Source organism: Schistocerca cancellata, chromosome 3 (genome assembly GCF_023864275.1).
Source record: "Schistocerca cancellata isolate TAMUIC-IGC-003103 chromosome 3, iqSchCanc2.1, whole genome shotgun sequence".
NCBI classification, from domain to species: Eukaryota; Metazoa; Arthropoda; class Insecta; order Orthoptera; family Acrididae; genus Schistocerca; species Schistocerca cancellata.
The window spans coordinates 293,458,289-293,602,467 of NC_064628.1; the positions used below are offsets into that span (position 1 = coordinate 293,458,289).

The 144,179-nt window shown below is 43.0% G+C and overlaps 1 protein-coding gene across 1 annotated transcript; it reads left to right on the forward strand.

Moving 5' to 3' along the window:
• The first annotated feature begins 10,108 nt into the window (after nucleotides 1–10,108).
• Nucleotides 10,109–84,664, forward strand: LOC126176279 (multidrug resistance protein pgp-1-like). Its single transcript, XM_049923429.1, has 5 exons — nucleotides 10,109–10,210; nucleotides 12,570–12,701; nucleotides 58,929–59,093; nucleotides 68,778–68,978; nucleotides 84,368–84,664. The coding sequence occupies exons 1-5, from the start codon at nucleotides 10,109–10,111 to the stop codon at nucleotides 84,662–84,664; spliced, it is 897 nt and encodes a 298-aa protein (XP_049779386.1).
• Nucleotides 84,665–144,179: the final 59,515 nt, after the last annotated feature.

Sequence of the window (144,179 nt, forward strand, 5' to 3'; positions counted from 1 at the left end):
TATTGCATGACTTCTTGACCTTGGAATCATTTCTTTAACATCATGTCAGGGGTATGCTTCTGTAGACAATCATCTTGACTTTCACAGAAACAATTTAACTTGACACAATCATACAGAAACCCTCTCAGAGGACGCTGCCTTTATCCCACACCATAGGGCATTGGGGATTCTATAGGCTAGGTCATCAACCACTCTAGGGGGAGCTAACCCTGAAATGAAAGCTTGGTCCTCCAGGTTGAGGGTTGAGTGCAGGGCTTATACCCCTGCCTTTTAAAAAATATATTACTGCTAATAATTCAACAAGGAATGCTGGACTGTCACTATGAGGACAAACTGTGTTAGTAAACAGGAATATGTAATTGTAAATCACAGTAGTGAAATATGCAGCTAAATTTTAAAAAACTGGAACATGGACTTGAAAATAGTAACAAATGTGCAACTGAGTGGAAAAACTGTCACCACAGCATAATTATAATAAGGATACTTCATCTTTATTGTCTCCAGCAATATAAACATGTACATCAATGTATAAACACCTGAGGATGGGCACAAGCCTGAAACTGGTTGTGTAACGAATAAATAATCTTTTATTGTGACTGGTAGTGGAAATTTATTTATTTTCTATAATGGAATTCGCTTGATTTAGTGTTTACTGTTATAAGTTTACTGGCGGGGATGTGAGCTATAAAGCACACTATCACTTTGTTCCATTATCCTGGATTTTTGATACTCCACTGGAAAGAGGAGGGGAGTGAGCTTATAATACACACAACTGGTCTGTATGTAAATAATGTAGCTTGACACCATTGTTTCCCTGAAACAATGGATATCTTTGGCTTTCAAAGAAATAATGAGGCTTTGAAGTTGAATGTCTTTGACTTTCAAGGAAATAATGAATGCCTTTGACCTTAGAGTGGATAGTTGTGTAATATTTTACTATGTATATGGCACATCATTTAAATGCTATGCTATGATTTGTTATAAAAAGAGTAGATGTCACACACAATTGATCTGTTTCCAAATAAGGAATCCAGAATTGACATAGATATACTACTCACCCAGTATTCTTAAGTGTCAGCCAGTGAGTGCCTATCACCATCCTTTGGTTTTAATGTTTAACATTTTATCACCACGCATTATTAGTTTTTAAAAAATAAACAAATACACTCTTACTATAAAATGGAACTGGTAGACATTAATATGAGAGTTGAAAAAGCAGTACAAAGACTTTTCAGGCATTGCCTACAACACACTGCACTGAGTAAGCTGTGTTTGCCATGTAGGGTCTAATGCAAACTATTATATGGCTGACTACAGTTTTAATTATTAAACATAGAAATCAATTACACAGACTTAAAGTGTTGGTGTACTTGTATAAAATAATGTATTATGAAGCACTGACCACAGAGAATGCATAAGCGTATTGAGAGCCAGAATCTAGATTGCCTGCTAAAATCACTGACTCACTCATCTCAGCATGTTGTGAGTGGTCAACACATAGGCCAACAGCGTCTAAGGCATGGACAATAGTTGCAGATAATCGTAGAGGTACACTGTAATCCACCAAGTATTGGAAGAATATTATTGCCTTTCATCACTTGATATCTGTTGAGTCCCATCACCACTCTCGTGATGAACCAGTATGCACACGTATTAAGAACACCAGTGGAAGCTGTTAACATAGCGTCACCTATGGACAGCTGCAAGTTGGTACCATCTCATCCAAAAACCAAAAGTAAACATATACAGTTCCTATAGGCTGAAATAAGCACGAATGCAGTTTTCTGCTATCAGTACTGGAAGTTTTGGCAATAAAATTTATTCCAGTCTGAACTCTGATAGCAGCAACATCATCAACTGTACAGACAGCATCAGTACAATGGTATAGTGGAAATGGTGATGATGATGAACGTTCACCAGTGGCTAGTAAGCATTTCTGATCTGACTCTAGTGATTCTACAGGTATGTATTTAAGATTAATGTTTTCCCATGTTTGCGTGTGTACATTATAGCTGCAATCTGATTTAATTTCTTATTATTATTAATCACATACAGGTGATATGCTTGAGAAATGTTGAGTATTGCTTTCATCTACAATAATGATTTAGGCTGAAGCAATGAATTAAAATCTGTACCAATGCCTTCTCTCACGATGGGCTGAGACATGAATCAGAACTTGTATTGGTGAGGGAGACATACTAGGGTATTCTGTGGAGCTGTGATAGCCGTAGTGCCAATGTTGTGCGCATCTGCATGGTAGCAGGAGACTTGGGTTTGAATCCCACCACTGGTACAAATTTTAATTCATTGTTTCAGCCTACTTCATTATCTTCTTCTGCTGCAGATGTAATGGATGTGTGCGGACTCAGTCACGCATCTGCAACAACTACACAATGACCTTCCAAGATGATGATACATACATCAACCCCACCTAGTTTGTCAACACTGTTCACTGCATCTCCAAACACCATCATAGCCTGGTCTGTCATCATCAGTGTGGTAGAGGCAGATGACAGCAGCTCATTTGCTGAAGCAGCCGTGCTCTCCATGCTCTGGAACATCTTGCAGTCATGGTTTCTAGGTGCTCACAGTGATGAATGGTGATCCAAAGGATCATGGCAAATAATGATGTGATGAGAGGCTCAAGGACTTATACAGATGCCACTAATTTTGAAAATAAGTAGATCTACTATAGATTTCTGCATATATCTTTCATGCATGATATTTTCTCTCTCTTTGCAGATGAGGTGGAGGCTATATGTGGATACAAGCTTGTGCCTGCAACTACTCCGCCACATGACTCAACAATGATGAGTATGCTGCTGCACCTGCAATCACCACCGTAGCCTGATCCCTTGTCATCGATGTGGTACAGGCAGATATGGTTACCAGACACTGTTTTTGTCAAATTCTTCCATGTTTTGGCCCAGATTTTCTTCCTCTGTTTATTTTTCACCTAGAATAATAATTATTATTTTTTATATCCAGTCTATTATGAATTATATTTTAAGGGATAAACATGCTAATCTTAAAACTTATTCTTCTTGAAAAATTTATAATTTCTATGGTTATGTTGAATTCCTCAAATTTTGGCAATGCTGGACCTTCCAAATCAAAGAAACAACCAATGATACAAATTTACATTGCTTTCTTCAGGCTTCCTATCTGACAAGATGTCACTCCTGTTTTTATTTTACAAAATCTGGAAGTCCTACTGGCTGATAACTCCAGCTCATTTGCTGATGCAGCCATGTTCCCTGCGCCCTGTAACTTTTCGCAATTGTCATACACTTTCTTGGCATAGAACGTCATTTCACTGTCATTCTGCACCTAGAAGCAGTATTCCTCATGCCTGCTCTGTTACAGATAATGAGGTAAATCCTGCAGCTGCATTGGATTACTCTGTAATTGCTAACACTTTTGGAGACAAGATCTCCCAAGCTCACATTGACAACATTAATGTAAGGTATCAAGAATCTAAGACTTTCCTTAATGTTTGTCAAGCCTTTTTGGAAAGGGGCCCCCCATATTTGTTAGTGACCCACAGTATCTTGACATTAAATGCAAAGCGGTTCTGTTCTGTGAACTCATGCAAACCCCCCCCCCCCCCCCCCTCCCCCGCAAGAAAGATGGTCTGGTAAGGCACTCAGCCAAATATTCTGTTTTGATATACAGTGTGATTCTTTCCACCATGTACAAACTGGGGAAATGCATGGTTTCGATGCTGGAGACCATTTATTCAATCACACATTCTTACAGAACCATAGTGACAGTATGTAATGAAAATGGTTTCCACATTCCTCAACGAATGCATGTATGCACTGTGGCATGTTCTGTCTCACACACTCATATCAGCCAGGCTGCATCTGAACAGCGTCAAAGGCAGCATGAATGCGCTGTTGCAGTGTCTTCACATCTGAAATGGGCTCTGCGTAAACAGTACTTATGAGATGGCCTCATAACCAGCAATTGCATGTGTTGAGATCCAGTGAATACAATGCAACTGGACACCCTCATCTGATCCATCGACCAGGGAAGACATGATTGAGATGTATCCAGACATTAACGGCGATGTGGGCTGGAGCACCATTATGTAGCAGCCACCCTTTGAATCATCAATGGCACTTCTTCCAGTAGGGAAAGCAAAGTTACCCACAAGAAACTCCAATAGTTCCAGCCTGTCAGGTGATATGAAAGGAAGACTAGTCCCAAAATACTATCGCCAATTATCTCGGCCCACACATTCCAGCTGCACCAATGCTTATGATTCACTGTCCCCATACTATGGCAGTTCTGCAAACTAGTCCACAAATGACTGTTATGTAAGTTGAAGATACCCCTCCACATAAAGGTGACTTCATCTGTTAATAGGATGGATGACACAAATCCTGGAATCTGGTTGCCTGATGAAGAAACCAGTGACAAAACTGCTCCGAGTGTGGAAAGTCTGTAGCTAGTATGCCCTGCATACACTGCAAGTGACAAAGATAGTAACAATTGTCATGGAGAATAAGTAAACACCATGTTGGCAAGCTCTCAATTTGACTACAGAATCATACAACTGTATCACATCAACTACAAGGTGAGTCAACAAGAGATGTGAATCGGACACAACATTACCAATTATTAAGGCAGGAGATGGCACTAGGGCATGACGTATGAGGAACAGTACCACTCTCTATGAGGAAACCTTGCATACTGTAACTGTGGCTGCATGCTTCAGCGTGTATGAGACTGCAGTCTCTGTAACAATGTATGATTGAATAAATGGTCTCTAGCATGAAACCATGCATTTCCGGACATAAATTCAATAGAGCTTTCTTATTCCATATCCTCTCATTGATCAGTACCTAAAGTTTGTACACGGTGTAAAAAATCACCATGTATACTCATATGTCTTTGATCCTCTTATTGGTGGGTGGGGGTTTGTTGCATCCCCATTCAAAAAGAGACTGCTGCTGAAAAGCATTTATTAATGTCCAGAAAACTTCCAATGGGATGGATTTTGCTTTGTATAGTAGTTTCTGCCTTGTGATAGGAATTACCCGATAAATGCAGTGCTTCTGGATACCTACCTAACATCTAATGTCTGTGGGCTTTATAACTTTAAAAGCATGTCACTCCCCTAAAGCTCATAGACCAACCAAAATTTGAGATGCAGAACCAAGTTTACAGTCTGGATGTGGATAATAGCAAGCTAGAAGATGACTAAGAGCACACTGTGCAGAAATAGGTAAAGCATGAAGTAGTTGGATTCCTCTACTTTTCAAAATTAGGCGGTCAGCAAATGAAACACATAGATTAGCTCTGAGGGCAAGAAGCAGCATTGCTTGTGGTTGAAAGGCATGTACCACCTACTTTCTTTCCAGTGAGTACAAAAAAATGTGCATGATATTTTTGTAGTACATGCCTCAACTCTTTTATATAGAGTGAGATTCAAGAAATACATCTCATTGACTGGTCCAGACAGCAACCAGTATTTGTGGAAATGACAATTGAGGATAAAAAGATCTTAAAGTTTGAGAATGCTCACCACCACATGCGATGTCCCTGTGTGCTGACTGTGATTGTTTCCTGGCTCCTGTGGGTCACTGTGAAGGTGACCTCAATGCCTCTCATACTACATTCACAGCACTGAAAGTACCATATGCAGCAGTGATCACTCTGTATGCTTGTATGATTCTTACCTCAACAAATTTGAATCATATGTTGAGGATATTCCAATAAGATGATTGCTCTCTGAGCTCAAAAATGGTACATGGGTAGTTGCAGGATTTATGTCAACTATTTTCCAATGTTCGATTTGCGAGAGACTGTACTCACAATGCATGCATTTTGAAATACCAACAGCCACAACACAGACCCATATTCTTTCATTTGAGTGGGTATTCTTCACTTCCTTGTTGAGCATTTGGGTGATACAGGTGGCTCCCAAAGGTGGGCTGAGTGTGTGATCATCCGGCTTCCAAAGCTCTTATGATAAAGGATTACAATAGGTACCTGTTTAAGGGTGTTGGTGCCACTCCACATACGGTGTACCAGGTAGTCTTTCAATCACAAGGCCCTGAGTTAAAAATTGCACTGCAGCTGAAAGTCAGACTGTCATGTCTTGACGACAAATGGTTCATCTTTAGGGACAGGATACAGACCCCCCTATACTCACACTGTTTATTTAGTGTTTGATTGTGTGGCTTTGTATTTACTTGTAAATAGTGAACAAGTATATCTGTATGTGTGTGGGTAATAGCTGGAAGAACTGCTTGGCATAGTTTTGTGCGAGTATGTGTGAATGACTGCACACTATGTGTACTTGTAAACATGTATATAGTTGTGTGTGTGAGTTTTCGTTACCTGCTGCTACTATTTCCATTTCCCATATTTTGTATATAGAAAAAAATGATCAAAAAAATTGATTAAAATGAAAATATTGTATATAGGGACTGAAAAGTATTGTAAAAATGTTATTGTTAACAAATTGTATGACAAGTTGTTAATAAATCACAAATTCTTTTGCTAAAACATTGTTATTCTTTCCTTACCCTTTCCCTAAAAAGAGCAAATTATTGTTTATAACAAACTGCATCCTCTCTCTATGGTGTCTAGCTCAAGAATGAAGCTACTCACTCAAGTGCTCTGGTTATGAAAGCAAGAGAGGAAGAGGAAGAGGAGGAGGAGAAGGGTGATGGGGAGGGGAGGGTGAGGGGATTTTGACTCCCATCCAGAGATGACTTGACCTTTTCTGGAAGTCCTTATCAGGGTATTGAACTGGTTCAATGTAATACATCAGGTAATTGGCGTGTGACATTTAATATAACTAGTGGAATTTCCTCCTATATAACTTGATATCCCCTCTCGAGGTCAAATGTAACTCTACACTGGAAGTCCTGATCAGGTATATGGACAGGCTTTGGTGGTAGGGGGTTGGGGTGACCATGAATCTGCGCTAGTATGGCCAAGGTTAAGTGTAAAATGAAACCAGAAGTCCTTATAAAGTGTGTGGACAGGCCTAGGGGGGAAGGGGAGGGATATGTGGGCAGGATGTGTAGCCTGATATCCATGGTCAAGACCATCTAGTATGCCCAATTGCCTCATGTGTAACCTAACAACCCTCTCAAGGTCATCTGTAGCTAGTACTCCCAAGGTATAAGTCTAAGATGACACCGAAGTGACATGATCCCACACATATCTGCAGAGTATGGCCATGCAAGCATATAAGTAGGGGGTTTGCTGTTCATTTCAGTTGTTTTGGCTAACATTCAGGAAAATCAGTCTTTTTAGTGAGGAGTTTTTCAGTCTTGCCTTACTCAACTTCCTGTGCTTTGCTGGTTTCCTCTGTGGACTCACAAACTGTGTTGGACCTGAGGTGGGCAGCAGGTAATATCAGCCTATGGGTGGGGGGGGGGGGGGGCACTTTTACTTGTCTGATATGATTTCTCCAACTGTCAGACTGCAAGCCCATCCATGTGTTAAGTCTTCAGACAAGTGATTGAAAAGTATCGTATGTTAAACACAGCTTGCTGTTTTCTAGAATTTTTTCCCGTTGGCAAGACTATTTTCATGCTACTTTACTCTCAGATAGTTACCTGATAAGTTTGGAAATTGTCATACGTAAAATATAAACGCTTTTAGTTAAATATTCTTTGGGATGCGGAGAGTCATGACCACATGATTGCCACTCCCCACCGCCCCCCTTTTGGATCTGTGCCTAACACTGTCAGTTAATTAACACCATGAAGAAAACCGAAATAAAAAAATCTATGTTGCTCAACAGTTCAGTTCTGTCCTTTCCAAATGTGATATAGTTCTAAAGACTAATTTCAGATGTTCTGTTAAATGAAGGCACATTTCTGAATGTTGCTGAACAAGTAACATTATTATAGATTCACGATAACATGTGACACAGTATAAAAATCTATCCATGTGAATGGTAATGAATGACATCACTGCTCCTGGAACTGCAGAAAGATACTGGCAGCAGAACAGGCCACTGCGTGTTCATGAGTTGATGTAGCCACATACTGCAAATCTGATTACGCTTATGATTAAAATGCACTTTTCATTCTGTTGCAATGCTTACTTGATCTTGGTGACACCTATGAAACTGCCTACTACTTCAGTACAAGGCCAATGAGAAATGGATAGTCACACCATAACTTTGTGTTAGGTCACTCTTAAAACAAGCATTAAGACTTATGAAGAAATATATGAAGTTATAGAACAGCAACTAAGACTTACTCTTTACAGTTGACAATGTATATGTGTATATTGTGATGTAATTACAGAATATTTCTGAACAACTGAATTAGATGCATACATGTAGAAGCCGTCTGCCACTTGTGGTCTTGCGGTAGCATTCTTGCTTCCTGAGTCGTGGTAGCATTCTCGCTTCCCTAGCATGGGGTCCCGGGTTCAATTCCTGGCGGGGTCAGGGATTTTCACCAGCCCCGAGATGAGTAGGTGTTGTTGTGTCATCTTCATCATAATCATTCATTCCCATTATGGTCCAGAGGAAGGCAACGGCAAACCACCTCCATAAGGACCTTGCCTGGTATGGCAGTGTGGGTCTCCTGCATTATTCCCCTATGTTCTGTCAAGAAGCATGGGACTTCATTTCCATGTAGAAGCCTGTTGCATCACCTTCTGTCCTGATGGTGGTGGTGGTAAGTCTTCACATTGCCTCTACAATACACTGACAGTGCTTTGGTTACCACCCTGATCCCTGATCATTCAAGCACTGATGGCAAATCAGGAAATCTGATAGGATCTGTGTCCTAGATGGCCACATCTGGTATCATGATGCCATATATGAGTATATGCTCAATAGGTGTGAGGTCCATTGGTGGATGGGTAGGAGGCAGAGCAAACACAAGAACCTTCATGTACATTGAATGAATATTACACATACTATACTGACACAATGTAAGAGCAATGGAGTGGTGCATTGCCTTGTGTAAGTCAGAGTTCAGGGTGCTGTAGGTGAAGAAGTGGATGCATTTAGTTCCTATATCTTTGACATCAGTCACACGTGCTGATGGCAGAGACATCATAGGTTTAGCGGCACCAACACCAGCTGCAGAGCTGCACAATGTGGTCGTTGAATGTGCAAATCGCCTGCCTGGGGATCTACAAAGATGGCAGTATTACTGACCACAGATAGAGCAGATGTCAGATCTCTTCAGAGACTTTTGGGCCACCTCAACAGACCGATTTTTCCATCTCATCCTGTTGTACTACCACAGGATTTTGACTCAGTCAGTGATGATCGATGATAGATTCAGAAACATTCTCTCAGGATATCTGTGCCAGCATGGCCTATGCCATGTGGACAACTCTGAACTTGCTCACACTCTTATTTGTGGTCACTGACTACATCCTGTGATAGACACTGAAATTTTGGAACTCAAGTGTCAGTTTTTCCCACTTCCCTTACTTTCTTGTGAAGTTTAACTTTTGTCAGCCGCAAGGATACAGCAATTCAAGTTTAAGGGATGCCTGATGTCCTATAAATACTGTAACCATAGACGTGTTTGCTTATTTTTTGTAGGTCACAACAATGATTGGACATTAGATTCTTGTATGAGAGGTATCAGGCACAGTTCATACCATGTAAACATACCTCCTTGAGAATTCTTACACCAATTGCTTAAATGGTGTGCTATCTCAGTATGCAGGATACTTTGCCTCATGTAGTTTTTGATATCCGCCACTCATCAGTCTAGGTGGCTGGTGGTCTTCCTGTATCTGTTGTAACCTTTGTACACTGTGATGTGTTGTGAGCAGAGGTACACACTGCAGCAATAGTGACTTCTGTTATTGACAGGGAGAAGATGGTGCAGGAGAGTATACTTGCTCACTGGTAGGCGTAGGTGTTCTCCAGCACTGGATGATGAAGGATTTGCTTCCCATCTATCAGCTGTTATAGTCTTCGACACCGAACAGCGACTCTCAACATCAACATATTGTTGCCTCTGACACTGTAGGCAGCTATTTTCCTTGAACTGGTGTACTCATGCTACAAGAAGACTTTTTAATTAGGAACTTGCTGTACATGCAGGGTAAAAGAATAGCTTACAATCTGCAAACTTATTTTTTAGCACTAATTGGGAGTATGAAGGAGCCAGAGGAGTTTGGACCACTAGTGTTTCATGGCAGCCCACTTGGTTCAGGGGTTCAGTGTTTAAGCTTGAGACTACAGGTCAAAAGGTTTCAGGTCTGATCCCATTAGTCCCAGGATTTTTATCCATCACTTCTTTTCTCTCTGGCAATGTTTGTTAATGACGAAAATTCTGTATTGCACTGTAACAGTAACATTGAAGCCAGGTGCCACGTCCTTCTTGTCAGAGAATCCCTGCTGGCTGCAATGATTGTCCTCTCTCTCATCCATACACTGTGATGAGCCTTCATGTCTGGCAACCTGCTGCCTTGTCAGACAAAGGACCCACCTCTCACCTCTCTTCCATCACTCCCTGCCCCATCAAGAAACAATGTCACTGATTGTGTTTCACCCTGCTTATTTTCATTAATACTTATATGCTTGCGTGGTTTGGAATAGCACAAAAATTTAGTATTTAATTTCTTTACTTAAAATAAAAAATAGTCTTTTTTAGTAATAAATCTTATGTAGTAATAAATAATAATAATAACATTACATATTGTATACAAATTTTGCACTGGGGCCCTCTGGAGCACACCTCTCAGCTCGACACCCCAAGTGGCCATTTGTGTAGCTCATGCTTAAACTGATCCTGTTGGGACCACCACCATCTCATAAAATGACCCCTGTAGCTTCTGACTTGCTGGAGGCACACTTTTATTAACTGATCCTAATGCTGTACTACGGTTCAGGACTGTATTTATCGTGTCTTTTTTTAAATACAGAATTAATAAAAGATATTTGAAGCTGTGATTTATCCCCAAGTTATTGTAAATTTGAATCTGTGATTTATCCCCAGGTTATTGTAAATTACTGCTTCTGTCCCCATTGCAAACCTTTCAGAAAACTTAACAGGGAACGATATCAGAGTAAGTAGGGAGCTGCCTGACATCATCTTGTTGAAATCAGTGAAGACATAACAAGTAAGTGAACTTTATGAGTACATAGGACTGTCACCAGTATAATTTCAAACAATAGACTTAACTGGCTCAGTCACCTCCCGCTTGTTTGAACCTGTAACTATTGTAGCTTGGTGCCAAAACATTAATTATTTCTTTCTTCCATTAATATCTCTGTACTAAAGTTAATCAGAAACTTTTATTTTTAGTCTTGTTCATGTATACGTGGACTCAGATTTTTCCATGAAGTCAAGTGTCGTCTTTGTGTTGTTGACTCAAGCATTGTCTTCAGAGCTCACACTAGTGTGGAGTAGTGGTATGAATGTAGGATGCTATACTTCATGACAAGTCACTTTCATCTGCTATGATCAAATGTGCGGAAGAGTGAGGGAGGCTAAAAAGAGTGGAAGTCAAGGCAGTTGTGGCCCAGCCTGTTGCCAGAGGCAGAAAGCTTTTTGTTCATCTTGTAAAACCCCAGCTTAGTTGGAACCGAGACATCTAACTGCCTACACAAAATGTGCTTTTCTGTTGTCAATAACTTTTGCTTTTACTCTGAAAATGTTATAATATTTAATCTGACTCAGTACTATAACCAAAATAAAGTCAAATAGTTGCAAAATTGTTTTGATTGGATGGAAAACACAGTTTTTGTGACAACTAGTGCTTGGTGAATTGTAGACCCAATTTAAATATCCAAAATATAGGCAAATGTTACTGTGCTATGGATCAAAGTCCATGTTAAACCATAGATCCCTTAATAAATGGCTGGGTAACTCAGTTCAAAGGCCAAAAGAAGGCATGGGGATACCACCTCCACTAGGACCATGTCTGGCAAAGCAGTGTGTTGTTCAAACCAACTTCTGCATTGATAGTGCCAACATAGATGATTAAGGGCTACTGCAGTAACATAATATTAACCACTACTAAATGCACTATTTCATTTCACTGTGACATGTCCAGGTTGGCTGCACTACAAGAAGTGACAAGGCTCTTTTTGATCTTGACCTATTGTGGGTGCTAACTATGAAGTGTTTTTGAAAATAGTAGCTCACCATCCCCAGAGAAGACAGTTGCTTGTTACAAATCACAAAACACATGTATAGTCTCCGTGGTACGTAATGTTGACTGGGCCTGACCTGCCCTCCCCCTTACTATCCAATAATTTTTAACCTACACTGGTCTGTAAATCTGTACAATGGACGAGGCCTCTCTTTTTCCAATTCCATTCTCTCATCTCTTTATTAAGAGCTCAAAAAAGTTTACAGACTGTACTTATACCAGTTATTAAACTGTTTTTACTAATTTTACATAGTTATAGTACATTTTTGCTACTGTAGGAGACATACATTCAACAATGCATGCTCAGAAAACTGAAAATAAAATGTATATCAAATCAGAAATCAGCATTGTGTATGAATACAGCTGATATGTTGTAACTGTAGAAGCTGAAAGTTGCTTTAGAAGTCAAGTTAGCCTCACTGCAGTATTTGCTGTGAATAGTTACTCTTATGATGCAGGTGTTCGCCATTATCGACAGGAAACCGGTGATGGACAGGTGCCCAGAAGATGTGAAAGAACCACTCGATTTTTTACCATCGGTCTCTTTCAGCAACGTTCGCTTCAGCTACCCTTCAAAACCAGAAGTTGAGGTTAGTATTAATCCAGTACATTTTATGTTTAAGTTTTCTCAGTCATATCTTCTTAGAAACAACACCCAATTTTACACCATTGCTTAATAAGGGTAAGGCAAATGTAAAAATTAAAGATACAGTTTTGACATCCTGTTATGTTGCAATTTGTTAAAGATTCTTTCTTCTAATCTGTTCATGTTTGGGCAATCCATGTTTTGTTTTATGGAAGCCTTCATTGAATTCCCCCCCCCCCCCCCCCCCCCCCCCAAGAGTGTTCCCGGTTAATGAGAACATCATGTCACTCAAATAAACTTGTAAATATTTTAGCATTATTGTAATAAAGATTTAGCACAATCAGTAGTACAGACCCATCAGATTATCTGTTGAGCACTTCAGTACCCGCCACTTTTGTAAAAAAGAAAGTGAGGTATGCAGGCAGGGCCGAGCAACGTGATGTGGTGCGATGCGATGACTCCGCTGTAGTCGCAACCGAGTTTGTGTTTCGTGCAAGTGTTTGGAGCGATTGCTTGTTTGCGCTTGCGTCTGGAGTAATTGCTTACTTGCGATGGATGTCGAAAGACTAATTAACAATGTGCGTGAACGCCCCGTGCTGTGGGACCAGAAAAATAAATATTATGACAATAGGGATTTTGTTCGTCAAGCATGGAATGAAATAGCTGAAGATTGTGGAACAGACAGTAAGTACAGAAAAGTAAAATAAATAGCTACAAGACTCCAAGAAATAATTCTTTATTTTCTAATTCTAATTGTGTATAGATACTATTACAGTATTTTGATAATGAAATGATGTTCACAATAGTTACAGTATTTGATAATTTCGACATGAAATATATTTGCATTAATGACTGTTGACATAGTTTTTGAAGGCCTCTGACACTCCTTGCTCTTCTTGAAGCACTACTGTTTGCTCTGTCATTTTTTAAGCATGCTGCTAAAGCACTGTGTTCTGTTATGTCCTGCCCAATAGCCAATTGAAGGGAAATGTTAGGCCCATCTTTATTGATTATTATATTGTGCAAGACGCAGATGGACTGAATAATAATGACTGCTTGTTCTACAGAAGTTTCAATTTCCTTTCGGAGAAGACGCCACTTGCTGGCCATTATTCCGAAAGTGCGTTCCACCACCGTTCTAGCCCTCGGTAGCCTCTGTTAAATAACCTCTCTTCCTCAGTCAGTGACAGTCCAGGGAAAGGGCGCATTAAGTTTTCCAGTAGTGGAAAGGCTTCATCTCCAACCAAGACTAATGGGACTTTTACTGAAGTACCTGGTAGTTCTTTCGGAGGAGACCAGTTTTCAGTTTCGTTCAAAATATTATTGTACAAGTTACTTGCTCTAAATGTGCCACCATCTGATTGCTTGCCATAGCCTCCAATATCAACTGCTATTAATCTGCAGTTAGCGTCGGCTAACGCTAGTAAAGCAAGCGAAAAATATTTTTTGTAATTGTAATACATTGTCCCAGAATGAGGGGGACATTTAACCCGAACATGCTTACCATCAATGACCCCCACACAATTTGGAAAATTCCAGTTGGCATACATGTGTTTTGCAGCGGTTTGAAGCAGTGGTATAGTAGAAAAAGGCAGGTGTACAGGGCTCAGAATTTCACATATTGTGGCGCACGTTTCATGCACACATTGTGCGACTGTAGTTAGACCCATCCAAAACGACTGTGACAGTGCATGGAAAGACATCCCAACCGACAAATATCTGAAAAATAATGAAATGAGCGTAATTGAAGGATGTGTAGGATCTTCGTAGGATTTGCAGTTAATGTGCTAAGGACAAAAAATGTATTAAGTATACAATGTACTTAATTATTTATGCAGATTTTCACGTCTATATATATTCAGGCGAGGTACTGAAGAATAAATGGAAGAACCTACGTGACACCTTCCACTCTGAACCCAAAAAAACTCGCACTGAACGTTCAGGAGACAAAGGTGGCCTGCCACCTTTCCAATCCAATTGGCCGTGGTACGACCTTCCTGACTGACATAATAACGCCACGGAAGACGAAGACTAATGTTCATCACCGTAAAAGAACAGCATCGCAACACGACGATGCACACGACAACGTACCGATTGGTGGTCCCCCGTTTGGTTCGTGTGGTTGTCCCCGTTGAAGTGGATTCCGCTGCTCGACTCGCTGCGGCTCACTTCATTACCGTCACCGCGCACGCCAACGCCACAGCCCAACGCCATGGCTGGACGGAAAGGGAAGCAGATTGCCGCCGCACTAAAAGTTCTCATCCATGCGATGGGGTACAATGGCAGCTGCCAATGGCAGCCAAAGCGCAAGCGCACGCAGCAGAACAGCAAGAGCCTGCAGTGCTACAATTGCCAGCGTCTGGGCCATACTGCACGAGATTGCAAGAACGCCATCGCGTGACTGAAGTGCGCGGCAGCCCACGACACCCGCAGTTTCACGAAGCCTCGTGGGGCGGCTAGCAGCTGCACGAACTGCGGCAAGCCACACACTGCGAACTCACGTAGCTGCAGCTACCTCAGGGAGTCACGACGTCAGCCCACCGCACCACATTCTGCGGCGGTGTCAAGCGCCACGACGGCCGCCCCGCCCCCCCGCTCCAGCGAGGGGTGTGAGCTGCGCCGACACGAAGCTGCCACTGACGACGCCATGGCCGGCCTCCAAGCCGCCTTTGCGGCGGAACGGGCCGCACTCAAAGCAGAACTCGTCGCGGTTCATCGTCAGCTCCAGCAGCTGCACGAGGAGCTGTGAGTTCGGAACAAGAAGATCGTGCCCACCCCCCCCACGCCCGCCTTACCCGCGGTGCGCCCAGTGGGGGTCGACGCCGCCACGCAGACGTGCGCCACCTCGCCCCCTGCAGCTATGCAGGCAGTGGTGCCCATGGAAATCGAAGATGTGACGCCTGGGCCGTCTCCCACTACGGGGACAGCCGCAAGTACAGGTGCCAAGGCACCGTCTGGCTCCTCTGACGTTGAGAATCCACCAAAGAAGAAGAGATGGAGCCTCCAACTCCCAAGAGTGCGTGACCTGCAGCCAGCCCTCAAGGCGGTTGCAGCGGCTCTGCAGGATAGGATCTGGGCCATCACGGACAAGCCGTACCCCTTCACCCCACCGGACCAGCCTAAGCCTTTCCTCTCCCTCCGCCAGTACCGCTTCGGCCACTGGCTTTCCATCTGGGAGGAGGTGGTCACCCCGCAGGAGCTAGCCATCATTAACTCTCACCCCGTGTACACGCCCCGAGACTGGGATGCACTGAACGTCGTCACAGAAACGTGGCTACAGGAAGCAAGAAGACGCGAGGCCAGGGCAGCCAGGGAAGAAATCGCACGCCAAAAACGCCAACGTTCCCAACACCAGTAGCGCATCCACGAGAAACATCCCGAGACAGAGCGGGACCCCTTGCCATCGGGCAGCCACTTAGGCCGTTCGTTTTCCTCTTCTCTTACTGTCTTCTCTGACTATCTTTTCATCTTTCAAAAAAAAAAATGCATATGCACACCGCCATGCCATTCCATACCGCCAAGACTCCACTCGCCACACCGCCATGAGGAAGGCGAAGCGCACCAGCGCTAGAACTTCCTGATCACGCCGAGGGTCCACCCTCGCCTGTGCAGCGTCAGCGTCAATGACGACGTACCATTCTCACCAGCTCTTACAGAGAGAGAGAGTGTTTCACCTGATGAAACCAACCAAGCCAGCTCTTCAAGACTGTCTGTAAGTTCAGAGGATAATGTTTCGATGCCTCCTCCCTCACCCACCCTACACACAAACCAAAACAAGAGATCCAAGAAATCGACAAACTCTGAGTTGTTAAATATAGAGAAGCAAAAGTTGAAGCTAATTGAGCAGCAAATGTCGAAATCAGAAACGCAAGATGACAGCTATCATTTTGTAGTGAGTTTGCTGCCAGTAATGCGAAAACTATCACCAGCAGCTCAGTTGAGAGCCAGGATAAAAATTCAGCAGGTTCTTTTGGAAGAATTGGAACAATCAACTACTTCCACTGCACATTCGTTGATGTCACCCTATGCACCTGAAATCCAGTTGAAATCGTAATTCCTGGAAATCCGCAAAATGAAATAGTCATTTCTGAAATTCAACCTGATGACATTGTTATTTCAAGCCACCAAGATTCTGAAAACTTTGATACTTAAGTGAGTGAACTGTGATGTATTTTACTTATCATTGTCAACTACGTCAAAATTTATTAAAAGAAAGTTTGAATCTATCAAAATTTGTAAATTTTTCATAATAAAATGATTGCTGTATACTTAATATTGTGTACTTACCTGATGGTGACCATAACTTTCTCTTCAGGGCTAATAACCATTCTGAAATTTCTCTTTTGCTTCAGTAATCTATTTGCAACAGACGACACTATATAACCAAATGTCTCTGTACTCATTCTGAAATAATTTCAAAATTTATCCACACCTTTTCTCAAGTCGCTGTACAAATGATGAAATTCTCCTAATGCCCTCCTCTCCTTGTTGATTTCATGCACCCATTCACGACTGCGTTGAATTCTCAGAGCACTGTTTTCTAATAAAAACGAATTTACTGGGTCGAGGAAAAACGACATCGTGGCGAGACTGCTCAATAACTGCTGGCCAGATAGCGAGCGCACGCTGTATCGTGTGCAATGTGAACGCTCCATCGCATTGCATCGCTTTGGCCATTATGCCTCGCATCGCGTCGCGTCGCATCACATCACAGGCAGTGTAAACGTACACTCAGCTGCGGAGTTTTTGAATGTAGAGGTCCACGAAAACGATGCTATGAAGTGTCAATATTGCAAAAAGTGCGCGAAAATTGTGAAAAGTGGCTTCGTCTGTGTTCAGTGCAATCAAAAATATCATTTTCGCTGCGGAAAGATTGACCCCTCAGTGAGAAGTGACGATAACTACGCGACCATTGTGTAACTGTGTACACTGTAAACAAAAAGCAGCATCCTTTAATGGTCAAGAAACGTGTACTTGTGAGGCAGGAAGGACGATTGACGGTATCAAAAAGGAAAACCTTTCGTATATTACAATTATTGGACTCTTGCAGGATGAAGCAGGGTGCGATTTGTGCTTTTACCAGTGGGGGGGATGTCTTAGGGGGTTAGTAGAATTATATGTTACTAGCTTGGACCGTGGCATTACGCATGGTTAAACAGCTATTTATAAATAGATGTTAATGCCGAAACTCACTATTGACGCGTATGCACTATCAGAAAAGCCATCCCTTGTTATATCTTTAAAAGTACATTATAGGTAAAGCTTATTTACAAAATCATCTACATACGGGTGCAGGTATACGAAGGGAATTCAAAAAGTAGAGGCACATTTGTGAAAAGTTGTACTTATTATGATGATAGAAAAATGAAAAATATTAATAGTATTAATAGTAAGACTTATTAAAAACTTTGTGTTCGGTTCCACAAATTTATATTATATGTAAAGTTTTATTCCAGTGCGTGGGAAATAAACATCCCACGTTGGGATGCATAAACTAAAACCAGAGGAGGGGATGATCTGATGCAGGGGGGGGGGGGGGAATCCCCCTCATCCCCCCCTGCAAATCGCACACTGGGATGAAGTGAAAAAACTACACGCGAAATACGAAATACATCCGCGTAAGTCGGACACCCGTTATTCTCGTATCGTGCAAGCATAAAATTTAGTCGTCTTTAACAGAACTGGTAATTCTGAATGATATGCACAGCAATGGCGAGGTAAGAAAATGTGTGAAGATGTGTAAACCGGTGCTTCCTCTTCAATACCAGTGCACATGAACAAATCCGCCGACCTATGTAATAACTACGTCTAAAATGACAAACAAACTCACTGTGCAAATAACCAAATTGCTGCCAAGCCAAATGCACATTCTCATTTAAGAAACGTAAGTGAGTTGCCTAGTGTAGTGATTGTAAGTTAAATAAAGGAACAGGAGGAAAATAGAAATCTTTGGTGATAGCCACAGTAAGAGACTAGCCCAAGAATTACTGAAAATAAATCCGACACAACGTAACGTAAAACCTGGTGCACATTTCAAGGACGTTACTGGACCTGTCGTAAGTAAGAAACACGTTACAAATGATTCAGTTGTGATTTGTGGAGGATCTAACGATATATACTGCAACAGTGCAGTCACAATGTTAAAGAATTATCCAAGACTACTACTTTTCTAATCAGCGCAAATGTTATTGTAGTTAATTATAGCAAGAGACACGGTTTACCTGAGTGGCCGTGTGTGAATAAGGAAATTGATAAAATTAATAATAAGCTTAAAAGATTTTGTACGAAGTTCTCTAATGTTAAATTAGTTGATGTAAGCATATTTGATAGGTCATGTTTTACAACTCACAGTCTTCACATGAACAAAAGGGGAAGATCCAAATTAGCACACCCAGTAAATGAACAAATTAGCCCTCAGTCTTACACCCCAGCCAAAGAACTAGAATGGAACGAAAGGAATAATGTGCTTGTTACTGAAGACAAGGTTTCTCGCGAGAAGCAAGCTGGTCGGAACAATATAGTAGTGCAGCAGGTAGGAAACGAGTCCTGAAACTAATGCACATAAATATTCAGTACCTCAGAAATAAACTAGACGTTTAACAAGTTTTTGTAACAGAACATGCCCCTTGTGTCATTGTGATTACTGAACATGGTCTTAAATCTGAGGAATTTAATTTTGTAAATTAGAGGACTATATTCTCGCTAACAGCTACTGTAGACAGCTACATAAAGGTGGTGGGTTGCTATTTTTGTCCCAGAAACACTAATTACTACTAAAATGTCATTCCTGGATAAACACAGTAGTAAAAGAAATCTAAAAATTACAGGAATCACTCTTAAATTGAAAGGAGAGGGTAGTAATTATACAAAGCACAAAGTAACAGGAATTTATCACCCATCAAATGCAGATGTGTCTCACTTTTTTAATAGTTTCAGATCAGTAATTAGTTTAAGTGGCCCTAGTAATCTTACTATACTTGGGGATTTGAATATTAATGCAAACTCTCACAACATGCCTAGCTTGAGACTGACAGATATACTGAATTCATATAACCTTGTCAACATAATAGACACTTATACAAGAGTGACAAACTACACCTCCAATAGGATAGATTATGCGATAATCAGTAAACTTGCTGCTAACAGTGTTAGTCACAGAAATATAGAATTTCACTACTCTGACCACTATTGTCAGTGTGTTGAGTACATGAGTGTAAATACAGCAGAACTAACAAATGTCACTGAACAGAAACGAATGTTGAACAATCACAATACAAGTCGCCTTAAACATAAACTAGCCTGGGAGGAATGGAACTGTGTTTATCAGGTAAAAGGCTCAAACAAGAAATGGGATCAATTCTATGAAACAATTTTGAGACATTTTAATCACTGTTGCCTAGTTAAAGATTTAAAAAGGGCTCTAATACATAGAAAGAAACCAAAGCTTAAACTACTAAGTAGTTTGATTAAACTCAAGCAGAACGTTCATGACCTCTTCTTTCTTTATAAACCAAAAGAGGATATCATCCTTAAGGAAAAGTATTGTAAAGCCAAGAAAGTGTTTAAGGCAGAGCTTTCGAATTTCAGGAGAAAGGTGCACAGTGATACAGTCATTAAATATGACAATGTGAGTAAAGCATCTTAGAAGCTCATCAGTCAATACCATAAAGCACCATCAAGTGTGAATACAAAAGAAATAAGCATATTCCATGAGGAAAAATTAATAGAAGATCCGAGAACAATCTGTGACATTTTTAATAAATATTTCATCACTCTATGTAGCATTCCAACTTAACCTGTTGACCAAAACAGCAAGATAAACATTTGCTCACCCCAATGTACAAACTTTGAATTCAGAACTGTGAGTGAACATGAAATAAGTCAAATAATCTGCACAGTAAAGACCAAGCACTAAGCTGGATGGGATGAGATATATAGTTACAAATTGCCACAAGGAATTAGTTAAACCTATTACCCATCTCATTAACTGCTGTATTAGGGAAAACACCTACCCAGACTCATTAAAAATGAGTGTAGTACAACCAGTATATAAGAAAGGATCTAAAAATGAGGTTGAAAACCTTAGTCCAACATCATTAATCCCCATATTTAGCAAAATCCTTGAATATGTTTTGCTTTCACAACTCAGTGACTACTTCACAACAAATAACCTACTCACTGAAACACAACATGGTGTCAGGAAAATCCACAGCACCATCACAGCAATCTCTGAATTCTTATGTAATGTACATAGTGCACTAGATGAAGGAAATTTGGCAACAGCCATATTCCTTGATCTTACCAAGGCATTTGATTCAGTTAAACATAAACTATTAATAAAGAAACTTCAGGCATTTGGCTTAAAAGATTCAGCACTACTACTGCTAACCAACTACTTGACAAACTGGAAGCAGTGCACAAAGCTAACATACCAAATTAATGACCGAGTTGCAATCGTCCAGTCTTCTAATGAAACTGTCAAACAAGGAGTCCCCCAGGGATCTATTCTTGGCCCCTTTCTCTTTTTAGTCTATGTGAATGACGTCACCCAGCCACAAAATTCCATAATAGTGAGCTATGAAGATGACACATCTCTGTTGTTTTGTACCTGTGAACTTAAATCTTCTGCAACAGATGGAGTAGTAACTATAATTAAGTATTTTCAAGAACAAGAGCTAAAGGTCAATGTTAATAAATCACAATTATTATCATTCAAGACTGTTAACTCTCATCATACCTCTGTAAATAATATATATGGAACTGAGGCCGCAGCCACTAACCGCTGCAAATTCTTGGGCCTATACTAAGATGAAAACTTGGGGTGGTCAAAGCATATTAGCTATGTGTGGAAAGATTAGTAGTGGATTATATCTACTCAGTCATGTTGCAAAAATAGTTACAAACCCTACTATTCAAACTGTTTACTATGGAACAATATATCCTTTAATAATTTATGGTATAGAACTTTCAGGCTGTGCTGCTGATACACACCTCAATAGATTTATGTCGTTGCAGAAGAAGGCAATTAGAATAATGTATGATCTGGGTCGTAATGATTCTGTTAAAGAGATATGTGTGCAACATAAGTACCTTACAGTGTATTCCCTGTATTTATTTAGGGTATTTTATTTTTTGTAAATAATCTAAAAGATTTAAGAAGATGCAATGACATAAATGACCACAGCACTAGAAATAAAAATAGTTACTTTAGGCAGAGAATAAAGTTAAAAATAACAGATAACAACCCAGATGCTATTTGGTTTAACAAATTGCCAAAAGACTTACGTGACTATGATGGAAATATCTTTAAAACGAATCAAATTATTCCTGGCAAAGAAATGTTTGTACTCTCTGTCTGAATTTTAAGTTGAAAACACGGGATCTTGTAGTTTGTATTAGAAATATTTTAGTTGTAAACCTACTTATGAGACGCTACATTTTCTTTGTGTGCTTGTATTATAGTCTTGCTAATTTATATCAACTATTTGTTTTGTTTGTATTTTAAGAACACCTTCATAATTATGTAAACAACGCTGGCGTTTGTTATAGTCATCATTTTTGTTTATTCTATGCAAAAAATTAAATAAATAAAAAATAAATAAAATAAAAAACTTATAACGATAACAAAGGAAGTACAAATCAATAAGGATAAAATGAGTAACATATTTAACACTATTAACTGTGCATTACATCCTAAATATATATTATATGTAAACTACTCGTGCAGTAGGTATTATTGTATTTTTGAATCGGTTGTAAAGAAACTATTTGGTAAAAAAAGAAGAAAAAATTGATTCTCACACATTATAGCTTCATTCGTCAACTTCATGACAAACAAACTGCCTATCATTTCATTAATGGTCATATTTACTATGACATTTTAGGATTAAGTGAACTACTGCAAGAATTTTGGAAAGTTTGAAGTGAAAAACAAAGGTTGCTATGAACTTGAGTTTGGTGCATGTTAGGTTATTTGTTGCCGTATATGAAATGTAGCTAACACATTGAACTTTTCTTTAAATTTTGAAGGATATTACTTTCTATCACCAATATAGAGAAAATGGATCATACGTAAAGCGCTTATACACAAGCTCGCATGCCAGCGAAGGGCCAGAATGAAATATTCACAAAATTCCTCTATCTTGCAAACGGCTTCAGATACTCAGACAAAATTTTGGCAAATGCCAGTACACAAAGAGGGAGAGTATTTCACCATATTATTAATATGTGAAATTTCTATATATACCGCGATATTCGAGCGACTTAACATTTTTTTTTTCTTTTCAATGAAATGATGTAATATTTAAGCTTCATCGATACCTGGTGAAACAAGAATTATTGTGTGTTTGTAACAATATTTGTGAAGAAATTACATCATAAACTACTGACATGTCTATACATCAGCTGCTGTTTATTATTCTGTCGCAATTTCTATTAAAGTAAATAAATCAGAACTGTGTTTCCTCTCCTCTCCTACGGTGGTGCCTGGTTCTGTGTTGTGAATTTCTTTGCTCCTAAGAGTTCTTTTATTTTTCATGCTTTTACTCTATGAACTTTTTGTTGTTGCTATGAGCCATCTTTTAGATATATATTCCTAAAAGTGTTGTGTTCTTGCTATAAAATTATATCCTAAGTTCATCCACAACAGGTTATGGGCCCAGGTTTGAATGCTTCAGGCTCTGAGAATTATAATATTCGTTCATGAGACTATTTTTCCATTTACTAGGATATTCGTGAGACAGCAAAATTTTTGGAATGGCAGACACAGCACTTCAGTTAAATGATGATATTAGTCGTATAAACATTCACAAACTGTCAAGTGAAGATCAGTGGGAAATGTGGAAATGGCAGATTCAACTTTGTTTAAAGGAACATTTTCTTTATTCGATTATAGATGGTACACGTCAGTGTCTGTCATTAGCGGAAGGGGAAGAACCATCTGAAGCATATCGGCGCTGGCAATGGGACAATGCTTGGACAGCTCGTATCATTGGAACGGCGCTTGATGAGAAATCTGCTATTCGTGTAAGAAAGAAGACTGACATAAAGAAATTTGGGATACCCTTACGTCAGTATATGAACAATCTTCATTGCAGCAACTATATATATTGTTCGATTGTTGCTTTGAAATGTCAAAAGATGACGTCACATCTATAACAAAACACACGTCGCTATTTGGGAACATTTTCCATGATTTGTGCAGTGAACTTTGCCCTTGCGCTGCTCCACCATCTTATTTTCAGAATATTAGGACCCAAACGTCAGTTTTACAGGTCGACCTGGTATCGTGTTCCGGAACCTGAGCAGATGAAAAAGCTTCTTATTGAGAATTTGCGTTCGATTGAGAATTCGATAGCTACACGGGCAGCTGGTGCTTTCTACACAAAATCAAAATCGAATGAGCATCATCAAACACAGAAGAACATTGCAGCAGAGAGAAGTAAATCAAAGAAGAAAGGAAGTTGTACGTGTCATTATTGCAAGTAAGCCGGACATATTATTGCAAACTGCAGAAAGCGCATGGTTGCATAAAAAGCAAAAGCAACAGCTAATAACAATAATATTCTTTGAGTTCCAGTTTAAAAGTGAGCAACAAACCAAATACATTTCTAGCCACTGGCTTGTTGTCTCATGCTAATTTTGATTCTGGACTCTGGCATGACACATTATATTTCACCAAATAAACGGAATTTCGCTTCATTCGAAAAGTTTCCAGTTCCACAGTGTGTACAGACAGCTGGCAAAGAAGTTATTGTTGCACATGGGACTGGCAGTATTCATATCGAAATATTCATAAACAAAAGGTGGACACCTCTTTTGCTTGAAAATAAGTGGTAGGTACGCGGTATCAGACACCAAGTTTTCTCTGTCTGTCAAGCTACACAGCATGGACATAATGTGACTTGTGATAATAAAGGTGTTATCATTCAGCGATGCAGCGAAATAGTCTCAACAGGAAGATTAGTTGGTTCAGTATACATTATAAACATGCGAGTTTGTCCTCCGGATTCAGAAGTAATGATGAACTTAGCAACTTCAGAAGAACAACTACAGTCTTGACATGAAAGACTGACATAAAGATAAACATCATGTACGAGATGTGCTCTCTCGTTTCGGTATAACAATTAAGTGTCCTGCTGCCACATCATTTTGTAGATGGTAATGGCCCCATGTTCGTTGACTCTATAAATTGTTTTCGTTACTTTGTGATTTTCAAAGATGATTAACTCGTTTCTTTCAGATATATTTCATGCGAAATAAATCTCAAGTGGCTAACAGTTCGAAAACATTTTTGAAGGAGTAAAGAAGTTAGTATGGTTCAACAGACTTCTGTTGGAGATCAGTGGAAAAAGAAACACAACCATATTCTTAATTGACAATGCATGTGCCACTAAATTAGTGAAAAACGCAGAGTTCCACAAACGTTCTATGTGCATCGAAGTATGGTATTATTTTCTTTGGGAACTCTATCAATATGGGGATATCAATGTAGAATAGGTGTGTTCTGAAAATCAACTTGGTGACATGTTTACAAATCGTTTAAAATCTAAAAAATTAAAGCAATGTGTACCAAGATAGGGCTTCTAACTAATGTGTTTTGACTTCTTATTTTTTATTTAAAAGTTGTTCAGTGCACCACAGTATGATTTAGGGGAAGTGTTTAAGTAAATAAATCAGAACTGTGTTTCCTCTCCTCTCCTACGGTGGTGCTTGGTTCTGTGTTGTGAATTCTTTGCTCCTAAGAGTTTCTTTTATTTTCCGTGCTTTTACTCTATGAAGTTTTTGTTTTGGTGAAAGAAGTAGATTTCAACGTGGCAACGAGTGAACTGAATGCATTAGTCAAAACTCAACATTGTTAAACGTCTCTCTGCAGAAAACTCAAGGATATTTGAAATCTGGCGAAAATAAAAATTTCAACAGAAGTGTCGATTTTGAGTTTTGAGTAACACATTCAGTTCACTCGTTGCCACGTTTAAATCTGCTTCTTTCGCCAAAATAATTCTGAGTTTATAAATATTCGTCACACTGACATTCTAATGCAGTTGAAATTCCGATAGAATCATAAAACAGCAACTGATGTAAAGACCTGTCATAGTTTATGGAAATGTCAATTCTCGGTATAAAAATAACCCCGAGCACGGGGTCCCGGGTTCGATTCCCGGCGGGGTCAGGGATTTTCACCTGCCTCGAGATGACTGGGTGTTTGTGTTGTCCTCATCATTTCATCATCATCCAGGAAAGTGGCGAAATTGGACTGAGCAAAGATTGGGTAATTGTACGGGCGCTGATAACCACGCAGTTGAGCACCCCACGAACCAAACATCATCATCATCAAACACAAAAATAAGGTGAAATTTTCGCATATATGTTGTTCGAAACCCACAGTAATTCTCGTTTCACAATTTATCGCTAGGGCTTAAATATTACATCATTTCATTGAAAAAAATCTGTAGCTGCTTGAATACCATGATAGATATGGAGATTTTGCATGTTAATCATATGGCGAAGTACTCTTCTCTTTGCATACTATCATTTGCCAAAATCTTGTTTCAATACCTGAAACCGTTTACGAGATACAAGGAATTTCGTGAATATTTCATTCTGGGTTTTTCACTGACGCACGAGTTCGGGATGAAGCGCTTTATGTACAATTCCTTTCTTCGAGACTGGTGAAAGGTTTAACGAAGAATTCGATATTTTACCTATATTTTAAACACAGCAACATATGACCTCACCAAATGCAAATTCATAGCGACCTCTATTTTTCATGGCAAACTTCCCAAAACTTTTGCACTAGTTTACTTAGTCCTAAAATACCGTAATAAATGTGACCATTAACGAAATGATAGGCAGTTCGTCATGAAGCTGACGAATGAAGCTACAAGATGTTTGAGAATCAAATCTTTCTATCCAATAATTTCTTTACAATTGTGTGAGAAAAACTACAGTTTGGCCAGCTTGTGCGCCCTCCAATTCACGGACTCAAGCCAGCGAGCTAGCTTCTGCGCCGAATCGCACACTGTGTGAGAGGTTCTACATGCGAGGTAGCCACCACCCCTACCCGCTAAGCTGGCAGTCGCACAAACAAATAGGCAGTCTGAGTTACTATCAGGTACTGGCAGAATGCAATTAATGTGGTCCTAGGTCTACATGAGAGTATGAACGAAAACAAATTTGAACAAGCACAGTTTTGACAAGAAGATGATAACAAAACCGATAACACACATAATGACTCTTTCAAGTGTCACAAAGTTATTTCCATGTTTAACATTTCCATCAGGAGGTGAATTTTATTTCATTCTACCTGGCCTTTCGCGAAATTATGTACAAAAGCTTACTATCGAGAAAACGTTTACCAATTGGAATTATGGCGTCTCAGCTCTCTAAAACGTTTATGTGTTGTATATAAATAAGTAACTATGAAACAATACCGACAACTAGTTGTAATGCTCCAAAATATGCGATATAAATCTAGTCAACAATCGAACACACTGACCAAGCACCATTTTAGCAGAGAAGAAGGATTTGGATGGCATCTCTCCTGAGTTGTATTTATTTTTGCAATAGGCAAATATAAATTTGTAATGCTCCAAATATGAGATAAAAACATGGCCAAAGATAATCGTGCCCAAGCTTCCACACACGGAGGTAAAACTTCGATATCTCTTTGCAACATAGATATCTGATTGTGAACGATATAGGTGGATTCACACTCCACGCAACGTCACTGTCACGTCCGTCGCGGAAAAAGAATCTCCTCTGTAGTTAAAATGGCGGCATTCACACACGCTGTCAAGGGAACGTCTTCAGCACGCCATGTCACATCACCGTCATATCAAGGTTTCTCGGGAAGAATGTTTCGACGGGCTATCGACGAAGTCACGTGATATTTCCCTGTTGCTGCCGGAAACTAGCTCCTCCATATTTGTTTCGTTTAGTTCAACCAAACGGCCCATGTAGGTGTACTTTAAGCAGACCATCAGCTTCTACCGTGGTGATATTGGACGTCTAAATCTAGAATTTCTCTTCATAGTTTTTATTTGTATCCTGCTTAAAAACTGTTGTTTCGACATTCTGAAATAGTTATAGAACGATGAGTGCTCCTCTTCAGCTCCTTGTAAAGAGTGTGGAACTCTCCATAAGAGTCTCGATTTTTTAACATTTTTTTGTAACACAGACTCGTTTGGCTCACTGCTCTTGTTCCTCATCATGAAGTGCAACAGCATCATTGCAAGCTGCTTCAAACTAAATTTCAGCATTTTATAACAATCTACCATAAACTATGAAATAACACCACTGCTGAGTATTTTGTGAACGAGCTGTAACATCAAGACGTTCTTTCGACGTTGACATGCTGTGTAGTGTGAATGCTCAGGAATTCCTCTGACCGTCGACGCTAAACAACATGACAGTGATGTTCCAACAAGTGTGAGTCCACCTTAACCCAATCTTTGCAAGAAAGTAAAATTATTTGTCATACTAAGTAAAGGTTTCTACTGCAGAAACACACAGTGTGCTTATCATAAAATGCAAATGTAATTAATGATCTCAGTCCGCTACTGAAAATTCGAACTTTACACCTCAGCAATATTATTTCTCAAAATAAGTAAAACTTCCAGCTCAATGCACATGTGACATTTCTACTGTATCTTAATTGGTGTCTAACATACTGGCACTACTGATAAAACATGCATGTTAAGCTGCACTTGCTCATGTCCAAATTTCGGTATAAATAATACTTTGGAAGCATAATGGAACCTCATATTAAAACTCTCTGCATCTAAATTTTCTGTTTTACTTGTAAAAAGACATGTGGTTCACTTATTGGCACTACCAAAATAAATTAAATGTTGGTCAATGAGCTACAATTGACCTTAGTACCACACACTGAATTTACCAAAATACATGAAAATTTAATTTGTGACAATACATAACACACACAGTAACTACTGCTGATATCACTTACAGCCTAAAGTGAATGTGTCAACGAGAATTCCCAACAAAACTATGTTATTCTCATGATGTTGGCACTGACAATATCTTCTACTTTCAAAATCAGTTTCCATTAATTCATCATCATCCCTTATCTTCCAATGCTTGATTCATTTAGAACAGCATATGATCAGAATGGCTCCCAGCAGCAAATTCTTTGTTGACATGTAAAATGACAGTTGTCTGTACCAGTAACAAAAACTTCTGGGAAAGGGCAGCTGTTGGCACTGATGGTTGCTAACAAATCGCCACAAAAAGCATGTTTCACAGGATCATCTTCTAACCCAGTCTAGGTTCAATTGACAATTTAGTAAGGATCTGACCCTATGGAGTAAGTTCATCATTTTTTATCTAAGAGCTTCAGCTTTCTGAGTAAGATTTCAACTTCAGTTAGAGTATCATTAGGTGGAACCTGAATTTCCCTATTGAGAAAATGTGCTATTGTTCCCACATCTCAGTTTGGCTAAAAGCGCTGTGAATATTAGACAAACATTATATTAAACCTGTGATGGGGCATTAATTTTGTCTTTCAGTAAAAAATAATTGTTATCTGTAACTGTACAGTGGAGACTACATGACACTTCTCCCCTTGCATCACCATGTTACAGTAAAACTGTAACAGACTGCCCCACATTACAGCAAAATGTGACAGACCATATTACAACAAAAATTTAACAAAATGTTACAACAAAAATTTAGCATATCCATTGTACACCCACATGTTATAGCAAAATTGTTACAAATTGCTCCATGGCACAGCAAAAGTGTAACAGATTTACCCTATTTTACATAAAAATTGTTACAAAATGCTTCACACATTACAATGTTGCACAAAAACTAAAAATTTGGCCCATACATCAGTATGTTAGAAAAAAATATAACAAATTTCCTTACATTTTATGAAAAGCGTAACAAATTGCTCCATCCATCACTATCAGAGAAGAAAATTGTAATACATTACCTGAGACTACTGGAGAAACATAGCGAAATCTTACATCAAAATTGTAACAAATTTCCTCATGTTACCCCAAAAGTTTGCAACAAATTACCCATGTTACAGCAAAAATGTAACAAACAGCCCCTGCTACAGCAAAAATGTAACAAATTTCCCTATGTTACAGCAAAAAAGTAACAAATTATCCTACATTACTGAAGAAAATGTAACAAGATTCACCATAATAAATCAAAAAAGTATAAAATCTTCTATACATTGATACTTTAAAGCATAATTTTAACAAATTGCCCCATGTTATATCGAAAGTGTGTAAAAAGTTGCTCCCAGTTACATAAAAATTCTAATAAAATGCTCCATATTACAGCAAAATTGTAAGAAACTGCCCTATACATCACAATATTACAGCAAAAACGTACATAATTTACTTATGTTGTTGCTAACAAAATGTTCCATTCACTGCCATTTTACAGTAGAATTGTAACAAATAACCCAGTGCTACTGTAAAAATGCAACAAATTTCTCTGTGTTACAACAAAAAATTCAACAAAGTGCCCCATCATATAGTAAAATTGTTACAGACTCCCCTGTTTCAGAAAAATTGTAACAAATGTTCCCATTTGCAGTAAAAGTATAAGAAATTTCCCCTTGTTACAATGAAAAGTAATGAAATGCTGTTGCTACAGCAAAAAAATATAACATATACTCCATACCTATATTTACAGAAAAACTGTGACAAATTGCACTGGCTATTGTTGTGTCACAGAAAAATCGTAACAAATTATTGCACATACCACCAAGTTATAGCAAAAGTGTCAGTTTACAAGATGGGGCAATGACTATTAGTTGACAGCCTAGGGAAGTGTTGGCCAGCCTAGAGGGTGGGGCAAACAGGATCTTAAAACTGTATTGTAACACCAGCAGCTGACAGTGTGTGTGAGGTCTGTTCAGAAAATTCCCTAGCTTTGTCCACAAAATTTTTCTATGCTTACTTTTTACTTATTGAACGTGGTTTCCTTCGAAATACTCTCCTTCACAACAGATACACTGCTCCCAACCCCGTTTCCACTTCTGGAAGCAGTCTTGGTACGCCTCTTGCTGGATAGCACGAATTGCTGTCTGCAAATTTTCTTTTATGTCGTCTATCGTTGCCAATCTTAGTCCTTTCAACAAGGTTATCAAACAGAAATTTAAAAAAAGTCCACAGGGGTCAATACCGAAGAGTACAAAGGATGAGGCAGCAAAGTGTTTTCGTATTTTGTGCAGTAGTCATGCACCAACAAGGATGGATGTGTGGGTGCATTATCTAGATGCAAGAGCCATGAATTGTCTCGCCACATTGTAGGTCCTTTCCTTCTCACATTTTCTCGCTGGCATCGCAACATGTCCCGATAATATCATCGATTAACACTTTGTTACTGTGGCACGAATTCATGATGAACTAATCCTTCAAACTCAAAGAAAACTATCAACATGGCTTTGACATTTGACATGACCTGACCTGACATGACGAGCTTTATTTCGTCTTGTAGAACCTTTCGTAGCCGATTGTGAATACTGAACTTTCGTCTCAACATTATAAACGTAGACCCACGTCTCATCACCAGTTATGATTCTCTTAAGGGACATCTCGTTGTCATTTGGGCGATCCAAAAGCTCTTCACAGATTGCGAGGCGAAGGTCTTTCTGTCTTGACTCACGAGCTGTGGGATGAACTTGGCGGCAACGTAATGCATTCCACGATGCTGTGTCAGGATTTCATGACATGATCCAACTGAAATGTTACATTCTTCTGCAATCTCTTGGATAGTCAGTCTTTAATTGGCACCCGCAATTTCGGTAACATTCCTGACACGACCGTCGTCGGTGGACGTCGAAAGGCGTCCTGTATGAGGATTATTTTTAACTTCCGTCTGGCCAATTTTAAACCATGTAAACCATTCGTAACACCGAGTAAGGTGTAAGCACTCATCACCGTAGGCTTTCTATATCATTTGTTGTGTCTGTGTAAAGCTTTTCTTTAGTTTCATGCAAAGTTTAATGCAGACGTAGTGCTCCTCTAAATCTGCTTCTCGAAAATCCCAAACAGTGCGTCACAACGTTCTGCTCAACACAGCACTGAACATTAATTGAGAGACATACAACAATGAAACTGCCGACAGTTACACATTAAACAAAAGTGTGTGAAGGGATAGCAACCGCATTTCGCTCCAACACACTTTTGGCGCGAAATTACGAACGTTCCAGAATTTTTTAAATAGATCTCATATGTGCTGTTATGCATTTATACGCTTTGGTTAGGTTTTTTTGGTACATAGCCCCATTTAGGCCTAAAATGGAATGCCAACTACCTGCTTAGGACGTTATTTTTTAGCCACAAGTGTTTTGTAATAATTTAGGTGTGGAAATAGCATAATGACAGTAATAAATTCTGTCAACTCGATAATAAATTCATTTAGTAAGGGCATACCACAGAATTGCTGAAGCGCCTAAACAAGTCTGTATTTGCTGTGAGAATGATGACAGATACAGGAGATATAAATATAAAAAACTCCGTCTCAACACCATCAACATTTATTTTCAAATAACAGCTACTGTCTCCAACCATGTTATCATATGACAAAATTGCATTAAACTTGCATACTTCGCTTACTTTCATTGTATTATGTCATATGGGAACGCATTCTGGTGTAAATTTTCAAACTGAGCAAAGGTTATTATTGTGCATGAAATTTGTTGCAAGTAATGTATCTCTGTTTGCGACCAATAGCTCATAACATGCTATCAATACTAGGAATAAGAACGATTTGCATAAAGACCTAAAATCACTTACCTTGGTCCAAAAAGGGGTCCAAATTCAGAAACACACATTTTCTGTCGATTGCCAGCAACTATTAAAACTTTTTTCAAATAACATACTGTTTAAACAGAGTTGATAGGCAAATCCTTGTAGTCTATAGGTGAATACCTTAACAGGGACTGTTATACCAGCTTAAATAAAAATGTCTATTATATTTCAGTTCTGACAGCAACAGACCACAACATTCAGTATTAGGTATTTTGTGTAAGATAAAGTTATTAAAAGTACATAACTATGTTTCATTCTGACAGTGTATTAATTCTGTAAATATTAGCAGTTCCAGTTTACTGTAATGTACTAACCCATTTTTACAATCTCACAACTATTTACCAGGGTAGAGAGTATTATATTCAACTATTTTATAGCTTTTAATGTTATACCTTGTGACTTTTTCACACTCACGAGAATCATCTCATCTTTGGATGTGTGGAACGAAAGCTGGACCTTATCTAATATAATCTAAACTAATCTGAAGCATTTAATATGAGTGCCCATAATCACATTTTAGGCATCAATATTGATGGATATGTGTATATTAATTTTTTGGAGTTTGTGTTCAAGTAAGTTTATGACACTCGGCATAAATATTGCATTTTTATGTGACTGACGCATTTTAAGACATTTTAGATGTCGAATTAACGTTGCAACATTTGACAAGCATCATAGAACAATTTAGATGTGAAAATATTTAATTTGAGGGTCTATTCTTTACACTATATAGTGTACAGATATTAACTATAGACATTGACAAGTGCTTCTTAACCTGCAAGTTCATGCCATAAACAATATGTGCGCATGCATGTGTGTGTGTGTGTGTGTGTGTGTGTGTGTGTGTGTGTGTGTGTGTGTGTGTGACCACTAAAATGCTAGGCTGTGATTGGTTGTTTTGTTTTAATGGTGGATAAAATATAAGGCTCCAGTTGAAGGAGAGGGGAGGGTGGAATATGTTTGTATAACAGAAAGAGGGTGTGATGTGTCATGGATTGGTGAAGATGTCACAGATAATATCGAATGCAGCCAGTCCACACTGGAATTTGCGTTTTTAAAGGTCATTTATGTGAAAAGTGAGCTGGAGTCACGATAGGCATTTTGCTACTGTGGAATTGCCCTATGCACATTACCCTTATATTGCCACGTGACATCACACCATTACTTTCCAGTCCTAGATGAGAGGATGTGGCCTTCCTAGATGTGGACTGGTTGCATATCTGCAGATGTCCTCTTTCTAGTAATGAATATTGCCTGGCTCCTGGTTGTGGTAAATGCTGGCCTCCATTTAGTGATATGCTTCCCAGCCATTTAGGAAGCACGCTGTAGCGTGCGCCATAGTAGTTCAGTATTCATGTACGAGCTGTGGCAATAAAGAAACTGGACTGGTTGATGTGCATATTTCAGGCTGAGGCGATGACAAAGAGAAAAGTGGAGGGAATAACCTTGGGACCCTCCCTGACATGCAAACAAAATTTCATGCCACTGCAGTGGTTAGTCTGGCTGTGAAACGTTTTAGAAACGGGTTGTGTGTCTGAGCTACACTCTAAAGTGGAACAAAGTGTTAACATCAAATTCCTCAAAACCTTGGAAAATCCGCCACAAAAGCACGACTTGTCGGAAGAAGATAATGGTGATCAGTGTCTATCTAGTACGCAAGTTTCTGACTGGGTTAAGAGATTCAAGGATGGTACTGAAGACGATCCGAAATCGGGGGGGGGGGGGGTGTCCTTCCACTTCGAAAACTGAAGATAATGTGGAGAAGGTCAGTAGAATTATTTGAGAAGACTGCCCCCTGAGATTTTGAGCAATTTCAGAACTTGCCTGTACCAATAAGAAAAATTGGCAGACAGATTTTGCAGAATGAGCTGGGCATGACAAAGGTTTGTGCTTAACTGGTGCCAAGAATCCTCTCAAACGAGTAAAACCAACATCGAATGGATTGCTGTGCTGACAGTATTGAAAACAATGAAAATGAAGCTGATTCCCTCAGCAAAATAATTACGTGTGATGAAGCATGGATCTTCCAATATGATCCAGAGACTAAGTGGCAATTCATGCATTGGAAGATACATGTGATGAAACATGGATATTCCAATGTGATCCACAGACTAAGCAACAATCCATGTATTGGAAGAACTCTCAGTCCCCTAGGAAGAAGAAAGCATGAGTGAACAATTCAAAATTCAAAGCAATGATAATTGTTTTCAATGATATCTGAGGAGTTATCTACATTGATTGGGTGGCCAAAGATCAGATCAATCGAGCTTATTATGCAACTGTTGTGAAGACCCTGCATGAACGTGTGCAGCAAAGGAGACCAGATGCGTGGAAGAAACACTTTTGACTTCTTCATCAGGATATCGTGCCGACCCACAATGCGATGCCTGTGGAGAGGTTTTTGGCGAGAAACAACATTCCAGTGATGGAACATACACATTATTCGCCTGATGTAACACTATGCAACTTCTTTCTCTTCCCAAAACTGAGATCTGCGCTCAAAGGAACCAGGTTCGAGTCCGTGGGTGCAGTGAAGGAAAAGGGACAAGCCTTCTCAACAGTATAACAGAAAAAGAGTTGCAACACTGCTTCCAACAGCGGAAAATTCGCATGGGGCAGTGCAGGGATCAGGGAAGGGACTATATTGAAGGAAACAACATTTAATTTGTATAAGCTTTTTCAATAAAGAGTTTAAGCCTGAGTCCAGTTTCTTTACTGCTACACCTCGTACCATGCAAACTGGCCGAACAGACCATGGAAATCCATGTTTGATGGTCTGCTCAGTGGTATGGAGAGTCATTATGCTTTGCAAGACTGTCACTTTTTGTAGTGTCACTGTCGGAGTACACTATGTGTTAGCATCACTATGTCATGTATCACAATATTGCCTTGCCATTTTTTAGCATCATCATTGTCGCCATGCCTTGTACTATCTTATGAGTGTCAAAGATCCCCAAGTTATTATCATTAGTATACTTTGAGATTTTTTTCAGTGTTACAGTCACAAAACAAAATACAGATATGGTTAATATTATGATTGCCTGACTCAGCACAGTGTATCCAGATATTTCCCAGATAACTCTTAATTCTGTCATACAAATATCTTTTGTGAAATGACATTTCGAATAAATGAAACCATGCTTTGTTAATAATATAATAGAATGGTCAGGGTAATTTGACCATCTCTACATTTCTAAAAGGCCAATGATAACCATTTACTTGTAAACGAGCAGTTCTCAATCTGTGGGGCACAGCACCGCTGGTGTGGGGATGGTATTACTAATTGGGAGGTTTGAGTTTATTGCAAAGGAAAAAAATATTAATTTCAATAAGTGATTAATTTATCGAAAGTAAAGTAAAGCGAAATACATTTTGACATAATAAAAAATTAAAATTCACTTTTACGCTGATATAACACACTTATAAACAGGTCTGTATCAGCAATGCATAATGCATTTAATAAATAACTTTTCAATACTGGAAAACAAGCTTAGGAATTGCTACTGACTCTCTTAGCCCTGACTCGTGAGCAAAGTTTTACAAAGGGGGGTTTAATACTAGAAGCAGTCACTCAGAGTTCTTTTTCTACATTTAGCTGAGATTTATACTTTGTCTTCATAACTGCCATAACACAAAATCTGATCTCGCAACGATAGTTAGTTGAAATTGGTTATAGTATGCGAAAAGCTCTTATTTTCAGTGAAGAAAACTCATCAATCACCCCTGCCCACAATTCAAAGAGCGAATTATTACGAAATTAGCTTTTGATTTCGCCGCTTACCTTGAAGTGTATGAATATTTTTTCTTCTGCAGTAGAAAGACCTTTGAAATTGCAACCAAGTTTTTGTTAGAAGAAAAATAGTTGTTACAGTTATCTTTCAACATGATTAAATGAGTTTCAAAGGGAAGAAAAACAATTTTTACACTTTTTTTTATCCTTGTAAGTTCTACAAAATTCATCCACATTTGCGAACATTTCTAAGTTTTTTGCTTATAATTTCTGCTTCACAATCCTAGTTTCTACGAAAACCCTTAACTTCATCACTTGTCTCCAGCATATGCGTATTTTTTCCTAAGGGCTAAAGATTTAAGGTGTTTAATTCATCGAAAATGTCGACCGTATAGCCCAATTTCTCACAAATAAATTGTTTGGGAATTACTCAGCTTCCAGTCGGTTTTCCTTTTGTAGAAAAATGGCGATTTCCTTTGCTCGCAATAAAACGGTAATGCTGGATGTGCTGCACTGATGCCTTTACATCCTGCAGAAAAAGTTCTTGATTCGAGAAGGTCTCATGTTTATATAATTTACTGTGTCTACAACCGTCGTTATTACGGTATTCAGACTAGGACTCATTCATTTGGAAGCCACAGCTCTGTGGATCACGCCATGTTCTCAGGCACACTGTGGAGATTTTTGTTTCACAAGTGATTGAATACTGTAGAATCTTCTGGATATTGACCGAGCACCATCTGCGATTATTCTGACGCAATTTTTCCGATTTTATGTTTGCCTCGTTTATAAAATTATTTAAAATAGTAAATGATGCAGGTGCTGTTGCTTTCAGTTTATTGCTTTGCAGAAAACTATTTCTTCTACAGGTGGTATACCATCACAAAACCGAACATAGGCAATGAAATGAGCATCTTTGTTGCTATCTGTTTCTTCACAATACTTAATTGGAAACAATTTGTCACACAACATGCGGAAAAGCTGAAGCAGTACATTTTCAGCCGTATCACCAATTCTTCAGGAATCAGTATCATTTAATAGATGTATGTATTTTAATTGTTTGGTGAACTTATCTCCTAACATAGTTTCTACAGTCTCAGTTGCAACTGGAAAAACAAGCTCTTCACTAGTGGTGTGAGGCTCTTTATATCAGGCTATTTTATACGAAACTTTGGGAGAGGCAAACTACCAGATTTAAGTGGAAAAGGGCCTCAGGTAGAACGAGCAGCAGAAACTGTACAGCGCACTTCAAACGAGGCCAAGAAGCCTAGGAGTGAACAAAGTGTTAGGAAGAAGAAAGTGCTGCTGCTAGGTAGTAGACATGGGCAAGGTGTAGGCCCTCAGTTATAGGAAAATTTAGGGGCAGCGTACCAGACCACCAGTATTTCAAGCCAAATACAAGGCTAAGTCATGTGACAGAGGACTTAGTGTCTTTCTGTAAGGATTTTACAAAAGAGGACCATGTAGTGATATTGGGTGGGGCAGGAAACAGTTTGGACAGGGATGGAGCATATGACATAGGTGGTGACCTGGACAAGATAGCTTACCTAATTCATGGCACCAACATACACTTTGTTGAGCTGTTCCAGCGTCATGATCAGCCACACCTTGATTGAGCTGTGTGGCGAATCTGTGGGGTTAGGGATGGCCCTGAGGGCAGCCAACTTCGCTCATGTTTCTCTAGTGCCTGTTGGGTTTCACTAGGCATGGCCTACATCTAAACAGGACTGAGAAGAGAAGATTGGTACTGATGACTCATGAAAGTATAGGGGCGGATCTCGGGCCACACATGGTCAAATACCTGTGGCCATGGGTAGGAAAAGTAAGTCTTTTTAGGACAAATCCAGACAACAGGTTCGCCTGCCGAAAGAGTATCTCCAGCAGTTTAAAAAATACTGAAACAGTTACTCACAAAACAGATTTTAACACTCAAAATATCACACATACCAGATGCCACAAAGAAATACAAACAATTGGAAAGAGTAAAATTGGGCATTTCAAAGACTTAACAATCCTCCATCAAAACATACAATCAATAAAACATAAAATACAACTATTAGAAGTTGAGCTTCAATCTTTAAACTGCACAGTAGTCTGTGTTACTGAGCACTGGTGTAGAGAGACAGAAATCCAACTTGTAATGTTATCATCGTGTGAAAGGGCAGACTCTTATTGCAGAACTGCTTCAGGGGGTGGAGGATCATGCATTTATATCAGAAAAGGAACACAGTTCAAATCAAGACATGATCTCAGTATAGCAAGTGAAGACAAACACTTTGAAATATCAGCCACTGAATTAACAGGGCTTGATATCACCAAGAAATTAATCATTTTATGTGTATATAGATCTTCCAGTGATAGTGTGAACAGTTTTTCAATAAATTAACAGAAGTTCTAGGTAAAGTCTCAAGTACAAAGGTCAAAATAATTCTGCGTGGGGACATCAACATCAACACTAATATCATAAATGAATCCAGCAGCTCCATCATAAACATCCTTCAATGATTTGGCATATCCATATTGGTCAATAGTGCAACAAGGGTTACTACAATGATTGCATCAGTGACCACAAATATGGACAGGAAAAATCTGATGTAGCTGTAAAAGATCTCAGACTATCAGAGCCATCTCTGTCAAATAACAACAGTAAAATCAGGCATCGAATCATTGCCTAAACTACAAGCCTACAAAAGACATCTGCCAGAAATCAAAGATTTTTCAAAGGAACTAGCAAAACAAAGCTGGGATGAAGTGTATAAGGAAACCAATGTGAATATGAAATTCTCAAAATTCTCCACATTATTTAAATTGAACTTTGAAAAGGCATTTCCAAAAGTATACATATCTGTATCAACATCTCGCAGAAACAGATGGATAACAGCAGGTATTAATAAGTCCTCTCAAACAATTAAATACCTCAGTTCCATGAAAATGAGTTGCAATGATCCAGAATTCGTAAACTTCTATAATAGATACAAAAATATCTATAGGAAGGTGCTGATCGCTGCAAAAAAGTCATTTTATGACAAAATAATATATAATGCAGAGAATGAAAGCAAAACAATCTGGGATGTTATAAAAAAGGAAACGGGAGAGATAAAGAAACACAGAATGATCTACTGCTAAGGGAAGGAGATAAGGTAATAAATGATCCACAACATTTAGCAAACTATGCAAATGAGCATTTTTCAAGTATTGCAGAGAAGTTACAGCAAAAACTCCCCAAAACAAATATAACATGTGTAAATAATGTTGCACTAAATACAATGATGTTACTTTCAGCCACAGAGAATGAAGTCAATAAAACTGTTCAAAAACTAAAACATAAAAGTCAGTATGCTTAGATGAAGTACCAATTTGTGTATTGAAACAATTCATAGAGATTATACAAGGCCCCTTAGCAAATATAATAAATGAATCCTTCATATCAGGGACATTTCCAGAGCATTTAAAACAGGCAAGAGTTGTACCTAATTTGAAGACAGAAAATTACCAGCCCATTTCCCTGCTGTCACCATTCTCAAAAATAATAGAAGCAATTATGAAAGACATGTCAATGAATTACCTGAATAAATACAATCTTTTAAGCAAATCACAGTTTGGTTTCCAAAGTGGCAAAAGTACGGAGTCAGCCATAGTAGAATTCACAAAGGTTGTACTTGATGCTCTTGACAAAGATGAGTGTGTCACAGGCCTGTTTTTGTATCATTCTAAGGCCTTTGATACAGTTGACCTCAAGATTCTATTGAATAAATCAGAAGCGTTAGGAATAAGAGGGGTAGCCAATGACTGGTTTCGATCATACTTAGCAGATAGGGTACAAAGGGTAGTCATAACACATACTTAAATAGATCTAAACATTTAGTAAAACACTTATCAGAACCAAAATACATTAATATAAGGGTTCTGCAAGGTAGCCTATTAGGACCAATACTATTCCTGATATACATCAATGACTTTCTCAGCAGTGTTACTCAGGGTGAAAAAATTCTCTTCACTGATATTATAGTCACTGAGGAAACAAGAGAACTTCTTGCAGAGAAAGCAAATGAAGCTCTCAAGGAAGTTTACAATTGGTCAGTAAGCAAGAAAGTGACATTGAACACAAAGAAAACTAATGCCATGAATTTCAGTTCGAAGAGGGAAAATGACAATGTTAAATTAAATGTAGATGTCATCTCTATAGACTGTGCAACAAATGCAAAATTTCTAGGAATGAGTATTGACTCTCAGTTGAAATGGTGTGAACACACAAAGGTACTTGCAAATAGAATGTCATCAGCATGTTATGCCCTTCAAATTCTATCATCAGTGTGTAACATGCAGTGTCTTTTAGTTGCATACTATTCACATGTACACTCAATTCTTAGCTATGGCACTCTTTTTGGGGAACAAATGCATAAAATATGAACACAATTTTCAATCTCCAGAAAAGAGCCATAAGAATCATAAACAAAAATGGTAGTTGAGCTCATTGTAAAGATCTGTTAAAAATACTGGAGATTTTAACTGATCTGTGTGAATATATTTACCAGTCAGTTGCACACATAAAAAATAACATTGATAATTATTGCACAAACAGTTCTGTCCATGACCATGAAATGAGAGCTATCCTCAACTTACATCTGCCAAGAAAAAATAAACATAAAACTTAAAACAGCATTTTCTACCAAGGAATGAAACTGTACAATAAATTACCAAAATAGATAAAAGAAATTGCAAAAATGCTCATATTTGAAAAGGCAGCTAAAAAGTACCTGTTATGCAATACATTTTATACATTGAAGGATTACTTAGATGAAACAGAGTATGGGTTTGGCAAAAAAATGCTATTACAAAAATGTTATTACAAATAAATAATAATAATGATTATAAAACATCCAACATTCCACATAACACCTTCACACTATGTTTTTTGCCTTCTTTTCCTTTTCTAGAAAAACTTAGCCCCAAGCTATGCATTGCACAATACTAATGCCACCTTTCTCTCTGAGCTCAACATCTCACTCATTATAGAGGGGTGCTGACTCAGTTTTTCAGGATAGCAAATGGGAAGTTGCAGTACAGAAAATGGCCCAGAGATAATCAGTGTGTGTGTTTGTGTGTGCAGTGAGTGAAGTGTTATGAATCAACGTGTGTCTAGTGTCTGCAGTGACTGATAGTGAGATATGAGTGAACAGTTTGGCATTACATTAGTTAATAAGTTATTTATAAAAAAGTTATTGTATACCAGCAGTAAATCTAATGATTTGTCTCTAACTAGAAGTCTGTAAATGCATGTGTAAACTAATTAGCTTATTTTAAATTGGTCTAAACTTATAAATGTCCTATATCCTTGTATAAAGCGATCTACAGACGAATAAATCTACTACTATTACTACTACTAGTAGTAGTAGTAATAAAACTTTTTCATTCACACATTATGATTTTTAAAAAATGATTTTTTCGTTTCAAATGATTTTAATTTCAATTCGAAGAGTTCTCGGGCATTGTTGAGAAGCGTTTCCAAATGTTGTTTAAGTTTGTTACATTTCATGCTATCTGCTGCTAAAAGTTTTGTGCAAAGGACACACACACGACTTTCTTCTTTATTTACTTTGGGTTTCCTAAACCCAAAATTAATGTATTCTTGAGAATATTTTCTTGATTTTACTTTTGTAACCATACTCATTTGTCCATTTATTTATACTTTATTAACGTCTAATGCTGGTTTACATCCACATGAAAAAGTTTATCCACGGTTCTGTGTAAAACCACCCCATGAAGATTTAATACTGTGAGCTACACCTAAGGCTGCATTTCACAGTGGTACCGACAACGGTCGTCTGACGCCGTCGTCAAAAGTTGCCCAATAACATCGGTTACAGTGTGTCCGATCTCATTCGTCAGCTTTTGATGGGACCTAGGACTTAAGTTCGGTTAGGTAATTATCTATCTTATGTATAAAGTAGGTTATAGTTTAACCTCTAAGGACTGGAAGGATACCACGATGCCTCTGTGCTTAGAGATGGGTGCTACGGTGCGACTTTTGCTATATAAAAGATTCATGTAAAAGAGCTGTACCTGTCTCGAAAAGAACGTGGCGAATACTGTACACTCTGTCCTCAGTGACTAGAAGTATCAGACAAGTTCTACGAATACATGAGGTGAAGGGAAAAACACCATGCCACAGAAGTTAAAAACGCATTAACTTTGTGACGCCACTTTCCTTCTCTCACCAGCGATTAACGTCAGAAGGGACTACCGCCTTAGAAACTAACAGACCGTAATTGATGTTCTTCATAACCGCAAAGGTTACATAGAATTTTGAAAAGTGCAGACTCGAACTGTCGATCCTGGCCGGTGGTGATGGTGGACGGGCAACCGAACCTAGTGATCCATGATGAGACGAATCCGTTGGCCACGGTTTCTTCTGTGTTGTTGGGGAAAGGAACAGCTACCACCCAACGAGACATGCGGTCGATTGTGGAAAGGATGTATCTGTGGTCCTCTGTCGGTGGCAGAGGGACAATAAGATCGATATGTACATGATGAAAACGTCCTTGCAGAATGTCAAACTTGCCAAGGGGGGTAGAGGTGTGGCCTCCGATTTTGTTGCGTTGGTAGGAAATGCAGCTGTGTGCCCAGGTTTGACAGTCCTGCTTAACATTTTTTCAAACAAAACGCTCGTTGACGAGGCATGTGGTGGCATGGACACCAGGGTGGGCTAGTTTATGAAAGGCGTCGAAGGCTTATTGGCGCAATGTGGAAGGGAGCAACAGCCACAGAGTGCCGGTAGAAGAGTCACACCACATTTTGTCTAAAACGCTGGGGAGCTTCGCTTTGGTAAACACAAGCGATGTCTGACGATCCGTGAAGAGAGCTTGAGATTCCTCATCAGACGCCTGGAGAGTGGTGAGGTCAGATAAGTCGACGATGCATTAGACAGTATTGATCCGCGAAAAGAAACCAGCAGGGATGCTTTGCGTGCCTTTGATGTAGCGTACGTCCGTAATAAATTGAGAGACCAGGTGAAGTGGCGGAAACGCCGAGGGGGTGGGTACTCAGGAGGGTTGCGGAAGGCGTCCGCCTGTGGTTTGTGGTCAGTAAGGATGAAGAAAGAATGGCCCTCAATGTCAGGGCGAAAGTGTTTGACGGCTTCATAGACCGCCAGAAGTTCTCTATCAAAAGCGCAATATTTCTTGTGTGCTGTAGACAGTTTTTTAGAGAAGAAATGAAGCGGTGAAACCATGTCGCCTTAGTGTTGCTGTAAGACTGCCCCAACCGCGGTGTCGCTGGCGTCCGTAGTGATGAACAACTCAGCAGACGGATCAGGGTGGGCGAGTACGATGGCGTGAGCTAACGCTGTCTTTAGAGCCCTGAAGGCCCCTAGCATAGGTTCAGTCCAACGGACTGGTTTAAGGTCCGACGTCTGTCTGCCAGATAGCGAGTCCGTCAGCGGAGCCTGCACGGCGGCAGCAGAAAGTAGATGTTGGTGGTAGTAATTGATAGCACCCAGGAAATGTCGGAGTTCTTTGTACGTAGCCGGAGGTGGCAATGACGTGATAGCGTGCACGCAGGATTTTGGAGGCTGTATTCCGTCTGCGGAGACAGTGTAACCCAAAAATGTCACAGAATATTGGCGCAATTTGAATTTATCTTTGTTGACCTCGACACTGTTGGCGTTCAAGGTCTGGAGGTCCTGGGATAAATGATCTTCATGGTCCTCAGTCGACTTGCTGAAAATGAGGATGTCATCCAGGTATACAAAGCAGAACTCGAACTGTCATAAGATTGAGTCAATGAAACGTTGCCACGTTTATGCTGCATTCTTTAAGCTGAATGGCATGAAGTTGTATTGGAACAAACCAAGCGTCGTGACGATAGCAGTCTTTGGAATGTCTTCTGCAGCTACGGGAATCTGGTGATAGACATGTTGACAGTTAATCACACTGAAGATTGTGGCGCCCGATAACATATGGGTGAAATCGTTTATGTTCGGGACTGCATAATTGTCCATGAGGGTACGATCGTTTAAGCATCTGTAGTCATCACACATTCGAAAAGAATCGTCATGTTTGGTGACGAGGTGAATCAGTGAAGACCAATCGCTGTCCGATGGCTGTAGAATGCCCGCCTCCAGAAGTTCGTTAATTTGCTGCCAGGTCATGCGCAACTCAATGGTGTTGAGGCGTCTAACCTTGTGCTTAATAGGAGGGCCATCAGTGGTAATTATCTTGTGTGTCGTTCCATCAGTGATGGAAGAGACTGAGAACTGCACACAAGGCTGAGTAATGTCCTGACGTGAAGTTTTGGGAGAAGTGGGGTGCGATGAGGCGTAGCCGTTAGCGAGAGTGGGGAAAGGCAGCACGAAAGTCACATGCCTATTACGTGAACGCAGCGTGCGCTTGTTTGGAGAGGTCGGCTGCACTCGCAGCACGGAGTGGATCGGGGCACACAGCGACTGTCTGTTGTTAGCTTTGCCTTCAGTAACTGGCGTGGGCGAGAGAGGCGTTGGTGTCGCTCAGGGAATCACGTGGTTGGCACGTGAGAGAGAGGGAATGTTTACCAACACGTGGGGCGGCTGCCTGTGCAGTGGTCGTTTTCGCATCGTGCGTGCGACTGTCATTAGAATTACTGTTTGAAACACATGGCACTGCACGTAGCTGGCATGTGGTAAGTGCAGAGATCACTGAACGTAAATCGTCACGCACAATGAGTGTCAATGCTGGTGTCTGCTAATGAAGGTCGATCAGGTGTAGGAACTGTGGGCTGCAGTTGCAGCAGCGAGGTACGAGCCGCAGTGAGCTCGTCGAAAGTGTGAGCAATGTGTTGTTTCAACTCGTCGTTTTGCCGATGGAGTAGCGCCGCTGCGTTGTACTCTGACAGTAGATTGTCTGCTAGGGTGGAACACTCGCGAACCATATCATATGTCGTGACGGAAATGGAACGATGAGCATAAGTGCCTGAGCACGGTGTCTGAGTGTCAGAAGGGTGGTGAAACACTGAACCTTGGACTGTGTTCGGAGAGAGTTTGTAATGGGACGAGAAATCCATACCGAGAATTGGTTCGTCAACGTCGGTGATGTAAAATGTCTACGGGAAACGTAGAGAAGGAGACAGGTGCACCATAACTTCAACGGAGCCGACAGTTTGTAATTTTTTTTGTTGACTGTGCGTAGAAGCGACTTCGTCGGTGAAAAAACGGGAAGAGCCATCGATGTAGGTATGATGGACACATCAGCGCCTGTGTCGACTAGGAAAACAAGCCGCGACGAAATGTTGGTCACGTATAAACGACCGCTCGGCCGAGAGAACGGGTGGATATTATTATTTGGGTATTTGATGTAGGATAAGTTTTCTTATTTTTGTTCTTTTAAAGTATTCTATGTAAGCTCTTAACTCAGAACATATTATGGCCTTAGTAAGTGAACAGAATTACAGGGACATTGGGATACCCAGGGTAAATGTGGGTGATGTAAGCCCAAAGCTATTTAAGTCATTACTGCAGTATTAAGATAAGAATGGACGTGACATACAAAATTTCTAGCTAAAAAACTTTTTTTGCACTTGGATGCTCTGGCTGAAGAGGCATTCCACTCTGTTTATTTATGGATCTGAAACTTGTATTGATTTATTTGATGTGATATTTGTGTACCTTATTTCTATATTTTCATGTTTGTGTACTAATTATGTTTGAGCTGCAACAGATATCAGAGGAACACAGTAATTCTGTACCTCACTTTAGTTTTTCCATGTTTATGCATCAGTTATGTCACAGGTTTCCATATTTTCATGTATATGTAATTAATTATGTTTGATCTAAACCAGATATTAAAGGAACTGCTTGTAAGTCAGCTGGTTGTATCTAGCATTTGTTACTTGACTTGAGCAACACAGTGTTAAATATGTCGACTACTCTGTCTTGCAGAATGCTAATTGTTTACCCTTCATCCATCAATCAATAGGGAGTGTTGGGGTTAATTTTCAGTGACGGGGAAGGTGAAGCTGTGGCAAGTCCATTCTACAGGTAATGCCAAACACACTTCTCCCTCTCCTGCCACAGTGAAGCACTGCAACAGTGGGGGTCCTGGGTAGGGGGGTTTCCAGTCTTTGGGGTATATCATCTTTTCTTCTTCAGCTCCAACACTCTGAATCCTCAATTTCATTTCTTACTTCTCACCAGAGTACCAAGCTATCGTTCCCTCTGTCCACATGCATATGTCTCTATTGAATGTCGCGCGCGCACACACACACACACACACACACACACAAAACATTCCACATGAGATAAATATATTAAAAACGAAGCTGTGACTTACCAAACAGGAAAGCACTGGTAGATAGACACAATAAAAAACATACGAACACACACACAAATATCAAACTTTCACAACCCACAGTTGCTTGATCAGGAAAGAGGGAAGGAGAGGGAAAGACGAAAGGATGTGGGTTTTAAGGGAGAGGGTAAGGAGTCATTCCAATCCCGGGAGCGGAAAGACTTACCTTAGGGGGAAAAAGGGACAGGTATACACCCGTACACACACACATATCCATTGGCACATATACAGACACAAGCAGACATATGTAAAGGCAAAGAGTTTGGGCAGAGATGTCAGTCGAGGCGGAAGTACAGAGGCAAAGATGTTGTTGTGTGACAAGTGATTTACGAGGGGTGGCAACTTGAAATTAGTGGAGGTTGAGGCCAGGTGGGTAATGGGAAGAGAGGATATATTGAAGGGCAAGTTCCCATCTCTGGAGTTCTGATAGGTGGGTGTCAGTGGGAAGTATCCAGATAACCTGGATGGTGTAACACTGTGCCAAGATGTTCTGGCCGTGCACCAAGGCATGTTTAGCCACAGGGTGATCCTCATTACCAACAAACACTGTCTGCCTGTGTCCATTCATGCGAATGGACAGTTTGTTGCTGGTCATTCCCACATAGAAGGCTTCACAGTGTAGGCAGGTCAGTTGGTAAATCACATGGGTGCTTTCACACGTAGCTCTGTCTTTGATTGTGTACACCTTCCAGGTTACAGGACTGGAGTAGGTGGTGCTGGGAGGGTGCATGGGACAGGTTTTAGACTGGGGGCGGTTACAAGAGTAGGAGCCAGAGGGTAGGGAAGGTGGTTTGGGGATTTCATAGGGATGAACCAAGAGGCTACGAAGGTTAGGTGGATGGTGGAAAGACACTCTTGGTGGGGTGGGGAGGATTTCATGAAGGATGGATCTCATTTCAATGAGATCCACTTTTCAACACCCACTCTATGAATAGACACAAATATCGGCAAATATGCAAATGTTCACCAAAAAAATGTAAATGTAAACTAAAAAAAATATTTTACTGTATTAGCTTCAAATGTGTCAAGTTACCCGATTTTTCACTTCTCAGTGTTTGAATTTACAGTAAGCAGTGCACATTAATTGCACTTCTTGTGAGTTGTAATTTTCTTTCAATTGGTATTTTCTTTACTACTGCGTCAAAATATTCATTGCTTGGCATGACAAGGTGTACAACACGGATTTGTCTATGTGGCATAGAGTATAAATTCTTCAGCACAAGTTTACTATTTGCTGGTTGTTCATTTGGTTTTGTAGTACTTTCACTAACTGCATAATTACTTCTGCAAATATCCCTCAGATCTGTCTGAAAGCTACTAATTTCAGCACACACACAACCTTCCTCCACTACTTGTACACATTCATTGATTGAATTACTATTAAATGCCTGTTCCAAACTTCCAAAATAACTTTCCTTCCCTAAATACACATTTTGACAAATTTCATTCATAATTTGGTCACTATGGTTACATCTGTTACTATAGTCACCACATTCACACACAATACCACTAACATCTAATGGTAAGATTAAACTATAATGTACTTTTCTATTTGTTACAAAATCATCACTCAAGCTTGCATCAGAATTTCCAGAATCATTCAGTATACAATCGTCAACCTTAACTTCTGCATATACGATTCTCTGAGCAATACATTATCATTATCATCATCATCATCATCAAAAACATTATCATCACACTTAATATGATTCTCTACACTAAATTCATTTCCATCTTCACACACTTCTTTAAATACACCAACAACTTCAACATTATGATTATTCTGTTCTACCACATCGTCTTTTTCCTGTTTATTGCTTACTGAAATTTTATCTGGAATAACACTGTCATCTTCACTTTCATTTCTAAGTACATCAGCTTCCATGCATACAACACCAGTATCAGTTTTATCACTCATTTCACCATCACTCAACATTTTCACTAAACCATACTCATCAGATTTGTTTTCATCACTATTAGTAACAACTATTACATTACTACTGTCAAAGAAATTTGTCAAAATGTTTTCCTCTATTGTAAATTCAGATTTTCTTTTCCTTTTTTGTGTATCTTTGTTCTCAGATAAAAAATTCTCCCAAAATTCCCTATCAAAATTCATTTTGTTTACTTCAGGTTGTCTTCTGGATAGATAGTTCTGATATGTCTTGTTTGTTCTAATCCCTTCCCCTTCTGAAATCACCACAATGTGCCTGATTATAAATACCATTTCTATTTGCCTCACTCCACCAGGCTCTGAAGGAGGCAGACCTTAGTTTTCTGGACCATTCCAAAGTGTTACCATTATTGCCTTGACCTTGTCGCCACTGCCTGCTTCTTGGTTCAAAATTTCTGTTCTCTGGTCTCTGTCTGTCATTTCTTTCCCCATTTCTTCTGTCATCATACTGAATCTACTGTTCCCTTGGTACTCTCCCCCATAATTTTCGTTTATAAGGTCTCTGTTCTTATCCCTATGTTCAAAATGATCATGGAAAACTCTGTTATTTCTATTTCTACTGTCATCTTGCCTATCATTATACCTTTCATTTCTTTCCCAGACTAAGTCTAATTTGTCTACAAATATTAAAAATTCCTCAACGGTGTTGTCAGACCCATAGACCAGACTCCATTGTCCTATTTGTGGCAAATGTCTCTTCAAGGTGTCAATTTGTATCATCTCATCTAATGACTTATCTAAGTGCACTAATGTTTTAACTGCTGTTCACAAAATGTTTTCATTCAACCATTACCTTGCCTGAAATTTGGACCATCTAAGAACTCGGACTTGATTCTGGCTTGTCTAGTTTCTGTCCAAAATGTATTCATAAAGGCACGTTCAACTTCAGGAAAAGAATTTAATTTTTAAATTGTCACTCATATTACTTTCAAAATTGTCTTTAATTTGAAATATCAAGTCGACAGGATGTATATTCCCTTCCCCTGAAAAGATTTTGATGTTGATATTATTCCAAAATTGATTGTTGTTGCTGAAAGATTTCATAGTAACAGTGTCCTCAATTTCCTGAATTCTTGAACTGAAATGCGCCCTAAACAGGTACCTATGTCTTCTTTTAGTTCAATAAAATTGTCATTCGCTATTTTGACAAAGTTTTGTATGCTTTTATCAGTTTCGGTAAATTTTTTCACCATGTCTTTGCTAAACTTTTTTAATTGTTGAAATTCTGAGGTTGCAAATTCTTTGAAACTATCGTCTTTTCCTTGTACAAAATCTAACATTCCTTCAAAGTTCTGATGTTCTTGTTTTAAGGTAGTAATTTCCCCCTCTATAACTGACATGTTTTTGGTAGATTTGTCTACTTGTACCCAGCATTTTTCTAAGCTATCTTTTGTTTCACGAATTTGGCTCCCATGTCCATATAATTTCTTTTCAATATTGTCAAGTGACTTTTTCTGTTCCTCCATCGAATTTTTGTGTTCCTCCATTATTTGAAATAATTTGTCCAAAACTGACACACTTGATTTGAACTCATGAAAAGGTGAACATACACTTATATTATTGTGCTATCTGTTAAGATCACCATTGATTGGTCTGCAAAATGCCTTATTATCATTCATTTCCTCCCCACTAAAATTTGTATAATTCTGATTGTTAGTTTCAACTTCCCTATTGTCCTCCATTTCAAAATTGCCAGCAAAAAATTTTTAAAACAAGTAAAAAAAATGAAATAAAATTTGCCACTTACAGCACTTTTTCTCCGCTCAGTCCACCTTGCCTTTGTCGTTGGTCACTACATCCTTCATATTGTAATCCAGCCGTTTACCATCTCGATGTTCTTTACATAACATTCAAATATGATATGGGTTTTCTGAAACAAAAATGTAAGATTACATACAGAATTATGACACATCACTGCTCCATACACCACTTGAATCGTTTCTATCATGAAAAAAGCTACTATTAATTTATATTGATATAAATTATAACAGGGTGTACTCATCTTCAGTTTCTTTATCTGCCACTGCAAATCGTCCTGTAGTACATGTTGTCGACTGTACTTGACGGTTAAGTCGAAACAAGCAATACTTACAAGTTTTGTTTCAGATTACTTTATTTTAACTAAAAAAAAAAGATGTACATGCTAGGTGTATAAACTCATCTCATGCCATGCCCCCCTCTGCTAACATGGTTGCCCCTGTATATAAGATTCCAAACAATCCTCATCCTCAGTATTGTTAAAAAAGGGCTCTTAACCAAATTACAATTAAAGCTCTCAATTTAAATACAATGACGCATTTCAACAACTACAATAGCTCTTTCAGAGTAAATACAAAATTGAATGTTTCAAGTATATAATAATTTAACCATGTATAAACGCTCAGATATGTGGTGTTAACAATCCTCTTACTATTTTTATTAATTAAAAAAAGTTCATGGTTTGGGGAAAGTTCCTACTAATTACAGGACCCACACTCTTCAATACAAGTATAATATAGTAACTGGTTTCTTTGTATCCATTCCACAAGTACATGTTTACCTACATCCCTACGTCAGAAATTACTGTTTATGGTCGAAAAATACGTGTTTTTTAAATCGGTTTCGATGGACTGTTACGTTTCGAGTGTCATATGCAAGGTTATTTTTTCAGTACATGGTACTGGCGAAAAACAATTTATTATTGTAAGTCATGAGAACGTTTGTTTTTGCACAGACTAGGGGAACATATTTTAAGTTTTAGTGCTTTTGGATAAACTGCCCTTCGCCCAGTTTACAGTACAGTACAGTACAGTACAGTTTACAGTACGTAGCTAAATGACCTTCTGTTTTATCCGCATTCGCTGGACACTAACTGAACTTTCCATTATTCTTCCATGTGCATTGCATCAACCACCAGTTTTCAGAAAATAATCAAAAGTTTTTATATGGTCCTGAAAAAAATATCAGATGGTTTGAGTTCTGGTCTTTGAGGTGACCAAGCAGTAGACCCTATTCTACTGTTTGTCATTGTGATAGTTGATCGTTAATGACTTCTCTAGCTTTCCAGTTAAAATGTGGGGGTACTATTTTCTGTTAATATAAGGGCGATCAAAAAGTTCCCGTTTAAGGGCGCTACTGCAGCTTATATGCCACGTAGTGCAACCTCGATGCAGGTATATTAGCACTGACATGTAAGCAAGGGGTTAGTGTGGCATTTGCATCTTTCCGACGTGAATGCAGCGAATGCGGAAACGTGAACTATGGCGAAGTTGTTACCAAATGCGTCCAAACAGGATCAGTGTGCTGCTAATTTTTTTTTTTTTGGGTGCTGAAGCACCGGTTGACATCCATCAGAAAACGAAGCATGTGTTTTGGGCTGCATGTCTGTCGAAAACCATCTTTGAGAAATGGTGCGCCAAGGGGTGCTTCTACTTCATTATAAGGCACTTCCCCATAGCGCTAATGTCGTAACGTAAAAGTTACTGAGCCGTGGTAAAAATTGCTGTTTTGAAGAGCGTGCCGCAGCGCGTAGTGTGAAGCAGTCGCCCTCCGTTTCTGGCGGTGGCCCCGCTGTGGCAATCGCAGCTTTGGTGACTCCCTCTGGTGGGAAAGGGGAAAGGTTGCCTGTTCACTTGCATTTAAGGGGCGCTATGAGCTCGCCAGTCAGGGAGTCTGGGTCAGTCTCTCGTCCCCAACTTGCTAGTCTGTCTCTCGTCCGCATTTGTTAGGCAGTTAGTGTCTGTCTGTCGTTCGGAGTGCTAGTATGTCTGTCGTTCCGATGAACCTTTAAAGCCGGCAGAATGAGAGTCTTTCCACTCCGCCAGTAAGAGAACTCAGCGAGTGGTCGCCCGGTCAGGGCTTAGTTCCTGCATCTGAGTCTTTGCGTTAGGCCGCCAGTCTGCTCGAGTTTGCTCAGGCAATGGTCATTGGAGGTTGGATCGATCGGTTGGTCGGTCGCGCACTGAGACACAAGATGACTTGTTCGTCTTGAGCGTCAGCGCATGTGAGGTCGCCACGTGAGTCCAGTGGGCTGCGGCGTATAGCGAGGGGTTGTGACTTTGCGGTCGACACGAGAGCAACAGGAGTCAACCCACGACATCGGTCTGGCCGGCGCGAGCTGCGACGCTGTGAGACGGGAGATCGGCGCGCCTTCCTGCGTCCGTTGAAGCGGCTGGCAGCGGACGGTTCGGGAGTGCGTTTGGGGGGGGGGGGGGAGGGGGTGCTGCACCAGTCTTCTCGAGAAATCGCAGTTTATTAGAAGTTAAGTGATTGGTGATATGATGTTTGATTTACTCTTGTTAAATTCTACTTGTTTTCTTGGTGAGGTCACCAGCCGTTTTGCTTTGGGGTCGTTCCACCATTCTTCTCCGTTTGCCCACCCGCGGGAAGGTGGTTGTTTATAAATTGGGTGGTCCGTTTTTTCCCTTGTGGAGTAGGGGCGGGTTAGAGCAACCTGCGGTTTGGATTGTTCGGTAATCTCCCTATCAATCTACAGTACTGCCTCTGTCATGTTTGTCGGATTTGGTGTGTTAACGGATTTATTGCTTGGAGTGTAACGGCCAAATACCTGAAATATGTTTTAATCTTTTGAATCATTGATATTATTGCCTATGATCTTGAGAGACGGTATCTGTGTACTGTAGAGCATCTTAACTATTGTCTGGCCAACCTTGTAGAATTTTATATAAGATGGCATTTCATGGGCTTTTATTTAAATGATCATTTTAGTATAAAAAGTTGCCACCCTTTCACTGTAAGACTTTGCTTCGAAGTTAAAATCAAGTTGCACCTTCCGTGACAAGGTTAATATTTTAATTGATAGTGTTTTTGGTACCATTTCCATTCCTCCTACGGGGGTTGCATAGTATGTGTGCTTGTGTAAATAGTTAAAACTCTTAGTTTAAAGTTATCTGGTGTGTTGCAGATTTGCACCAGTGTAGTCTTTCAGAGGCTGTTGTGAGCATTCGTAACTACGGACGTGTCAAAAGGGAGCGGCAAGGTTCTCTGCCCAAAAGCTCATACAGTCAAAACTTGTTTCTTTCTGCCTCTGAATAAATTGTAACTGATATTTAGAGGGTGCTTTCTGATTATAATTTTAAATCTGTTTCTTTTAAAAAATGCTTTAGGCACTATTAAAGTGAATAAAATTCCCATTTGTTAAAAGGAATTTGGTTATGATTTCCTCAGTTACTCCCTGGCAACTACTTCCATGCTTACATAGTGTGATTAAATGTGTTAATGTTCTTGATGAATCTCTAGTAAATAAAATAAATTCTTAAGAATATTCTTTGAAAATATCACGGTTCAGTTACGCCAACCGAAGTGGGAGACACACGAGCAATCACCCTATAGTTTCTATCTGTCCCTATCCGATTATCACGCCTTTGGTCACTTAAAAGTGGTCTTGAACGGTCGACGACTCCTGTCAGACGAGGATGTGCAGCAGGCAATTACGGACTTCTTCACGCACCAAAACACGGTGTTTTACCAAACGGGGAACTTCCGCATTGTGCGTCGGTGGGATGATTGCCTCAGTGCTCATGGCGATTTTCTCTGGCATTCTGATTCAGTACTGTACAGCCTTTGGCGAAAACATTTTGATCGCCCCTTGTAAAAGCAGCGTGACCGCAGCTGCAGTAGGGCCTACCCTCACATAACTAACATTCGTATCAATTTTTTTCTGCAAAATCTTACTTCTTAAGATTATTTTGTAGTACTATTTCTTTCCTCCTCCGCCCAAGAACCATGGACCTTGCCGTTGGTGGGGAGGCTTGCGTGACTCAGCGATACAGATAGCCGTACCGTAGGTGCAACCACAACGGAGGGGTATCTGTTGAGAGGCCAGACAAACGTGTGGTTCCTGAAGAGGGGCAACAGCCTTTTCAGTAGTTGCTGGGGCAACAGTCTGGATAGTTGACTGATCTGGCCTAGTAACACTAACCAAAACAGCCTTGCTGTGCTGGTACTGCGAACGGCTGAAAGCAAGGGGAAACTACAGCCGTAATTTTTCCCGAGGGCATGCAGCTTTCTTGTATGATTAAATGGTGATGGCGTCCTCTTGGGTAAAATATTTCGGAGGTAAAATAGTCCCCCATTCGGATCTCCGGGCGGAGACTACTCAAGAGGACGTCGTTATCAGGAGAAAGAAAACTGGCGTTCTACGGATCGGAGCGTGGAATGTCAGATCCCTTAATCGGGTAGGTAGGTTAGAAAATTTAAAAAGGGAAATGGATAGGTTAAAGTTAGATATAGTGGGAATTAGTGAAGTTCGGTGGCAGCAGGAACAAGACTTCTGGTCAGGTGAATACAGGGTTATAAATACAAAATCAAAGAGGGGTAATGCAGGAGTCGGTTTAATAATGAATAAAAAATAGGAGTGCGGGTAAGCTACTACAAACAGCATAGTGAACGCATTATTGTGGCCAAGATAGACACGAAGCCCACGCCTACTACAGTAGTACAAGTTTATATGCCAACTAGCTCTGCAGATGACGAAGTAATTGAAGAAATGTATGATGAAATAAAAGAAATTATTCAGATAGTGAAGGGAGACGAAAATTTAATAGTCATGGGTGACTGGAATTCGGTAGTAGGAAAAGGGAGAGAGGGAAACGTAGTAGGTGAATATGGACTGGGGCTAAGAAATGAAAGAGGAAGCCGCCTGACAGAATTTTGCACAGAGCACAACTAAATCATAGCTAACACTTGGTTCAAGAATCATGAAAGAAGGTTGTATACATGGAAGAAGCCTGGAGATACTGACAGGTTTCAGATAGATTACATAATGGTAAGACAGAGATTTAGGAACCAGGTTTTAAATTGTAAGACATTTCCAGGGGCAGATGTGGACTCTGATCACAATCTATTGGTTATGAACTGTAGATTAAAACTGAAGAAACTGCAAAAAGGTGGGAATTTAAGGAGATGGAACCTGGATAAACTGAAAGAACCAGAGGTTGTACAGAGTTTCAGGGAGAGCATAAGGGAACAATTGACAGGAATGGGGGAAAGAAATACAGTAGAAGAGGAATGGGTAGCTCTGAGGGATGAAGTAGTGAAGGCAGCAGAGGACCTAGTAGGTAAAAAGACGAGGGCTAGTAGAAATCCTTGGGTAACAGAAGAAATACTGAATTTAATGGATTAAAGGAGAAAATATAAAAATGCAGTAAATGAAGCAGGCAAAACGGAATACAAACGTCTCAAAAACGAGATCGACAGGAAGTGCAAAATGGCTAAGCAGGGATGGCTAGAGGACAAATGTAAGGATGTAGAGGGTTATCTCACTAGGGGTAAGGTAGATACTGCCTACAGGAAAATTAAAGAGACCTTTGGAGAACAGCGAACCACTTGTATGAATATCAAGAGCTCAGATGGAAAACCAGTTCTAAGCAAAGAAGGGAAAGCAGAAAGGTGGAGGGAGTATATAGAGGACCTATACAAGGGCAATGTACTTGAGGGCAATATTATGGAAATGGAAGAGGATGTAGATGAAGAGATACGATACTGCGTGAAGAGTTTGACAGAGCACTGAAAGACCCGAGTCGAAACAAGGCCCCGGGAGTAGACAACATTCCATTGGAACTACTGACGGCCTTGGGAGAGCCAGTCCTGACAAAACTCTACAATCTGGTGAGCAAGATGTATGAAACAGGCGAAATACCCTCAGACTTCAAGAAGAATATAATAATTCCGATCCCAAAGAAAGCAGGTGCTGACAGATGTGAAAATTACCGAACAGTCAGTTTAATAAATCACGAATGCAAAATACTAACGCTTATTCTCTACAGACGAATGGAAAAACTAGTAGAAGCTGACCTCGGGGAAGATCAGTTTGGATTCCGCAGAAATGTTGGAACACGTGAAGCAATACTGACCCTACGACTTATCTTAGAAGTTAGATTAAGGAAAGGCAAACCTACGTTTCTAGCATTTGTAGACTTAGAGAAAGCTTTTGACGATGTTGACTGGAATACTCTCTTTCAAATTCTGAAGGTGGCAGGGGTAAAATACAGGGAGCGAAAGGCTATTTACAATTTGTACAGAAAGCAGATGGCAGTTATAAGAGTCGAGGGGCACGAAAGGGAAGCAGTCGTTGGGAAGGGAGTGAGACAGGGTTGTAGTCTCTCCCCAGTACTATTTAATCTGTATATTGAGCAAGCAGTGAAGGAAACAAAAGAAAAATTCGGAGTAGGTATTAAAATCCATGGGCAAGAAATAAAAACTTTGAGGTTCGCCTATGACATTGTAATTCTGTCAGAGGCAGCAAAGGACTTGGAAGAGCAGTTGAACGGAATGGACAGCGTCATGAAAGGAGGGTATAAGATGAACATCAACAAAAGCAAAACGAGGATAATGGAATGTAGTTGAATTAAGACGGGTGATGCTGAGGAAATTAGATTAGGAAATGCGACAGTTAAAGTAGTAAAAGAGTTTAGCTATTTGCGGAGCAAAATAACTGATGATGATCGAAGTAGAGAGGATATAAAATGTAGACTGGCAATGGCAAGGAAAGCGTTTCTGAAGAAGAGAAATTTGTTAACATCGAGAGTTGATTTAAGTGTCAGGAAGTCGTTTCTGGAAGTATTTGTATGGAGCGTAGCCATGTATGGAAGTGAAACATGGACGATAACTAGTTTGGACAAGAAGAGAATAGAAGCTTTCGAAATGTGGTGGTACAGAAAAATGCTGAAGATTAGATGGGTAGATCATATAACTAATGAGGAGGTATTGAATAGGATTGGGGAGAAGAGAAGTTTGTGGCACAACTTAACTAGAAGAAGGGATCGGTTGGTAGGACATGTTCTAAGGCATCAAGGGATCACCAATTTAGTATTGGAAGGCAGCGTGGAGGGTAAAAATCGTAGAGGGAGACCAAGAGATGAATACATTAAACAGATTCAGAAGGATGTAGGTTGCAGTAGGTACTGGGAGATGAAGAAGCTTGCACAGGATAGAGTAGCATGGAGAGCTGTATCAAGCCAGTCTCAGTACTGAAGACCACAAAATACATTAAACAGATTCAGAAGGATGTAGGTTGCAGTAGGTACTGGGAGATGAAGAAGCTTGCACAGGATAGAGTAGCATGGAGAGCTGTATCAAGCCAGTCTCAGTGCTGAAGACCACAACAACTACAACATTTCTTTCCTAACGTATTCTTTGCAAACCTAATACGTAAGGTAATTTTGAGACAAAGTTTCGTGGTGTACGTTCATAGAACACTGATTTTGACGTATCAAACTCCCAAAGTATGGCAGCTGATCTCTTCACTATTATGTAACTGCCCCAAGTATTTGTAGCACAAATTTATGAAAGAAAATGAATTTATCCCGATATTTCGTTTCCCAATATTTTTTCTTTTTTTATATAAACATAGGCTTAGCTAAGAAACCGGGTAAATTAGGCATACCGTAGGACAGATTCAGCTTTTTCTTGCGGAGAGGCCATGACCGTGTTACCCTAGCTAACTTCCGTCGCTGTGTTTCATTGCTAGCTAATTGTGATCGTTAGTCATTGGAGCTCCACAGTTGGGTGAAGCACTCTCCCAGGTGCTTCCACTGGTGTCTTTTTCACGCCGACGTTGGCTAACAAAGTTCTGCTTACGTTGGCAGCTCATTTTCCCATTTTCTATGTCTTCCGCTTCGCTCTATCCCTTCTCAGATACGTTTGCCTCATTTGCAATATATTCTCTCATTACATATCCAGTCCATAGGCATTTCAGTGCTCTAGCATAGGTCAACGCTTTTTTTCTTGTTTTACAGCCTTATTTCTCTTTATTTCTAACTCTGCTGTTTATCAGGATTCTTACCAGTGCGCTCTATGTCACTACGATTTTATTTTCAGATCCGTGCACTGATGTGTAGGGAAGGAATTATGCAGGAATTGAAGATTATTCTCTTTAGGTAGAGAGGTAGATCGTTTCTTAGTCAAACTCTTATATACAACATCTATTCAAGGTGTTCTTCAAATGGTCAACAAGTTCCAATTGCTGACAGTAAGAATGACGACAAAGCAGATTCTGCCTTATTCACTGATGACGCAAACACACACACACACACACACACACACACACACACACACGCACAGTCATTCGCATATCGAGTAAAATGGTATTACATGAGTAAATTTTTTACCATTATTTTTTATTCAGTCCATACAGTACATAACTAAGACACAACAGGCTGAAAATTGAAATGAAACAAAATATTGCTAACCATATACAACAGTGCAGATACTAAAAAAGTTCTCTTTTCCTTGCAATGAAGGCTACTACGTCTCACTTGCTATACAATAAGGGCCTTTATTTTTTATCATTTTTCCTCTCCTTCCCTTAGCATTTTGTTTTCGAGTTTTGTTTTCCTGGCTTTCTCCTGTCTTTTTACGTACCTCTTACCTACACATATGAATTTTTTTTAATTTGCTCATTTTGTTTTCCTTTATCGTGGTCCTTGTTCTGCAGGTGCTGCGGGGCGTGACTTTTACCATTCCCGCCGGGCAGCTGGTGGCCATTGTGGGCCCCTCTGGCTCGGGCAAGACAACCTGTTTGCGCCTCATGAACGGCTTCTACGACCCACCACAGGGAACAGTTGAGTTTTGTCGTCACCAGGGACAGCTCGTTCTTAAGGTCCCGAGGGGCCTAGCCCCACAAGAAATTTTGTGATGTAATTTTATTCTGTGTATTTTTTCAGTATTATATCAAACAGCTCTATAGTCATTTGATTTTAATGTAAAATGAGTGACAGATATAAGAAGTAATCAGTTCCAGTTTCCACTGCTCCGGTGCAGAGATACACGAAGTTAACTCTGAGCCAGTTCTTGCTGCCACGTCTCCGGGACCCCTCTCCTCAGCATGTCCTTCTAAAGTGGTGCCCTGTTTTCCTTTTCCCACCCATTTAGCCAATGCCGAGGACGAGCATCAGGTGGCTGCTACTCTCCGCTGTCTCCAGCTGCAGTTGAAGTGATGCGACCAAGCTGTTTTCCTTTCTGCACCTCACCTGTCACCATTACATAGCTTAGGGCCACCTTGGGTGGACCCAGTGGGCAGACCAACTCACGCACACCCCTCTTCCCCCAGACCCCAGTGATGTCGTGGGCCGGCGTCAAGTGCTCTGTACACTCTCAACACCCGTCGCTCCGAAAACGGCAATCGCAGTGACCTCACGAAACTGTTTCCTCAGTCCACCCGACCCCTCGCCATAGCACAGCCTAGGGCCCCTCGAGCCGGTCCAGTGGACCGACCAGTTCACGAAAACCCTCATTTCCCCACACCCCAGTGAACCCTCTTATCTCTGTCACGTTACCACTCTTCTGCCTTTTCCACCTATCCCAAGTCTATACCATGTTTGGGGCCAGTCGGCTTGGATCCACAGTCCAAATTTTCACCCCCACCAAATTACGCACCTACATATAGTCCCTGCCACGCGTCTTACCGTATTCCTTACCCCCTCCGCCCCTCTCCCCCTTCCTCTCCCGTCTCTCCATTTCATTCGTCAAGGGGAAATGTCGCAAACACAAAACGGAGGGGGAACCTCCCAGTAGCGTTCCATATTCTGGAGCTCTGCAGTTGAAACTCGAGTACTATTTTTAAAATGAATGAAGTAGACTGTTTTCTAAAAATTCCTTTTAATTTATCAATACCTAGAAATAAAGCGGCCAGGTGCACATCAACCAACCGGTTTCTTAATGTCTCAACTTGGTCGAAAGAACAACAGAGCTTTCTGCAGCACGCAGTTCTGCAAAAAGTGGACAACAGTCAGCTGTAAATATCTAAAGCGTTTAAGTTGTCGAATTAAGAAACATGAGGATAGTGGACAACACTTAGAAAATGCTTGTAAATACAAAATGCTTGGCACCGTTAACATTGCTGCTCAAACTGATACAACGTATAAAATCTCAATACAGAAACATGATGAGTTACTTATGAAGAATATACAAATATTAAACAGAGTGTGTTAACGTTTTGCGGAACTTGTGAGTTCGCACTAAGGGCTACCACTGAAACAGGGGGTGAGCTAACCGTGGCAATTTCTAATATTCCTCTCTTCTAGGAAACGTTGGCAGTGTGTTAGATGACATATAGCTCTAGTACTTCCGTCTGTAAATATACATAACACATGATACAAAATGAACTTAGAGACTTCAGGTATCAAGTTTACATTGAAGAACTTATTAAAGATATTAGTGCTGCCACTTTTCATTCCGTGCAGGCAAATGAAACAACAGATATTATGTGCAAAATTCAGTTTGACATTATACTGCGGCATATTAAGAGGAAGAAATCTGTTGAGAGATTCTTTTTCGTTGACATAAATGACAAAAACGAAGGTTATATAACAACAATTCGGAACAATTCCGTCATAAAGTTTATTGATTTTTTTATCTGGACCCCATCAACTAAAATCAGCACCAGCTGCCACTGACTGTCGCACAACGTACTCCGTCCATTAAACCCTTAGAATGCTGCTAACGCAGGCTAGACGATAGTTTCGATCATCACCAGCAGCACAAGTACGCCTTCTCAGTTCTCCTTCAGTTTCAGCAGCGGGGCGCGAATGGCAGGGATGCGCTATGCTCGAGATAAACTAGCAGAATCAACTGTTAGAACAGTTCAGAGATATGGTTCTTCTCATCAGATTCTACAGAAAACTAGTGTTGACAATGATAGTTCAGCTATAAACGCCAGCGTCACAAGCAGAATATGAAGAGACAGAAAAAGTATATGAGGATGTTGAACAGGTAATTCGATATGTAAAGAGAGATGAAAGTCTAGCAATCATGGGGAATTGGAATCCAGTTGCAGGGGAAGGAACAGAAGGAGGTGTTGCTGGAGAATATGAGATTGGCAGAAGGAATGAGAGAGGTGAAAGACTAATTGAGTTCTGTCGTAAATTTCAGATGGTAATATCGAATATTCTATTCAAGAATCCCAAGAGGAGGACGTGTACTTGGAAAACATCCAGAGACACGGGAAGATCTAGTTAGATTACATCATGGCCAGACAGCGATTCTGAAATAATATATTGGATTGTAAGGCATTGCCAGGTGCAGACATAGATTCAGATCACTATTTAGTAATGATGAAGAGTAGACTGAGATTTACGAGAATCATCTGAAAGCCTCAGATGGGAAGGTAGTGGGACACTGAAATACTGGGTGGGCTCAAATGGCTCTGAGCACTATGGGACTTAACATCTATGGTCATCAGTCCCCTAGAACTTAGAACTACTTAAACCTAACTAACCTAAGGACAGCACACAACACCCAGCCATCACGAGGCAGAGAAAATCCCTGACCCCGCCGGGAATCGAACCCGGGAACCCGGGCGTGGGAAGCGAGAACGCTACCACACGACCACGAGATGCGGGCGAAATACTGGGGAATGATGAGACGCATTTGGGGTTCGCTAATGATATGGACACTGCGATTAGGAATACCACAGTAGGCCGTTCAGTTGAAAAAGAGTGAACATCTCTAAAAAGAGCAGTAACAGATGTTTCGCAGACAAACTTAGTTACAAGGAAGGTAACTGCGAAGAAACTGATCAACTGATCGACGACAGAAGAAAATACAAAAATGTTTAGGGGGAGACAGGAATACAGCAATGTAAATCCTGGAATGAAAGAACTAGGAAGTGCAGGCAGAGAAGGCGGAATGGCTGCAGCAAAGATGTGGAGAAATGGAAAAAGAAATGATCGTCGGAAGGACTGACTCAGCATACAGAAAAATCAAAACACTCTTCGGTGACGTTAAAGGCAAGCTGGTAACATTAAAAGTGCAATGGGAATCCCAGTGTTATACGCAGAAGAGAGAGCGGCCAGATGGAAAGAGTACACTAAAGGCCTCTATGAGGGGGCGAGGGGGGGCGGATGACATTGTCTGATGATGTTATAGAAGTAGGCACTGGCGTTGATAAGGAAGACATAGGGGATCTAGTATTAAAGTCGGAATTTAAAAGAGCTTTGGAAGACTTGAAATTAAATAAGGCAGGAGGGATTGATAACATTACACCGCATTTCCTAAACGTTTGTGGGAAGTGGTAAGCGAAGGACTATTGAAGTTGGTGTGTACAGTCTATGAGACTGGGGATGTACCATCAGAAATCGGAAAAATGTCATCGATTCAATTCCGAAGACAGCAGAAGCAGACAAATACAGGAACTATCGCACAATCAGCTTCACAGATCATCCTTCCAAGTTGTTCAAAAGTATAATATACAGAAGAATGGAAAAGAAAAAACAATTTGTCTTTAGGAAAGGTAAAGGCATCAGAGAGGCAGGTCTGACTCTGCGCTTGATATTGGAAGCAAGACTGAAGAAAACTCAAGACGCGCTCGTAGGATTTGTCGAACTAGAAAAAGCTTTCGACAATGTAAAGTGGGGCAAGACATTCGACATTCTGAGAAAAATGGGAGTAAGTATAAGGAAAGACGGGTAATATACAATATGTACAAAAATCAAGAGGGTACAATAATACTGGGAGATCAAGAACCAAATGCTCGGATTATGACGAGTGTAAGACAGGGATGCAGTCTTTCACCCCTACTGTTGCATATCTACATCGTAGAAGCAGTGACAGAAGGTTCAAGTCAGGGGTTAACACTCAGAGTGAAAGGATATCATTGATAAGCTCTACTGATGACATTGCTATCCTCGGTGAAAGTGAAGGTTTACAGGATCTGTTCAATGGAATGAACGGTCAGATAAGTACAGAATGAGGAAGAAATTTCTTCGAATGTACCTTTTTGGCAAAGCATTGTATGGTAATGAATTACGGATAATGGACAAACCGGAACAGAAGAGAATCAAAGCGTTTGAGATGCGTTGTTACAGAAGAATGTTGAAAATTAGGTTGACTGATAAACTATGGAATGAGGAGGTTCTCCATAGAATCAGCAAAGAAATGAACATATGGAAAACCCCGAGAAGCAGAAGGGCAGGATGATAGGACATGTGTTACCACATCAGGGAGTAACTTCCATGGTGGTAGAGGGAAATGTAGGGGAAGACAGAAATTTGAATGCATCCGACAAATAACAGAGGACGTGGGGTGCAAATGCTACTCTTAGATAATGAGGTTAGTGCAGGAGAGGGATTCGTGGCAGTCCGCATCACACCGGTCATAAGACTGATGACTCAAAAACACATCATGAAAAACTCGAAGATAGGGTCACAGTTGACAGTTCATGTAACTTCACACGTCGTCGCAGCTACCTGTGTGAATACTTGTCTTGCTTCAAACAGACCCAGTTCCTGACCCAAGGTCACGTGTCGGGGCTGTTTAGTCCAGCACGACTGAGTTAACAAAATGATCTTCAAACGCTCTGCTCCCAGATCCCAGTCCATTATTTAAGTACGACATGGCTGGACAGTACTAATGTCAACGTTGGCTTCAATCGTCTCGTTCAAGCACAATGGCCGGGTTTTCTCTGTGTATAATTCCGCAAGAAGAGTGTACAGGATGCGCTTTTTTCTGCCCTCAGATCCAGATCCGCAAAACCTTCAAACTGCCTACGAGCACTTCTATTTTTACGGCGGAGACAGTGGCAGTTTTGGAAGCACTTAAGTTTGTCTCTAGCACTTCCTTCCCCAAGATATTGATACTATCTGATTCACAAAGCGTTCTTAAAAACATTCAGTACAGTCGATGGAACAAAACAACCAACAGTTATATCTTGGATGTAATATCTGAATATATTCGCAGCACACGCACGGGCCATTTGTTGTGGGTACCTTCCCACTCTGGTATCATCTATAATGATGAAGTTGATGCATTAGCCAAACAAGAGGGAACATTAGGCACCGTCCTGGATCTGCACCTTCCTTATACAGACTACTTACGTGAAGTCAAGGATCACGCAAGACAACAATGGCAGGAAATGTGTAACGTTTCTCAACAGACAAAAGGCGCTTATTACGCAGTGCCACAACCTCGGATTCCTTCACAGCCGTGGTTCATGAGGACACAACTGGACCGATCCACGATTTCTACCATCATAAGACTCCGCTTCAATCATGCCTCTTTCCCACAACATCTACATCGGATCAGGTTTACAGTTCACCAGCATGTGAGTGTGATCCTGAGTCGGAAGCTGATGTCAACCACATCTAATTTATGTGCCCCAAATTTGACCGTGAATGGTTGGTCTTTCTGAAGACATTGCTGAGTATGGGCTACCATCTTCATCAATCAGCTTCTTCTCTTTTGTGTACTAAAGACGTTCATCTCTATAAAGTGATAGTTAACTTCATCAAGAGTACTGGTTACAATTTGTAGGTTTTAATGGTGTACGTAAATTATAAATATGTCTTGCTGATGAAGATATTTCAGAATTGGTGTGAATTGTAAGCCAAGACACTTTTAATTATTTTCCAATTCAATTCAATTCAATTTTTAAAACATTATGTACAAAACTGTAACAGTTAAGCTTTTTATTCTTGATAATATGCATTTATAAATTTGTTTATTTAATTATGTGTACATTGTCACTATGTGTTGCCGAAGGCTAAATTGAGTATACACTCAAAGGCCAAAAAAAAAAAAAAAAAACAAAAACAAAAAAAAACAATATCTGCTGTCTCCAGGTAGTTGCGCGTGGCCGCTGAGATCCTGAATGGTGTTGAGTATGGCCCTGTTGAAACCATCGATGCCAAATATGGCCCTGCTGAACATGTCGATTCCAAATTCGCATAACTCAACTGCGATCGCGACCAATGCGAGCAAAAATAGCGCGTGACAATAACCCGTTGTCTCGATATGTCACGATCATGTTACTGTCAAATTGCGACATATGCTGCAGGTATTTCTCCTTGTAACACGAGGATTAACACTATCTCCTCACAAACCAAAAACATTCGAATGCAATTTCTGAATGAGAAGCCTGCTGTGTGATGTTTTCTTGTTTACAAAACGTAGACCTCTTTGAGTAATTCCAATGGAATTCTAATCATTTGGATACTGAAGCACGTACTAGTATACACTTCATGATAATTAGACGATTGTTGGATCTACATCTACATCTACATCCATACTCCACAAGCCACCTGACGGTGTGTGGCGGAGGGTACCTTGAGTACCTCTATCGGTTCTCCCTTCTATTCCAGTCTCGTATTGCTCGTGGAAAGAAGGATTGTCGGTATGCCTATGTGTGGGCTCTAATCTCTCTGATTTTATCCTCATGGTCTCTTCTCGAGGTACACGTACGAGGGAGCAATATACTGCTTGACTCCTCGGTGAAGGTATGTTCTCGAAACTTGACCAAAAGCCCGTACCGAGCTACTGAGCGTCTCTCCTGCAGAGGCTTCCACTGGAGTTTACCTATCATCTCCGTAACGCTTTCGCGATTACTAAATGATCCTGTAACGAAGCGCGCTGGTCTCCGTTGGATCTTCTCTATCTCTTCTATCAACCCTATCTGGTACGGATCCCACACTGCTGAGCAGTATTCAAGCAGTGGGCGAACAAGCGTACTGTAACCTACTTCCTTTGTTTTCGGATTGCATTTCCTTAGGATTCTTCCAATGAATCTCAGTCTGGCATCTGCTTTATCGTCGATCAACTTTATATGATCATTCCATTTTAAACCACTCCTAATGCGTACTCCCAGATAATTTATGGAATTAACACTTTGGCTGCGGCATCGGTGCAGGCGCACTACTCTCCAGTGCGGTCCGGCAACGTGCGAGTGGGGGCCGGTAACACCCCGAAATGGCAGGTACCGCTCGTAACCGACGCTCGTAAGCACACCTGAGCTACAGGATGAAGTGAAGACCTTGTAAGATCTGTAGGGTCATGTTCTATACCGACTTAATGATGACACCTTACAAGGGAACCTCCCCATCGCACCCTCCTCAGATTTAGTTATAAGTTGGCACAGTGGATAGGCCTCGAAAAACTGAACACAGATCAATCGAGAAAACAGGAACAAGTTGTGTGGAACTATGAAAATAATAAGCAAAAATATACAAACTGAGTAGTCCATGCGGAAGATATTCAACATCAAGGACGCTGTGAGCTCGGGAACGCCGTGGTCCCGTCGTTAGCGTGAGCAGCTGCCGAACGAGAGGTCCTTCGTTCGAGTTTTCCCTCGAGTGAAAAGTTTAATTTTTTATTTTCAGACAATTATTATCTGTCCGTCCGTCCGTCCGATGCGAGGTAACTGCACCGTGGTATGGGGACGGTACACCTAAACAAACATCGAAACACACTACGTCAGTCGCCTACAGCGCACGGAAGAGAGAGTATTCCTGCTAACGAGGCTTCCTGGCTGGCAGTTGACTGTTCGCTACTTTGGACGAGAGTGCATTAAATACGTGAGATGTATTCCGTGGGCAATATGAATCCAGCAAATATAGCTCGCGACTTCAATAACAAGATCAATGAATATTTTCCGAAGTTTGCGGTGCGGTCGCAAAACACAGACACTAAACTTATTACAGTGAACAGAGACGTCAATGAACGAACGGACAGATCATAAACTTCGCCAAAATAAAGAAAGTAAACTTCTCACTCGAGGGAAGACTTGAACCAAGGACCGCTCGTTCCGCAGCTGCTCACGCTAACCGCGGGACCACGGCGCTCCTGACCTCACATTTTCCTTGATGTTGCATATCTTGCGCATGGACTACTCAGTTTGTATATTTTGCTTATTTTTGCCACAGTTCCACAAAACTTCTTCCTGTTTTCTCGATTGATCTGTGTTCTGTTTTTCAAGGCCTATCCACTGTGCCAACTTATAACTAAATCTGAGGCGGGTGCCATGGGGAGGTTCTCTTGTTAGATGCATTACTTCAAATAAGCTTCGACTGTATTGTGGTCATGTTTTGAAGTCTGTTTGCTGTCTGACACCTATAAGGGTCACACAGGCGTCATTCAAATGTTCATTAGCCGCCATTACGAATAATATACGTTCGATAACTGACCACACAAAACAAAAGTTTACACGCTATGATGCTAGCTTAGACACTGCAACTAGACTGAGTAATCCGATAGTTTTTTTTTCTTTATTGTGATTTTAAACACCTTATACAAAGGCGGGCTGTCAGCAGCACAATACGCCGCTCTTCAGCCTTGAGTTTGACAACAAGTAGTACATAAAGGTGGCACAGAGAAGACAGTCAAAACGGTGGGAAAAAAATGTAGACACTAAAAATCGAAAAAACATGGAGCCGTTCACGCTGGACGAGAAACATCACTAACACTAGGTGACACTGTGCACATAACATGGATGATGGCGACGGCACGTGAACGGTGTTGGCGTGACGGCGAACAACACTAACACACAAACGAAGGCACACGCACGAAACACTGATGGCTATGATCTCCGGCGCGCGAATATTCACTGAGCGTGTGCGAGTCCGGGGACCTGCCAAGAGAGGAGGAGGAGGAAGGGGAATGGGAGAGGGACAGGGGAGAGCAAAGATGTCATGGGCAGAGGAGAGAGGGGGAGGGAGGAAGGGGGAGGGGAAGCCCGGGGGAAGAGGGGAGGAGGGAGGGGACGGGGGGAAAAGGAAAGAGAAGGGAGGGAGGGTGCCTAAAGGAAAGGACACAGGAAGTGGGGGGGGGATGATCAAAGTTGATAGGAGGGGTAGATGGAGGGGAGGAGGACATCATCAGGGAGGGGGAGCTGGCGGAAGCCACCTTGGGAGAGGGTAAGGAGGGCGGAGAGATGGAGACCGGGTGGGATGTGGGAATACAGGTGCGGCAGCGGGCGGGGGTGGGAGAGGATTGGTGAGACAAGCGGATGAGGAGGATCGAGTTTGCGGGAGGTGTACAGGATCCGTATCCTTTCAAGGAAGAGGAGGAGTTGGGGGAAGGGGATGAGATCATACAGGATCCGCGTGGGGGAGGGGAGACGGATGCGATAGGTGAGGCGGAGAGCATGGCGTTCAAGGATTTGGAGGGATTTATAAAAGGAAGGGGAGGGGGGCGGAGATCCAGGCCGGATGGGCGTAACAAAGGATAGGGCGGATGAGGGATTTATAGGTGTGGAGGATGGTGGAGGGGTCCAGATCCCACGTACGGCCGGAATAATCCGATAGTGAGCGTGGACGCTTATAAGCGTCAGCCGCACTGGCTCATGGCTTGTTGTGACGCTTATAACCGTCAGCCGCAGCGAAAGTGTTAACTGCTTCCAGTTGCTGAACTGCTATATTGTAGCTAAATGATAAGAGATCTTTCTTTCTATGTATTCGCAGCACATTTCACTTGTCTACATTGAGATTCAATTGCCATTGGATGCGGCCTTCATGGTGTTGGCACTGTAATGGCCGCAAGTGTAAATGAAATAGTGTGGACACCGTGGCATTGGCAGGTCCGCGTGAGTGGCGTGGACATCCGACACGTGACGGGGGCGTGGCTTCGAGCGCGCATCGCCTTCGTGCAGCAGCAGACGACGCTGCTGGGTGCCACAGTGGCCGACGCCATCCGCTGCGGCGTCGCCGGCAGTGACGCCGACGTCACGGACGTAGCCAAGATCGCTGGTGTCCACGACGTTATTGATCAGATGCCAAAGGTCAGAGATTCTAAGTATAACTTGTAATCTAATTAGTCGACAATAGGTGTACGAGAGCAGTCTGTAAAGTTCTCGACCTTATAGTGAAAATGACAATTTATGCTTTCAAAGAACTTTTACTTTTCAACACAGTGTCCTCTAGTATCAATACATTTCATCCAGCGGCGTTACAATGCCATAGTTGCTTCTCTGTTGTGACCCTCCAGAAGTGGTGCAAAGCACTCATCTAAAGCCACAATGGTTTCTCGAGTGGACGAAAAGCGCTGACCAGCGAGGAATTTCTTCTGTTTTGAGAACAGATGGAAGTTCGAGGTAGCCAAATGTGGGGAATAAGGTGGATGTTCCAGCACTTCATAGTGCAAATCCTCATATATTTTACTGGTACACAGTAGCAATTCACTACATGATGAATCTTAATAAGAAAAAATTGAATATCATTTTGAAAATGCTAGTTACTAAAGAAAATTGAAATTGGTGTCGTTTTGTTCTTCCACACTGTAAGTTAAGAGCCTGGTCAAGATACAGTCTTGTGTCTTACATGTTGCACATTGTATACTCTAGGATAGTAGAAGGATCCTAACTGCTCTTACTAACTAGATAGGATAGTAGAAGGGGAGTGCTTCCAGAAAAAAAATATGGAGTCACTGGCTGCGGCAAGGCACCATATGCCACATGGTATATCTATGAAAGTACCACAGATCACTTCTCAGTTCGATTGCACCGCAAAACTACCGAAAAATGTTTCTGAGAGCATTTTCACCCCAGATTTTGCCTTGACTATACAGCGCACAGAATGTAGTCTCAACTATTTCAACTCGTCAAACCACTTTCAAATTCGTAATTCATGACGGATATAAGAATTTAAAAAAATAATGTTCAAATACTCAGTGATAACAGAAATGAAAATAAATTTCCTTTTGAAACTTCCTGGCAGATTAAAACTGTGTGCCCGACCGAGACTCGAACTCGGGACCTTTGCCTTTCGCGGGCAAGTGCTCTACCAACTGAGCTACCGAAGCACGACTCACGCACGGTACTCACAGCTTTACTTCTGCCAGTACCTCGTCTCCTACCTTCCAAACTTTACAGAAGCTCTCCTGCGAACCTTGTGCTTCTGTAAAGTTTGGAAGGTAGGAGACGAGGTACTGGCAGAAGTAAAGCTGTGAGTACCGGGCGTGAGTCGTGCTTCGGTAGCTCAGTTGGTAGAGCACTTGCCCGCGAAAGGCAAAGGTCCCGAGTTCGTGTCTCGGTCGGGCACACAGTTTTAATCTGCCAGGAAGTTTCATATCAGCGCACACTCCGCTGCAGAGTGAAAATCTCATTCTGGAAAAATTTCCTTTTACTAGTTATTTCACTTTCTCTGGGCTAAAGTACTCCCCGTAGGGTTTGCTAAAGTATGCAGTATGACCCAAACAGTGTATAGTAAGATACATTACAAATAAATTCCCCATGGTGTGTCAAGTATCAAAGAACTATACAGGGTGGTCCATTGATAGTGACCGGGCCAAATATCTCACGAAATAAGCATCAAACGAAACGACTACAAAGAACAAAACTCATCTAGCTTGAAGGGGGAAACAAGATGGCGCTATGGTTGGCCCACTAGATGGCGCTGCCATAGGTCAAACTGATATCAATTGCGTTCTTCTAAATAGGAACTCCCATTTTTATTACATATTCGTGTAGTACGTAAGGAAATATGAATGTTTTAGTTGGACCACTTTTTTCGCTTTGTGACAGATGGTGCTGTAATAGTCACAAACATATGGCTCACAATTTTAGATGAACAGTTGGTAACAGGTAGGTTTTTTAAATTAATTTTCCCATTGCTCAAGACACTTTACTGGACAGGTGCCTTGTCCTGATGGAAAGTGATTTTTCTTCTTTAAGTTGAGTCTGTTTTCACGAAGGCTTGCTTCCAGTTTCGTTAGAAGCTGACAGTAGTATTGTTTAGTTATGGTTTTACCTTTTACAAGATAGTCAATCAACAGAAATCCTTTCGCATTCCAAAACACTGACGCCTTGATCAGTTCCTCTGATGGTACTGCATTGGCTGCTGTATGGATTCCGGTGTGTAGAGGTGAATCCGTGTTTCATCCATTGTCACATACCGACGCAAAAAGTCACTTCTGTTCTTCTTACAAAGCACCAAGCAGTTTTCGGAAAGTGTCTTGTGAATGCGCTTAGGATCCAAAGTGAGCACAAGCAGCACCCAATCTTGCACAAAGCTTTCTCATGTTCAATTCCTGGTGCAAGATGTGACCAACACGTTCCTTTGATATCCCTAGAACATTAGCAGTTTCACGCACCTTTTATACGTCAATGTTCCAAGATCATATCTTGCCTTTTGCCAATGTTATCCGATGTGCTTGCACTGTTTGGACGTCCTTCGCGTGGATCATCCTAGACGCTTTCACGGCCACGCCCATTTCTTCACGGTGGAAATTGAATAACCGCCATGCACATTTACAAGCCAGAAGTGAATTTCGGTCGGTGTTAAACCTTCTTTTACGAAGAATTTAATCACTGCACGATGCTCGACTTTTTTTTCCATTTTCAACACCACGCGCTTCAGAACTGCTTCACACGACTGCCCTACAGTCCAGTGCTTTCTGGAACGACCTGAAATTTTACGTGGAGCTTACTATACTGTGTTCATCATAAGAATAAAACTTACGTTAACATTACACCATATATTCTTCCACGTTTACTTAAATGTCACTGGATCATTCCGCTTGGAGCAGAAGCCAAGCTGTGTCCAGTACAGTCAAGTACCATCATAAGGATACGTTTTACGCTGTGTTAGACGCATATAGACTGATCGATAATGTGGGACAAGAGTTTTACCGACGCATTTAACTTGCACAGCACTGGTCAACCAGCTGGTCCAACTAACCTGCAATGATGTGAGCAGCTGCAGTTCAGAGGTAAGAAGAGAAGAGCAGAGAAACAATATAGGTTCGAATGTCATTTGATTTTTAAAAAGAATGAAATAATATTCGGCAAGATTCCAGCATTACATCACGCTTGTTAGGTGATCAGACGGAAAGCTTGAATCGCTCTCGTTCTCATCTGACATAGTATTCTAATTGGAAACAAGAATGACGAAAATTCTTAACAGAAACACAGGGTAATTTTGCTGAGAGAACTACGTGTGATGCAGAAGCATACTGTTAGGATTTCACCGTGTTGTTGAATACTGAAACCACTGAAGCCAAATTTCATTTGGGAAACAATGTTCTATGTTTGTCTTGTCAATTGGAACGTCGTGCAGTTCGTACATGCTTATCTCTTTCTGATCATCTTACACGTCCAGCCGGATTTTAATAAGTATTGTTTGACAGAATGTAACCGTCCTATTCAGATACATTAAGCTTAATAGTTGATCTAATTTTTGCCAGTGTATTTGCAGTTTTACTGCTAGACAAAAATATATGAGGTCAATGTAGAACATTTATTCCTTAATACCCAATTTCGTCTTAATAATTTTTTCTGCTGTATCTGCTTTCCCGTTCTGTTTGCTACTTCTGTGATCAGTTTTATGCATACAGACCAAACTTTCTCTTCGGCAACTTAATTTCTACCTAACAGTTTTCGAAGAGTGATAGTGAATTTTATGTTCTCGAATAAAAGGCTAAAGAGATTGCTGTTGAGATTGGCTCTTACATTTGAGTGCGTAATTTGAAGAAAAAAATGAATATGATTACCAGTTTCATTCGTGCCAAAGAACTGAATAATTACTCTGTTAGCTACTCTATCCTACATTTGAAATACGAGCTTCGTAATATAAAAGTTTGCTAGAAGTCTGACTGATCTAAAATCAGTTGCTCTTCAAAATAATATGAGAGGTGCTCAATAAGTAATGCAACGCATTTATTTTCTCGGCCAATTTCACTTGAAAAAACGTGCAATTTATTGTGGGGCATCGTGAAATATTCCCGATGTTTGCTACATGTGTGGTATCTGTATACAGGGAGATCCATTGATCGTGACCGGGCCGAATATTCACGAAATAAGCGTCAAACGAAAAACCTACAAAGAACGAAGTCTAGCTTGAAGGGGGAAGCCAGATGGCGCTATGGTTGGCCCGCTAGATGGCGCTGTCATAGGTCAAACGGATATCAACTGAGTTTTTTTAAAATAGGAACCCCCATTTTTATTACATATTCTTGTAGTACGTAAAGAAATATGAATGTTTTAGTTGGACCACTTTTTTCGTTTTGTGATAGATGGCGCTGTAATAGTCACAAACGTATAAGTACGTGGTATCACGTAACATTCCGCCAGTGCGGACGGTATTTGCTTCGTGATACATTACCCGTATTAAAATGGACCGTTTATCAATTCCGGAAAAGATCGATATCGTGTTGATGTATGGCTATTGTGATCAAAATGCCCAACGGGCGTGTGCTATTATGCTGTTCGGTATCCTGGACGACATCATCCAAGTGTCCGGACGAGTTTCGTTCTTTGTAGTTTTTTCGTTTGACTCTTATTTCGTGAGATATTTGGCCCGGTCACTATCAATGGAGCACCCTGTATATTATACTATCTGTCTGCTATAGATAATGGTGTTGGGTATATTACTTTTGTCACCAGTTGGTGTTCTCAAAAGTGTTCTTCGCGCCTAACAAATGACCATAAAGAGCACCTGCCCGTGACAACACTGCAGGAAAACAGCTGTTTGTGGCCGACCGGCCCGCGGGAGATGAAGCACGTTTGCGCGACCTGTTTGGAACGCACCTCCGTCACAGACGCTATTTTGAATGCAACGCATAGCGCCGCCACCTACCGGAACTTGTGAATTCCGATGCTCAAATCCAGTAAAAACGCGCTTGATGTGGATAGCTACTGGCCCGTCAGCTTCACCAACTATCCTTGTGAGCTGCTAGAACGTATGGTGTGTCGGCAGCTGGGTTGGGTTCAAAATGGTTCAAATGGCTCTGAGCACTATGGGACTTAACATCTATGGTCATCAGTCCCCTAGAACTTAGAACTACTTAAACCTAACTAACCTAAGGACAGCACACAACACCCAGCCATCACGAGGCAGAGAAAATCCCTGACCCCGCCGGGAATCGAACCCGGGAACCCGGGCGTGGGAAGCGAGAACGCTACCGCACGACCACGAGATGCGGGCAGCTGGGTTGGGTCCTGGAGTCATGTGACCTACTGGCTCCAAGTCAGGGCGGCTTCCGCCAGGGTCGCTCTACCATTGATAATCTTGTGTCCCTCGAGTCTGTCATCCGAACAGCCTTTTCCAGACACCAACACCTGGTTGCCGTCTATTTTGACTTTTGTAAAGCATACGACACGATCTGGCGACATCATATCTTTGCCACATTGTATGAGTGGCGTCTCCGGGATCCGCTCCCGTTTTTTATCCAGAACTCCCTGTCGCTCCATTCTTTCTGTGCCTACTATAGTTCCCCCCCCCCCCCCCCCCCCCCGTATTCAGGTGTATCGTATCGTGGAATATTCAGGAGACTGGCGTTCCGTAGGGCTCCGTATTGAGTGTCTCTCTATTTTTAGTTGCTATTAATGGTCTAGCAGCAGCTGTAGAATCGTCGGTCCCACCATCTCTGTGTGCGGATGACTTCTGCATTTCGTACTGCACCTCCAGTACTGGTGTTGCTGAGCGGCGCCTACAGGGAGCCATTCACAAGGTACAGTCATAGGCTCTAGCCCACAGCTTCCAGTTTTCAACCACGAAGTTATGTGTCATGCTTTTCTGTCGGCGTCGCATCGTTCATCCAGAACCAGAACTTTACCTTAATGACGATCCACTCACTGTAGTGGAGACACGTCTATTCTTACAAGGGAACCTCCCCATCGCACCCCCCTCAAATTTAGTTATAAGTTGGCACAGTGGATAGGCCTTGAAAAACTGAACACAGATCAATGGAGAAAACAGGAAGAAGTTGTGTGGAACTATGAAAAAAATAAGCAAAATATACAAACTGAGTAGTCCATGCGCAAGATATGCAACATCAAGGATATTCTGAGCTCAGGAGCACAGTGGTCCCGTGGTTAGCGTGAGCAGCTGTGGAACGACAGGTCCTTGGTTCAAGTTTTCCCTCGAGTGAAAAGTTTAATTTTTTATTTTCAGACAATTATTATCTGCCCTTCCGTCCGTCCGATGCAAGGTAACTGCACCGTAGTATGGGGACGCTACTCCTAAACAAACATCGAAACACACTACGTCAGTCGCCTACAGCGCACGTAAGAGAGAGTATTCCTGCTAACGATGCTCCCTGGCTGGCAGTTGACTGTTCGCTACTTTGGAAGAGAGTGCGTTAAATACGTGAGATGTATTCCGTGGGCAATATGAATCCAGAAAATGTTTTCGGTTCCCACTGGAGACGCACGTCCTTTCGTCTACTAATCGCACGGTTTTGCGGTGCGGTCGCAAAACACAGACACTAAACTTATTACAGTGAACAGAGACGTCAATGAACGAACAGACAGATCATAACTTTGCAAAAATAAAGAAAGTAATCTTTTCACTCTCGGGAAGGCTTGAACCAAGTACTTCTCGTTCCGCAGCTGCTCACGCTAACCACGAGACCAAGGCGCCCTTGAGCTCACGCTCTCCTTAATGTTGCCTGTCATGCGCATGGACTACTCAGTTTGTATATTTTGCTTATTTTTTTCATAGTTCCTAACAACTTCTTCCTGTTTTCTCCATTGATCTGTGTTCAGATCTGAGGGGGGTGCGATGGGGAGGTTCCCTTGTTAGGACTGGTCTTCGATGCCCAGTTGACTTGGCTACCTCACCTTCGTAGATTAAGTGGAAGTGCTGGCAGCACCTCAATGCCCTCCACTGCCTGAGCAACACCAACTGGGGTGCAGACCTCTCTACGCTGCTGCAGCTCTACAGGGCCCTTGTTCAATTCCGCCTTGACTATGGGAGTCTAGTTTACGGTTCTGCGGCGCCCTCAGCGTTGCGTTTACTCGACCGAGTGCACCACTGTAGCGTTTGCCTAGCGACAGGAGCTTTTAGGACGAGTCCAGGGACTAGCGTCCTGGTGGAGGCCAGAGTCCCTCCATTGAAGGTTAGGTGTGCACAACTGCTCGCCAGTTACGTTGCACACGTTCATAATTCTCCTATGCATCCGAATTACCATCTCCTTTTCCCAACCACGGTGGTTCATCTCCCGCATTGGTGGTCCAGGTCAGGGCTTATGATTGCGGTTCACATCTGGTCCCTTCTGTCTGAACTGAAGTCCTTCCCGTTACCACCTCTCCTTGAGGTCCATTCACATACACCTCCATGGTGTACTCCTAGGCTGCAGATTCTTCTGGACCTTTTGCATGGCCCTAAGGACTCCATTAACTCGGCATCTCTCCGCTATCACTTCCTCTCGATTTTCGGCACGTACCGGGGCTCGATGGCTGATGGTCATGTAGGCTTTGCGTATGTTCATGGAGGGCATATTGAACAGCATTCCTTGCCAGATGGCTGCAGCGTTTTCCCTGCAGAGCTGGCGGCCATATCTCGTGCTCTTGAGCACATCTGCTCATGCCCTGGTGAGTCATTTCTCCTGTGTACTGACTCCTTGAGCAGCCTACAAAGCTATCGACCAGTACTACCCTCGCCATCCTTTGGTAACGTCCATTTAGGAGTCCATCTATGCCGCGGAACGGTCCCGTCATTCAGTGGTGTTTGTGTGGACCCCAGGACAAGTCGGAATCCCAGGCAACGAACTTGCCGACACGCTGGCCAAAAAGGCTGCGCGGAAACCGCTTCTGGAGGTGGGCGTCTCCGAAACTGACCTGCATTCTGTCTTACGCCGCAGGGTTTTTTGGCTTTGGGAGATGGAGTGGTATAACAGTACGCACAACAAACTGCGTGTCATTAAGGAGACTACGAATGCGTGGAAGCCTTCCATGCGGTCCTCTCGCATGGAATCTGTTGTCCTCGGCCGGCTCCGCATTTGCCATACGTGGCTAACGCATGGTTACCTCCTCCGTCGCGAGGACCCACCTCAGTGTCGCTGTGGCTTACAAGTGACAGTCGTCCATCTCTTGCTGGACCGCCCACTTTTGGGCGGTCTGCGGCGGACTTTTAACTTTTCCAGCACCCTACATTCAGTGTTGGGCTACAGTGCCTCAACAGCAGCTTTAGTTTTACGTTTTATTCGTGAGGGTGGGTTTTATCATTTGATCTAAGTTTTAGCTCATGTCCTTTGTCCCTCTGTGTCCTCCACCCTTGTGCTTTTAGGGCGGAGGTTTTAATGTGTTGGAGAGTGGCTGGTTTCTCCTTTTTATTCCCATGGTCAGCCAGCCATGTTAACCTGCTCTCGTTTTGATCTCTTCTACATGTTTCTTGCGTCTCTCTGCTTTTCTTGTCCGATTTTGTCCATTTTAGTGTTTGTTTGCCTTCTGTCATTATTGTAGTCTTCTCCTTTCTTCCAGCTGTGTTTCGTATGTCTCGATTATTTTGCTCCCACCCTAGTGGAATTATTTTAATCGTAACGAGGGACCGATGACCTAGCAGTTTGGTCCCTTCCCCACTCTTTCAAACCAACCAACCAACCAATCAACGTGATCCAATCGACCACAGATGGGTACGCAAACATACTCGAGCAGTATCCATCACTCACACGGTCCCCTAAGACCCCACAGATGGTACGCCATAACGCAGTAAATTATATTAATACTACTGCTGGCCCAGTTATTTCCTGAGGATCTAGGCGACTTGCACTGGACAGTTAGGCCACAGTTAGATTAGAGTTTGAGACGATGCTGAAGAAAGGTGTCACCCATCCCTAAAGTGAGCCATCGTTGTCACCATTACATCTGGTGCCAAAAAGGAGCTGTGCGTGGCGGCTGTGCGAGGATTTTACAGCACACTGAAAGCACTTACAATTCCTTACAAGTATCCTGTCCCGCTGCTAAAAGATTATAAGCATGCCCTCTCTGGGAAGAAGGTTTTCAGCGTATTAGAGAGTGCTAAAGCATATATACAGATCGCAGTTACCGAAGAAGATATTTCAAAAACAGCCATAATTAAATGCTTTGGCTTATTCGAAAGTTTTTATGTGACTTAGAAACGCTGCACATACATGACAGCGATTTATATATTCTGTGTTTAGAAGACTGTATTACTGCTGCTTTGCTTACCTTGACGACCTCCTCGTAATTTGAACCACTCCAGAGGACCATGAACGTCTCCAGTTAGAAGTGTTTACACGACTCAACGAATGTGAAATAATTTTGAATACAGCCAAGTGCACGTTCATCAAGGCGGAAATTGAGACACATTATTTCGTCCAAGGTATCACGCCCACTGTCAGAAACAGCCAAGGAATTGTGTCAGTTCTTTTATCGTTGCCCTTGCAATGTGCAGCAGAGTTCCAAGGGCCTCACGCCAGCACTAGCAGGGCCCAAAACTAAAGGCAAAGCGCCCGTGCGGTGGACCAAAGCAATGTTAGACGCTTTTGAGGTGGCCAATCGAAACATAGCTGAGGTGATAATACTAGCACAGCCTGCACTGGACCCCCCGCTAGTGCCTGTTGTTGACGCGAGCCAATCAGCCATTGGCGTCGCACTTCAACAATCTACATATACATTTACGTGGATACTCTGCAAATCACATTTAAGTACCTGACAGAGGGTTCATCGAACCACCTTCACAGCAATTCTCTATTACTCCAACCTCGTACAGCTCGCGGATAAAACGAACTCCTATAGCTTCTCGTGCGAGTTCTGATTGCCCTTATTTTATTGTGGTGGTCGTTTCTCCTTATGTAGGTCGGCGTCAACAAAGTATTTTCACATTCGGAGGAGAAAGTAGGTCATTGAAATTTCGTGAAAAGATTCCACTGCAAAGAAACCTTCCTTTGTTTTAATTATGTTCACCCCAAATCCTGTATCATTTCAGTCATACTCTCTCTCCTATTTCGCGATAATACAAAACGTGCTACAATTCCACACCGCGCAGCAGTATTTTTTGAGGACTAACAAGCGTAGTGTAGGCAGTCCCTTTAGTAGATCCGTTACATTTTCTTAGTGTCCTGTCATTAAAACTCTTTGGTTAGCCTTCCCCACAACATTTTCTATGTGTTCCTTCCGATTTAAGTTGTTCATAATTGTAATTCCTAGGTATTCAGTTGAATTTACGGCGTTTAGATTTGACTGATTTATCGTGTAACCGAAGTTTAACGGATTCCTCTTAGCACTCACCTGGATGACCTCACACTTTTTGTTATTTAGGGTAATCGCAAATTTTCGCACCATACAGATAACTCTTCTAAATCTTTTGCAATTTGTTTTGGTCTTCTATTGACTTTACTAGTCGATAAACAACAGCGTCATCTGCAAACAACCTAAGGCGGCTGCTCACATTGTCTCCTAAATCGTTTATACAGATGAGGAACAGCAAAGCGCCTATAACACTACCTTGGGGAACGCCAGAAATCACTTCTGTTTTTCTCGATTACTACGTACTGTGACCTCTCTGACAGTAAATCACGAATCCAGTCACATAACTGAGACGATATTCTATAATCAAGCAATTTCACTACAAGCCGCCTGTGTGGTACAGTGTCAAAAGCCTTTTGGAAATCTAGAAATATGGAATCAATTTTAAATCCCTTGTCAAAAGCACTCAACACTTCGTGTGAGTAAAGAGCTAGTTGTGTCTCACGAGAACGACGTTTTCTAAATCCGTGTTGACTGTGTCAATAGACCATTTTCTTCGAGGTAATTCATAATGTTCGAACACAATATACATACCTCAAAAAAGGTTTTACACCACTTCGGTTCCGAGAGTTCCGAAACGCGTATAAAAAATTTGAATAGAGATCAACATAAACATCATTTCCGCCCTTTTTATTGTTCATGAAAACCACACATTGCATGTTGTACCACAATACAGCTAGACCCTCAGAGATGGTGGTCCAGACTGCTGTAAACACCGGTACCTCTAATACCCAGAAGCATGTCCTATTGTATTGATGCGTGCCTGTATTCGTCGTGGCATAATATCCACAAGCTCATCAGGGCAATGCTGGTCCAGATTGTCCCACTCCTCAACGGCGATTCGGCGTAGATCCCTCAGAGTGGTTGGTGGGTCACGTCGTCCATAAACAGTCCTTTTCAGTCTATCCCAGGCATGTTCGATAGGATTCATGTCTGGAGAACATGTGGGCCACTTTAGTAGAGCGATGTCGTTATCCTGAAGGAAGTCATTCACAAGATGTGCACGATGGGGCCCAAATTGTCGTCCACGAAGACGAAAGCCTCGCCAATATGCTGCCGATATGGTTGCACTATCGGTTGGATGATGTCATTCACGTATCATACAGCCGTTACGGCGCCTTCCATGACCACCAGGCGTACGTCGGCCCCACAAAATGCCACCCCAAAACGGCAGGGAACCTCCACCTCGCTGGACAGTGTGTCTAAAGCGTTCAGCCTGACCGGGTCGCCTCTAAACACGTCTCCGACAATTCTCTGGTTGAAGGCTTATGCGACACTCATCGATGAAGAGAACGTGATGCCAATCCTGAACGGTCCATTTGGCATGTTGTTGGGCCCATCTGTACCGCGCTGCATGGTGTCGTGATTGCAAAGATGGACTTCGCCATGGACGTCGGGAGTGAAGTTGCGCATCGTGCAGACAACTGCGCACAGCTTGAGTCGGAACACGACGTCCTGTGGCTGCACGGAAAGCATTATTCAACATGGTGGCGTTACTGTCGGGGTTCCTCCGAGCCATATTCCGTAGGTAGCGGTCATCCACTGCAGTAGTGGCCCTTGGGGCGGCCTGAGCAAGGCATGTCATCGACAGTTCCTGTCTCTCTGTATTTCCTCCATGTCCGAACAACATCACTTTGGTTTGGTGCACTCCGAAACGCCTGGACTCTTCCTTTGTCGAGAGCCCTTCCTGGCACAAAGCAACAATGCGGACGCGATCGAACCGCGGTATTGACCGTTTAGGCATGGTTGAACTACAGACGACACGAGCCGTGTACCTCCTTCCTGGTGGAATAACTGGAACTGAACGGCTGTCGGACCCATCCGTCAAATAAGCGCTGCTGATGCATAGTTGTTTACATGTTTGGGCTGGTTTAGTGAGATCTCTGAACAGTCAAAGGGACTGCGTCTCTGATACAATATCCACAGTCAATGTTTATCTTCAGGAGTTCTGAGAATCGCAGTGATGGAAAACTTTTTTTGATGTATGTATCTTCCAAAATTCTGCTGCATATTGACGTTAACGATATGTGCCTGTAATTTAGTGGATTACTCCTACTGCCTTTCTTGAATAATGGTGTGATCTGTGCAGCTTTCCAGGCGTTGGGTACGGATCTTTCGTCGAGGAAACGGTTGTATATGATTCCCAACTATGAAGCTATTGTATCAGCATACTCTGAAAGGAACCTAATTGGTATACAGTCTGGACCGGAAGACTTGCTTTTGTTAAGTGATTTAGTTGCTTCACTACTCCGAGGATATGTACGTTACTCATGCTAGCAGCTTTATTCGAATTCTGGAATATTTACTTCGTCTTCTTTGATGAAGAAATTTCGAAATGCTGTGTTTAGTAACTCTGCCTTGGCAGCGCCGTCGTCTTTAGTTTTAGCATACGCCACATACGACCATAATATCTTCGGATTTTCTGCCAGGTTTCGAGACAAGTATTTCGCATCGAAGTCCGCGTTAAATTTCGAGCTTCTGTAAAAAATCACTAATCTTGAAGATTTTGCGTCCGTTTAAATTTGCCATGTTTTTAGTTGTTGCTGCAATAGTGTTCTGACCCGTTTTGTAAAGTGAGGAGGACAGCTCCGTCGTTTGATAATTTATTTGGTATAAATCTCTCAATTGTTGCCGATAATATTTCTTTGAATTTAAAATTCATCTGGTCTACACTTACTGGCACATTGTTAATTTGGTAGGAGTGGAGATTGTCTCTCAGGAAGGCGTCAAGTGAATATTTATCTGCTTTTTTGAATAGGTATATTATTCGTTTATGTTTGGAATATTTGGGGGTTGCAATATTCAATCTCGCTACGACAACCTGTGTTCACTAATACCTGTATCCGCTTTGATGCTCATTATTAACTCAGGATTATTTGTTGCTAAGAGGTCAGGTGTGTTTTCACAACCGTTTACTATTCGCGTGGGCTCATGAACTAACTGCTAGAAATAATTTTCAGAAAATGCGTTTAGCACAATTTCGGATGATGTTTTATGCGTACCTCCGGAATGAAACATGGATTTTCGCCAACATATCAAGGGTTCATTATAATCACCACCAACTATAACTGTATGAGTCGAGTACGTGTTTGAAATCAATCTCAAGTTTTCATTGAACCCTCCAGCAGTTGTATCATCTGAATTTTGAGGTCGGTAAAAGGATCCAGTTATTATTTTATTCCGGCTACCAAGAATGACCTCTGCCCATACTAATTCACCGGAAGTATCTACTTCAATTTCGCGACAAGTTAAACTACTTATAACAGCACCAAACACGCCACCGCCAACTGTGCTTAGCCTATCCTAAGCCTCCATATTCAGTCCCACACTGAGATGTCACTACAGGCAACAAAACATTCGAGATCATGGTCAATGGAACACGAAATGACGTTTGGCAGCCGCTCACCTTTATCTCCTGGAAGCTGACGCCAATGCAGCAACAATACAGCGTGTTTGGTACAGAATTGTTATTCCCGGGTTCGATTCCCGGCGGGTTCAGGGATTTTCTCTGCCTCGTGATGGCTGGGTGTTGTGTGCTGTCCTTAGGTTAGTTAGGTTTAAGTAGTTCTAAGTTCTAGGGGACTGATGACCATAGATGTTAAGTCCCATAGTGCTCAGAGCCATTTGAACCATTTTTGAACAGAATTGTTAGCTCTCTACACCACTATAAAATACTTTCACATGCAGCTTGAGGTCGCAATTTGCAATATATACACACCATAAGCTTCTAACATTTACATTCCGGCAGAATAACGATAAGTGTTCTCCACGACAATATAACCAGCTAGAGGTTATCTCACAGTTTTCTACGAACATCCGGCACATTTTTAGTCCGAATAATTCTTTGCGGACTGTTTATCAAGCATAAGCACTGTTCCATAGACGGTTGACTTTACACACCCGGCCAAGCCCAAGTACGTGACACAGAGATTCATGATTGGCTGGGTGATGATAAGTCGAACTTAAGAGTTCAATCTTCTTTGAAGTTCCAGCCTCAGATACTCGGGTAAGACCTAGCCGTTTGAGCTAGCATCACTCCGCAGACAAATGTTTTAAACTGTGCATAGTCTGTGCCACCCGGGAGTTAAGGCGTTGGTAAAACTATTCTGCAGTCTCTGGCTAGGAATGGAGACGGATCGCCAACAGTGGGCCCACACATGTAAGCAACGTCAGTGTAGTAAAATAGCATGGCATGCGCACAACACCAACAAGCAGCTTCCCTGATAACGACGGAAAGATTTGCACATATACAAACACTGATGTCGTCAGGCCAGAGCCCCCCTCTGAAGGACAACGTTACTTACTAACCGTTGTGGACAGATTTACATGTTGGCAGAGACGATTACAGTTGATAACATCCACCGAGACTCTATCGGCTGTATTTATTATTGGGATCTCACTGCATTTACTATTGGAATCTGACAATATGGAAACTTGTTTAAAACTGCTGCAGTATGCCAACCACTAACACCAATTAGTCATCTTCTTCGTCTGCCAGAGTGTTCTTCAGTCTTGCAATAGTATTCAGTTCTTTGTTACCTTGCTATGTGTTGACGCTGTCGATATTTTCTTGAGATGATTTTGTTGATAAATGATTATTATTTCGACTGATATTTTACGACACCAACTGTTATCTTACAACGATTTACAACGATATTACCATATTGCACCACCTGCGCTCGTTACGTGGCACTTTTCCAAATTTAAATTTGATTGAGCACTTAGATTCAATATTCATATTTTTCCCTCTTAGAATTTTGTCTTTACACTGTGAATTATCTCCCTATTCATGAACATACCCCTACATTACTCATATCGTCTCCACTCTGTAGTCGTCTGCTGCCTCGACGACATCTGACTGTCTCTCACTATTTTTCACTGTTCTTGACGTCAAATCTAGAAGTATATCTTCCCAGCTGAAGCTCTGGGTACAATCCCTAGATCATTTGCGCCACTTGTCACGTGTCATACGTGTTTATACACACGGAACAAAAATAAGTGCATTATTCTTTCAATGGTTTTGATTAGTGAAGGGTTCTTTCTTCTAATCATTCTACTACATACTCTGTTGTTTGACGTCGGGGTCACTTTATCTGTTATCTTAGTGCTACAACGTTTACTTGTTTGTCACTGAATCACTTGGAAGCTGTGAATAATACTACTGCCTCTTCTCTTTCGTCCAGAGGTACGCCACCCCGTTGTCGGGCAACATCAGCGACGACGTGCGGAAGCGGCTGGCCATCGCGCGGGCGCTGCTCACCAACCCAGACATCCTGCTGCTGGACAGCTGCTTCTCCTCCATGGCGCCAGAAGTCGAGGGCGCCCTGCTTAGCGCCATAACTGAGGTGCGTCTGCTCTCACTGACTCGGATCCAATTATTTGCTATTAACCAGCAGATCAGATCTGTATATGGGCCAGAGTCGCGATTAAGAAGAAATCACAGAGTGTACGTACGAATGCGTGGTATCGTGGAGACATGACTGAATAAAATCGTCTCTGGCTTCCAGCCACGTCAAGTGGTTGTAGCTACGTCAACGAGCTCTCGGCCGAGTGTTCCTCAGCCATTGTCAAGTGGTAAGTGACTGACAGTGGCCAACGAGCACTCGACCCGATATGTAATCACTTCATGTGGCTGGAAGTCTGCTACAATTTTATTTACAAATTATGGGTTGTTCCTGTATTCACTCCACTTTATACTTGCACCGGCATACAACGAAAATTTACAGTTTGCAGTGACAGTGTTCATTAATAGCAGTGATACCCCCCACGGTGGTCATCAATTTGAATAACACAGGGGAAGTAACTACTTTCAGCTTCAGTTTTCGATACTTATACATTTCCGATTTAGTTAATTTCAACCGTAAGGAATGCTATCTTGTCTAAATCACAAACTTAAATTTCTGTTTCAGTCAACGATGAGAAATATATTTAAAAAAAAACTTGGACAGAGCCCAACAGTATCCAGTGTTGACTAAAAATTCGTCATATCGCTTATTATACACAGTATGGTCTCATTTTTATCACTACCTCCTATCCGTGATGTCTACTTCACGTAGTACCGAGTGAGATGGCGCAGTGGTTAACACACTAGACTCGCTTTCGGGAGGGCGACGGTTCAAATCCGCGACTGGTAATCTCCGTGGGTTCGCACAGGCGAAAACGAGGATGGTTCTCACGAAAGCGCAAAACCAATTTCCTTTCCCACCTTTCCCTAATCCGAGCTTGTGTTCCGTCTCTAAAAACCTCGTTGTGGACGCGACGTTAAACACTAATCTTCCTTCCTTTAGCGTCATATGGCTGATAATGGACGTTGCGTGATGTGCCATGTTGAAGGAGGTACATAGTCTTAAGTGGGCTGACAATTGCTCACTTTTGTCATGACTAAAGGAAGGTACTTTGTTGAATTGATGAAAGGAAGCATCATCGAGCACAGGATTAATATTTCGGAAACGGCATTCTTATATTAACTATTCGTGTGCCACTGAGATGAAAGTCTGTAATGGGTGAAGTAATGGTACAGGTGCGAAAAAAATGTCATGGTACTTTCAGGACAGATCATATCTGTGACATTTGTTCCGTTAGTTATTTACATGTTCTGTGGACAACTTGCTGCAACATAAAACGTGTCAGTACGTCTACAATTAAGATGCATTTTCTCTGTGGACGTGCTCTCATTACACAACTGAATTTTTACTTGATTCGTAAGTTTCAGTAAAATTTAATAAATGGAATGCAGCCACAGACTGGTAATTATCTATTCAGAAGTTCCTCTAGATAAAAGGAGTTGTCAAACCAATTATTCTAATTTATTCAGAAACAGTTTTAATTTTCTGCCAACAGTTTCAGTTCTCGACCAAGACGGTCGGATACTTTCCTGGTTGCATATTTTTCTGACTTAGAATTGATGAGTAAAGAAAATTAAAACAAAAAATATTGGAAATGAAGCAAGCAGAAGAGAATTCAGACGTTTAAAAAATAATATCGACAGAATGTACAAAATGACCAAGCAGGTGTGGTTAGATGACAGATGTAAGGATATGGAAGTATATATAACCAGGGGAAAGATAGATACCGCCTATACGAAAATTTAAGAGGCCTTTGGAGGAAACAAAAGTAGCCGTACCAGTAACAAGAGCTCAAATGGAAAGCCATTATTAAGCAAATATAGGAAAGCTGAAAGATGGAAGGAACGTGTAAAAGAGTCGTACAAGGGAAATAAACTGGTAGGCAATATTATGAAAAGAAAAGAGAAAGTAAGTGAGGAAAATTCGAGGAACAGTGGGCAGAGCACTGAAAGACCTAGATATAACTAGATAGAAACAAGGCCCCCTAGAGTAGGTGTCATTCACTCAGAGCTACTGAGATTCTTGGGAGAGCCAGCGATTACAAAACTCTTCCATCTGGTGTAAAGATGTATGAGACAGGCAAAATTCCCTCAGTCTTCAAGAAGTACTAAATTATGCCAATTCCAAAGAAAGAAGTTGCTTACAGGTTAACGAACTATCAGTTTAATGCCATGATTACAAAATAGTAACATGAATTCTTTACAGAAGGGTTGAAAAACTGGTAGAAGGCGACCTCGGGGAAGATCAATTTGGATTCCGAAGAAATGCGGGAACATGCGAGGCAATATTTACCCTACGACTTATCTTAGAAGGTGGGTCAAAGAAAGGAAAACCTACAGTTATAGTATTTGAAGACTTAGAAAAAGCTTTTGACAATGTTGACTGGAATACTCTCTTTGAAATTCTGAAGATAGTAGAGGTAAAACACGGGGAGCGAAGGTCTATTTACAGCTTGTCCAGAAACCAGATAGGAGGAATGAGAGTCGAAGGGAAGCAGCATTTGAGAAGGGAGTGAGACAGGGTCTTAGCCTATCCATGATGTTATTCAACCTGTATATTGAACAAGCAATAAAGGAAACCAAAGAAAAATCTGGAGTAGGAATTAAAGTTCAGGAAGAAGAAATAAAAATTTTGAGGTTTGCCGGTGACATTGTAATTATGTCAGAGACAACAAAGGAGTTGGAAGATCAGTTGAAGGGAACTGACATTGTCTTGAAAGAAGCATGTAAGACGAACATCGACAAAATTAAAACAAGGAGAATGGGATGTAGTAGAATTAAATCAAGCGATGCCGAGAGAATTAGATTGGGAAATAACATGCTACAAGTAGTAGATGGGTTTTGCTATTGGGTAGCAAAATAAATACATGCGAATGCAGGATTTATTGAAGAATTGCATTAATGGTTAGCAGTGGAGTCGAGACATCGCGTTGTCGCAATATTTCTTCAGGAAACTAGTCGAAATATTGCGACAGCGCGACACCACGGCTGGGCTCATGACTACAGAAGGTTTCATCAAAGCAAAATAACTGTGGCCGAAATAGACTGGATATTAAATACAGATTGGCAATAACAAGAAAACCATTTCTGAAAAAGAAGAATTTATCAACATGTAATATAATAAATTAAAGCCTTCTCTCAAGGTATTCGTCTGGGATGTTGCCTTGTACGAAAGTGAACCATTGACAATAAACAGTTCACAATAGAATATAAGCTTTTAAAATCTATACCTACAAAAGAATGCTGAAGATTAGATGGGTAGATAGAATAACTAATGAGGTTGTGAATCAGACTAGGGTAATTAGCAATTTATAGCGCAATTTGAATAAAAGAAGACGCCGCGGGGTGTGACACCGATACACGGTGGAATGATTTAGCAGCAGCATAATTTGCTTGAATTTGCGCACGCAATGCCCTAATTGCCTAACTTCAGTGCTACTTATCTCGGAAACGATGCAATGTATCGAATGTTTGCGGAACAACAACAACAACAACAACAACAACAACGTTCGCCCAGAAAAGCCTCGCAGGTAATGATGGACGATACTTGGTTGACACACTGGACTCGCATCCGGGGAACGACGGTTCAAATTCGCTCCAGGCCACCCTGATTTAGGTTTTCTGTGACTTCCCTAAATCGCTTTAGGCAAATGCCGGGATGGTTCCTTTGAAAGAGCACGGCCGACTTCCTTCCCCATCCTCCCCTAATCCGATGGGACCGATGACCTCGCTGTTTGGTCCCCGCCCCCAAATCAACCAACTTATTAGAATAACACTGCTATTGAGTTGTATCTATCAAAGATATAATACTTGCTGTTGTGCCAGACGAAAGTACACTCACCACTATAACGGTGGTTTGCTCAGGGACGAGACTGAGTGGAACTATAACACATAAATATTAGTTCAGTTTATTACGATGTACATATCATTATTTACTTAAGTTGTAAAACATATTTCCGCAGGAGTGTTCTGTGTATTTACAACTGTCTCAGTATTAAAGTAACACTTGATTCAAGCGAATTTACAAGGCTCTTCACTCGAAGTATAATTGACATGATGTCGTCTTGATCAGTGACTGCGAACTGGGCCGAGCATTCCTCAGGTCAGCCGTAACTAGACGATCGATTGCGGTGGAGCAATGAAGCTCTAGGAGGCATGGCTATGCCGGCGTTTCACTTTCGTCGGTGTGGCATGCTGCGACCATTCTCTTATGTGGTTTCATTGCGAGTTGCCAAACTTACTTTGCACTCCGTTCTGCGGATGACACCACACCACACTACATTCCCCCCTCCCCCTGCAAAATCCACACCGTCGTCAGGTATGGCGGATGCACGTGACGACGATGAGGTGAGGCAGGGGAAGGGGGGGGGGGGGGGGGGTAGGAACGGGAAAACCAACTGGATAAACCGATACCGGAACTTTATTGTAGTTCTGAATAACCGGTATTTTTCGGTATTTGTTTGTTCTCTGTTATAAGAGGTGTGGACCGCTATTTGTTGGTATTTATTTGTTCTCTGTTATAACAAGTGTTTTTCAGTTGTTAATAACTGAATAAAAAACCAAATCCATAGCTGTAGCGCAAAAATTTTTCGTTTGTAAAGAAATCTTTTTGAAAACTAAGTGATTTTTACTTGTAAAATGTGAATTGGTTTAAAATATTGCGTTATTATAGAAAATGGGAAAAGCTATTAGTGTTTTTAAAATAACAATGCCAACAGAAATGAGAAACAAACACTTGGTATAAGAATTAGTACAGCATTGCTGAGGCAATAATGTCTCTGTTGCTGTGTGTTGTGGACTAAGATATGCATGTACCTGCAGTGGTCAAGACTTGCCCCCACTTGGTCTATACAATAGTTTCCTGCAGTCGTCGCCATACAGCCGTTGTGTTGCAGAATGGCGCCAACCCTAGCCTGGAAATACACTCCTGGAAATGGAAAAAAGAACACATTGACACCGGTGTGTCAGACCCACCATACTTGCTCCGGACACTGCGAGAGGGCTGTACAAGCAATGATCACACGCACGGCACAGCGGACACACCAGGAACCGCGGTGTTGGCCGTCGAATGGCGCTAGCTGCGCAGCATTTGTGCACCGCCGCCGTCAGTGTCAGCCAGTTTGCCGTGGCATACGGAGCCCCATCGCAGTCTTTAACACTGGTAGCATGCCGCGACAGCGTGGACGTGAACCGTATGTGCAGTTGACGGACTTTGAGCGAGGGCGTATAGTGGGCATGCGGGAGGCCGGGTGGACGTACCGCCGAATTGCTCAACACGTGGGGCGTGAGGTCTCCACAGTACATCGATGTTGTCGCCAGTGGTCGGCGGAAGGTGCATGTGCCCGTCGACCTGGGACCGGACCGCAGCGACGCACGGATGCACGCCAAGACCGTAGGATCCTACGCAGTGCCGTAGGGGACCGCACCGCCACTTCCCAGCAAATTAGGGACACTGTTGCTCCTGGGGTATCGGCGAGGACCATTCGCAACCGTCTCCATGAAGCTGGGCTACGGTCCCGCACACCGTTAGGCCGTCTTCCGCTCACGCCCCAACATCGTGCAGCCCGCCTCCAGTGGTGTCGCGACAGGCGTGAATGGAGGGACGAATGGAGACGTGTCGTCTTCAGCGATGAGAGTCGCTTCTGCCTTGGTGCCAATGATGGTCGTATGCGTGTTTGGCGCCGTGCAGGTGAGCGCCACAATCAGGACTGCATACGACCGAGGCACACAGGGCCAACACCCGGCATCATGGTGTGGGGAGCGATCTCCTACACTGGCCGTACACCACTGGTGATCGTCGAGGGGACACTGAATAGTGCACGGTACATCCAAACCGTCATCGAACCCATCGTTCTACCATTCCTAGACCGGCAAGGGAACTTGCTGTTCCAACAGGACAATGCACGTCCGCATGTATCCCGTGCCACCCAACGTGCTCTAGAAGGTGTAAGTCAACTACCCTGGCCAGCAAGATCTCCGGATTTGTCCCCCATTGAGCATGTTTGGGACTGGATGGAGCGTCGTCTCACGCGGTCTGCACGTCCAGCACGAACGCTGGTCCAACTGAGGCGCCAGGTGGAAATGGCATGGCAAGCCGTTCCACAGGACTACATCCAGCATCTCTACGATCGTCTCCATGGGAGAATAGCAGCCTGCATTGCTGCGAAAGGTGGATATACACTGTACTAGTGCCGACATTGTGCATGCTCTGTTGCCTGTGTCTATGTGCCTGTGGTTCTGTCAGTGTGATCATGTGATGTATCTGACCCCAGGAATGTGTCAATAAAGTTTCCCTTTCCTGGGACAATGAATTCACGGTGTTCTTATTTCAATTTCCAGGAGTGTATTTTCATGAAGTGATGTAGCAATGATGTGCAGTGTTTCCCTTGCTTGACAATATTAACCATTTGTTTGCCATTTCTGCGAAATAGTGAAAGAAGAAGGAAATTGTGGTAACAATATAAATTAAAGATTTAATAACAGTTCATTCATAGGACCCAATAAAAACAGAACATAACTGATCTGCTGCCAGTGTCTACATAACATACAGTGCGTGCTGAATACTGTGGCTGGTAGATGCGCAGCTGAAAGGGTACACATGGGGAGAGCAGTAGTGGTGGGGGATGCGGGCAGGCGCTGTAGGGGAAATGCTGAGCGCTGGAGGGGAAGTGCCATCCTAAACTTAAGCCTACACTCACATTTTTCGCAAATATTGAGTGGGGCCCCTTCATGCCCAAAGTTACATGGGGACCATTCAAAAAGATATGTCACCTCTTCTTTGGTTAGTATCTAGAAAGAATACCGCCAAAAATGTAGCGGTTGTAACTTTAAGAGAAGTATCACGATTGGGGAATTTTGAGTAAGCCCTGCACATTTCTTTTGCTGTTAAAATTTGCTTCTTTTGCCAAAACTCAGCGGTGTTTACAATCACACCTAACTAACAATCGTGCAGACGCAATTGCAACAGGTTTCTGAAACAGTACTTTATGAAGTGAGAAACTGAGGAAAAGTAAGGAAAGCATTTTATGAAAAAGCACATCCTGGTGCAAAATAAACATAATAACTTCACTTACGATGTATTAAAACCCGTAACATTTCTCGTTTCACCAGCTATCGATAGCCCTTAAAAATTACATTCTTCCATCGGAGAAGTATGTAGTTAGTTGAATAATATGGTAGATAATTTAATTTTGCATAATAACCATATTTCAAAATGCTCTCCTCTATGTATGCTACCATTTGTCAATATGTCATTTCGATATCTCAAACTCTTTTTGAAATATGAGGAATGTTGTGGATATTTCACTCTGGTTTTACCACTGGCTCGGAGCGATCGCGAATAAGTGTGTTAGGTGAGATCAAATTTCTCGAGATTGGTTACAGCTAGAGACAACCACCCAAGCCTGACGAAAAATTCAATATGTTAGTTAGATGCACCAAGGAGGAGGAGATTAGTGTTTAACGTCCCGTCGACAACGAGGTCATTAGAGACGGAGCGCAAGCTCGGGTGAGGGAAGGATGGGGAAGGAAATCGGCCGTGTCCTTTCAAGGGAACCATCCCGGCATTTGCCTGAAGCGATTTAGGGAAATCACGGAAAACCTAAATCAGGATGGCCGGAGACGGGATTGAACCGTCGTCCTCCCGAATGCGAGTCCAGTGTGCTAACCACTGCGCCACCTCGCTCGGTCTAGATGCACCAAACGCAAAATCATAGCGACATCTATTTTTCATTGCAAACTTTTTCGAATTTATCGTAGTATCTTACTTCCATGTGAATATCACAATAACTATTAACGAAATGGTGGGCACATCATAATGAACCTAAAATACACTGAAGAGCCAAAGAAACTGGTACACTTGCCTAATATCGTGTAGGGCCCCTTCGAGCACGCAGAAGTGCTGCAACGCAACGTGGCATGGACTTGACTAAGGTCTGAAATACTGCTGGAGGGAACTGACACCATGAATCCCACAGGACTGGCCATAAACCCGTATGAATACGAGGGGGTGGAGGTCTTTTCTGAACAGCACGTTGCAAGGCGTCCCAGATATGCTAAATAAAGTTCATGTGTCGAGAGTTTGGTGGCTAGCAGAAGCGTTTAAACTCAGAAGAGTGTTCCTGGAGCCACTCTGTAGCAATTCTAGATATTTGGGATGTCATATTCTTCTGCACAATGGACATGAATGGATGCAGGGGATCAGACAGGATGCTTACATACGTGTCGCCTGTCAGAGTCGTATCTAGACGTATCAGGGTGGGGTTAGCCTCCTTATATCGCTCCTGTCTAGAGCCTGTGTATCGGGAGAATGACTCATGCATGCACAGTGACCGATGGCCTGAAGCAGGTTCAGTTGAGTACGTAGTTATAATTTTCATCTGCTAGAGGACAGCAGTGCACAGAGACATTCAAGAATCAGGTCAATAGAATGTTCTTGTGTATTGTTCTGTTTATTTCTTGAAGGCTTTTTTGTTTATTTATGTTTGTACGGTTATGTATATGCTTTTAGTAGTGTGAATGATGCGTGAATGTGGGCTAAAGTAAATATGTAGATCATTGTTCTACTGATGAACGCTGTATGAATTAGCGTGATAAAGTTTTACGACAGTGTGAAAGCACACGATGGGGAATTTTGTATCATAATATGTTAAGTAAGCTTATGGTAAAGGGAAAGCTAGTTTGAGTGTAAATGAAAATAGTTAATAACGTGAAGTATAAACAAAATATCATAATGTTAAATATTTATTTTGGGAAAAAGTACCGTTCCATAGCGTGTTATTTGTTGATTGGTTAGTCATGAAAAGCGCGGACTAACGAGGGAGAATAATGTTTTTCTGTAGGCCTTAAAGAAAATTGACTAATCAGAACGGAGTATTCTTCGCGCGTCTTTTCTGTTGGAGATATGGAACGCTTACAGCAGTCTATCTAATTTTTTTTTCTTTATTGATTTTCAATTCCCCCCCCCCCCCCCCCCCCCGAAGGGGGCGGGCTGGCAGCAGCTTAGTACGCTGCTCTACAGCCTACAGACTTTTTTAAGAACGGAAGAAGAAAAGAAACAAGGAAAACAGGCGATAAAACGGTGACAAAGTGTAAAATGGCGGTTAAATGCGGAAAGTTAAAACAGAAAGCAAAGGGATTGGCAATGTTAATAAAATACACAGGAATCAGACAACTAACATAGTAGGCACACAATTAAAAAACATGGCGACAGTCTAGTTTCTGTTCGCAAGAGATAAAAAATCACACCCAGCGAGAGTATGATGGCCGTTCGCAACACTTGCCAAAAGTCACAACACGGAACACTCTCTGTAAAACACTGCACGAAAATGGCGGCACAAAGATGACACTCCCGAGCCAAAGGCAGATTGGGGGGGGGGGACCTGGAGGAGGGGGAAAAACAAGGAGGGAGGAGGGGAAGAAAACGAAAGGGAGGGGAACCAAGGAGGGAGGGGACTCATAAGGGAGGAGAGGGGCAGGGTAGACGCGAGAGGGAATGAGAAGAGGCAGAGGAGGGAAATGCAAAATGACTCAGGGGAGAGAAGGGGGCAGAGAGAGGGGAGGTGGGGTCTATGTAATAGGAGCCCAGCCTTTCAGTGGTAAGATTAGCACGAGCTTGGCCGAGAACGTGTACAGAGCCTCCACCAGCTTGAACAGTCCCCTGCTGACATGCATCTCTGTGTTTGGATACGTATGCCTATACCAGTTTTTTGGCGCTTCCGTGTATAAAGTTACAAATAAAGCAAAAATGAAATTTTTTACTGAGTATTGTCTGTAAAATCGTTTGAGGAAGATTGCAGGGCGCGTGCGTCGATTCTGCCATCGCCGACCGGCCGATAGGTGGCAGACATTTGTCGGCATCCCCTTCTGGACAAACGAATGAACCCGTCCAGCGCTTTCGACGAAAACTGATCACTGCGCATCGGTCACCGTATCGTGCGCGACCTTACACCTTTATCTGTTTGTATCCCTTAAAAAAGGAAGAAATTAGCGCTTTTAACAGTGTTCTTAAACCTCAGTTTTTACCCTTTAGGACTGATTATTCGTAATGCCCAGACAATGGATGATCTCCTATTACAATATGATTTTTGAACAGAATTTTAAAAAATTAGAATCAATAGGAGAATACTTGTAATTTATTTTGTAATATCGAAGCACTTATCACTTTGCCTGTTTAATTTAATACGTACATACGCTTTTCATATTAGGTGCATTGTGCTGCTGCCTTCTGCCAGGTACTGCATATCAGCGACCTCAGTAGTCATTAGACATCGTGAGACAGCAGAATGGGGCGCTCTACGGAACTCACGACTTCGAACGTGGTCAGGTAATTGGGTGTCACTTGTGTCATACGTCTGTACGCGAGATTTCCACACTCCTAAATAATCCTAGGTCCACTGTTACCGATGTGATAGTGAAGTGGAAACTTGAAGTGAGACGTACAGCACAAAAGCGTACAGGCCGGCCTCATCTGTTGACTGACAGAGACCGCCGACAGTTGAAGAGAGTCGTGATGTGTAATAGGCAGACATCTATCCGGACCATCACACAGGAATTCAAAACTGCATCAAGAGCCACTGCAAGTACTATGACGGTTAGGCGGGAGGTGAGAAAATTTGGATTTCGTGGTCGAGCGGATGCTCATAAGCCACACATCACTACTCTGGTAAATGCCAAACAACACCTCGCTTGGTGTAAGAGCGTACAAATTGGACGATTGAAGAGTGAAAAAACGTTGTGTGGAGTGACGAACCACGGTACAGAATGTGGCGATCCGATGGCAGGACGTGGGTGTGGCGAATGCCCAGTGAACGTCGTCTGCCAGCATGTGTAGTGCCAACAGTAAAATTCGGAGGCGGTGGTGTTATGGTATGGCCGTGTTTTCCGTGTTGTTTTGCGTGGCACTATCGCAGCACAGGCCTACACTGATGTTTTAAGCACCTTCTTGATTCCCACTGCTGAAGAGCAATTCGTGCATGGCGATTGCATCTTTCAGCACGGTCGAGCACCTGTTCATATTGCACGGCCTGTGGCGGAGTGGTTACACGACAATAATATCCCTGTAATGGACAGGCCTGCAGGAGTCCTGACCTGAATCCTATAGAGCACCTTTTGAACGCCGACTTCGTGCCAGGCCTCACCGACCGACATGAAACCTCTCCTCAGTGCAGCACTCCGTGAAGAATGGGCTGCCATTCCCCAAGGTACCTTCCAGCATCTTATTGAACATATGCCTGCGAGAATGAAAGCTGTCATCAAGGCATTACCGATGGAGGGCGCCATGAACTTGTAAGTCATTTTCAGCCAGATGTCCGGATACTTTTAAAGACATAGAGTATCTTGGAACTGGGAGAGACAAAATTTTTCAATCTTTGATCGATTTCCCCATTTAGTACAGGAAATAATTCAAATAAAAGAAAACGAAAATCCGTTACTTCAGGAAACAAGTAATTTTGAGCGGTTTTAACATTCAGGAATAAAAGATATAATCAAACAGCGGTTATTTCAGTGGTAGTTGCCATCCTTGTGTGTGTTTGGGAGGAGGGGGGGGGAGGAGAAGAAGACGCAGATGAGGAGGCAAGCAGTGTGACAGCGGGCGATTGCAGTCCCTGCCTGCACACCGGCACTCGCCTCTCGAATGATCGGGATCTCCGGCCGAAAAGCCAGTCACAGGGTGCAGACCAGCATTCAGAGACGCAGACGCAACTTGATCTTTTGGGGTGTAGCGACGACCTTCCGAGGGCGGCTCAGGCAGCTGACGGGCTCCAGTGTTGGCGACGTCAGCGGCAGCAGGGCGTCGACCTTCTAGTGCGCCAAAAAAAAATTGCCCCGAGCCCTATGCGATTTAACTTCTGAGGCCATCAGTCGCCTAGATCTTAGAACTAATTAAACCTAACTAACCTAAGGACATCACACACATCCATGCCCGAGGCAGCATTCGAACCTGCGACCGTAGCGATCGATAGGCTCCAGACTGTAGAGCCTAGAACCGCACGGCCACTCCGGCCGGCCAAGTGCGCCACAGTGGACTGTCGGAAAGATGTGAACGGCAGCTGATGTGAACCCCAGCGACGTGCTGGGCCTGTGAGCAAGCATTCTGCGCCATAGACGATTTTGGTGGCGCCGCTGCAGCTCTGCAGAACTTTGGATGACGTATGAAGAACATCCGATGGCTTTTGTTAACGACTCCGCACTCCGAACGGTGTTTCTTTCCATAAACTTTCTAGAAGACTTTATCTTACAGCTGAAACTTTGTGTGACGTGGCGGAACAAACTGTTTCCGTGGCGGCCGCGGAAGGTACAACGGGTATGATGTCTACGACCCAGTAACATTTCTCCTGCCGACGTTCCGTCATGTGGCAAAGAACGGTAAGAGGACAGAAAAATCTTTAAAGTTTGCCCCCGTGTGTGGATCTGTTAGTAAATTCTCTCTTGATTTCGAAGCCAGTGAAGACCGCTCCCCTCGGCAGCTGAGATGCCCCCAAAGGCTGGGAACCTCTTGGCTAGATCCCAAAGATCCACTAACGCTTGAAGTCACTTAAAGTTATCAGGAAACAAAACAAAGAGAGAGGCCAGCCTTCAAAGACGGAAAAAATAGCGACGCGCCACTGGGTGAGGAATTTCTTTTAAACTACGTGGGCACCCATAGCGCACGTATTGCAAAACGACCTGAAGAGCTGCGTCAGAAGTAGATGCTGCTACAAGACACGGAAAATGGAGAGGAAAGTTTTGAAGACGTATGAAATCCTGAGTATCGATTTGAAAACTAGATTCCTTAGAAGAATCAAAGGCTGTGTCGGTACCGACTGGTATCGGAGACAACAATTCAGCGTTCGAATGTTGGGCAGTGGGCCTCTGCAACAGCTCATATAATTAAGCATTATCAGAGCACAAGATTACAAGTTTTTATGTTGTCGAAAGTGAGACAGTTTTGTCAGGGTAGGATAAGGCCGTCGAGGCCGATCTGTCAACAAACAGAAATTCCAACTGTACAAATAGTGGTGGATACCGTAGATAATGGCGAGTGGCTCTTTTTCAAGTTGACTGTAGTTACACTGCACTTTGTTAAGAGTTTTTGAGGCAAACGTCATAGGTCCATCAGAGGAACCAGTTTTATGAAGAACAACTCCGTAAATGGAAAGAAGAGGCATACACAGCTACACAAAAGGCTTAGCTGTGTCAAAAGGAATCAAACATCGCCGACTTAACAATTCGACCTTTAATTGTTGAAATGTATTCTGGCATTTTTTGGACCAAACAAAAGGTTCAAATGGCTCTGAGCACTATGGGACTTAACATCTATGGTCATCAGTCCCCTAGAACTCAGAACTACTTAAACCTAACTAACCTAAGAACATCACACAACACCCAGTCATCACGAGGCAGAGAAAATCCCTAACCCCGCCGGGAATCGAACCAGGGAACCCGGGCGCGGGAAGCGAGAATGCTACCGCACGACCACGAGCTGCGGACCCCACGCAAAAGGAATATTTTTCCGGCGCAGCTGGCTGAGCGGTGCAGCTATTAGCGCAGCATTAGCTATAAATTTGATACAATATGTGAGCTTCCATACGACTGATTGGATCTCCTTATGTTACAGGGCGCCGGCAGGCGTCTAATCTCAGCCGAGTGTGAAGAAGTAGGTGTGCTTTAACTACGTGACCTAAGTAGTCTAATTGTTCCTGGAAGTAGGAGCACTTTTCCTTGTTGCACTTGAAGCCAGCCGCAGAAAGAACTTGAAACAAGCAGTCTAAATTCGTCAAATGTTCAGTAGAGGTATAAATCTCTGCAACAATATTGTCCAAACAGTTTCTACAAGCAGAGGCTTTTGCTGTTAATTGTTTCAAGAACCACTGAAAAATTACAGGAGCTGTAGCACTTCCAAATTGTACGGTAGTCCTTGAAACTACAACAAACCCAGGTGAGTGTTTAAAAACTAAATACTGCTTGGACTGCTCGTCCAGCGGTAACTGTAAATATGCCTCACGCAAATCAGTCTGCGGAAAGTATCTGCCCTGTCCTAGTCTGTTCATCAGTTCCTCCAGATGTGGAGAAGGAAAAAGAGTCTGTGACAGTTTAGGGGTTTACTGTTTCTTTAAAATCAGCACACTTGAAGGGTTCGTAACAGTGACCAGTGCTAATGCCCACTGGCTTGCAGAAACGTGTTGAATAACCCCATTGTCTTTCCATCGTTGCAGTTTCTGAGCAACGTGCGTATTGTATGGCCGACAGGCCGTTCACAAAAAATCGTGGTTGCGCATTGTTCTTGTTGCGCTCCTTAAATAGTGAATTCAGTAAAAAAAATCGTAAATAACATATAGAAAAAGTGATGGCCACTAACTCCCTCCTGGAATCTGGGATACAGATTTCTCACACAGACTGTCCACGGGAAATTATGCCTTTTCTTTGGAACGGCGGTGATTTCGGCGTTGTTCTGCATTCAGTTTAGATGCGAAGGTGTACAGAACATTGCGAAAATAGAGTCCTCCAATCATCCTGTCCTTTCGTCATAGACTATGGCGACTACGTGAGATCGCGCGCTTGGCATGCGCGTCAGCTGATCACCACGGAATGTCAAGGAGTTCGCGCTCCTGCGCTTTGAGCGCTGCCTCGCGCTTATTCCTTGCCGCGGCGAGGACGCTCTGTGAATTTTGTGATTTAGTAATTAACTATTCTGTTGTTATTGACTAGTAACTAGTTCATCCACCACTGTTGAAGGAAATGAGTGTTCATATTGTCTTTCCTTTTTGAGTTTATTAGACACAGCAGCTGGATGCAATTTATGTTAACTCAGAGCAGCGAATTGTTGAATGCAATAACTGCCGTGCGTAGTTCACACAACGAGCATGTCAAAATAAGACGCGGCCTCGTATCCCTACGAGATTAGCGACACTGGTGACCCCGCCGTGATCGTGGCCAGGAATATGGGTTACAAGAGAAGATCCTGTGTTGCACAACAGAAACATAACGGGTAACGACGTAACCGTTACTTCAAGACTGGCAGTACGACTTCCGCGTTTTGGCCGAACAGTCCCGCGCTCTGGTTTGCGCAGGTGGAGGCGAGTTTCCCGTGTTCCGGAATAACGAAAGATTCTACCAAATTTGCATTAGTGGTTAGTCAGTTCGAACATAGGTATAGTGTGTAAACTTTTAGATGGCAGACCTCTCCCCAGTCCTGAATCGGTAGAAGTCGGTAAACGTCGGACGGTTTCGGTAGGCACGCAGTTACGACTGCTGCCAACATTACGTAGCTGACTGTGTTGTACAAGGTAGCCATTGTCGTCTGCTTCGTTATTGTTTTGCGCTGTACTGTTTTGCGTGTTTTTATTGTGCAGTTGTGCGAAACATTATCAAAATGAGTGAAAAGGCAGTTGCTGGCCCATCTCGGGAGTCGCCAACAACCCCTACCGCTAGGCCTACGGTTAGAAGGAAACCGGTATTACGTAGCGATGCTCGCAAAATTATATTGCGTGTGATTGAATGCTGCGAAAAGGGAAAGGGAGCAGAAAAGATTGCTTCACTCCATTTACAAATCTTCAGTGAGAGCTGCTACATACACAGGACAAAGCATGCGTAGCATTGGAAGATTCAAACAGTTTTCCAAGAATCATCCTGGCGTATCACCACAAACGCCTGGCAAGAAAAGGTGAGTTTCCATTTCAGATATTTTGTTCGCGATCACTTTGAAGGAGCCCCCTATTTCATCCTAATTACCTTATATTTCATTTTTCCTTGCTACCATATTGCTTTGTATGAAAACACCACTGGTTACTGTATTATTTCGAAACACATTCATATTACAGTACATTTCCAAATTAAAAAAAATACATGCAGTGCAGAAGGCATTTTCTTATAAATTTTTCTCTCTCTTTTAACTTAGGAAAAGAAGTGGAGAAATCGAAGTAATGATCAATGATTTCAAACAGCGTGTCATTCGCGACACGATAGTGGCGGAAGATCGTGCCGAGCCTGCGAACACTGCTTCCAGTTTTGCACGACAAAATGGGCTGGAAGTGGAGTATTGTCTCGCTGAGAAAATTACTTTTGTCTATGGGATTCATATGGCGTAAGGTGGAAAACAAGAGGAATATGTTGTTAGAACGTCCAGACATTGTGCACTGGCGATCTCGTTTCATTGTTGACATGAAGAACTTCAAGGAAACAGGCAGAGAAATATTTTATCTCGATGAATCGTGGATCGATAATAACTTAACTTTTAATAAATGTTGGCAGAGGAAGGGTGACTTACGTGAAGAGAGAGTCGTTGGTGTCACTGCATGGGGGAGCTCATCGAGAAGACTGATAGTTGCAAGTGTCGGATCCAAGAATTGGTTCGTCAAGGAAGGGCAACTAATGTTCTGGGCAAAGTCGACAAAGGGCGATTATCACGATCAGATGAATTCGGCAAACTTTGAGAAGTAGTTCAGAGAGAAGGTACTGCCAAATCTCCCGCCTAATTCAGTAATAGTTATGGATTACGCTCCTTACCATAACAGGCAAACAGAGAGAACTCCAACGAAGTTTGACACGAAAGTGCGACTGCTGGAGTGGCTGCATCGCAGAAATATCCCCTGTGATGAGAGTATGAGGAAGGACGAGCTGTATGCAAAAGTACGAGCGAATAAGCCAGCTGAGAAGTCTTTTGCTGTAAAGGTACATGAGGATTTCAGCTTCGTTTACGAACAACATTTAAAGCGAGTTTTACTTCCAAGCCTTTCGTCTGCTTTCGTGTAAGCATGACGCGCAATTTGTAGTGCCAGCACTGCATACTGGTAGGCATGCCTTGTCCTCCCCCCCCCCACCCCCAATGGCTCCTCTCCCCTCGCCAGCCAATGCTTGCTTCCTCCTCTCCCCGCACTCCCCTCACAACTCTGCCGTCTTTTTTTTTTTTTTTTTTTTTTTTTTGTATGCAACGGAGGTACAAGATGTAACAGCACCACCGGAGACAGGTGCGTACTTGAAACCGAAAGCTGAACACATACGTCGAGTGTCCACCTCGCAGGAAGAGAGGGTATCACAAGTCCTCACCCAGGAGGATACAAAAAGCCTTTACCATACCTCCGCCACCTACGAAGAAAGGTCAAAGCACACACCGTCCCGGCACGCTAAAATACTACCCACGCTGTGCGGCAACAGGGTGCCAGCACAAGTCAAGGCCATAATCACATCTCAGACTGAAATGCCTCTGGACGTCGTCGCCGATCTGGCCGACCGGATATGGAACACCATCGAACCTACCTCCTGTGCCGACCTGACGGTAATGTGTAACTGTATTTCGATGGATGTCAGATGCGATTGCGACAAGTTGGCAAAAAAAGTCGCGGCGCTGGAACACCAACTGATTGACACCCAACTGAACGAACTTGTCGACGACAGCCACGTTAAAGGTAGATATCGATGAAGATCGCGGAGGCGTTCTGCATGCAACTCTCCTCGTCGTGACGACTCACAAGCACCTTTTAACTCGCACAGAATACGGTGGCCGACGCACAGTGACCAATTTTCGTCCAAAGCGCTGGGCGAGTTAGTTGGTTCGTTCGGTAGGGGAGGCAGACAGTATCTGAAACCCTTCAGCCGGTCGGCGATGACAGAATCGAGATGCACGCCACGCAATCTTTCTCAAACGATTTTACAGAAACTATTCGGTAAAAAAATAATTTTTTCTTTACTTATAGCTTTATACATCAGATTCAAGATGACGTGCCCATCATTTCGTTAATGGTCATATTTAGTGTGATATTGATGCGAAAGTAAGATACTGTTGGAAATTCAAAAAAAATTCCAATGAAAAATAGAAGTCGCTATGATTTTGCTTTTGGTGCATATTAAGTAAATGTTGCAGCCTATGAAATTTCGCTAACATATTGAATTTTTCGCTGGTCTCTATCTTCACTAATCTCAAGAAATTTGATCTGAGCTAGCACACTCATTTGCGATCGCGCCGAGCCAGCGGTAGTGCCAGAGTGAAACATTCACAACATTCCTCATATTTCATAAACGGTTTGATATATATAGAAATGAGATTTTTGCAAATGATAGTACACACAGAGTAGAGTATTTTGCCACATGCTTCTTATGCAAAACTTCATTATTTACCGTGTTATTCAACTAACTACAGAGTTTATTTGATGAAAGAATGCAATTTTTAAGGGCCATCGAAAGCTGGTCAGACGAGATATGCTATAGGTTTTAGAACAACATAATTTAAGGGAGTATTCGTTTATTTTTTTTACCGAGAATATGCTTTTTCGTAAACCACTGACCTTATTTTTCCTCAGTTCCTCACTTGATAAACTTAATAAACGACTTTTTCAGAATTCTGTTGCAACTCCGTCTGCACAACATGTTAGGGAGGCGACACTGTGTAAACTTTGCTGAGTTTTGGCAAAAGAAGTACTTCTTAAAATGACAACCAGAGAATGTGTACGTCTTAATCAAAATTCACCACTCATCACGCTACTCTGAAAGTTACAAATGGTTAACAAGCTAGGCGAAAATAGATCGCTGTGTTTTCGGCGAAATTCTCTTTAGATATTAACCAAACTAGAGATGACAGTAGATCTTTTTGAATGGCCACCATGCAAATGTGAGTGTGGAGAACCCCACACTTAATATTTACAGAAATATGAGTGTAGGCTTCAGTTTACAATGGCACTTCCCCCCCAAGTGCTCGGCATTTCTCATACAGCACCTGCACTTAAGTCCCACCACTACAGCTCTTCCCACACATGCCACCTGCCCGTAATTCCCACCACTACAGCTCTTCCCACACATGCCACCTGCCCTTAAGTCCCACCACTACAGCTCTTCCCACATGTGCCACCTGCCTGTAATTCCCACCACCACAGTTCTTCCCACACGTGCCACCTGCACGTAACTCCCACCACTACGGGTCTTCTCACATGTGTCACCTGCCCGTAACTCCCACCACTATGGCTCTTCCCACATGTGGCACATGCCCGTAATTCCCACCACTACAGCTCTTCCCACACGTGCCACCTGTCCGTAACTCCCACCACTACGGCTCTTCCCACATATGGCACACGCCCGTAACTCCCACCACTACAGCTCTTCCCACATGTGCCACCTGCCCGTAACTCCCACCACTACGGGTCTTCCCACACGTGCCACCTGCCCGTAATTCCCACCACTACAGTTTTCCCTCACGTGCCACCTGCACGTAACTCCCACCACTACGGGTCTTCCCACACGTGCCACCTGCCCGCAAATCCCACCACTACGGCTCTTCCCACATGTGGCACATGCCCGTAATTCCCACCACTACAGCTCTTCCCACACGTACCACCTGCTCGTAACACCTACAACTACGGGTCTTCCCACACGTGCCACCTGCCCGCAAATCCCACCTCTACGGCTCTTCCCACATGTGGCACATGCCCGTAATTCCCACCACTACAGCTCTTCCCACACGTGCCACCTGCTCGTAACACCTACAACTACGGGTCTTCCCACACGTGCCACCTGCCCGTAATTCCCACCACTACGGCTCTTCCCACATGTGGCACATGCCCGTAATTCCCACCACTACAGCTCTTCCCACATGTGCCACCTGCTCGTAACACCTACAACTACGGGTCTTCCCACACATGCCACCTGCCCGTAACTCCCACCACTACGGCTCTTCCCACATATGGCACACGCCCGTAATTCCCACCACTACAGCTCTTCCCACATGTGCCACCTGCCTGTAACTCCCTACACTACAGCTCTTCCCACAAGTGCCACCTGCCTGTAACTCCCACCACTACGGGTCTTCCCACACGTGCCGCCTGCCCATATTTCCCACCACTACAGCTCTTCCCACAAGTGCCACCTGCCTGTAACTCCCACCACTACAGCTCTTCCCACACATGTCACCTACCTGTAACTCCCACCACTACGGGTCTTCCCACACATGCCGCCTGCCCATAATTCCCACCACTACAGCTCTTCCCACAAGTGCCACCTGCCCGTAACTCCCACCACTACAGCTCTTCCCACACATGCCACCTGCCTGTAACTCCCACCACTACGGGTCTTCCCACACGTGTCACCTGCCCGTAACTCCCACCACTACGCCAGTTCCCACATGTGGCACATGCCCGTAATTCCCACCACTACAGCTCTTCCCACACGTGCCACCTGCCCATAACACCCACCACTATGAGTCCTCCCACACGTGCCACCAGCCCATAATTCCCACCACTACAGCTCTTCCCACACATGCCACCTGCCTGTAACTCCCTCCACTACGGCTCTTCCTACATGTGGCACATGCCCGTAATTCCCACCACTACAACTCTTCCCACATGTGCCACCTGCCCGTAACTCCCACCACTACGGGTCTTACCACACATGCCACGTGCCTGTAATTCCCACCACTACAGCTCTTCCCACATGTGCCACCTGCCCGTAACTCCCTCCACTACGGGTCTTCCCACACGTGCCACCAGCCCGTAATTCCCACCACTACTGATCTTCCCACACGTGCCACCTTCCCGTAACTCCCACCACTACAGCTCTTCCCACATGTGGCACATGCCCGTAATTCCCACGACTACGGCTCTTCCTACATGTGGCACATGCCCGTAATTCCCACCACTACAGCTCTTCCCACATGTGTCACCTGCCCATAACTCCCACCACTATGGCTCTTCCCACATGTGGCACATGCCTATATTCCCACCACTACAGCTCTTCCCACATGTGTCACCTGCCCATAACTCCCACCACTACTGCTCTTCCCACATGTGGCACATGCCCGTAATTCCCACCACTACAGCTCTTCCCACACGTGCCACCTGCCCGTAACTCCCACCACTACAGCTCTTGCCACATGTGGCACATGCCCGTAATTCCCACCACTACAGCTCTTCCCACACGTGCCTCCTGCCTGTAACTCCCACCACTACGGCTCTTTCCACATGTGGCATCTGCCCGTAGTTCCCACCACTACAGCTCTTCCCACACGTGCCAGCTGCCTGTAACTCCCACCACTACGGCTCTTCCCACACGTGCCACCTGACCGTAACTCCCACCACTATGGCTCTTCACACACTTGCCACCTGCGCATCACTCCCACCAATATGGGTCTCCTCACATGTGTCCTGCCGTCTGCGCATCTACCAGCCATGGGATTCTGCCTGTGTTATGTGCTGGTACCATTAGTAGTTCGATGACCAAGCACATAAAAGTAATCTGCCATGCGAATATTTGGTCGACATAAGATCAGACTTCAGTATTTTACTGAGAGACAAACTGCGTAACTGCCACCCAGCGACAAACTTCAGAAAGTCGGCGTGTGGAGCTACATCTGGGATTGCAACGTCCTTAGCATGGAATTTAGTCGTCGCAGACATGGCAGAGCCGATAACTGGGGCGGATCTCCTAGTGCACTATCGCCTGCTTCCTGAGGTCGCTAACCCTGCTTGCTGGACACCGTCACCAGGCTGCCTATAGCCAGGTTCCGACGCCACGCTGTCGGCTGCTACGCCAAAGTCATCCAGGTTGCAGAAGCAGAGTACAACAAACTACTCTACCAGTTCTCGTCGCCCATAAGGCCTCCCGGGGTCCGCAACAGATGTGCCGTGATACTGTCCGTTATATCTATACCACAGTAGCTCCCCTGGTGTCAAGTAGGCCCAGATGGCTGAAAGTGAAATTTGACACCACACTGGCCAAAGGCATCGTTCACCTCTCCAGCAGCCCATGGTCATCATCCGTCCATCTCAGCCCAAGAAGAATGGTGCGTGGCGGCCATGTGGTGATTACTGTGCCTTAACTGCTAGGACCATCCCTGAACCTTACCTTGTGCCACATTTGAAAGACTACAATTACGACATAAGCGGAAAACAAGTGTTCAACGTCCTTTATTGTGCCAAGGCATACACCTAGATTCCTGTTGCCGAGCAAGACATTCTCAAAACCGCTATTTGAAGGTTCGTTTATGACCTTTGACCTGAGGAACGCGACGCAAACCTGGTAGCGATTTATAGAGGTTTATCGAATTGCTCCGTGTACTTGGAGGATATCCTCGTCTTTTCACAAATACCGGAGGAACACGAGTGTCATCTCAAAGAAATCATGAGAACCTGGCTGCAAACACAATCGCCCTGAATGTTTCTAAGTGTATGTTCGGTCAACGTGGAATACCTTTCTTGAGCCAAAAAAATTTCATTTGAGGGATCACGCCCCTTACCAGAGAAAATCAAGATCATATTAAACATCCGCACCCGCTAACAGCAACCGCTACCACCTGCCACAGGCAGCTGAACTGCAGGAGCCGATCACAGCTGCACTGGCTGGTCCAAAAGCAAAAGGCAAAGCAGTTATGCAATGGACACCAGTAATGATCGATGTGTTCGAAGCTGCCAAAAAGAGCACTGCCGACGCTGCATCCTCGCTCATCCGACGGCAGATGTACCCGTGGCAGTAGTAGTGGATACTAGCCAGACAGTCTTTGGGGCTGCTCTCCAGCAATATGTAAATGAGACATGGCAACCCCTCGCCTTTTTCTCACGCAAGCAAACGCCCGCGCAACAACGATGGAGTGTGTACGACAGAGAATTGTCGGCCATTTACGCAGCGGTGAGATATTTCCGTGTATAATTGGAATCAAGTGTATTTACAATATATACAGATCATAAAACCCTCACGTACGCCTTCCACCAAAGCAAAGACAATTCAACCAACTTGAGTTTGCAGCACAGATATCCATCATGTCTCAGGGCTGAATAACAATGCAGCTGACTGATTGTCACTAGTCGGTGCCATTACGGAAAATGTTGACCTCCTGTGCCTGTCCAGTGTGCAACAATCTGATCAGGAGCTCTGCGACTTACTCAAAGATACTGAGCCAAGCCTTCAGCTCAAAAGTCGTAAACGTGACACGTTTAGCGGTTGCCTTGATTCCTGGCTGACAAGAGGTAGTGAACACCGTGAAAAATGCGCTTGCGGAGCTCTGCTGGCACGTATGGGCGAAAGGAATTTGTCGATATAAGCTCCTCGACGGGGGACGATTCACATTTGCCAGATTTTATAGCGCAGCTGAGATAGCATATCTCGCTAATCTGGCCCCGGCCAGCATCACGTCTTGACTCACAACCAACATTTGTGCACAAGGAGTTGATGGGCATTAGACCAGCACTCACTACTCCTTATACTGAACAGGTCCTGGCCCATCATGACAAGACGTTGGACATTTTAATCACCCGCAAACGTCACACCATTTCCATCGACTGCGTAAAGCCTGCAAACATGTTAGAAAACTCACTCACTACTCTCCAGACATGTCGCCCGCCTATCTGCCTCCACTGTCTTCGGAAAGCGATTGGCCACCTCCCAGTCTCCTGTGCCACATCCACTAAGACAAATGCACTCTGGCTGACGATGTACATTTTCTTTCAATATTCCGAGACCATGCCGAGCCTTGTGAACGCTGATGATCTTCACTTCTCCTTGGGGGACTGGTGTGGCGACTATGTGAGATCGCACTTTTGGCATGCGCGATCAGCTGATCGCCACCGAATGTGAAGGAATCGTGCACTTGCTGCTTGGAGCGCTGCCTTGCTACAGCGCGGTCGCTCTGTGGAGTCTGTGATTTAGTAATTAACTATTCTGTTGTTGTTGAAGGAGGTAAATGTTCATATTCTCTCTCCTATTCGAGTTAATTACACACAGTAGCTGGAAGCAATTATGTTAAGTCAGAGCAGCAAATTGTTGAATGCAATAACTGCTGTCCGTAGTTCACACGTCGAGTACGTAAAAATAAATTGCGGCCTCGTATCCCTATGAGATTAGCGACAACTCCTTACCGAGCTCCAGAAATGAACCATCAAAATGGTTCAAATGGCTCTGAGCACTATGGGACTTAACATCTGAGTTCATCAGTCCCCTAGAACTTAGAACTACACTCCTGGAAATGGAAAAAAGAACACATTGACACCGGTGTGTCAGACCCACCATACTTGCTCCGGACACTGCGAGAGGGCTGTACAAGCAATGATCACACGCACGGCACAGCGGACACACCAGGAACCGCGGTGTTGGCCGTCGAATGGCGCTAGCTGCGCAGCATTTGTGCACCGCCGCCGTCAGTGTCAGCCAGTTTGCCGTGGCATACGGAGCTCCATCGCAGTCTTTAACACTGGTAGCATGCCGCGACAGCGTGGACGTGAACCGTATGTGCAGTTGACGGACTTTGAGCGAGGGCGTATAGTGGGCATGCGGGAGGCCGGGTGGACGTACCGCCGAATTGCTCAACACGTGGGGCGTGAGGTCTCCACAGTACATCGATGTTGTCGCCAGTGGTCGGCGGAAGGTGCACGTGCCCGTCGACCTGGGACCGGGCCGCAGCGACGCACGGATGCACGCCAAGACCGTAGGATCCTACGCAGTGCCGTAGGGGACCGCACCGCCACTTCCCAGCAAATTAGGGACACTGTTCCTCCTGGGGTATCGACGGGGACCATTCGCAACCGTCTCCATGAAGCTGGGCTACGGTCCCGCACACCGTTAGGCCGTCTTCCGCTCACGCCCCAACATCGTGCAGCCCGCCTCCAGTGGTGTCGCGACAGGCGTGAATGGAGGGACGAATGGAGACGTGTCGTCTTCAGCGATGAGAGTCGCTTCTGCCTTGGTGCCAATGATGGTCGTATGCGTGTTTGGCGCCGTGCAGGTGAGCGCCACAATCAGGACTGCATACGACCGAGGCACACAGGGCCAACACCCGGCATCATGGTGTGGGGAGCGATCTCCTACACTGGCCGTACACCACTGGTGATCGTCGAGGGGACACTGAATAGTGCACGGTACATCCAAACCGTCATCGAACCCATCGTTCTACCATTCCTAGACCGGCAAGGGAACTTGCTGTTCCAACAGGACAATGCACGTCCGCATGTATCCCGTGCCACCCAACGTGCTCTAGAAGGTGTAAGTCAACTACCCTGGCCAGCAAGATCTCCGGATTTGTCCCCCATTGAGCATGTTTGGGACTGGATGGAGCGTCGTCTCACGCGGTCTGCACGTCCAGCACGAACGCTGGTCCAACTGAGGCGCCAGGTGGAAATGGCATGGCAAGCCGTTCCACAGGACTACATCCAGCATCTCTACGATCGTCTCCATGGGAGAATAGCAGCCTGCATTGCTGCGAAAGGTGGATATACACTGTACTAGTGCCGACATTGTGCATGCTCTGTTGCCTGTGTCTATGTGCCTGTGGTTCTGTCAGTGTGATCATGTGATGTATCTGACCCCAGGAATGTGTCAATAAAGTTTCCCCTTCCTGGGACAATGAATTCACGGTGTTCTTATTTCAATTTCCAGGAGTGTATTTAAACCTAACTAACCTAAGGACATCACACACATCCATGCCCGAGGCAGGATTCGAACCTACGACCGTAGCAGTCGCGCGGTTCCGGACTGAAGCGCCTAGAACCGCTCGGCCACCGCGGCCGGCGAAATGAACCGTCCCAAAACGTTGGCGCACGTGAATTCTGGCGCCTGTTCCTAGCATTAACATGGGTTCAGTGTACCCACCCAACATTCGTCCCAAATTCCCACAGGGACACACTCTCCTCCTATTGCTGAACAATTTAATGGCAATAGTAGTTTACCATTTGCCTGTGATCAAGGAAGACCCATCACTGATGAAACAACATTTAGTTTTACAATGGCAGAGTGATTGTAGTAGACTCTGAAGGAAACAATCTGTACTTCATCTATGGAACCAAGAGCATCAAGTGAAACAAGAAAATACCGGAAAACACCATTTTGTGTGCTAGAAGGGAGGAAAAAGTCCTGAAAAATCAAGGTGGAGATCTTCAATCCAAGAAATTGGATCATCTCAAATTCCATAAGGTGCAACGCAGCACAATATGCAGTCTTCTTGGTTCAGTCCTAGGCTGTGAAGAGTCGATCGTACCAGGCAGTTTGTGATTGTTTTGCAAGATTTCCCACATTCATATCGTAGAATGCTGATTTAGGCTACAGTTGAACCGAACAAACCAATAATGCAATTTCAAAGCACATATTATTAAACTTTAATTAAGGCAGTCAACTTTAGAACACAGAAAGCATATGCAATAAATCCACCAATTTGATCAAATGTGAAGTTTTGTAAGTAAACAGTGCTATACATGGCATAAGTTCAATAAACGTTTTTAAACATTTATTTCCTGTTTGTTCACTGTGAGGAGTATTAATGCATATCATACACTCACCAGCCAGAACATTATGACCACCGACCTACTATCGATATAAAATTGTCCAGGCAATAGAAGCATCACATTGCGAGGAATGACTGCTAGTCACACGCACACACACACACACACACACACACACACACACACACACACACACACACACAAACAAACATACACGGTGCGTGTCGTATCAGTGAGTGTGCTGTCTGCGTGTAGAATGGGTAAGGCATACGATCTAATTGAGTTTGACCGAGGGCAGGTTGTGATGAGCCAAAGCATTTCGATAACTGCACGACTTGCTACGTGTTCGAGGAGTGCTGTGGTGAGTGTCTTAAACATGTGACAAAACTGAGGTGAAAACGCGTCTAGACGTTGTGGAGTTGAGCGACCACGCCTCATAACAGATGTTGGATGCTATAGGCTGGGCAGATGGTAAAACAGGACAGGCGGCGAGCTGTGGAAGAACTTATATCAGACTTTAATGCTGGGCAGAGTACAAGTGTGTCTGAACACTCATTGCACTGAACACTCCAACCGATGGGCCTGCACAGCCAGCGACCCATGCAAGTGCCAATGTTAACACAATGACATCGGCATTTAACAGCGGAAGAGCTCTGCATAGTCTCTGAATCCCGATAACTACTTTTTCATGTCGACGGGAGGGAGCGAATCCGCTGTCTTCCAAGGGAACAGCTCCTAGACACCTGTACTGTGGGATGGAGACAAGCAGGTGGTGGCTCCATTGTGCTCTGGGGAACATTCCCGTGTCTAGTGGAGTTCGTCCAAGGCACAATGACGGCCAAGGAGTATCGTACGCTGATCGTAGACCATGGACAACCCTTCATGACGATCGCCTCTCCCAACAGCAGTGGCATTTTTCGACATCATAATGCACCATGTCATAAGGCCAGGATTGTGATGGAGTGGTTTGAAGAACACAGTGGCGAGTTCCACTTGATGTGCTGCCCCCCAACTCTCCATATCTGAAACCGACTGAACACATGTGGGATGTGATTGAACGTGGCGTCAGAGCTCAAGACTCCCTTGCCCGGAATGTACGGGAATTAGGTGACTTGGATATGCAGACGTTGTGCCAACTCCCTCCCGAGACTTACCAAGGCCTCATTGCTTCCATGCCTCGACGCGTCACCCCTGTTATCGGAGCCAAAGATGGATTACCGTCTGTTAGGCAGGTTGTCATAATACTCTGGCTGATGAATATACGAGGGTGAGTCAAATGAAAACCTTAATTTTTTAAAAAAACATTATTTACTGTGCAGAAGTGGTACAAATCCTTATCACTTTTCAACATAATCTCTCCCACGCTCAATGCAAGTCCTCCAGCGCTTACAAAGTGCATAAATTCCTTTAGAAAAAATTATTTTGGTAGTCCGCACAACCACTCATGAACCGCGTGGCGTACCTCTTCATCAGAACGGAATTTCTTTCCTCCCATTGCGTCTTTGAGTGATCCAAACATATGGATATCACGTGGGGAAAGGTCTGGTGAGTATGGTGGATGAGGAAGACATTCAAATTGCAGGTCTGTGATTGTTGCAACTGTTGTACGGGTAGTGTGGGGCCTTGCATTGTCATGTTGCAAAAGGACACCTGCTGACAGCAATCCACGTCCCTTTGATTTGATTGCAGGCCGCAGATGATTTTTTAGGAGATATGTGCATGATTCACTGGTGACAATGGTCCCTCTAGGCATGTAATGCTCCTAAATGACGCCTTTTTCGTCCCAAAAGAGAGTCAGCATAACCTTCCCAGCTGATGGTTCTCTTCGAAACTTCTTTGGTTTTGGTGATGAGGAATGGCGCCATTCCTTGCTCGCTCTCTTCGTTTCCGGTTGGTGATAGTGAACCCAGGTTTCGTGTCCAGTAACGATTCTTGCAAGGAAGCCATCACCTTCTCGTTCAAAGCGCCGAAGAAGCTCTTCACAAGCATCAACACGTCGTTCTCCCATTTCAGGAGTCAGCTGCCGTGGCACCCATCTTTCAGACACTTTGTGAAACTGGAGCACATCATGCACGATGTGGTGTGCTGACCCATGACTAATCTGTAAACATGCTGCAATGTCATTCAGCGTCACTCAGCGGTTTTCCTTCACTATGGCTTCAACTGCTGCAATATTGTGACCTTGTGACCTGGATGAGGAGCATCTTCCACTGAAGTCACACTATTTGCGAACTTCCTACTCCATTCGTAGACTTGCTGCTGTGACAAACATGCATCACCGTACTGAACCTTCATTCGTAGATGAATTTCAATTGGTTTCACACCTTCACCACGCAAAAACCGAATAACAGACCGCTGTTCTTCCCTGGTGCAAGGGCAAATGGGGCAGCCATCTTTATACTGATACTGCGATGGTATGTGTGCATCTGCACTATGCTGCCCCCTACATGCCATTCTGCACACTGTTTGTTGCACGTTTACCAACTTACAGGATAACGGCGCGAAATTTCGATTTGTTATTACAAATTTAAGGTTTTCATTTGACTCACCCTCGTATTTGTTGCTTTTTTTTGTTAATAATCAACAGGAATTTCTCAAGTGTCCTGTTATTAGAAACGGCTATTTTAGAATCTTGCCCCCTTTGCATAACTTTCTGTGGACGCCTGTGTATATCCTCGTAATTAATAGGTTTGTGGGAGATATTAGCTGAATGGAACTCGAACAACGTAATCTATAACTCATCATCATCATCATCAGCCAGTTCAATCATTAAATGATGTGGCCTCTTTGAGTCGTGGATTCAGGTAGGCTTTCAGCAGTCTTCTCCAAGTGGGACGGTCTTGGGCAGTTCTCTGCCAGGTGTTACCAGCGATCTTTTTGATGTCTTTGTCCCATCTGTCTGGTGGTCTTCCTCTAGGCCTCCGGTGCTCTCTCGGACTCCACTCAAGTACTAGCTTCGTCCATCTGTTGTCTTTTCTTCTTGCGACGTGGCCAGCCCACTGCCATTTCAAGGAACCTACTGTCTCTAAGATGTCGTTAACCTTCGTCACAGACCGGATGTCACGTGCCCTTTTGCTATCCTTTCTTGTATAGCCCAGCATTGATATCTCCATGGCTCTCTGTGCTGTCCTAAGTTTCCCTTTTGTAAATGAATTCAGTGTCCATGTCTCGCAGCCATACGTCATCACAGGAAGAATGCATTGATCAAACACTGCTTTCTTCAGATTTACTGGCATTTTTTATCTGAATACTGTTGAATTCTTCCCAAATGCTTGCCAGCCAAGCTTGATGCGTCGATAGATTTCTGGCCTTATGTCTCCCTTCATATTTATAATCTGGCCAAGGTAGAAATATTCACTGACCTCTTCTAATAGACTGTCCTTGACTTTCACATCTCCAGCTGGGACCCATTTGTTGGACATTACTTTTGTTTTGGAAAGGTTCATGTTCAAGCCAACCAGCTGACATTCCGATGCAAGATCTGTAACTAAGTTTTGGAGCTCAGCGAAGTCTTTGGCCAGTAAGGCAATATCATAGTTACATAGCTTATGTACTGTCAAGGAACGGACGCTTCCTTTTTAAATTCGAAGTGAAATAAGCACGACAGAGTAAACGATCGACAAGACCTGCTGCTCTACAGTTGATTAGGGCATGTAAACGGGTCAACACTCGTTGGCTTACCTATAATTGGTACCTTTCACAAGTACTTGTAACTACAGGCTCGGCCGGAGTGTACGGTGGTGGTGGTGACGTCGCGCCAGAAGACGCTGGAGTCGGCGTCGCACATCGTTGTGCTGGAGTCCGGCGTGGCAGTGGAGGAGGGCTCGCTGGTGGAACTGCTGAGGCAGCGCCAGTGGCTCTTCCAGGCTCTACGCCGCGCCGCCGAGGCGCGAAGCGTCGACGCCGTTGATGCTGAAGAGGACGACACCGTTGACGAATGTGGGTGCCTCCCTAGTCGCTAGGGGTGGGACAAACACTAACATACGGCTGATTGTACGCCCTACTAAACCTTCAATGAATAGGTTTTCCACAAAGAATACCCTCCTCTTGGATTATATAGCTACGGGTAGATCTAGGAACACAGTTGAGATTCGTAACAGTTGATTCACGTATTCCATATTCCGATTGTCCTCGTTATTTGCTCCCAATTTATGGAAGTCGGTGAATTTACTTATTGTTATTGTAAGGTTTTTTGGCATTTTAGAATGAACCTTTAAATAAGGAAATTTGCTGTTCGCTCATTTATTTATTTATGCATTTATTTTACGCGGCAAGATTAGGGCCTTCAGGCCCTCTCTTACACCTAACCAGGCATACTCAGATTGAACGAATTTCAGTTTGTACAGAACATTAAGAACACATAACGTGTTATACAGTATTAATATTAAAGAAAAAACAGAGATTATAACAGTAGTACAATGATAATTATAACACTCAAAAAATAATTATAACAATCAAGAATAATAACAATAATAGTAATGACTATGTATATGAAAGTAAACATATTTTTCTTTTATGAATGTCAGTCCTATTGCTAGTTGGGTATTTTCTCGTTATGTTCTTGCAGCTTGTGAGTTATTCTCATCGAGCAGAGACATAAGACGATAGAATGGGGTGAAAGAGGTAGTTAGGTTAGAGGAAGAGAAATACAATGGTAAAATTCGAAGCTGTGATGGAGAGGAGAAAGAAAGAGATGAGAGGAGCACAACAATGGTGGCTATACCGTCCCTAATATGTAAGTTTTGATTCCCTCTTGAATGTTGAGTGGTTCTGGATAAGACGCAGATCACAGGGGAGCGCGTTCCATAGTCGTATGGCTGAGATGGAGAATGACACGGAGAAAGATTTTGTGTTATGTAAAGGTACAGCCAAGATTCTAGACGTATCCGATCTGGAATTGCGGTTGTGGAATGATGATACGTGTTTAATGTGCGAAGATAAGTATTGGGGGCACCAGTGGCTAAGAAATCGATTAAGTAAGCACATCGTGTGGAGATCGCGTGCCTTATGTGGGCGTATCCACCCTAGCTGGGAGTATGAAGGACTGAAATGATCATACAACCGTATATTGCACACGTATCTAACGCAAACATTCATCAGTAGCTCAAGGCATCTCGAATTTTCACTATTTGTGCCGTGTTGAACTACATCACAGTAGTAAAGTTTAGGCAAGACTAGTTTTTCGACTAATTTTTGTTTAACATGAGCTGGAAATATTTTTCTAAATTTTTGGATTGCATGTAGGGAGGAAAACGATTTCCGGCAAGCTGTGACTGTTTGTTCTTCCCCGTTTAGGTGTTCATCCAAGATTATTTCAAGGTCTTTTACTGTTTTTTTGGTATGCTAGTTTAGTATCATTGAGGAGTAATTGAGGGACTGTTTCGCGAAAGTACCGACTGATTAACTTTGGATGAGATATAAGAATGACCTGGGATTTCTTGGAGCTACGTCCCCAGCTCGCGGTCATGCGGTAGCGTTCTCGCTTCCCGTGCCCGGGTTCCCGGATTCGATTCCCGGCGGGGTCAGGAATTTTCTCTGCCTCGTGATGACTTGGTGTTGTGTGCTGTCCTTAGGTTAGTTAGGTTTAAGTAGTTCCAAGTTCTAGGGGACTGATTACCATAGATGTTAAGTCCCATAGTGCTCAGAGCCATTTCTTGGGGTTACTTTCAGACCTAGGTTCTGTGCCCATCGAGAAACAGAGCGAAGATCTGCGTTCATACTCGCTACTGCGTCAGCAATGTTCTTGGGGCTTGCACTTACGTACAGTTGGATGTCGTCGGCATATAGATGGTAGTTGCAGGAGTGAATCACTGAAGAAATATCATTAATGTACAGTGAGAAGAGTAATGGACCAAGGACAGAGCCTTGGGGATCTCCAGAGCACACGTTTTTCCATGATGACTTCTCCGACCCACAAATGACTTGTTGACTTCTGTTTCTGAGGTAGCTGTCGAACCAGTGTATTGCGCTGTTTGAGAAATTCAGCTGTTTCATTTTAATTAGTAATACATCAAAGTCAACTGTATCAGAAGCCTTGCTAAAGTCAAGCAGTGCTACGATGGTAGCTTCACGTCTGTCCATAGCATGTTTAATGTCATCAGTGACTTTGATTAATGCAGTTACTGTACTATGGTCCTTTCGAAAGCCTGACTGATATTTATCATGGATGTTATGAGTCCTGAGGTAATCCGTCATCTGTTCATACCATGCAGTGTGATCGAACAGCAAGTTGAGGTTGAGCGATCACAGTTTGATTCTGATTGTCCACAGTTGAGCCTGCAGCGTCAGAACTGGGCCCCTGCCCCCTCCAAGCCGAGCAGGAGCCCCACCGACGACGTGCAAGCAGCGACCTGGGTGTCGAGGAGGTCGGCGTTCTCGCAGCACTAGGGCGCAGTGCCCGCCTCGAAGTGAGTACCGGAGTACTCAACTGTCGTCCTCATTCAACGCTGACACACATTCCACACTCAGTGCTTAACATACAGATAGACATTTATACAAAATTTCAATTTTTGTATGGGACAGTAGACAGCAAAGGCTCAGAAGTAAATTAAAATACACCGACGGAAAAAAATCGCAACACCAAAAAATAAGTAACGGATTTTCGGGAATACAATTGTCTAGCTGAGTGATTAACGTAGCAAGATTACAGGTTAAAGCCGTTGCAAATGAGAAATGAGCCGCGCGCGGTAGCCGCGTGGTCTCGGACGTCTTGCCACGGTTCGCGCGTCTTTCCCTGCCGGAGGTTCGAGTTGTGTATGTTGTCCTTAGCATAAGTTATTTTAAGTTAGATTAAATAGTGTGTTCGCCTAGGGACCGATGACCTCAGTAATTTGCCGGCCGGGGTGGCCAAGCGGTTCTAGGCGCTACAGTCTGGAACCGCACGACCGCTACGGTCGCAGGTTCGAATCCTGCCTCGTGCATGGATACGTGCGATGTCCTTAGGATAGTTAGGTTTAAGTAGTTCTAAGTTCTAGGGGACTGATGACCTTAGAAGTTAAGTCCCATAGTGCTTCAGTGGTTCAAATGGCTCTGAGCACTATGCGACTTAACTTCTGAGGTCATCAGTCGCCTAGAACTTAGAACTAATTAAACCTAACTAACCTAAGGACATCACACACATCCATGCCCGAGGCAGGATTCCAACCTGTGACCGTAGCGGTCGCTCGGTTCCAGACTGTAGCGCCCAGAACAGCACAGCCACTCCGGCCGGCCCATAGTGCGCAGAGCCATTTGAATTTTGAACCTCAGTAATTTGGTCCCATAGGAACTTACCACCACTGCCTTATATGGGAAATGTTAGTACATTAACAACCGCTATAACCGCCAGAATGTTAAATGCAAGCGTGCAAATGTCCAAGCATTGTGTCGTACAGATGCCGGATGTCAGTTTGTGGAATGGAGTCACATGCCTGCTGGACTTGATCGATCAATACAAGGACGGTTAATGCTGTTTGTGGATGACACTGGAGTTGTCGTCCGATTATGTCCCATATGCGCTCGATTGGAGACAGATCTGGTGATCAAGTGGGCCAAGCAACATGTCGGCACTCGTAGAACATGTTTGGCTACAAAGCGGTATTTGGGCAAGCGTTATCCCGTTGGAAAAACAGGTCGAACCATCAGATTGACCTACAAATTTGCAGTCAGTGTGCGCGGGATAACAACGAGAGTGCTCTTGCACGAGAGTGCACCCCAGAACATAACTCCAGGTGTAGGTCCAGTGTGTCTAGCACACAGGCAGGATGGTTGCAAGCCCTCAGCTGGCTTCCTTCTAACCGGCACATGGCCATCACTGGCATCGAGGCAGAACCAGCTTTCATCAGAAAATACAATAGACTTCCATCCTGCCCTCCATTGAGCTCTCGCTTGAAGCCATTGAGGTTGCAAACGGTGGTGGTTTGGAGTCAGTGAAATGCACACTACAGGGCGTCTGTCTCGGAGCTGTCTTTGAAGTAACCGATTTGTAACAGTTCGTTGCGTCACTGCTCAAATTGCTGCTGCACGTGCACTGTTATTCGCCAGAACCGTACGCAGAAGATGATGGTCTTCCCTCTCGGTAGTGTCACGTCGGCATCCGGAGCCCTGTCTTCTTGCGACCGTATATTCTCGTGACCACCGCTGTCAGCAATCATGTACAGTGGCTACATTCCTGCCAAGTCTTTCTGGAGTATCGCAGAAGTAACATACAACTTCTCGTAACCCTATTACACGATCTCGTTGAAATTCAATGAGGTGTTGATAAACGCGTCTTTGTCGCCTTATAGTCATAGTATCGACGAAAAAGACCTGCAGAAGACCATGCATTTGAAGTACCTAGGGTCTGTCGTCACCTCGGACTGCAACACAACTCTTGATACTCGGATGAAGGAGAATGCATCTTGGCTCAATTGGAGACAGGTCACTGGAGTCCTCTGCGATAAAAAGATGCCTCAGTATCTGAAGGCAAAAGTATATAAGACCATGATATGGGACTGAGTGTCGCTCTATGACGAAGCAACAGGAGCAAATGTTACACACCATGGAGATGAAGATGCTTCCATGGTCCATGGGGTTGACACGATGTGACCAGGTAAAAAATACAGACGTCCGGCAAAGGTCTGGCGTCGCGCCGATCACCGACAAAGTGAGGGAAGCCCGTCTCCCCTGGTACGGCCACGTCATGAGAAACCACACAACTCAGTTGCAAAAACAGCACTCCATATCAACCCAGGAGGTACAAGACCATCAGAGATGGACTGCCAACGTCAGGAGAGACATGCACGTTGTTAGCTTAAGACCAGATGAGATGGATTGAGATGGGCATGAGCTTCCTTAAAATTTTCACCAGCATTCGGCACCACCATCGGTCCATTCTTTTGTATCCCGCTGGGAACAAACAGAAATTGTTCCTTATGTACAGGGTAGTCGAGTCCCGCTACAAGGTGCTCCTAGTAACCTTCAAACTGGTACGGAAAATGTTCACAACGACGGGGAGAAATGGAGGAGATGTAGTAAAACAGCAGACCCCGCAAGTCGGGATTAATGCTTGGATAGAGAGAGAGTCATTCTTGATTGACATCAACGGACCATATCCTATCTCAAAGGTAACTAACGCCCATGACTGTTACGGCATGTATTTAAAACAAACCTGATCTGAATCCTCATAGCGGCGCTATTAACGCCTCTCGTGTGCAACTGGCGCGAAATTTGAATGGACACATCTTGCAGGTTTAGAAACATGCCTACCAACTTTCGTTTTGTTTCGTACAACTCGTTCTTGGCGTTGACATTCTCTCTCTCTCTCCCTCTCTCCCTCTCTCTCTCTCTCTTTGCCGGAAGTATAGTTCCAGCACCCTGCTTACGGCCAAGATTTCTGGCATGTTTTCCTCAGTCGTCAGGAGAATGCCCGAAGTGGAAATCCCCTCCCAAATATTCCTAGTTGGGGCTCCTTGTTCCCCACTGCCAGCCTACTGAGATATCTGCCTGGAAATAACAAAATTTTACAACTCTCCGCCATCTGTCGTGAATAGGAAATCAACATTGACAAAAAGAAAACCGCTGATATAGCAATTTCGGCCTACTAAGGCCACGGTATTGAGATGGGTATGAGCTTCCTTAAAATTTTCTCCATCATTCGGCACCACCATTGTATTCCATTGGGAACAACACAAATTGTTCCTTATGTACACGGTAGTCGAGTCCCGCTACAAGGTGCTCCTAGTAAACTTCAAACTGGTATGGAAAATGTTCACAAACGGTGCAAGCTGGGAGGTGGCGACGCGCGACTCCTTCAAGCAAATAGCAAGCCAAGTCCGTCGTAAGCAACGAGCAAATAGTCCCATTTGCATCTAAACTGAACTACATGTTCAAATCAAAATAGTTAACACGATACTTGAACGGTGGATAAAGGAGGGCATCATGCGAATTGCTTTCTGGGCGGCCGGGAAACGAAGGATTTACCTATCTGAGGCGCGTCTTTCGGCGGCCTCTGTTGCTGCGCGGCTCAGTGATAACGTTCTGTATCGTATCGAGACGACTAATTGATTTCACCTCCATACCGCTGCCCACTGTTGGAATATCATTGTCGCCAGTTGACAGACATACAAAACCCTTGTACAAAAGAATACGACAGCTGTTTTTAACCTTAAAGCCAAGTTATGTTTTGGTTTCTTCTGTCCCTGCTTGGGCAAATTTTCTGTTCTGCTGAACTATGAGATGAAGGCGTTGGACAATGTTATTACGAATATCTCGTGAAAAGTGAAAGTATGTGCCAGACCTGGACTCTGGAACACTACTGCCAGAGGTTTTCCCACCAGAGATGGGGAAACGGCGCCACTGGGGAAAGGGAATCGACGGAGAAGTGGCCACAAGGGACCTATATCAACTGAATTAAATTAATCGAAATGAAATGAATGGATGATACGACTGAAATCAATGGGGAAGCTGTGAAATTATGGGTTCAGCAATGCTGATGATAGGCTTTGCAGGGTGTTGGAACTATACTGACGACAAAAAGAGAGAGAGAGAGAGAGAGAGAGAGAGAGAGAGAATGTCAACGCTAAGAACGAGTTGTGCGAAACAAAACGAAAGTTGGTAGGCATGTTTCTACACCTGCAATATGTGTCCATTCAAATTTCGCGCCAGTTGCATACGAGAGGTGCTAATAGCGCCGCTATGAGGATTCAGATCAGGTTTGCTTTAAATACATGCTGTAACAGTCATGGGCGTTAGTTACCTTTGAGATAGGATATGGTCCGTTGATGTCTGTCAAGAATGACTCTCTCTCTTTCCGAGCATTAATCCCGACTAGCCGGGTCTGCTGTATTGCTACATATGGTGGTGACCTTCGAGCAGCTGCACGTTTGTATATGGTAAGGTTTCTCAACAGAAATATCTCTCATTATTCAACGATCACTGACCGCGAAGTTGCAACTAAGTAACGTGTTTCCCGCTGGCGTTATCTAAAATTGTGACGTGTATGTCCAGGAAAGCTTGTTTTCTGTTTTTGTTACACATTCCTGTACTTCCAATAGTACCGTGTAATACTGAAAAATTTAATGTACGTACCTATGGTAAGCTTTCTGAATACTATATCAATTATTCTGCATTTTTTTCCGGAATTAGCTACCGAAAGCGAATGCTGGCCTTTCACTTTCGATTCGAATGATTGCCTCGGAAGAGCATATTTCATTTCGGAACACTTCTAAGATGGGAAAAACGCCTAATACGCTTTGTGCAGTGGTGTTTACGACACTGCGTACCGTAGTCAACGTTCGCTACGATGGTGCTATTTACCTAGAAATGCACGTTCACTCGAAACGGCATCGTGAACTTAAGCAACTCTTGTATTTAAGCACACGAAAACCCGCGTTCTTAAGGGGTTAGAAGTAACCAACACAGGTTCAGTATGAACGCCTAGGCAGAATGATCACTGGACAATATCTAAGGCCTACCAAAGTAACAGGATCAACTTACCTTATTGTTCTCAGAGATGTTTTTCCTACTCTGTCGGTTGAGTTCCCAGTGGAGTTTGTCAGATAGTGTGGCTGCAAAACGACGGATCTCCAGTTAATTTTAGTACAAGTACAAACTGTTTGCAGCACTTGTAGACCACGTACCTTGATCGATGGATTGGTCGAGGGAGACCTGTTTCATAGCCACCAGCGTCACCATATCTTACACCTCTTGATTACTTTCTGTAAGGAAGTACGTAGACTGTGGTGTATGCTGCTCCTGTTAACATCAGAGGAGGGACTCCTCACACGAATCCATGCTGCAACTGAAATACCGAATGCATAACCACATTTTTTCACCACATGCATCAGGAAACTCTGCAATCAAGTGAGAGATCCAAATGTTGAGCCCCTTTTGTACTGTATTACACGTCGTGACGCTTTATTGGGGTTCTTAGCCAAATGTGGAACATCAAGTCATTACTATATCCGAATAATTCTCTGACTTCGATGTCCCACGGGCAACAAACCATTAAACCATTAATATCAACTGAATGCATATTGCAACTGAATGTTACTATTAATTCAGCTCAAACAAGCCTGGTAGCAGAAAAGTTAATTCTTACTATGGTCCTATAAATTAAACGCTTTCTTGACAGAGCGGCACTAGAACATAAATGTGGCAACGCCATAAGAAATACATAACATTTATTAAGAGTCATGAAGAAAAGTTGCAAGACATCTGACATGTTCCTTTTCAATAACACTCTACTCAGAGAACGATGAGGGGGCATAATATGATAATAATAACTATAAGAGCGAATTGGACTGCAGCGGCCATACATACGGACTTGCAACTAACTGAAATATTAACTAAATTTAACTTGGTGTGTGTCTTCTTTTCTTTTTTACTTTTGAGCGTGTGTGGGAACATGGCAGAACGCTGGATCTGGGACAGGCACAATAGTGTCCGATGTAACGAAAAAGCGTCTTCTTACATACGAACAGGAGTACAGTCTCAGGTGTTGTCTCTGTGAAAGCCGAAGAGTTCAGAGCTATTATGCTGCCTTCCTCCCCCCCCCCCCCCCCCCCACCACCGCCGCCACCATCCCTGTGGCCTAACAGATGCCACGGTAGGAACTTCCTCTGTGGTAGGCGGGAGGCTGGCACTTTCCCATGCTCTGAAGATAGCCTTCAGCTGATAACAGGCTTATGCTTTCCTAAAGAAACACGGCTTGCAGAAAAATAAAAGCCTCGGACGCGAGAGTAGTCGCTGGGTGCAGAAATGCGTGATTAGTGAAAATGTTTGTGGAGTCAGAAGAAAGAAGGGCGAATCGGATAGTCGTTGGCACTTTAGCATGACACACTTCCTTGAAGGGATTTCTGTGCAGGAAGGAATAATACCATTGGCTGGCTGAATGTTCATATTCAGCGATTGGCTGTCATGTCCTGCTTTCCGGGAACAAGAGAGAACGCTGTACGATTCAAATAGAATATAGGGCGTTGGTTGTAGGACAGAGACGCAGATGGTTCGAATAGATTGTCCAGAGGTAGGGAGGTGGGGACATGGCGTGCATACTAGCAGCCAATCGAGGTCCAGAGTTAGTGTTGAAAGGATCACGACCTTCAGCCTGCAGTGCAAAGACACAGGCACAATGATATCTTTCTGCACGTCTCATGCTGAATATTTATGGTGAACATTATTAGCAGCCCTGGCGTTGCGAGACAACCCTTGGGCCGCATCAGTGGCAGTTTGAGACAACCCTTGCTCCGCGTTTGCTCAGATCAATATGATTATCTGTCTCAGGTCGAGCATTGCTTTAGTAGACGCGTGTGTTCCTCAATCTAACTGTCAGGCTAACAGTCGCTTGTATTCCTTGGAATGGAAGCTCGTAAGTAATTTTAGAACGTCAGTTGCCTTTAACGGACACGTTCCCATTTGCATTCAAGTAACGCCGAAAACCAGCGCGTTTACTTGGTATAATTTGTAAGTAGGCTGTTTATGTTTTCTTATTGGCAACGTTACGTAGCGCTCTGTATGAAAATCACTGGCTGTGCTGTGTGCAGTCTGTGGCTAGTTTGCATTATTGTCTGCCATTGTAATGTTGGGCAGCTGGACATGAACAGCGCGTAGCGTTGCGCAGTTGGAGGTGAGCCGCCAGCAGTGGTGGACGTGGGGAGAGAGATGGCGGAGTTTTGAAATTTGTTAGACTGGATGTCATGAACTGATATATATATTATGACTATTATGGTAAATCCATTGTTTGTTCTCTATCAAAATCTTTCATTTGCTAACTATGCCTATCAGTAGTTAGTGCCTTCCGTAGTTTGAATCTTTTATTTAGCTGGCAATAGTGGCGCTCGCTGTATTGCAGTAGTTCGAGTAACCAAGATTTTTGTGAGGTAAGCGATTTGTGAAACGCATAGGTTAATGTTAGTCAGGGCCATTCTTTCGTAGGGATTTCTGGAAGTCAGATTGCGTTGCGCTAAAAATATTGTGTGTCAGTTTAAGCACAGTCATGTATAATTGTTCTAAGGGGACGTTTCAAATTCATCCAGGGCACATTTCGTAAACACGTTTGAAGTTCTTTAATAGTCAAATGCGTTTAATGTGTGTGTTTAATTGAATAAATTAATGTGTCCATTTAAAATTTCTTTCTTTTAACACCTCATTAATATCATGTACAATACTATGCAATTTTCCACTTTAGGATCCACAGCTAGGACCATAATTTCTTCACAATACTCATTCATTGTGCACAATAATTTCAGCTTGGGCCTTAAAGGTTTTCTGCGCCTCTTGATTAACTTCCTGGATCAGGGTAAACAATTTAAACCTGTACGGGTTTCCAATGACATAACATGATACTTTGGTACAGTAGCATGCATGGCACTTTATGTCCCATACCTAATACAATAAAATCTAAATAACTTTGAAAATGTCACTATGACTGAATATAATCATAATGATACTCAAGACTGTCCTATTGCTCTGTAAATAGCGATTGTTAAGTTGGAATGTTGTCCTCCCAGAGGAACTGTGCTTTTACCGTAAATGCGGGCTCTGTACTGAACTGCCTGACTGCAGGATCGGAACTGTCTGAATGAACGCGGCGCATTGCGTTTTTCCCTGTCAGCGAAAGGATTTGCATCTTCACCAGTACAAGGCGGAAGCAATGCAGTCCACGTTTGGCAGTGCTCTCTTTGCGCGCTGGCTGTACTATCGACAGGCGAGTACGACGCGCAGATGGACGATGGACGTAAATACAAAGTAGTCCGCATTTGTGAGTGCCATCTAGAGGCTGCTGTTCGAAACTGAGATGCGCCAAGCTAGTGGCTGTACCTGTGTGGTGGCAGCCTCTCATGGTGTTTGTTGTGTACCCTTAAGCCTGGTATACGGCAATCTGGACATGGTTTCCCTCTTGAAAAATGACCATTTTACCACCCTGCACCACATGCTGAAATGTTCTGCAAGACCAATATGAATAGCAATGATCCCAGCGCTAGGGTATTACAACCTCTTCTCAAGACGCTGTCCAATACTTTCAACTAATTTTTTAAGTCGTTTCCTGTCGCTGACTGAATCAGAGAGTTTTTGTCAAAGCTTGATGTTTTTATCTCTTCGCCATGAACTTCATTCCGTTACCGTCAGGAGCTCATGGTCTAGTGGTTACCATCACTACCCCTAGATCGTGGAGCCTCAGATTCAACTCTCAGAAGGCAAGAGATGTTTTTCTCTCGGGACTGGGTGACTATATTGTGCTAATCATTTCATCTCATCTTCATCGGACTCACAAGTCCACGAAGCGCTGACCAATATAAAAACTTTGACCTAGCAGCTGAACAACCCTTGGTTGCCCGATAACGCAGTACGATGATTTCCATTTCTTTCCATTCTCTTACCAAATGTCGCCACAGATTCCTCTGTGTCCTCAATGTATAGATCGTATATTATCAAGGATAGGCTGCAAACTAGACTTCCTACTTTTCCCAATTACAGATTCCCTTTCATTGGTTTGATTATTATAACTGCACTCTACTGTCTGTACAAGTTCCAGATAACATTTTGCTCGCTGCATTTTATCCTTGATAGTTTCAGAATTTCAAAGAGTGTGTTATAGGCGAAATATGAAAAGATTTTTCTAAATCTACAAATTCCACAGGTGTAGATTTGCGTTTGTTCAGTCTGTGCTCTAAGATAAGTCGTAGGATCAGTATCGTTAAGTGGTCCCCGCATTTCTCCAGAACGAAAGCTGATGTTCCTCGTTCTTCTGTAAATAGTAAGTGTCAGAATTTACGACCATGCAATATTACGCTGATGGTTCGATAACATACACGCCTATCAGCATCTGTGTTCTTTAAAATTGGTGTTACGACATTAGTCGCAAAATTTGAAGTTATTTCGTGTGTTTCATATATCTTGCACATTAGGTGGAACTGTTTCGTTGTGGTATGTTCCTCAAGGATCACTAATTCTGAGACAACGTCGTGTATTCCAGGTGCCTTGCTTCGACTAGGGTCTTTTAGTGCTTTGTCTAGGGTCTTTTAGTGCTTTGTCTAACTCTTTTCGTAATATAATATACGCCTTTTCATCTTCATCTACTTCATCTTCACGTTCCATAATGTTGTCTTCAGGTTCATTTCCTCGTCTAGCGTCTTCTGTATATTCATTCCATCTTTCAGCTTTCCTTTATTTGCTTAGTACTGAGCTCTTGATACAACTACGTCTGTTTTCTCCCAAGCCACTGCCCTGCATGCAGTATGTACCTTTTCCATAGTAAAGAACGCTTCTACAGCTTTGAATTTCTTCTCTAGCCGTTCTTGGTTCACGATTTTGACGACCTATCCCTGTTAATTTTACAGTCGTCTGTATTTCCTTTTGGCTGCTTCATTTGATTCATTTTTATATATACACCGTTCGTCGCTTAAATCCAATATGTAGCGTGTTATCCGACGATTTACTTTTTGCCTATTTGACACACTGCTGTCTTCATCATTTCGTCACTCAGAGCTACGCACTCATCTTCTATCGTGTTCCTTTCTCCTGTTTGGGTTAATTAGCCATAATACACTGACGGAAAAAAACCAGAACATCAAGAAAGAGTTGGTAGGGTTTTTACTAAATCTGAGAGATATGTCTATTCAAATTTCACGCCAGTCGCTTAAGAGTGGCCCTATAATAGCGCCGCTAAGAGAATGTATATCAGGTTTGCTCTAAGTACACTCTGTAACTGTCGTGGGCGTTAGTTATCTTTGAGATTGGACGTGGTGAATTGATGTTAGTCAAGAATGCCTTTTAACGCGACAAAGATGCCGTTATCAACAACTCACTGAGTTTGATGGAGGTCGTGTAACAGGGCTACTAGAAGCTGGATGTTCCTTCTGCAATACTGCAGAAAGACGTGGCAGAAAAGTGGCCACTGTACGTGATTACTGGCAGTGGTGGTCACTAGAATGTACCGGGCTCTGGATGGCCATCTGACACTATCGAGAGGGAAGACCATCGTGTTCGGCGAATGGCTCTGGCACATCGTGCTACATCTGCAGCTACAATCTGAGCAGCAGTTGGCACCACAGTGACACAACGTGCTATTAAAAATCGCTTACTTCAATCACAGCTCTGACCTGTAGCGTGCTTTCTACTGAGTCCAAACCACTGCTATTTGCGACTTCTGTGGCTTTAAGCGAGAGCTCATTGGAGAACAGGAAGGTTCTAATGAAACCTGGCAACCTGTCTGCGTGCTAGACACACTGGACCTATACCTGGAGGTACGGTCTGGTGTGCGATTTTGTCTGACAGCACGAGCGCTCTCGTGGCTATCCCATGTGCAGGGTGACACACGGGAGACGGACGGTTTTGAACTGCGTAGTACTGAGGGCGCGGTGGTGGGAGGTGGTCGTGGTGGGGATAGTTCTGATCCACACAAGACGCCATTTTATTTACTCAGTCACTATGGAGCAGTGGGACTTGCAACGGTGAGTGTTTGTCTATGACAGTTTCGTGAAAAGTGATGAGTCTGTTATTGCTACTCAGCGATTGTTTCGTGCGCGGTTTAATGTCGGTCGACATGGAGCTGTTCCGAGCCGTAACACAACCCTTAGATGGGTGGAAAACTTCAGATCAACTGGAAACATACTGGATAAGAAGCATCCTGGCCCGAGACACAGAGTAACGACACCAGAAAATGTTGAAAGGATAAGGCAAGCGGCAGTCAGAGGCCCAGGACGATCAGCAAGACGTCATGCTAGAGAGTTACGAATCAATCGTGAATCGGTTATACGAATTTTACATAAAGAATTAAAATTCCATCCCTACAAAGTGCTCATTGTCCAACAACTTAAGGAAACTGGTTTTGCTGTACGAGAAGACTTCGCTTACAGAATGCAAGTGATTTTGGGATCGTATGAAAATGAAATTTTGTTGATGAGCGATGAAGCTCATTTTCATTTAAACGGGAGTGTGAATAAGTAAAACCTACGTTACTGGGCTCCAGAGCATCCACACCTTATCCACCAGCGTCCTCTACACTCATAAAAAGTAACAGTCTGGTGTGCTCTTGGCTCTGTTGGCATTATTGGACCTTATTATTACTATTATTATTATTATTGAAGATAACGGGGCCACAGTTACTGTTAATTCGGTTCGTTACATTCGTATGCTTGAAACATTCTTGAAACCAGAACTAAGGAGACGACGAATCCCTTTAAAACGCGTTTGGTTCCAGCAGGATGGGGCAACATCGCACACCGCAAACACTTCAATGACAGTTCTTAGATGCATGTTTCCTGGCCGGATTATCTCACGTTTTGGCAACGTTGCTTGGCCTCCCAGGTCTCCCGACTTGTCAGTATGTGATTTTTTTCTGTGGGGGTCCTTAAGAACTGTGTTTATAGCCACAAACCACGAAATTTGGACGAGTTGAAGAATGCAATCATTCAAGAAATTGCAGCCATCCCTGCAGAGATTTTAGTCTGTGTGATGGAGGATTTTGAGAACAGACTTGAGTCCAGCGTTCGAAATGATTGACATCACCTTGACGACATTATTTTTCACAAATACCTTTGTTAACTAAAATGGCAAATAATGAGCTTTGATTTTGTGTAAATAAACATGCATTAATTTTAAAGTTGGCTGAGTATTATTTAATTAAAAACCGTCCATCTCCTGTGTGTCACCCTGTACCTTGACTGCAGAACTGTACATCAATCCGGTCGTTCCACCTGTTGTGTTGATTCCAGGGGGTGTTTTCCAACAGGATAACGCTCGCCCACATACCGCTGCAGTAACCTACTATGTTGTGCAGAGTGTTGACATGTTGCCTTGGCCTGCTCGATCACCAGATCTGTCTCCAACCGAGCAGGTACATAATATATTCGGACGACAATTCCAGCATCATCTACAAACAGCAGCAGCCATCCCTGTATTGACTGACCGAGTCCAAAGGGCACGGCTTATCTCGCGCGTACATTAACTTATAATAGTGCAGTGATTATCACTTAAATATGTTACGTTGTTGTTGTTGTTGTTGTTGTTGTGGTCTTCAGTCCTGAGACTGGTTTGATGCAGCTCTCCATGCTACTCTATCCTGTGCAAGCTTCTTCATCTCCCAGTACCTACTGCAGCCTACATCCTTATGAATCTGCTTAGCGTATTCATCTCTTGGTCTCCCTCTACAATTTTTACCCTCCACGCTGCCCTCCAGTATTAAATTGGTGATCCCTTGATGCCTCAGAACATGTCCTACCAACCGATCCTTTCTTCTAGTCAAGTTTTGCCACAAACTCCTCTTCTCTCCAATCCTACTCAATACCTCCTCATTAGTTATGTGATCTACCCATCTAATCTTCAGCATTCTTCTGTAGCTCCACATTTCGAAAGCTTCTATTCTCTTCTTGTCCAAACTATTTATCGTCCACGTTTCACTTCCGTACATGACTACACTCCATACAAATGGCTCGAATGGCTCTGAGCACTATGGGACTCAACTGCTGTGGTCATAAGTCATCCATACAAATACTTTCAGAAACGACTTCCTGACACTTAAATCTATACTCGATGTTAAATTTTTCTTCTTCAGAAACGCTTCCGTTACCATTGCCATTCTACATTTTACATCCTCTCTACTTCGACCATCATCAGTATTTTGCTCCCCAAATAGCACAACTCCTTTACTACTTTAAGCGTCTCATTTCCTAATCTATTTCCCTCAGCGTCACCCGATTTAGTTCGACTACATTCCATTACCCTCGTGTTGCTTTTGTTGATGTTCTTCTTATATCCTCCTTTCAAGACACTGTCCATTCTGTTCAACTGCTCTTCCAAGTCCTTTGCTGTCTCTGACAGAATTACAATGTCATCGGCGAACCTCAAAGTTTTTATTTCTTCTACATGGATTTTAATACCTACTCCGAACTTTTCTTTTGTTTCTTTTACTGCTTGCTCAATATACAGATTGAATAGCATCGAGGAGAGACTACAACCCTGTCTAACTCCCTTCCCAACAACTGCTTCTCTTTCATGCCCCTTAACTGCCATCTGCTTTCTGTACAAATTGTAAATAGCCTTTCGCTCCCTGTATTTAAAAAAAAAATGGTTCAAATGGCTCTGAGCACTATGGGACTTAACATCTGTTGTCATCAGTCCCCTAGAACTTAGAACTACTTAAACCTAACTAACCTAAGGACATCACACACATCTATGCTCGAGGCAGGATTGGAATCTGCGACCGTATCGGTCACGCGGTTCCAGACTGAAGCGCCTAGAACCGCACGGCCACACCGGCCAGCCCTGTATTTTACCCCTGCCACCTTCAGAATTTGAAAGAGAGTATTCCAGTCAACATTGTCAAAAGCTTTCTCTAAGTCTACAAATGCTAGAAACGTAGGTTTGCCCTTCCTTAATCTTTCTTCCAAGATAAGACGTAGGGTCAGTATTGCCTCACGTGTTCCAACATTTCTATGGGATTAAAACTGATCTTCCCCGAGGTCAGCTTCTACCAGTTTTTCCATTCGTCTGTAAAGAATTCGCGTTAGTATTTTGTTACGTAGACAAACGTATTCCCGAAACTTCATTAGCCTACATTAATTTTTTTTATGCTGTGATTTTTTTCCCGTCAGTGAATGTTTACGAAGTCTAATGGAGTATCAAACTAACTGTGTGAGAGAGAGAACCTGATTTAGAAGTTGGGTAGCGCGACGTGTGGAAGCGGCCACGAGGTGGGTGTGTTGCAGCAGAAGGATGGCGAGCGGCCGCAGTGGGGCAGCGTGCTGCGGCTGAGCGCGCGCGAGTGGCCGCTGCTGGCCACGGGCGCCGTCGCCGCTGCACTCTGCGGCCTCAGCCTGCCCGTCTACGCCGCGCTCTTCGGCGAGTGCCTCGCGGTGCGTACGGGCCCCGCCTTACAAGTTTTTACAAAAAAAAAAAAAAAATAATAATAATAATAATTTGCTGCGGCCACTTTTTTTTTTTCCCCTCAGTTTCACGATGTATTCGACTTCTTACACACTTCTGCAAGCGCTCCAAACGATACAGGAAATCATTTCTTTTACCACTTCTAAGCCGCCTGCGCCAATATTATGTGATTTCATGTGCAGCGTTAACCCTTTAATACTGTAGCTAAACGTAGTATCCACGAACACTTGAGATATAATTTCATAATCGATTGCCAGTTGCTGAACCAAAGTCCATCGCCACTCGTAGCAACAGACATTTCTGTTAAACTAAACTGATACTGCCAAGCAGGGTAACATTTTACCAGTCAGGGTATCTTTGTATTTTACTACTGTGTTTCATATTACTGCTGCTCCACCTACTTCATTATTTGTATTGAAGGTAACCGTTTTATTACCTCTGTGATTTCTATTTAGTATTTAAGTTGTCTTTCCAACTTCCTACATCTACATCTACATGGTTACTCTGCAATTCACACTTGAGTGCCTGGCACAGGGTTCATCGAACCATTTTCATACTACTTCTCTACCATTCAACTCTCGAATGGTGCGTGCGAAAAAGGAACACCTAAATCTTTCCGTTCGAGCTCTGATTTCTCATATTTTATTATGATGATCATTTCTCCCTACGTAGATGGACGTCAAAAAAATATTTTCGCATTCGGAAGAGAAAGTTGGTGATTGAAATTCCGTAAATAGATCTCGCCGCAAAGAAAACTGCCTTTGTTTCAGTGACTGCCACCCCAACTCGCGTATCATATCAGTGACACTCTCACCCCTATTGCGCGATAACACGAAACGAGCTGCCCTTCTTTGCACTTTTTCTATGTCCTCCGTCAATCCTACCTGGTAAGGATCCCACACCGCGCAGCAATATTCCAGCAGAGGACGGACAAGTGTAATGTAGGCTGTCTCTTTCGTGGGTTTGTCGCATCTTCTAAGTGTTCTGCCAACAAAGCGCAATCTTTGTTTCGTCTTCCCCACAATATTATCTATGTGGTCTTTCCAATTTAAGTTGCTCGTAGTTGTAATTCCTAGGTATTTAGCCGAATCGAGTCCTTAGATTTGTCCAATTTATCGTATACCCAAAATTTATCGGATTTCTTTTAGTACCCATGTGGATAACCCGCAATTTTCTTTGTTTAGAGCCAATTGCCACTTTTCGCACCATACAGAAATTCTCTGTAGATCATTTTGTAATTGGAATTGATCGCTTGATGATTTTACTGGACGGTAAATTACAGCGTCATCTGCAAACAATCTAAGGTGGCTGCTCAGATTATCACCTAGATCATTTACGTGAATCAGGAACAGCAGAGGGCCTATGACACTAACGTGCGGAAGGCCGGATGTCACTTCTGTGTTAGGCTTGTGATTATTCTTTAATTGCGTTGACCATGAAGAGAGCTTTTGTCGGCAGTGATTTAGGTTTAAAAATGACAGGTCCGTATTAATATCTTGATATTTCAAAGTAAATCTGCAATACTAAATTAACGTTGTGTGTTTTTACTTCTTACTAACAGATGATTTCCTTCTGGCACGAACTAAATGTACCCAAACAACTGGATGTAAGAAAAATTCTTTGTTTTTTGAGACTGGTCTAAAGTTGTCCTGAATGACAATGTTACCTTGTACCAGCATCAAAACTGAAATTTTACTCTGATGGGGCATAGTTGGTATACATTTTCACTTTTACAAACACTCAGTAACTGTAGATGTAAAATTTTACAGTGGCTGTTGCGATGTGTAACTTATTTTGTTCTCAGTATTTTTAGAAAAATGGTAAAAAGTGTTACAAAGCTACCCCGATTGATTGTATCACATAGCTTCCATTTTTTATACATAACACACGTCTGTGACAACAGCACAACATTGCTTAATACCTGTTCATGATATAAATACTATGCAAACCTTCTGAAATTGTACAGGGCGATTCAGAGCAACGGGAAACTTTGAAAATGAAGTAATTTCATGAGAACAAGTTAAAAAAATTATGTATGTCATTTAATAGCAAAAATAACGCCATTCTAGAATAAATACAGTACAATTTGCGTTTTGAAGGTGACGTCTTGCAGTTGAGGTTCTTTTCTACGCAAACATTCCTGCAGTTTATTCATTTCATTGTTCATGGTTGGACGTAACATCTCAACTGGAATTTTGGCAGTTGTTTCTCTGATCTTGGTTTTAATTCTTAGGTTGAAGCAGGTTGACTAAGGAACACTTTGCTTTTAAGGTGACCCCACGAAAAGAAATTACAAGCTGACAAATCAGGGAATCTGGGTGACTATTGATGTCCCCATTTCTCGAAATTACATTTTCTCCGAACAACTGGTGTACAGCAGTCACTGATATTCGCGCTGTGTGTGACGCTGATCCATCGTGTTGAAACCAGGCTGTGTCATAATGTGTGAAAATCTCTGTAATTGTTGCACAACAAAGGTTTCAAGCAAGGCGACGTAACCATTTGATGTGACTAATCACAAGGCCATTCTCGTCCACAAAATGATAAGGGCCTATCACACCGTATGATGAGAAATAGTACACCACACAGTAACATACTTGTTGTGCAGTGGACCATGGTGTAGCTCTGCAGGATTATCTTGTGCCCAGTATCTAAAATTTTGTTTGTTAACGAATCCACTGAGGTGTAAATGGGCTTTGTTTGACATCCACAGTTTGTTAATAGACTCCTCATCCTCGTTTATCTTATGAAGCTTCAATTCACAGCACTGTCGTCGCATAGCATTACTATTGGGTTTCAGTTTGTAGACGATCTGCGACTTGTAGGGATGGCATTAAAATTCTCCGAACACTTGAAATATGCAGGCATAAAGATAGTAAGTGGCGACAGACTGACAGACGTGGACTTCTTATCAAGCATCTCGCACAGGTTGGATATTGTGTGGTTCGCACATGTCCTGGAGGTATCTTTTCCATTGCTGAGCCAGTTTCTTCGAAAGTATTTGCTGATCGCACGCTTTTACTTTGCCCCTGAGCGGGGGATGCTGGGAGCAGAAGCTTCCGACCGGGTCATAGCATATCGACTGCTGAGACAAGCCGCACGCCCTTATTCTAGAGCAGCCAGCTTATACGCTGGAGAGACAAAGAAACTGATACACCTGTAGGGTCCCCACGAGCACGCAGAAGTACCGCAGCATGACGTGGCGTGGACTCGACTAATGTCTGAAATAGTGCTGGAGGGCACTGACCCCATGAAATCGGCTGGGCTGTCCAGAAATCCATAAGAGTACGAGGGAATGGAGATATCTTCTGAACAGCATCTTGCAAGGCATACCAGATATGCTCAATAATGTTCATGTCAGACGAGCTTGATGGCCAGCGGAAGTGTTTAAACTCAGAAGAATGTTCCTGGAGCCATTCTGTAGCAATTCTGGACGTGGTGGGGTGTGGCATTGTCCTCATGGAATTTTCCAAGTCCGTCGGAATGCGCAATGGACATGAATGGATGCAGATGAGCAGACAGGATGCTTACGTACGTGGCGCCTGGCAGAGTCGTGTCTAAAAGTATGAGCCGTCCCGTATCACTCGCACTGCACACGCCGCACACCATGCCTTCACCAGCTTGAACAGTCCCCTGCTGACATGCATGGGCCACGGATTCATGAGGTTGTCTCCATACCCGTACACGTCCTCCCGCTCGATACAATTTGAAACGAGACTCGAGCGACCAGGCAACATGTTTCCAGTCATCAACAGTCCAATGTCGGTGTTGATGGGCCCATGCGAGGCGTAAGGCTTTGTGTCGTGCAGTCATCAAGAGTACAGGAGTGGGCCTTTGGCTCCGAAAGCCCATGTCGATAATGTTTCGTTGAATGTTTCGCATGCTGACACTTGTTGACGGCCCAGCAGTGAAATCTGCAGCAGTTTGCGGAAGGGTTGCACTCCCGTCACGTTGAATGAAAAAACGAATATGTAACGAAGTAAGTTGATGGCAAGTCGCTACGAGGACCAAGTACAGCCTGTTCATTCATTTCTGTATATAATATTAACAATCACTGTGCGCAACACCGGACATGGATCAACACAGTATTCACAATGGTTACTTATTGTTACGGTGCGCAGTACTGTTACATAGGTAACGTTGGCAGAGGGAATAAATATATCGAAGCCATAGAAAGTCAACCGTCTTCCGCCGATCACAGAGGGGCCGGGTAGAACTGCGCAACTAGTATCCTTATTTTAACTGCATGTGCTGATGGTACTCGGTCGTGGCGTCCTAAATTAAAATAGCGGCGGAGTTAACTTACCACGTGCCGCCTCCACGATGGCATTGCTCTTGCAAAACGCTTTGATCGCAAATGCACCCTGCACACCAATCCAAGCATCCATGATAACTAAATGCAAGGAGTCTCTGACAGGCTAACGTACGTGCTACCAGTCGCCCACGGTTACCAACTCGACTTTCAATTTTCCCATTTCTCTGAATCAACCTGTATTTTAGGATTCCTGTAAGATATCCATATTTCGAATGTCTAAATCACTTTAATTCATCGTCCCATATTTTGCTACTGTGAACTGAGGATCTATAACAACTACACTCCTGGAAATGGAAAACAGAACACATTGACACCGGTGTGTCAGACCCACCATACTTGCTCCGGACACTGCGAGAGGGCTGTACAAGCAATGATCACACGCACGGCACAGCGGACACACCAGGAACCGCGGTGTTGGCCGTCGAATGGCGCTAGCTGCGCAGCATTTGTGCACCGTCGCCGTCAGTGTCGGCCAGTTTGCCGTGGCATACGGAGCTCCATCGCAGTCTTTAACACTGGTAGCATGCCGCGACAGCGTGGACGTGAACCGTATGTGCAGTTGACGGACTTTGAGCGAGGGCGTATAGTGGGCATGCGGGAGGCCGGGTGGACGTACCGCCGAATTGCTCAACACGTGGGGCGTGAGGTCTCCACAGTACATCGATGTTGTCGCCAGTGGTCGGCGGAAGGTGCACGTGCCCGTCGACCTGGGACCGGACCGCAGCGACGCACGGATGCACGCCAAGACCGTAGGATCCTACGCAGTGCCGTAGGGGACCGCACCGCCACTTCCCAGCAAATTAAGGACACTGTTGCTCCTGGGGTATCGGCGAGGACCATTCGCAACCGTCTCCATGAAGTTGGGCTACGGTCCCGCACACCGTTAGGCCGTCTTCCGCTCACGCCCCAACATCGTGCAGCCCGCCTCCAGTGGTGTCGCGACAGGCGTGAATGGAGGGACGAATGGAGACGTGTCGTCTTCAGCGATGAGAGTCGCTTCTGCCTTGGTGCCAATGATGGTCGTATGCGTGTTTGGCGCCGTGCAGGTGAGCGCCACAATCAGGACTGCATACGACCGAGGCACACAGGGCCAACACCCGGCATCATGGTGTGGGGAGCGATCTCCTACACTGGCCGTACACCACTGGTGATCGTCGAGGGGACACTGAGTAGTGCACGGTACATCCAAACCGTCATCGAACCCATCGTTCTACCATTCCTAGACCGGCAAGGGAACTTGCTGTTCCAACAGGACAATGCACGTCCGCATGTATCCCGTGCCACCCAACGTGCTCTAGAAGGTGTAAGTCAACTACCCTGGCCAGCAAGATCTCCGGATCTGTCCCCCATTGAGCATGTTTGGGACTGGATGAAGCGTCGTCTCACGAGGTCTACACGTCCAGCACGAACGGTGGTCCAACTGAGGCGCCAGGTGGAAATGGCATGGCAAGACGTTCCACAGGACTACATCCAGCATCTCTACGATCGTCTCCATGGGAGAATAGCAGCCTGCATTGCTGCGAAAAGTGGATATACACTGTACTAGTGCCGACATTGTGCATGCTCTGTTGCCTGTTGTCTATGTGCCTGTGGTTCTGTCAGTGTGATCATGTGATGTATCTGCCCCCAGGAATGTGTCAATAAAGTTTCCCCTTCCTGGGACAATGAATTCACGGTGTTCTTATTTCAATTTCCAGGAGTGTATATATCATAATAGGATAATAGGATTCATAGGAGACCTACTCATTTGGCTAATTACGAAATTGTATCATTATTAACGAAGGAAGTTGTGGCGCTATATTAAAATTCAGTTAAATAGCTGTTTTCAAAACGTTCGTTCAACTTATGCCAGAGGACAAAAGATTGTGTTTGACACATACAACTGTAACCTAAATGCATTAGCTGAATTATTATTACTAGCGACGCTGGGGCTGCTTTGCAGTTGTTAAATATGAATGAGGATTGGATATACGTCCTAATCTCCTCCTCCCCCCTATCTCTGTCCATAGTCTTCGTCCCCTCCCCTCTGCCCATCTCCTCCTCTTCCCCCTGTCTCTGTCCATACATCACTTCCTTCCCCCTCTCTCTGTCCATCGCCTCCTTCCCCTGCCTCACTCCACCCTCTCCTTCTCTCTGTCCAACTCCACCTTTACCCTCTCTATGTCCATTTACTCACCCCCTCCCATCTTTGTCCATCTCTTCTTCCTTCCTCTCTCTGACCTTTACTCTTGTTTAATCGTATTGCAAACGAAACCTTGACTGGGAATTGAAGTCGTTTAGAATGAGTGGATAAATCGTTTGGAATCATTGGTTACTATGAGAGAAACCTCTCCTGATCCTGGATCCTGAGGAAAGAGTCTTCGGTGATAGTATTTCGCATAATTTTAATCTACGAACGCGTAGGATTACAAAGTTTCGCACGATTTCCATTCCATAGTAGTATTCTAATCAAATCCCTATAAGTTGTAAAGACAACGTTCGTGTATTCTGTTAAAACAGACGTAAAGAAAAAACAAAAAAACACAAAATTATGTATACATTTTAAACTTATATATGATGCAAACGAATACATCTGGAAGAAACAATTTGTCTAATTGATTGTTTAAATGACCTGCTATCGTAATTAAAACTGACTGCTGGAAAGAAAACGAAACCGCACATTTTCGTAACACAGCATAACTTTTTGATTCTCCACATTGCTGCTTAAAAAGCATAAGCCTATGTACATATGCTTGTTTTTTGTATATTATTGGGTAAAAATTTGAAGCAAATTAAGATTTTTACTAACAAGGTATCCATGTTATACACTACTGGCCATTAAAATTGCTACACCAAGAAGAAATGCAGATGATAAACGGGTATTCATTGGACAAATATCTTATATTAGAACTGACATGTGATTACATTTTCACCCAATTTGGATGCATACATCCTGAGAAATCAGTACCCAGAACAACCACCTCTGGCCGTAATAACGGCCTTGATTCGCCTGGGCATTGAGTCAAACACAGCTTGGATGGCGTGCACAGGTACAGCTGCCCATGCACCTTCAACACGATACCACAGTTCATCAAGAGTAGTGACTGGCGTATTGTGATGAACCAGTTCCCGGCCACCATTGACCAGACGTTTTCAATTGGTGACAGATCTGGAGAATGTGCTGGCCAGGGCAGCAGTCGAACATTTTCTGTATCCAGAAAGGCCCGTACAGGACCTGCAACATGCGGTCATGCATTATCCTGCTGAAATGCAGGGTTTCTCAGGGATCGAATGAAGGGTAGAGCCACGGGTCGTCACACATCTGAAATGTAACGTCCACTGTTCAAAGTGCCGTTAATACGAACAAGAGTTGACTGAGACATGTAACCAATGGCGCTCGATACCATCACGCCGGGTGAATACACGCTACCAATGTGCGTTCACCGCGATGTCGCCAAACACGGATGCGACCATCATGATGCTGTAAACAGAACCTCGATTCGTCCGAAAAAATGACGTTTTGCCATTCGTGCACCCAGGTTCGTCGGTGAGTACACCATCGCAGGCGCCCCTGTCTGTGATGCAGCGTCAAGGCTAACCGCAGCCATGGTCTCCGAGCTGATAGTCCATGCTGCTGCAAACGTCGTCGAACTGTTCGTGCAGATGGTTGTTGTCTTGCGAACGTCCCCATCTGTTGACTCAGGGATTGAGACGTGGCAGCACGATACGTTACAGCCATGCGGATAAGATGCCTGTCATCTCGACTGCTAGTGCTACGAGGCCGTTGGGATCCAGCACGGCGTTCCGTATTACCCTCCTGAACCCACCGATTCCATATTCTGCTAACAGTCATTGGATCTCGACCAACGCGAGCAGCAATGTCGCGATACGATAAACCGCAATCGCGGTAGGCTACAATCCGACCTTTTATCAAAGTCGGAAACGTGGTGGTACGCATTTCTCTTCCTTACACGAGGCATCACAACAACGTTTCACCAGGCAAAGCTGCTCAACTACTGTTTGTGTATGAGAAATCGGTTGGAAACTTTCCTCATGTCAGCACGTTGTAGGTGCCGCCACCGTTGTTAACCTTGTGTGAATGCTCTGAAAAGCATTTGAATATCACAGCATCTTCTTCCCGTCGGTTAAATTTTGCGTCTGTAGCACGCCACCTTCGTGGTGTAGCAATTTGAATGGCCAGTAGTGTATATTTTGTAGTTATTTACATATTATGTTGTTATTGTTGTTGTCTTCAGTGCAGAGACTGGACTGATGCAGCTCTCCATGCTACTCAATCATGCGCAAGCTTCTCCATCTCCGAAAAACTATTGCAACCTACATCCTTCTGAATCTGCTGACAAGGTCTCCCTCTACGACTTTTACCTTCCACGCTTCCCTCCAGTTCTAAACTGATGATCCCGTGATGCCTCAGAACATGTGCTACCAACCGATCCCTTCTTCTAGTCAAGTTGTGCCACAAATTCCTCTTCTCTATTCAGTACCTCCTCATTAGTTACATGATCTACCCATCTAATCTTGAGCATTTTTCTGTAGCATCACATTTCGAAACCTTCTGTTCTCTTGTTGTCTAAACTATTTATCGTCCACGCTTCGCTTCCATACAAATACTTTCAGAACAGACTTCCTGACAAATCTATACTTGATGTTAACAAATTTCTCTTCTTCAATAACGCTTTCCTTGCCATTGCTAGTCTATATTTTATATCCTCTCTACTTCGACCATCATCAGTTATTTTGCTCGATAAATAGCAAAACTCATCTACTGCTTTAAGTGTCTCATTTGGTAATCTAATTCCCTCAGCATCATCTGATTTAATTCGGCTACATTCCACTATATTCTTTTGCTTTTGTTGATGTCCATCTTATATCCTCCTTTCAAAACACTGTCCATTCCGTTCAACTGCTTTTCCAGTTCTTTTGCTGTCTCTGACAGAATTACAATGTCATCGGCGAACCTTAAAGTTTTTATTTCTTCTCCATGGATTTTAATACCAACTCCGAATTTTTCTTTTGTTTCCTTTACTGCTTGCTCAATATACAGATTTAATAACATCGGGGAGAGGCTACCACCGGGTCTCACTCCCTTCCCAACCACTGCTTCCCTTTCATGTCCCTTGACTCTTACAACTGCAATCTGGTTTCTGTACAAATTGTAAATAGCCTTTCGCTCCCTGTATTTTACCCCTGCAACCTTCAGAATTTGAAAGAGAGTATTCCAGTCAACATTATCAAAAGCTTTCTCTAAGTCTACAATGGTAGAAACGTAGGTTTCTTCCTTAATCTACCTTCGAAGATAAGTCGTAGGACCAGTATTGCCTCATGTGTTCCGACATTTCTACGGAATCCAAACTGATCTTCCCCGAGGTCGGTATCTACCAGGTTTTGGAGGGACTAGCTAACTTCTAGGAAAACAACACCTCTCCCCCCCCCCCTCCCAAACATCTCACCCCTGTGAGGTTTCTCGATTTCCTAGTGAGGCATGGCCACATCTGTCAAAATCCCTACTACTACGTACTAATGTGCACGACTGACATGGGAAATGTGATTGAGCGTAAACACGTTTCGATTTTAAAAGACATATAAAATCCGTCAATTTCCTAAGAGAGAGAACAGTAGCTTCCTGACTTCATTCTAGTTGGTTTATAAGCAGTTAGAGGGCGGATGTACATTGACGATACTTTCATAGTGAGGAACAGAATAGTCTCTACATCAACATAAAATTCATGATGGAGATAAAAAAGGACCGAGAACTAACCTTTCTAGTGATGGCTGCAGGAAAGGGGGAAGAACCTAGTACACATATCAACCAACATATGCATGGACCTATACATGCATAAACAGTCATATCACCAAAAACAGGAATGATCAATACACTCAAGACGAATATGTGAGATGCAACACCTAGAGAATTTTCTGATGAGTCGTGAGTGCTCCACCCATTTCATAAGAAGGGCCACGTCAGAGTAGGAAAACGTTGGGTACAGACTTTCTATGATACATCCCGATCATGACTGCCGGTTGTCGTGTGTAGTGGAACGTAGTTTATAATCAGCACCATTCCTGTTCCGCCCACAACTATATGTGAAGTGTCTTCCACCTGCAGGATGGAAAACCCCCCCTCAGTTGTGGAGGTTCTGGGTAACACTGAAAATAAAAAAATCTTCTAGCATGGTGGGTGTCTTAGAAAGGTTGTAGGAGTGATGGTTGGAGTTTAATGCATCCGTGTTATCGGTTGTGACGGCATTCTCATGTCCAAACTGAGAGGTGGAAGTTAGGATATTGTGTGTCCATTGTCGGAAAAATTGAAGGAGACTTAGATTTTTTAGGACAAGTATTCAACGACAACTCGTAATAAATGTCAGAATGCGCAATATGACTTGTTAAAACGGGCTGGCACACTACTTGCGAGCACAGAAATTCTCTACTATGATCGATGTTTTGGAATGTATATACAGTTGAACTGCACAAGCATGGGCCGGCCAGAGTGGCCGAGCGGTTAAAGGCGCTACAGTCTGGAACCGCACGACCGCTACGGTCGCAGGTTTGAATCCTGCCTCGGGCATGGATGTGTGTGATGTCCTTAGGTTAGTTACGTTTAAGTAGTTCTAAGTTCTAGGGGACTTATGACCACAGCAGTTGAGTCCCATAGTGCTCAGAGCCAATTGAACCAATTGCACAAGCATAGGAGTCTGTCTGGTATACTTTGGCGCATATGTCCGAGAATTAATCCGAATGGACGTGCAGCACAGTCATTTGTCTATCAACGTTCATGCTCTAGTATATAGCAAAGGTGCGTTGGTCGACAAACTCGTATGATGTAGGCGTTATGTCTTATGCGTGTAGACATACATCGGAAAGGTGTAGCATAATGCTTGAATATACTAACAGAAACTCACCATCTGAACATGTTTCACTGTTTAGGCTGGATTTATATTTAAAAAAAACATCGTGGAAGTACCAAAAATACGAAAAAAATGGCACGCTTCAGTCATTAAGTGTGGCAGGATTGTTAAATAGCAGTCTGTCCTCGATTCTGATTGGCTGGAAGATCTGTATGTTAAATCATTTCGTGAAAGTGGCGAAGTGGAGAAACCTCACGGGGGTGTGATGTTGGGGAGGAGGGGGGTGGTGTTTTCCTAGAAGTTAGCTAGTGCCTCCAAAGTTATTCTTTCTACAATAAGAGTGTCAGTTCCTCCTTCTCTGGCATGCGCCGACTGTCGTGCAGGAGCGTACGTAGCATAAATGAAAGAGGCGAAGCTGTTTCAATTGTAACTGCACCCTTAATTCCTCAACAGAAATGCGACAAAGACGATGTGGCGGGAGGGTATTGCTGATGGACAATGTGAAGCGATACTCAGCTCTTGTGAGTATGGACATATCATAATTTTCGGACGCCATACACCTATAATGATAATCGGAAAAGTTATGCTGTTGGAATGTAAAGTTACTGTGATTAGCGTTCCGGAATGTGCAAAGAAAATGAAGTGGGTGGAACTATGTCCGATTATAAGGGATGCGTTTGCGATTTATAACAAAAAGTCGCTTATAAGGGGTAAGTTGTTAAGTACAACAGCTCCAATGAATTTTCTATCGCAGAACAGCAAACGCTAGTGGAGGTATCTTGGTTGGTAGGGGATGCAGCATTCACAGATGCACATTTTAGGGGAAAAAGAACACGTGTGTGTCTTCTTTGTTCTGTAGCGTGACAAGGGTCTCGCTTTGTTTTGTGGTCCACTGGCCTGGCATATTCCGCTGGTGATGGATCAGGACCTTTAGCTGCTAGGTGGCTAGGACACCTACTTGGTTATGGCAGGAGCCGGTTCTTCCAGCTAGATTTCTTCCGTTTCGCAAACACCAGCACGATAAACATTGCATTGGTAATGTGGGACCTGAAATAGCCTACAGAAAACAGCCTCTTGAATTTTAGCTTGTTGTGGAACCTGAAAATGACAGCATTTTTTCCATCATTTGAGTAGACTGCGTGAAACATGCTGTTCTGTGATGACCAAATTGCTTAAGAAACTACAACACAAGAATCTGTTGTTATTGCAAATGATGCTCTGCTGAGTGTGGTCTTATTCTTCAAGTGCAGGTGGCAATAACTTTACACGGAGGTTGGTAGAGGCGAGTTAAGGAACAAATATGTCTGGCGTCAGCAGTCAGATGGAATTTGTTTTCGATGTAGCGGTAAAATCTTATAATGTTTCATACTAGGTGATATCAGGTGGTCCTATTACAAGGCATGGTCTGACGACTTGTTTCTTATGTTTCGTAAACACAAGTGCAATATCCCATTATATTCGTAAAATGCGACCTGTCATGGTGTGTAAACA

Excerpts from the sequence above, each read along its gene's own strand:
- LOC126176279 (XM_049923429.1), top strand. The coding sequence starts at position 10,109 with ATGAAGGAGCCAGAGGAGTTTGGACCACTAGTGTTTCATGGCAGCCCA. Across the intron at positions 10,211-12,569 it reads TACAGGTCAAAAGGTTTCAG|GTGTTCGCCATTATCGACAG; the intron begins GTCTGATCCCAT and ends CTTATGATGCAG. Across the intron at positions 12,702-58,928 it reads CTTCAAAACCAGAAGTTGAG|GTGCTGCGGGGCGTGACTTT; the intron begins GTTAGTATTAAT and ends CTTGTTCTGCAG.